Source organism: Phyllobates terribilis, unplaced genomic scaffold (genome assembly GCF_046119375.1).
Source record: "Phyllobates terribilis strain yellow unplaced genomic scaffold, ASM4611937v1 Scaffold_4__5_contigs__length_816908805, whole genome shotgun sequence".
In the NCBI taxonomy this organism is placed as follows: domain Eukaryota; kingdom Metazoa; phylum Chordata; class Amphibia; order Anura; family Dendrobatidae; genus Phyllobates; species Phyllobates terribilis.
Window position 1 is genome coordinate 467,134,741 of NW_027362764.1, and position 144,179 is coordinate 467,278,919.

The 144,179-nt window shown below is 44.7% G+C and overlaps 1 protein-coding gene across 1 annotated transcript; it reads left to right on the top strand.

The window, feature by feature from the left end:
* Window positions 1–674: 674 nt before the first annotated feature.
* Window positions 675–96,082, top strand: SERPINB5 (serpin family B member 5). The gene is made up of 7 exons (XM_073678672.1): window positions 675–817; window positions 9,001–9,171; window positions 26,097–26,234; window positions 40,682–40,799; window positions 70,203–70,345; window positions 72,811–72,978; window positions 95,527–96,082. The coding sequence occupies exons 2-7, from the start codon at window positions 9,004–9,006 to the stop codon at window positions 95,929–95,931; spliced, it is 1,140 nt and encodes a 379-aa protein (XP_073534773.1). The 5' UTR covers window positions 675–817; window positions 9,001–9,003; the 3' UTR covers window positions 95,932–96,082.
* Window positions 96,083–144,179: the final 48,097 nt, after the last annotated feature.

The following is a 144,179-nucleotide window of genomic DNA, read 5'->3' on the forward strand; positions in this document are numbered from 1 at the left end:
CGTTTGCTGACATCCATGGCTTCCAGATTTCAGGCAGTCATTGCCTGCAAAGGATTCTCCATAAAAAGTATTAAAAAGTATTAAAAATTAACATTTTATTTATAGTAAAGTTCATTTGTCCAATTACTTTTGAGCTGCTGAAATAAGGAGACTTTGTAGAAAATGGTTTCAACTCCTAAACGTTTCATTTATTTTTGTTTAACCGCTTTAATTAAACCTGAGAGTCTACACTTCAATTGGATCTCAGTTGTTTCATTTTAAATCCAAAATAGTGAAATGCACAGCCCAAATCATAAAGATTTGGTGACTGTCTAAATATTTCTGGACCTAACTATAACTATATACGTACATAAACATTAAGTTTTTACAGAGATGCTTAATTTTCTTTTACATTAAAGCCTCCATAGTGCAAGCCCACCTAGTGTAATTTTGGAATCCCCCACTCCACAAAAAAATGTTTTGCATAATGCACTTTTTTTATATAATAGTGAAATTATTCTACTAATTGAATGAATGCTTGCAGAATGTTGGATTTCACAAGAGAACTGACAGACAGCAATATTCTTGCAGAAGCATGTCTCTCTTTGTAGTACTGCAGCCTCAATGAGTAACTGCCCGAGTCCATTTAGTAAATGCTGCCAATACTTATCATTTTTTTTGTGAGGGAAGAGAACTGACTCATACATGCCTTCACTTATGTTAGTGGGTGTGTACCCTGTGTTCAGATACAAGTACAGATTATCCAGCTCTTCAGGGCAGCAGGACTACAAAACTACAAAACTCTCTCTGAGCATTACTCTCAATTGGATAAAATCAGGTAGGCTAATTCTTCAATATATGTGTTTATAGGTATATGCCTATGCAAATAAATATATATGTATATATATATATATATATATATATATATATATATATATATATATACACACACACATATACACAAAGAGTATAAATGCTATACAAAGACAAATTGCAGTAACAAGTAAATGAACATTTGAATGGATGATGAAGACACATAAAAGTTTCTTTCATAACTCCCTCATATTACAGATGCAATTGATTTTACTTCTTAACACTTCATATTAAGCACTATGAGGATGTGAGCATGCAGAATATTCTTATTTTTAATATATTTTATCCACTTTTACGCAATTTGTAAAAATGGATTATAAAGACTGCAGACAACTAACTTGAATTAATCATCCCTTAACGAAAATCTACAGGGAGGATCCCTGAAATTGATGTATCCTGCAACTAAGTTTTTCAGATGTTCATTAAGTATCTTGAGTCCTGAGTGATATAAAATCATGTTTACTTGGCATGGTAAACTCGGAATTCATGCCAGTGTAACAAAGAATTGTGCATAACATACCAGAATATTTATGGTAAACGTATCCCAACAATATGGTGCAATCTAAATACAAATACAAAAGATTGTGGATGTACAGTTTTTGTGTCAAACTGAATGCCATAAGTCTCACTAGTGGTTAACTTGCTTCGTCCTATTTATTTCACTCTATAGAAACATATTCCAGAATCTTTCCCCTGTCTGAAGCACCACGGAAAGTAGGACTGTCAGACTGCATATAAAAGATCCAAACATCTTTGTGACAGGGCTACTGAATCAAATATGGATAAAGGAATTTTACTTCATTTCTTTATATTGTGCTTGCAAACTTAGCATATTTTACCTAACTAGTGATAATACATTTAAAAGGGATTTTCCACCACTAGATGACCCCTTGTTAAAAGGAATCTGTCAGCAAGTTTTTGCTAGGAAATCTGAGGATAGCATGAGGTAGGGGGTTAGAACACAGATTTCAATGATGTGCCCCATGTCAGGCTGTGTGCTGTTGTTTACTTACACTGAAGGTTTTATCACCTGGTGATTATCCTTGTCGGAGTACAGCAGCTGCAGCAGCCCACACATGCTAGTCTGACTCCACCCCCTCTTCTGGTAAGCAGCTCACTATCTATAGACAATGTACATAGAGAGCCTGGTATGGGCGGGGTTAGGTCTCTTAGCTCTGCTACATGCTACATCTAAGAACTCTGATTGTGCCTGCACTCAGTAAACTAAGTAATACACTGTTGGATTCAGAGTCTATTTTCCTACATCATGCTGCTCTCAGATGAGATATCAAAAACCTGGTGACAGATTCCCTTTAAGTTTTATAGTCCCCCCATCATTCCAGCGATGTAGATGCTTTGTCTCTCGGCACACAAGTGATATTCTTAAGTGATGTGAGTGCTGCAGCCTATCAGCAGTGGATAAAAGGTTGCAGTCTTCCGTCAGATGGAACTCTGATGGGACCTTGACAGCTTCAGTCCATCAGCTGCTGCTAATAGGCTACAATATTTATGTGACATAACAATGTCCCAAGAGTGCCTATAGACACAGCACTGACATTGCTGGAAAGGCACTGGTCCAGGAAATGAGTATTTAGCTTTTTTAATTATTTCATTTATATAGGGGACTAGAGCATTTAAAAAGGACCCAGGGGTCTTTACTAAGAGGGTGTTGCTCATTGGATTCTCTGGGGGAATGTCTTTAGATTGTTCTAAATTATTACTCTGTAAGCAATTCCCCCTTGTAAAGACCATGAAAATTAGAACCAAATAAGAAGGCCCATTTCTCTGCAACCATATGGTGGATTAAAAAAACAAAAATCAGAATACTCATGTGAGCAGTGGATATAAAATAAGAGCAAAAACTGTCCACTTTTGACCTGGTGACAGGCCCTCACTTCCACTTGATTATGTATATGTCTGGAGGTGGGACAGTGATACCAGCCTGGACTGCCGACACTGCTGGAAAGGTGCCGGCACGGGAGGTGAGTATAAGTGTTTTTATTTTCAAGGTGGCAAACATTCAGATCGAGAAGGGGTTATCCTAGTAGAGGACAACCCCTTTAAGGTTTTCTAACTGTGAGACATTACCCCCAAACTGTTAATAATGGTTAAGACACAGACTTGGCTTCAGAGACCCACACTGAACAGGTTTTATTGTCAGGGAAAGCTCTGACAATTCATACACTGCCTTTGCAATTACTACTGTAGGGAAACTGTGAAACTAAATGGTGGCAATACAAATAAACGGTCCACTAATATATAGATAGGCCTAATCCACTAGATTGAAAGGTGCTTTTTATAGACTGCATATTCTAACAAATTGAGAAGGGTGCTAAGCAAGGTACATTCCTCCATATCTTGGTAAAACAACACCATAAAATGTAAAAGTAGACATATATCTAAGCAAAGGCAGGGTAAAGAAGAGCATGGTAAGGTTGATGAGAATCTACATGTCAGTTAGCCATTTAAAAGTTAATCAAACATTTTATTGCACACTTAAACAAAATTAAAAACTAAAGCTTGGCTTATATTGGCTGAACAACTGGTTAACTGGAGAGGAAAAGTTAGGTCAGTAACTGTAGAGTCAGCAATATAGGCTGAGAAGCATTACTAGCAGCTGAATTACAATATTAACACATCAAGAGATCAAGAGCTGCTTATTGGAGAACAAGCTAATCAAATAGGAAACTGAACAGTCATGGCCAAAAGTTTTGAGACTGACACAAATTTTGGTTTTCACAATGTTTACTGCTCCAGTGTTTTTACAAGTTGATTAGGAGCATCTAACTGGTCTGTAGGAGCCAGAACTCATAATGGTTTGTAGGGGATCGAATACTTATTTCTCATTGCAAAATGCAAATAAATTTATCTAATTTATACAATATGATTTTCTTGATATTTTTTTGGATATTCTATCAATGTTAAAATTAACCTACCCTTAAAATTATAGACTATTCATGTCCTTGTCAGTGGGCAAACTTACAAAAACAGCAAGGGATCAAATACTTATTTCCCCCACTGTACTTAGATGATAACCAGACCTTGTCCCCTGGATGAAATACCGGCGCATCCAGACGTCTCTTGTCTGCATGTTTCCTCATCCGCTTAGAGGACTGTAGCAAAGAAGACTTTGTGTCCTCCCAGATCATAGAAAAGTTTTTAACAAGAGACTCTGCGGCGGGATTGTCAACAGAAGAGGAAACAGGAAACGGGATATTGGGATGCTGACCGTTAACCACAAAAACGGAGATTTGGCTGAGGATTCACTCACATGATTATTGTAGGAAAATTCAGCCCAAGGCAGGAGTTCCACCCAGTTGCTATGGTGGGCGTTGATGAAGTGCCGAAGGAAGCTAGTGAGGATCTGATTGATATGTTCAACCTGGCCATTGGACTGTGGATGATAAGCTGAAGAGAAATCCAATGCGACATTCAGAAGCTTGCACGTGGCTCTCCAGAAGTGAGAGGTAAACTGGACCCATCTATTCGACACAATATGAAGAGGTAGTCCGTGGAGACGGAAGATGTGAAGAATGAACTCTTTAGCCAGCACTGGTGCAGAGGGTAGACCAGGCAGAGGAATGAAGTGAGCCATTTTGGAGAAGCGGTCAGCCACCACCCAAATGATGGTACAACTGGCCAATACAGGGAGATCCGTGATGAAATCCATTTCAATATGCTGCCTTGGAGTGGAAGTCACAGGTAAAAGAAGCCATCGACCCATCAGAAGTTGCTTATGAGTCTTGTTTCGGGCACAGAAAGAGCAGGCAGAGACGAAATCCGCAACATCCTTGCGTAGGGTCGGCCACCAATAATGTCGGGAAATAAGCAGAGCAGTTTTCTTCTGTCCGGCGTGGCCTGCTAGTTTAGATGAATGACCCCAGAGTAGGACCTTCTTCCTATCTGGAGGCATCACAAAAGTCTTACCTGGGGGAAGGCGAGACAGATCAAAACGGAGCAACTGTAATTATTCTGGAGGACTCAATGATGTGTTGATATGTAAAGGGAGGAGAGAACAAGGCGCAATGGGTGACTCAGTATTGCAATTGTTAGAGGGGTGTGAGGATGGCTACTAACCTTATGAAGTTGTGCACCTCTGCACAACCCCAGTGTAAAGCTCCACAAGCTCCGCTCTGTTGGTGGCTGTCATCTAATTCCAGCGGCGTTCACCGATCCTGATCTCTCGGTGGTGGATCACGTGGTCAGGTTAGTTGCATGTAACGCCGAGATGGGCGCCCTGCTTCACCAACACCCCAGGCAGCGCAGCTTAGAAAACCTGGGTAGTGATTCTAATTAAATTCCTCCCACAGGTGAAAGAACAATAGATTAAAGGCAGCTCTACCGCACCCCAACAGGGGGAAAGGGACAATCAGTGAATATGAATAGCGGTACCAGAGCGCCAATAACAGGGCAAAAATATTAAAAGGACTGATTTATTAATATACACACAACGCATTTCGGTGGACACAGCCACCTTCATCAGGTGTCAATTCATATTCAATGATGTGTTGAGGCTCCTTCTCTTGGTCAGTCGATGGAAATGATCTGGAGAACGCGCCTGCCTTGATATTTTTATCTCCCGGCCAGAAGTGGAGAATAAAATTAAAGCAGGCAAAGAACAGAGACCATCTGGCCTGATGAGGATTAAGTTGTTGAGTGGCCTGCAAGTAGGCGAGATTCTTATGATCCATGTAGATGACCACCGGATGCAGGGCCCCCTCTAGTAAGAATCGCCACTACTCCAGCATCAGTTTGATGGCAAGCAATTCCCGATCTCCAATGGAATAATTGCACTCCGAAGGAGAGAAGAGCTTGGAAAAGAATCCGCAGGTCACCATTTGACTGGACAAGGATTTCTGGGTGAGGACTGCTCCGGCCCCTGAAGAAGAAGCATCTACCTCCTACCTGGCTTGTTACAGTCAGGACAATGCAGTACTGGAGCAGAAGAGAAGGCTTGTTTCAAGGACACAAAGGCACTTTCTGCCTTGAGAGTGCATTCCTTGGGATTAACCCCTTTGGGGGTCAGGGCAGAGATGGGAACAGTCTGGGAAGAGTAGTGAGGAATGAATAAGCGGTAATAATTTGCAAATCCTAGGAACCGCTGAATAGCCTTCAGTCCCTCAGGGCCAGAATGGCAGGATTCATCTTAAGGCTCGTCTCCAAGATTATGTATCCCAGGAATGGAAGAAATGTCTGCTCAAAAATGCATTTCTCGAATTTGGCATATAAACGATTCTTCCTGAGCCTCAGCAATACCTGTCGAACGTCTCTCCGATGTGAAGGTAGATCTGGAGAGAACACCAGGATATCGTCCAGGTATACCACCATGCATGTGTATAAAAGATCTCAAAAGATGTCATTCACTAGCTCCTGAAAGACTGTAGGTGCGTTGCAGAGTCCGAAGGGCATCATGTGATACTCGTAGTGGCCATCCCGAGTGTTGAATGCCTTCTTCCATTCGTCACCATGGCGAATCCGGACCAGATTGTATGCTCCACAGAGATCAAGCTTAGTGAAGATCTTTGCGCCTTTGAGGCGGTCAAATAACTTGGAAATGAGAGACAGTGGATACTTGCTTTTTATAGTTATTTGATTTAGTCCCCTGTAGTCGATGCAAGGCTGAAGAGAGCTGACCTTCTTGACAAAGAAGAATCCTGCTCCAGCTGGTGAGGTGGATTTCTGGGTAAAACCCCTAGCAAGATTCTCCTAAATGTATTCTGACATGGCACGGTCTCGGCCAACGACAGGGGATAGATTCGACCACGGGGAGGTGAAGCACAGGGGATAAGGTCGATGAGACAATCATACGGCATATGAGGAGGTAGTGTCTCAGCCTCTTCTTTGTCAAAGACATCCTTATAAGACCAGTAGGGTGCCGTCAAGCCAGGTAGATTAGATGGAGTGGACGTAGTCCGAGCAGGATGAACAGAAACAAGGCAGGTTTTGTGACACTTCTGACCACAGCGGAGCACTTCTCCCGAACTCCAATTCAAGACCGGCTCTAGTCTCTGTAACCATGGCAGACCTAAGTGTAGGGGATGGGAGAGACCGGACAGCAAATAGAAGGAGATTTTCTCAGAGTGCAGCATTCCTATCTGAAGAACCACTGGCTGGTGAAGAACAGAATGGGCTCGGCCAGGGGTCTCCCATCCACCGAAGAAACTGCCAATGGATCTGGGAGATGCTGGATAGGGATCTGGAACCGCTCCACAATGGTTTGTTGGATGAGAATCCAGATAGGCAGTTTCGACAAAATTAATGTTGCCAAAGGATATGGCTACTGACAGCGACACGATTAGAGAGGAAAGATTCTTGCCCAGGAGACCTCTCCAAGTGATCCTAGGCTCTGAAGTTTCCCGGCCTCTCAGGACAGGAGCGGATTACATGCTCCGAACTGACACAATAAAAGCATCTTCCTTCAGCTCGGCAGATCTCCTGGCGAGTTTTGAGCGTCATCACCTGGTCAACATGCATAGCTTCAGAGATGGATGCCAAGGCAGAGGCTTGTAACGAGACCAGTTTCTGAAAGGTGGGTGCTAGTAGTAAAGGTCTTCTTTCATGGACCACCTCTTTAGAGCGCTCCTGGAATCTGATGTCAATCCGCGTGGCCAGAGACACTTGGTCATCTAAAGAGGAGGGTATGTCACGACCGGCCAGCTCATCTTTGATTCGTCCAGAAAGGCCTTCCCAAAAGGTAGCCACCAGAGCCTTGTTATTCCAGGTAAGTTCAGACGAGAGGGTGCGGAATCGTACAGCGTACTGGCCTACTGTGAGGATTCCCTGGCTCAGATGGAGGAGAGCGGAGGCTGTAGAGGACGCATGGCCGTGCTCATCGAAAACCCTCCAGAAGGCCTCGCGGAAAGCCTGGTGATTAAACACCAGTGGGTCCCCCCTGTCCCATAGGGGATTGAGCCACGCCAACGCCTCTCCAGTGAGATGAGACATGATGAAGGTCACTTTAGCCCGGTCTGAAGCAAACTGATGAGCCAGGAGCTCAAAGTGCAGCGTGCACTGATTTACGAAGCCCCAACATAGAGCAGGATCACCACCAAATCGTGGAGGGGCAGACAGTTGGGGTCTGACGTTGGATACCACACCGGCACTGGTTGAGATGCCGCCGGAGCAGTAACCACTTGGGTAGAGGCAGGCACTGCTGGTATAGACAGTGCATCCAGACGGGAGTGTACAGACCGTAGCAAGGACAGGATTGAATCCTGTTGCGATCTCTGGCGGGAGACTTCTTGGTAAAGGTCCGAGACCAAAGGAGCCTGGGAGCCACTAGATTCCATGGCCTGTGCAAAACTGTTATGGGTCCAGATGGTGGAACCACTGTGCCGTGGTACAAGAAGGGACCGGAGGGGAGAAACTAAGGGCCTCACCCGAACCGACCTTGGCTCTATGGCGGCTTAGTAGATTCCGTGAGCCAAGGAAAGACCGAGGAGGTGGGCCAGGTGCTACTCCGGGACCGACCTCGTGTGAGAGCAGGTGACTCCCACGGGACTGATGACAGACGCTGACTGGCACGGCAGATAGGCAGGTAGATGAGTACGGCTGGTAGGCAGGTAGGCAGGCTCGGCTGGTAGACAGGCTTAACATGAAAAATTTGGTGAAAGGTCCTCTTTACGCAGCAATGAAACAGTAGTGCCAGGAGACATATTACTTGAATTATGTTCAATATTTTCAGAGAAAGTTCAAATTACTCATATGCGTGTGCCACAATTATGAAAAAAGAAGCCTCTAAAATCTGTCCTAGATTTCTGAAGTTTATCAAATGATAGTGACTATGCCTCACAGACATGGCCATACTGGAGGTGACAAAGTGCTGTTTTTTTCACTTTGTAAATATTGTAATGCTAAGGCATTCATTAAAACTTCTGAATTACAATAGATGACACTTTTTCAGTACACCGTAACTATAAACTTTTTCGTTGTTTTCTGTAACTCAAATAGACTTGAATGTAAAGTCCCCTCCCTGCATATGCACCACCATCTCACCTCTTCACTCTGATAAATCAAGCTATTCTTTTTTGGTCTGTTTGGTAATGGTCCTAAGGGTATTGTATAAATGGCTCATATTAAATAAGTAATTATAATACTTTACTGTATATATTATCATGCACTATTTTCATGGATTATTTTGTGTTTCAGATAATGGACGCTTTTCGTCTAGCAAATGCAGCCTTGGCCATAGACATTTTCCACAAGTTAAATGAAAAGTCTAAGGCTGAAAATTTTATCTTCTCGCCATTATGTATTTCATCTACTTTGGCTTTAGCTTTTAAAGGCGCAAAAGGAAATACTGCAACAGAAATAGAAAAGGTAGGTGAAACAAATTATTGTACATGTCTCTTTGTATGGAGACTTTCTTATGAGCTTTATACTTCACTGTATTGATGGACTTTTGAAACAGACAAAAGCTCAAAACCAGTGTTGTTTACCACAATATACATTTATAACTATTCTACTTGTGCTCAACATAAATGAGTACACCCCTTTTAAAAGTAAGATTTTAATCAATAGCTCACAGAACACAAGAAAAATTTCCAAAATTTTGACTAGACTGGGTTTGATAGAACATGTTTTTCAAGCCATAACATGAAACTAAGGTTAAAATTATAACTTTCATTACAAAATCTTCTGTTTTACTCAAATTAGTTGATGCAAAAGTAAATACACCTCATATCACACCTCACATCAAAAACATCTAATCTAGTATTTCGTATGACCTCCATGATTTTTTAGGACAGCATCAAATCTTCTAGGCATAGAATGAACAAGTTGGGGACATAATGTAACATCCTTACTTCAAGAACTAGCTCCTTTAGAGCCTGGATGATGAATGGATAGTGATGCTCAACTTGCTGCACATAACACATCTGCATCTCTGGCTGCTGTGGGCATAAAAGGGGACAAACTTATGGTGTGGCCCCCATGCTCCCCTGACCTCAACCCCATTGAGAACTTCTGGAGCATCATCAAAAAGAGTGTCTATGATGGCGGGAGGCAGTTCACATCTAAGCAACAGCTCTGGGAGGGTATTCTGTCCTCATGCAAAACAATTGAAGCAGAAACCATCCAAAACCTGACAAATTCAATGAATGAGAGAGTTCAGAAGCTCCTTTCGATCAAGGGGTCCTATGTGCAAATGTTACATCACCTAGAATAAACTTTTGAGTTGAAAACTGTTTGATTTCAGTTTGTAATAGCCTGCTAATGCTTATAATTTCAAAAATGACCATTTTTTTGTTCTTTATTAAAATGAAAAGGTTGAAAACTCTGCTGTGCATAATAATTTGGAACATGCATTTTGAGTGCAGTTTGAGTGTTTTATTTTTTTAAAAATATACTGTTATCATAGGCAGTTTGTACAAAAAACTTTCAATTGTACTCTAATAGGTATTTGACTGAAAAATTACAATGACTGCAATTCATATAGGTAATTTGGGAAAATCTGCGAAAATATTATTTGCATAATAATTTGGAACACAGTGTAATGGTAGGAGCTGAAAACAGAGTTCAATTAAGAGCACCCATAATACTCCGTATAAACACAAGGGAAGTATCCACGCAGTGTCCCAAAACCTGCCCTGAAAGTAAGCCTAATAACTCACCCAAGAGTCAATTATCAAGGAGAGCCCACGAGTCCCAGGGAGACCCCAGAGAGTGCTGATGGTGAGGAGGTCTTCTGGTCCTCTGGTAAACCCGTGACAGTGCCACTGCTGTGTACTGTATAATGGTTGTCCCTTCATTGTCAGACACAGCCATTACACAGTACACAGCAGGGGAATATTTATAAGATTATCTCAGCACAGGAACATTTTTTAACACAATCAACTGTGGAACTTATTTCTATTCTAAATCTATTAAATAAAACGTACTTTGTTCATGGAAAAACCTCTTTAATGTATTATTAAAGTAAATATATATTGATGAAGTATGCTAGAAATAGCTGGTCTATATGTGGGATGGCAGCCTAAAGCTAAGCCCAGCTACTGGTTCTTGGACTAAAACAGGTGTCATCATTTTTTTTTGTGCGGCATGTCAATAGAAATTAAAAATGAAAAATAAGAATTACTCCGTGTATTGTGCAATATAATTTGACATCCATAGCATGTAAATTTATCCTGAGGATTTTCACAGCGACTTTCATCCTTTACAATTCAAAGTAAAGTAGGGAAGCAGCGTATGCCTCCCCTCCGCAGTCTGATCCCCTTGATCTACACAGTGCAGTCTGAATAACAACACCTTGATGCACACAGCCCAAAACACCACTCCTCTAAGTACTCGGCAAAGAACAAGCTGTAATCTATGAAGCCCAGCCACTTCATCTGCTCACTGACCAACATTGCTCTTATACTACTGCTGACAATGGCATGTGCGCTTCTCTGGACCTTCATCACAGTGATGACAAGTTCTTTAAGTGTCCAAGGAAAGGGCATCAAAATGCACCCTTCCCTCCCTAAATTGCAGTTTGTTGGATAGCAAATATATCATTCACCAGCTAATATTAAATGACACAAAGAATTAAACTACACACCTTTCAGACACACATGTATACACATGCATACACATGCTGCACATCTACATACACTTTAAACACACACTCCTCATATCTACATATGCTTCAAACACACTGTGCACATCTGTATGCACACAGACAAATGCATATACTCCTAAACATACTACACACCAATATACACATTCTGCTCATCTGCATACTGTCCAGGCACAATCTACACACAAGTATACAGATTCTGCAAACCTGAGTATATAGCTCATTGACCTATATATATCTGGAAACAATCCTGACATGCTGAAACTTGCCATGCATATACTCATTGCAAATAACCGATACCCACTATCTGCATACTCCTAACATCGACACTCAATACATTACAATCAAACCAACACTAAGCCCTCATTCGCACGTCCGCATTTAAGCACGTTAGTGAAAAAAATGGTACAGTTGTCACCAGTATGTCCATTTTTACTTTCAGTGTCAGTGTATGGTCCGTGTTTCTGTTTTTGCCATCAGTGTATTTCATGAATGGATAAATAAATAAATTACAAAACGTCTCCTATCCTTTGCAATATTAAGTATGGACAGCACAAGGATGGCACACAGATGCAATACAAATCTATGAGTCCGTAAAAATTACGGACAGCAGATGGATGACATCTTTCTACAATCCATGTGTTGTCTATGATTAATATTTAAGTGAATAAAAGAAGCTGTCACCGTGTGTTTTGCATGGACACACGGTCTGTGAAAAAACACGAACTTGTTGTATCCATGAATAAAATGGATATAACACGTACGTGCAACATGGACATCTGAATATGGCGTTACTGACCTTGTTAGCAGGCTGTAAGTTGAAAGGAAGATAATCAACAAAAGTTTACACTTGAATTGGGAAAAGGAATCTGTAAAAGTGATTGTAAAAATCAGTAATGCCGCAAATTATCTATTCTAAATAATTGAAGTATTTGTAATTTTATTGTGTACTGCTTGTTACTTATGTTACTGGTCACTTCTTCTGAAGTAGATATAGGCGGTCAATGCCCTAGGCAAGAAGAGAATGCATGCAAGCTGTCTCCTATACAACTTGTAAGTGCTTCTCTGAACCCGACCAGATCGCTGAATCTGGCAAGCTTCAGATCCTATCCTCTGATGCTGTGGAGGCAAAGCTGACTCTGATTGCAGGATAATAAACCAGACAATTCAGGCCAGTGGTGAAGCCATGCTGATGCTCTGAACTGTCAATCCTCTGGAGTGCATCGCCCCACACTAAGCAGGAAGTCAGGAGGCATAACAGCGGTGCATTTCAGAAGAGAAACAATGAAAAATTAACCAGGGAGGGGAGCACCTCTATATAGTTGCAGCAAGAGTAATGTAAATGCTTGTTTGGTAACATCCAGTACCTTATGTATTGCTGCTCTGCACTGTGAGGTTCATTCCCCCATCTGCTCTAACTCATGGAGCTGGTGAGGTGTATAGCAACCAGTGTTAAAACTCACTTTTTTGGCTGTGCTATTGTAAAGAGACTGAGAGCAGTAGTTACAAGTAGCTGTCCCGTTACGCTATGACACTTCAAAGGAAAACCATGTCCCTGTCCCAATGTGCTGTCAGGTGTGGGGTGCATCGCACTCACGTGTAGGCCACAGGCCTCCTCTGTCTTCGGGCCTCCATGTTCAGGAACCGATGCATACAACTCAGGGGACACCAAGTTCATTTTAACAAGCAAACGTTTACAGGACATTTCAAGTTCATCAGATTATAACATGTGGGATTGGGCACAACACTTCTTGTTCCTTACCTCCTTAGCACAACACATCTTCAGCCCTACCATCCATTCCTCCTAGACTATCCTCATGCTTACTGACTCCGTCAGCCCCAGTGATTTCCTGTACAATTCTGCAGTGCACCAAAGATCTGTTACCTTCACTTCACACGGTTCCGCCTCCCTCTTCCCCTGTGCGCCAGAGGACACGAGACGTCCTTTAGCCCCTATGCTGGGTATTGAGCTCCTGATGTTGCCGGAATGTCTGCACAGGATTCTAGTATGACCTCCCACTGCCTCAAATGGTAGGTACATGCTGTCTGTAGCTGCCCACTGAACTTGAATTTGACCTTGTAACTATACTTCCCTATCTCAGTCACTACCAGGAAGTGCCTGCTTTTTACTAACACTAGACCCCTCCCACTGTGGTCTAGCCCTCAAACATTAACTGTATCTTATCTTGTACCTTTAGCTAACTACAGTTACTTTACTATAACAGTCTGTGTTAATCCTATTGTTCTTATCCTTATACTATATGCACACTATGAACATTATTCTTTACATTGCTATATTGACAGTACTTACGACCCCATATCACATTGCGCACTAGTTGCACAGAAACCCCTGACACTATTCACAGTACACAATATTGACGCGATTGGTGACTTCAGGGGCAGGAAAAGAGCAGCACAGTCCACCACTCTTACACTACAACAATTCGCTCCTCATTCTGCAGGCTAGGCGTCTCCTCCAACACTAAAAGGAAGCACTTGAAGCAGGTGCCTGTCATTAAATACCGAATGTGGCAGGGAGTATCTTTTATCACATCCTTTGCACTGCTCTTTGTAACAGCTATTCTCCTCCAGGGTGTGGAGAAACTGCTGTACAAAAACCCTATGTCTGGGCCCTGCTCCACTGATCAGGCAAATGTGACACAGGTGCCATAGATTGATGATTCCTTGATTAGTCTTAAAATGCACTAAATTTCTCTCAGTAGCTCATGTTGTTTTTCAGCCACTCCTGGAGCATAATTAAACTTGGAGTACTTTATAAACTTACTTAGCTACACCTCCGTTCCTAGAAACTTTCTAAAAGTTCTTAATGAGGTCCAAAAAAGTGCCTAAGACTCTTAATAAATGTGGCACATGGCATTTCTATCAGAATTCTGGGTCAATTTGATATGCACAGTTCAGTTATTAAATCTATTCATTGGTCTATGTAATTTAATTCATGATGCATTTTTATACCACAATGAATAGTCTGCTAACTACTAATGTCTTGACATCAGTACATTGCACATGAAGAAATCCTCAGATGTCCTCAGAGTCAAATGTCAGAATAATATACAATTTTTTATACAAATTCTTCACCATACACCTAATATCTAACACATGATAGATACCTTACTCTGATATCTTACTGTGACATCACAGTGTCATATTAGGACACCCTTAAAATGTTGGAACTCAGCGTCAGGTATCAAATGTTAGGAGTTAGGGTGAAGAATTAATATCAAATTTACATGATTCTGATATTTGACTCTCACATCACAATGTTAAGAAATTCTCAGATGTCAGAGTCAAATATCAGAATAATGTACAGTTGAAACCAGAAGTTTACATACACTATATCAAAAGACTCATGCATGTTATTCTCAATATCTGACATGAAATCAGAATAAACCTTTCCCGTTTTAGGTCAATTAGGATTACCATAATTTTTAATAATTGCCAAATGCCAGAAGAATGAGAGAGAGAATGTTTTAAGGCATTTTTATTGCTTACTGCAAAGTCAAAAGTTTACATTTTCTAAGATTATTATGCCTTTAAACAATTCTGGACTGCCCATATGATGATGTCATGTGTTTAAAAGCTTCTGATAGGTTTTTTTGGCAATAGCTGAGTTAATTAGAGACACATCTGTGGATGTATTTTAATGCACACCTGAAACACACTGCTTCTTTGTGTAGCATCATGGGAAAGTCTAAAGAAATTAGCCAAGATATCAGGAAGAGAATTGTGGACTTGCACAAGTCTGGCTCATCCTTGGGTACAATTTCAAGATACGTAGAGGTGCCTCATTTATCTGTACAAACAATTATATGCAAGTTCAAATAAGATGGGAATGTCCAGCCATCATACCGCTCAGGAAGGAGACAGGTTCTGTGTACTAGAGATGAACGTGCTTTGGTCCGACATGTGCATATCAACCCAAGGACAAAAGCAAAAGACCTTGTGAAGATGATGGCGGATGCTGGTAAGATTGTGTCAATAACCACAGTGAAATAAGTACCATATCAACATGGGCTGAAAGGCCACTCTGCCAGGAAAAAGCCATCACTCCAAAAGAAACATAAAAAAGCCAGATTAATGTTTGCAAATGTGCACAGGAACAAAGACCTTAATTTTTGGAGACATGTCCTGTGGTCTGATGAAACTAAAATTTAACTTTTTGGGCATAACGACCATTGTTACATTTGGAGGAAAAAGGGAGAAGATTGGAAGCCTAACAATACCATCCCAACTGTGAAACATGGGTTTGGCAGCATCATGATGTGGGGTGGTTTTGCTACAGGAGGGACTGGTGCACTTCACAAAATAGATGGCATCATGAGAAAAGAAGATTATGTGGCAATACTGAAGCAACATCTCAAGATATCAGCCAGGAAGTTAAAGCTTGGGCGGAAATGGGTCTTCCAAATGGGCAATGACCTGAAGCATACTGACAAAATGGTAATAAAATGGCTTAAGGATAACAAAGTCAATGTTTTGGAGAAGCCATCACAAACCCTGATCCCAATCCTATTCAAAATGTATGGGCAAAGCTGAAAAGGCAGGTGCCAGCAAGGTGACCTACAAACCTTGATCATTCACACCAGCTTTGTCAAGAAGAATGGGCCCAAATTCCGACCAACTATTGTGAGAAGCTTGTGAAAGGATATCCCAAACTAATGAAATGTATGTAAACTTTTCACTTTGCAGTAAATAATAAAATGCCTTAAAACATTATCTCTCTTTATTCTGGCATTTGGCAACTATTAAAACGTATGGTAATCCTAATTGACCTAAAATGGGAAAGGTTTATTTTGATTTCATGTCAGATATTGAGAAAAACATGCATATATGTCTTTTTATATAGTGTATGTAAACTTCTGGTTTCAACGGTACATTTAATACAAATTCTTCCCCTTGACACTTGACTCTGGTATCAGACTTTGATACCTGACTCAGATACCTGGTAATTCTTACATTGAGTGTTCTGCAGTATATCCTTCAGTCTTAGGCCGGATTCACAACACATTTTATTTACTCATCAGAGCATAGGGGATTATGTCTGAAGCACTGAAAATGATAATTACTTACCGGTAATTTGATTTTACTGAAACCCATGACAGCACCATATGAGAGAGTAGGATCTGCCCCTGTTACTGGACAGGAAGACCTGAGCACAAAATAAAGAGACAACTCCCACTTCCTCCTTCAATGTGATTTCCAGGAGTCAAGTAAGAGTCACCCAATTCATCATCATTCTTATTTATACATTCACTCAAGCCCATTCTTCATTGTGAGAGGAGAAGATTAAGAACCATCATCAACCAAAAGCCAGAGTGAGGGAAAATAGGGTGCTGTCATCAGTTTCAGGAAATTCAAATTACCGGTAAATAATTATAATTTTCCCTTCCCCCATGACAGCACCTTACGAGAGACGATAGCAAAGAAATCCTCTAATAGGGAGGGAGCACCCTTGCAGAATCTTACAACTGAAAAAAGGTCTCCGGAATAGCCTAGTTCAATGGATAGTGATTCAAGAAGGAAGATTGAGAAAGTTTTAGATATCATTCAATCAAGATAATGTCTCTATCGATTTGGAGCTTTGACCAAAAGCGCCAACAAGAGTAAAAAGGAATTTTACAACAACTTTTTCCTCTTTATCTCCCAGAGAAGGTATATATTTAGAGACTTCACTTATATGTATGGTTGAATATCTTTCACAGATTTGATTAGATATTCTGTTCTCATTAAATCACCTAACCAACTACTGAAGTACATAGGAACTGGTACTAAGACTCAGCATGTTAATGGAAGCAGAAATTAATCGATTCAGGGAACCTGGTAACCTTAACCAGGCTTTGACTAGGCCTTAGTATTGTTGTCATTTTCCATTGGAGGCCCCCCTTAAGGCCAAGATCTGGACCATAAGAAAACCTTTGTAGGGTCAATGATCACGTAATTGTTCAAAACTACCCAGCTCTATGCTAGCAAGTGTAGATAGAGCGTCCCAGATTGCCAAAATGGGGTTCCAGAAACCAGCAGAAATATTTAGTACCTTATTATATCCCTTAGGATGTGACATTAAGTCCCCCCAAGAAAAGTATTTAAGCCAAACGGACACTTATATTTCAAGATTCCCATCCTGGGGAGTTTCTGGCTACCACAATCTAGCCAAGTAATAGCTGATACAACTAGAACGGGCAAAACACAGATCTGAGCTATTCCAAAAAAAAGAAAAGCCACAATCCACCATTCATGCAGGGATGATAGTATTATGCTATTCTCCTATAATAGCACCGATTCTGCAACTTAAATGGATGTTCATATAATCCAACCATGAAGATTGCTAGTTGAAAATATTTCAAATGCAAGATAGATTAGTTCCCAAGAAAATAAACTAAGAAAACCGAGTTATAACCAACACCTCTAATACACTTTTTTTTTCTGAGGAAGCAACTCATTCTGAAAGAGATATATATCTTACAGTATATGGTATTGGTCAAATCTCAGATGGTCTTAGGCTAAGGTATTAGCATTGCATCCCGTTAAACATGTACCTTAAGGATGCATCATCCTGTGCTTGAGTAATAATCAGAAAAGTCATACCTCAGTGTGAAGGCATTCATCTTAACTAGCAAAGCTGCTTCTCCTTCACCACAGGAGTCTCACAGGTATGGGGCCATTCCACTGATTCCTCGCTTTATAGGTTTATTGCAGAGTTGCCGTCTTATCACTTCTAGAGTGCACAGACTGGATATTTAACCAACTCGCCACTTAGTTGACTCTACTAGTTTATGACTTAAATTCCAAGAATACTTATTGTATAATATGGCTCCATTGACTTAATTTCCAATTAGTCCATCTTCCCCACTTTTAACTGGAAAGATACACTGGTGTTGAAATTATTTTACCTGATCCTGTATAGTCATGTTTGTCGTGCAACTCCATTTATTAGGAGGATGGACTGGGATATTTACTGGTTCTTCAGTCCCATACAGGCGAGTCCAACTAATACCTTCCTTAGGAGGGCAGACTGGTAGTGCTGCCCGATCGTCACAATCAAGCTTATCTTACCATTCCATACCAGGAGGGTAGATTGAGGCAATTGGTGGTTTATCAGCCCCCAATACTGGCGAGTCCAGCTTGCACTTCCCTTAGGAAGGCCGACCGATAGAATGCTGCCTTACTTGACACAATCGAGTTTATCTTACCATTCCATCCAGGAGGGTAGATTGAGGCAATTGGTGGTTTATCAGCCCCAATACTGGTGAGTCCAGCTCACATCTCCCTTAGGAAGGCCGACCGGTATAGCGCTGCCTGACTTGGCACAATCAAGTTTATCTTACCATTCCATACCAGGAGGGTACATTGGGGCAAGTGGTTTGTCAGCTTCCCTACCGGTGAGACCAACTCATACCTCCCTTTGGAGGTCAGACTGGTATCGTGCCGCCCCTCTTGGCATGATCAAGTTTCATATCCTCTGTACCAGGAGGGTAGATTGGGGCAAATGTTGGTTTTTCCGCTCCCCTACTGGCGAGTACAACTCACAGCTCGATTAGGAGGGCAGATTGGTATAGTGCTGTTTGACTTGGCACCATCAAGTTCCTCTTACCATTCCCTATTAGGGAGGTATGGGGTATAGAGAGTTTTAATCACTTAACATCCAAAAGGTCATTTGTAGACTCCCGCTAGGAGTTTTAACTGGACTTACAGTGGTTTCATTAAGCTTAGCGTAGCCATGTCCATCTTGCACCTTCAACTAGAAGGGGGGAACTGAGCTGTAGGTGTATATCAGCCAGTTCATCAAATGATCCTAGATTGTGAAGATGAACTGGATTTAAATTGGTATTATTCTTTTTAGCACCACCATTTAACAAGAGGACCACTGGGACATAGATGTTCAATGGAAACCAGTTCAATATGCTAGCCAAGTGTGAGGGATTGACTGGACCTGTTACTCATCAGCTATCCTTTGGACAGTATTTAATAGAATCAGCACAGACCGAGGGCATCATTCAGGAATCTCCTTACCAATATTAGAAATATTGATAGTAAAGGGTAGAGAAGCTTTGAGACCTTAGTGAAACCAGATCTACAAGCCCCCAGGTTGCCTGGCTAACCGGGCAACCCACCAAGAGGCAGACAGCTGAGGAAAAACCTAGACCTAACGTGGCAGGGTCTTCCGCAACTATGAAGTGGTGTGAAAAGCTATCAGGCCGGCCAACATGAGACATAAGCCCAAACCTGAATTGACATGAGCACTGAGGCTCACTGCACAAGGCATGAGGCCAGTCATGTGGCTCACTGCACAAGACATGAGGCCAGCCATGCGGCTCACTGCACAAGGCATGAGGCCTAGCCATGAGGCTCAGTGCACAAGCCATGAGGCCTATCCATGAGGCTCAGTGCACAAGCCATGAGGCCTATCCATGAGGCTCAGTGCACAAGCCATGAGGCTCAATGCACAAGCCATGAGGTCTAGCCATGAGGCTCAATGCACAAGCCACGAGGCCTAGCCATGAGGCTCAATGCACAAGCCACAAGGACTAGCCATGAGGCTCAATGCACAAGCCATGAGGCCTAGCCATGAGGCTCAGTGCACAAGCCACGAGGCCTAGCCATGAGGCTCAATGCACAAGCCATGAGGCCTAGCCATGAGGCTCAGTGCACAAGCCACGAGGTCTAGCCATGAGGATCAATGCACAAGCCACGAGGTCTAGCCATGAGGCTCAGTGCACAAGCCACAAGGCCTAGCCATGAGGCTCAGTGCACAAGCCACGAGGTATAGACATGAGGCTCAGTGCACAAGCCACGAGGCCTAGCCATGAGGCTCAGTGCACAAGCCTCGAGGCCTAGCCATGAGGCTCAATGCACAAGCCATGAGGCCTAGCCATGAGGCTCAATGCAAAAGCCATGAGGCCTAGCCATGAGGCTCAATGCACAAGCCATGAGGCCTAGCCATGAGGCCTAGCCATGAGGCTCAATGCATAAGTCATGAGGTCTAGCCATGAGGCTCAATGCACAAGCCATGAGGCCTAGCAATGAGGCTCAATGCACAAGCCATGAGGCCTAGCCATGAGGCTCAATGCACAAGCCATGAGGCCTAGCCATGAGGCTCAGTGCACAAGCCACGAGGCCTAGCCATGAGGCTCAATGTACAAGCCATGAGGCCTAGCCATGAGGCTCAATGCACAAGCCATGAGGCCTAGCCATGAGGCTCAGTGCACAAGCCACGAGGTCTAGCCATGAGGATCAGTGCACAAGCCACGAGGTCTAGCCATGAGGCTCAGTGCACAAGCCACGAGGCCTAGCCATGAAGCTCAGTGCACAAGCCACGAGGCCTAGCCATGAGGCTCAGTGCACAAGCCACGAGGCCTAGCCATGAGGCTCAGTGCACAAGCCTCGAGGCCTAGCCATGAGGCTCAGTGCACAAGCCACTAGGCCTAGCCATGAGGCTCAGTGCACAAGCCACGAGGCCTAGCCATGAGGCTCAGTGCACAAGCCACGAGGCCTAGCCATGAGGCTCAATGCACAAGCCATGAGGCCTAGCAATGAGGCTCAATGCACAAGCCATGAGGCCTAGCCATGAGGCCAGCCATGATGCTCAACCTAGGCGAAACATCAGACGTAGGTAGGTACTGAATCATTAAATGTAGATTCTTCCAGACTGATGTTAGCATTTCAGAGCCAAATTGGGCCCCTGTACTCACTGCCATTCTTACTAGAGGTTGCTATAGAACACAGCATGGTGTTCCATGATTCAAGGCTGCTCCAGCCGTGAGCTCCAGGCTCCTACATCCTTGAGGACAGGAAACCACATTGAAGGAGGAAGTGGGAGTTGCCTTTTTATTTTGTGCTCAGGGCTTCCTGTCCAGTAATAGGGGCGGATCCTACTATCTCATATGGTGCTGGGAAGGGATGCGGGAAGGGAAAAAATGAGATTCAGGCGTATGCGCTGATATGGCCATTGACTTTGTTGGTGCAGATGGAGTCAATATATGCTCTGTCAGACATTATTTTTGGCAGTAGCTACCTATTTCAGGTGGGCACCAAATGTGGTCAGCTGTCTTTTCGTGCCCACCTGAAATAGATGGATACTGCCGAAAATAATGTCTGACACAGTTAATAGTGACTATATCTCATTCTCCACCATTAAAGTGAATGGCCCTGGCAGCTCATCCCATTTTTCAAGGCTTCAGACATAATTCCCTGCAACTGATGAGTGAATAAAACGTAATGTGAACCCAGCCTAAAACTGAAGGATATATTGCTGAATACTCAATGTAACAATTACCAGGTTTGAGTCAGGCATCAAAGTCAGATATCATATGCCCAAATCCCTTTTTGGCTTCAGACATAAGCCACTACAGAGCCACTGACAAGTGGATAAAATGCGCTGTGAACATAGCCTTATCACTTTTGTAACTCCTTTGTGTATCTTTACTCGTATCCTTCTCTTCAATGTGGCTGTGTCTCACAAAGGACAGCATTATCTGTTAACTGTTTTATCTGTGTTCATCATGTCTATATTCTCTTTATCTTTTAATATCTGTGGTATAATGTCAGCAGTTTTTAATGTGAACATATGGATTAATAGAAGGTGGCAATCACAATATAAAAATATAATTGGGTGAGACTTTCAAGATAAACATATACATCCAGAGTCATTAAAAGGGTTGTGCAGGATTTGTGTATTTGATAACCGCCCTGGGAATATAGCCATAAAAACACTTTCTCATACACTTACAGTTACAATTCTTTCTTTGTTCTTCAACACAGGAGTCCCATGGCTAAAGTGCTGTGACTAGACTACAAAGAACGCTAATAAATAGCAAAGTCACATGACCACCATATTAGCTATCTGCCAGCCTTTGGAGGATGCAGTTAATGTCATATGTAAACTCTGTGCCCATGTAAATGTAATCTTTTCATACAAAATGTATGAAATGACTGGGAAGACAGTTTAATTACAAGACAGCCATGGAAAGGAACTTTTTTTTAGGCAAAAGACATAATTTTTAGATGCTTTTAAACAGCAATTTACACCTTTTTTATTTTGTGCCTTTTTACTGTGTTTGACATTCATTGTGTCTGCTAAATACCAGTTTGAATGCAGATGATGGGCAAAGGCTGCTTGGCGATCTGAAGATCACTAGATCGCATTACAACATGGCATTTAATAGTTGTCAATGGATTCACGTTATGACTTATGATCTATCGTGACCTTTCGAATTTTTGATGTTAAGTCAGATGTAACTTTATCATCATAGACTCATATGTCAATTGTGAGTTACTGCAACCTTATTTTTACATTCAAATGGCAAGTATATAGTAGTAAAGCATGTCTGAGACTAATTGCCCAAATGATTTTCAGTTGTGCAACTTGTTTTATCAAATGTGTGGATATCATTGTGGATTCTTTTGTGGAAATGGTGTGGGTTTACAGCAGATTTCACATTTTCTATTGCATCTTGCCGATCTTAAATCCACGGCGCCAGTCGTTTTAGGGAAGAGTCAGACGGCCATATAACTCAGATTGCAACTAATGCTCTGACTGGCTGGCAGCTCTCCTGATCCGAACATATCAGCTGCAAAATAATACATGCTATCACGCTCGGGTTGGAAGAGCTGACGGCCAATCTGAGCACTGCGTTGTTATCCCCGTCTGAGTTATATAGCCATCTGACTCTTCCCTTACACTATGGATTTTCTGCTCTCCATGCCGATGACATTTCAGGAATTCTCACCCACAATGCAGCTACTGAAATACACAACACAAGAGTTTCACAATTCAGATAAACCATAACCATAAGAGTAACCAGGGCTAGAACGCTAACAGCATGAATACCATCAGAAAATAATAGGGCATAGGAAACCTGTCAGCAGAAATATACATGTTTAACTAAAGGTATTTTCAGAATGGCGCTGTAATACTGATTTAATACATACTGTTAGTGTAAAAATCTGCAGCCTGGTTTTTGTTAAATCTTCATTTTTGGTTTCTTCATCTCTTCGTGCTTCAGGGTGGGACTGTGGGTAGGGTCTTCGGCTCAGAGGGCTCAGCCACGGCCCCTCAGCTGCCTCTATTGTATTCATCAACTTTATAATTTAAATTTTGGGCTGGTGCTGTCCTGGCTCTGGGCAGTGCTCTCACAGATTCAGCTGTTGGCGGTCTTCATCAAAATGGCACTGACGCATGCGCAGATCGACCTGCGGCTGTCTTCAGGAAAATAGTGCCGGAGGTGGCGCATGCGCAGAATGAGATCTCGGCTCGTCATATGAGTTCCCCATAAGAAGAAAATAGAAAGGCAGCAGCTCACTGATCCTGTTGCAATTAAAAGCCTTTTAATCCGGAAAAACTGCTAATCCAGAAAGCGGTACATTGCAAGGCAAGAGTGAGCAATGCAGGGAGAGGGGAAGAGGACGACAGCCGTTTCGCACCAGTGTGGTGCTTCTACGGGTCCAATCACGGCCATCGTCCTCTTCCCCTCTCCCTGTATTGCTCACTCTTGCTAGATTAGCAGTTTTTCCGGATTAAATGATCGGTGAGTTGCTGCCTTTCTATTTTCTTCTCATTTGCTTGTCGGCTTTTGCACCACCGGGAAATTCCTGTCACAGCTGAGCCAACCAGCCAGCCACAATACTCTGGAGACTGGTGCCTATTAAGCCTTTATTTCATACTGAGTTCCCCATAAGATGAGCTGTCTGTCTAACAAGCAAAAAAATAAAGTGTAATCAATTAAATGCACTTTTGCTGATTTCTGTGTGTCGCTGTTGCCCCACCCATGTTTTGACCTTATTTATGTTGGTGACCCCTGCGTGATTCCGAAAATATAATGTGAACGGAGCCTAAATAGCATCAGGAGAATGGGTGTAAAGTTTTGCCCACTCTCTGGACTGAGACTTTCTATCATAACAGGGTAGTAAGTAATACAGGGCAATATAATACTAATCTTACACAATGGCAACATTAAAAAAACACCTTAAATCAACTGATTTACTCTAAACTTATACTCAATGGTTTTCTCTTTTTTCGCTACCTGGCTCAGAGCTGTGTGAAAGGTTTATTCTGTTAAAGAGATTGCTGCATGGGCATTTATGGCTCCTTTTTAAAGCACAGAGCCACCTTTATTTTTACCTTATCTCGTTCCTTATATGCCAATACATATGCTTCCATTCCCATTGTGCACAAGACACACATGCACAATTGCACATATATAATTAACAGTAGAGTTCAATATCATGCAGTGTTTGTGCATTATAGACACCTTCACTGCCATGCAGAGTCTAAATAAAATGCCTGCCAGGTACCCTTATCTTCATTACCTACCAGCTACCCTCTCACACAATGCCAGACTCCAGTTTATAGGTCCTACCACCTTATCCTTTGTCCATACAGAAAGGGGTTACAATGAGGACGCAGACACAACTGACAGTAATAGTCACAAGGGAGTGCAGATATGTCAAAAAGCGGTGGATTGTAAAAATGGGCATGGCATAAAACAATTTTTTTACACAGAGTAAGCTAATTAATAAGCTGTTAGGATGGAGGACAGTTAAAATATGAAATTTATCAAACAGCATAAACCAATATGATAAATCTGACAAATATTTTTAGACTTTTTCGTCAGAGTTTGCAATATCTGAAGGACTTTATTCACTTTAGACTAATGTTGGGTGAGCCCGCTGTTATGCATGGGTTTGGCCGTTAGTTTATTGTATATGGGGACCCCCATACAACTGATGTCCGATTTATTACTGTCGATCACTTTGTTTTTCTGGAGATGAGCTGACTCCAGACTTGTCTGGCGCTGGCTTCCTCATAGAACACACAGGAGATCTCGGCCGACAGAGCAATCCTGTGAATGGCAGAGTTGGCCGAGATGGCTGCCGGTCGAACGATCAGCCAAGCGATGGTTCACCCAACAGTCATCCAATGTGTATGGTGGCATTAAAATTAGACAGTATTGACAAATATACCCCATTGTTCTCTGCTTGCAGTGCTGTTCACTTTGCAGAATTTATGAGTAAATTAGATGCCAGAACAAACACCATAGTTTCTGCATGCAGCTTTGCATAAAGCACCACTCCTGCATTTTTTATTGCACAGTTGGAGTGGTGTTTTAAATGTAAGTCCCCTGCATCCTATTTGATACTCACCTGCCGCTGCCTTCATCCATTTCCAGCACCGCTGCCATCGGTCTCCGGTGAAAAATGACCTGCTCGCAGCTCCATGGTTGCATATAGTTGCGTGGAGTTCACTTTTCAATACAAGTCTATGAGAGCCCCATTCTGGCTCTCATAGATATGTATTAAGAGCATCTGACGAAGCTTCTGAATACCGGCCAGTCACAAGCTACTGTCACAAGATGGTGTGGGCAAAATCTATGAAGATGCCATTGGGTGAGTATATGACCAGGGGCAGGAGGCTTAGATTTAAAGCACCACTCCAGCACTGAAAAAAAAACGTTGGAGTGGTGCTTTAAATGGATATAGGACCAAGATCATTGCTTGCTGTCAAAAATACAATATTATTTTAAAGTTCAATACTTAAGAAAGCTTAAGAGAAATAATCAATTAATAGATGCTGCAAAAGATAATGGATCCCTTTAGAGATATGTTAATGTTTGTGCTGCATTTACTTGTATCAATTAATCTGAAAAAATTATTATTTTATATTTCGACTTAACAGGTACTTCACTTTGAAAATGTCAAAGATTATGACTTTGGATTTCAAACGCTGACGTCAGACATTAATAGAATTGGTGCTTCATCCTCTTTAAAAATAGTCAAGCGTATCTATGTGGACAGTTGCTTCAATGCCACTAAAGTGAGTACACGTGTATATACGAATGTTTATATAACTAATGTAAAGGGAAGGGTTTCGTTAGAACAGCCACTATCCATTTGCCTAAATAGGGCCCCCCACTATTAGCCAGAGCACAGACAGGCCACACAAGCTGGAACATGTGGGTTGATTTAAAAAATAAATGTTCCAGAAAACTGAATATGCTGTGCGTACTACAAAACTAGGGATCAATAGGGTAGGTTACACCTAGAGGTCAAGGCCCCCCAAAAAAACACCAACCACAGCACAATATGCATAAAATAGTCTTTATTATGCAAATGGAAATATACAAAACTAAACAAAGAAATGCTAAAAAACAGAACCTCACAGTGTGAGGGACATCAGAACATATAGATAAATTTTTTACAACCAGGATCCACAATATTTAGAAACAATCTCCATATACACCAGTATGTACCTGATGTCAGCAAGTATATACATATAATGGAGGTGATTACCTTAATAGGGAGTTGTGATCAGTGAAGCACATTAAATGTCTGACGTCCCTCAGCCCCAACGTACGTTTCGTATTCAGTATTTCCTCAGGGGAGAAGTACTGAACACAAAACGTACATTGGGGCTGAGGGACATCAGATATTACATGTGCTTCACTAGTCACAACTCCCTATTAAGGTAATTACCTCCATTATATGATTTGTAGGTGTTCTTTCTTACACTATATCTGATGCTAGGGGATTGCATCCCAGCTAATAATATGGTCCAATATTCATACAATGGTGGGTATCTCTTAAGGGGTAGTGTGCCACTGTGCACATGTGTATACTTGCTGACATCAGGTCCATACTGGTATATATGGAGATTGTTTCTAAATATTGTGGAACCTAGTTGTAAAAAATGTATCTATATGTTCTGATGTCCTTCACAGTGTGGGGTTCTGTTTTTTAGCATTTCTTTGTTTAGTTTTGTATATTTCGATTTGCATAATAAAGGCTATTTTACTTATATTGTGCTGTGGTTGGTGGGTTTTTTGGGGGCAGCGACCTCTAGGTGTAACCTACCCTATTGATCCCTGATTTCAATGGATGCTGTGTAATTCCTCTCAGCAGTTGGATGCTCTTTGACCAGCAGATACTTTTCATTCATCAATAAGGGCTTGTCCAAAATGAAGAGGCCCTTTATATATAAATATAATTGTCCTATCATGATGTTATCAAAAGCTTCTCTTTAAAGGGTTATCTGGGAATGAAAAAAATCCCTCGAATAGGTCATTGTTATCAAATCCGTGGAGTCCAAATTTTGGTACAGTACTGGTCAGCTGTACAAGTTTAATGTCCCCTTACAGCTCAGTGTATCTGGAAGTGCCTATAACTGGTAGCACAATTCTGTCCAGTCCTACCAGTTAGTGAGCTGAGTGACAGATGTCATAGAAGAGCCTTCATTTGGAGGTATTTATTGGTCAGGAGTAATTTTTGCTTCTCTTCACATGTGCATTTTTCCAATTATTTACTTTTTGTCTTGCACTTTTCTTTATTCAGTAACTTGCTCTCACTAGGGCTTTTGATTGGCATTGGTGCAATATCCATGTGCTATAAATCCCATCCTGTACCACTGTATTTGCTTGTAATATTGATGTACAATACAAAGTTATATTGTGGTCACATACAACCCCCATCATGAACACCCTAAGGAAAATTGGTGCTGATCTCCAAACTATATTCTACAGATACCACAAACTGGAAGAAATATTCCCAGAACTACCACTTCTCTCCTACAAACAGCCCCCTAACTTAAGGAATCTCCTTATCAGAGGTGAGCTCTCATCACCATTATTGACGGCACATTCCCATGTAAAAACAAAAAATGCAAAACTTCTACCCACATATTACCATCAAATACAGTCTGTATACCAAACACAAATCAAGACTACAAAATCATGGATGTCTTTTCATGTACATCCTCAAATGTGGTGTACATGATACAATGTACAAGGTGCCCGGAAGGAGTTTTGTATTGTAGAAATGATGCAAAAACTGCAAATGAGAATGAATTTACACAGACACACAATTAAGAATGAACTGGACACGCCTGTGGGAAAGCATTTCTCTATCCCGGGACACTGTATGACAGATCTAAAAGTCTTAATACTGAAAGGTAATTTCAAGGATGACAGGGAGAGAAAAATCTGGGAATTCAAATTGATAAGGATGTTCAATTCCTTTTCAACAGGACTCAATCTAACACTTTGTTTTATGACTCACTACATGGACACAACTCACACTTCTAGATAATTAAACATTCCCATAGCCTCTACATTTGCAACAAAAAACCCTAATTTGATCTTGACTTATCAGTAGGAGGTATCATCCCTTACACCTCATGAACAAATATCTCGCTGTAACATCTCTTAAGTGTTGTGCCTTGTGTATTATGAATTAATTTGTAATATTGCCTGAAAAAGGAGTCTCTGTGCTCTGAAAGCTTGCATATATTTTTTTTCCTGGTTAGCCAATAAAGGTATCACTCCGAATATACTTTTGTCATTTTTTGGCATAAAAGTATTTACATTGCTTGTAATATTAATATTTGACCACCAGATGTCATACCAGCTGTAGTCCATTCAAGTGCATACTGCTGCACTGCTGCTGTAGCTAAATAGTTAAAAGCAATTAGTAGAGCTATAATGAGTCTCAGTGCATCCCAGGCGCATCACTGCCAATGTCATGCCAAATGACAGCTGGTTTTCTGCAGTTAGGCAGCTGGGAGCCAGCTGGGAATTAACATGACATTGGCAGTGACGCTTCATCGACAGAGCAGAGCTGAAGAGAAGAAGTTGATCTGACGTTGTGACGTTACCAGAAGCAGCAGAATCTCTGACGGGAGTGGTCTGTGACCACTTTGAGCTGGAACAGATAGTCGCAGGGCAGAACCGGCAGGTAACTAGCAATCACCTGCCTGTAAGTTTTTAGCCACATAACAATCCCACCAAATCACGATTAACCCCTTTAAGCATTCATATTTTCACATGCTTGGCGCCCGGGGGATGCCAACAAATCCCCGCCTATTTGATTAGGAAGCCCAGAAATCCCGGCCTATCAGTTTATTTTGCATATTTTCCCCCGGAAGTCACAGTGGTCTCATATCTCCCAGGGGGTGACAGATTACCTTTAACCCCTTAAAAGCCAGGGTGTACTAATGCGTAACTGCGCACTGGGCTTTAAGAGCCAGGTATGTATTAGTATGCCTGGTTGATTTCACCCACACACCGGCTGTGCGGGCGCGATCGCCGCCAGGTGTCACAGCTGACACCCAGTGCTATGTGCTGGGAGTGGTCCCGCTCCGCTCCCGGCACATTAACCCCCACAATGCTGCGATAGAAGTCGATCGCAGCATTGTGGGGTCAGGGGGAGGTGATCGCGATACTCACCTCTCCTGCTGGCATCCAACGCTGTCTGCCGCGGCTTCCCGGATGTTGCCATGACAACCCGATGTCGTCATGACAACATCCGGGTAACCAGACAGCAGGAAGATACTTTGGTCATGCACAGTGCATGACCAAAGTATCTTCTGCATCTGCAGCGCTGACAGCCTGTAAAGCACAGGGATGGTGCTCCATCCCTATGCTATACAGGCGATCAGAGTAAAAAAAAGTCAAAGTCCCATAGTGGAACAAAGTATAAAAGTAAAAAAATGTGTTAAAAAATGAAAAAAAAAAAATTTTTTTTGTAAAAATATAAAAAAAAAATAAAAAAAATAAAAAATATTATTATGAAAAAACCCCAAAACAATAAAAGTACACATATTGGTATTGCCGCGTCCGGAACAGCCTGACTTATAAAACTGTCCCACTAGTTAACCCCTTTAGTGAACACGATAAAAAAATAAATAAAAAACAAAACAAAAAACAATGCTTTATCATCATACCGCCATCATACCGCCAAGCAAAAAATGGAATAACACGCGATCAAAAAGACGAATATACCGTATATTCCGGCGTATAAGACGACCTGGTGTATAAGACGACCCCCCTACTTTTCTGTTAAAATATAGAGTTTAGGATATATTCACCGTATAAGACTACCCCTTTTCCAACGCATACCAAACACCGGTAAAAATTAAAAAAAAACAGATTTGAATTTAACATGGTCCTTTTTTAATTTAAATTCTTATGACATGCAGGTATATAGCAGGAAAACTGTCACTCATGAACATATTAAAATAGGGGGGACCCCACGTCATTTTTTGGGGGGGTCCCCCATTCTAATAGCTAGTAAAGGCTAGGTATTCAGCTGGGGGCTGATATTAGTAGCCTGGGAAGCTCCGTGGGTATTACCCCCTTCCCAGACTTCAAACATCTGCCACAGCCGTCTGCTTAACCTCCGCTAGAGACTATAATGATGGTGGATCCCACGCCAATTTTCTTTTTAAAAAATCCTTTATTTTAACACTAAATGACAATTGAGGGGTTAATAAAGATGCAGTCCCTAAATTATTATTAATTTTGTAATTAATTTTTCCCAAAAATGTTGACGTGGGCTTCGCCATATTTTTGTGTCCAGCCAGGTACAGCAGGCAGGAACAGGCTGTCCCCAACCACCAGCTGCCTATTTGTACCTGGCCGGACACAACAATATAGGGAAGCCCTTTTTTTTTAATTATTTCATGAAATAATTAAAAAAAAAAAGACGTGGGGCTTCGCCCTATTTTTGTGTCCAGCCAGGTACAACTAGGCAGCTGGGGGCTGGAATCTGCAGCGCAGGGAGGCCCAAGCTTTCTGGCCCCCCCCCGCTGCAAATTGCAGTCCGCAGCCACCCCGGAAAATGGCGCGTTCATAGAAGCGCCATCTTCTGGCGCTGTACCCAACTCATCCAGGGCCCTGGTGCGGTAGCTCACTGGGTAATAAAGGGGTTAGGGCCAGCTTGGCATTATCAGCTGGCCCTAAGCCCGAAATTCATGGGGTCACGCCAATATTAGACATGACCGCCATGAATTTCTAGTAAAGTAATTAAAAAAAACACAAACACCCAGAATAAAGTCCTTTAATTGAAATAAAGACACAATTTTTTAATGTTCTAAATTAAACCATACTTACAGTCACGCCCATTCCAGCTGAAGCCAACAATCTCCTGCAATAAAAGTAAAATAATAAAGCAACCTCATCCTTACCTCTCCATGGTTCCCAGGACCGGTCCAGCTCTGCTACATTCACATGACAGGCTGCACCGCAGCAGAACGCTGCCGTTCAGCTTGCCATGCGGCAGACACTGAGAAGCGCAGGCATGCTTGTGCTCCTCAGTGTCTGACTGTGACGGCATCCAGATGAGCCGAGATCATGTCCAATGAACTCGGCTCACCTCATGCACGTCACTGACAGCGTGGGAAAATTCTCCTGCTCCCCGCATGCGCAGTAAAAGTTTCCCACGCTGTCAGTGACGGACGTCCAGGAGGTGAGCTGAGTTCATTGTCGGCTCATCTGGATGCCGTCACAGCGAGACACTGAGGAGCGCAAGCATGCCTGCGCTTCACAGTGTCTGCGGGATGACAGGCTGGATGGCAGCGTTCTGCTGCGGTCCAGCCTGTCATCTCGATGTAGCAGAGCTGAAGCTGTCCTGGGAACCATGGAAAGGTAAGGATGAGGTTGCTTTATTATTTTACTTTTATTGCAGGAGATCGTTGGCTTCAGCTGGAATGGGCGTGATGGTAAGTATGGTTTAATTTAGAACAATAAAGAATTGTGTGTTTATTTCAATTAAAGGACTTTATTCTGGGTGTTTGTGTTTTTTTTAACTTTTACTATGGGGTTAGTAATGGGGGTGTCTTATAGACGCCTCTCCATTACTAACCTGGGCTTGATGTCAGCTGGCATTATAAGCTGACATCAACCCCAACCCTATTACCCCACTGCCACCGCTACAGGGCAGTGGGAAGAGCGAGGCTAAGTGCCAGAATTGGCGCATCCTATGGATGCGCCATTTCTAGGGCGGCTGACGGCTGGTGTTTCTAGAATGGGAGGGGGCCAATATTCATGGCACCCTTCCTGGGCTATTAATATCAGCCTCCAGCTCTCTGCCTAGCCTTTGCTAGCTATTAAAATAGGGGGGACCCCACGTCATTTTTTTGGGATCCCCCATTTTAATAGCTAGTAAAGGCTAGGTATTCAGCTGGGGGCTGATATTAGTAGTCTGGGAAGCTCCGTGGGTATTACCCCCTTCCCAGGCTTCAAACATCTGCCCCAGCCGTCTGCTTAACCTCCGCTAGAGACTAAAATTAAGGGGAACCCCACGCCAATTTTTTTTTAAATAAATCCGTTATTTTAACACTAGATGACAAGTACAGTAACCAGCACTATCACTGTACTTCATATATATGTGACTGACATGTTTCTATCTATCTAATCTATGTGTGATGCTCTATTCTTTCTATTCTAAATTGTCGGGTGCCGGCTTATGCCGCTGCTGAATTGCCGGCTTTTCATATATTGTCACAGAAGCGATGCGAACTTCCCTGCTCCGGACACAGCGCAGCGCTTCTGTGACAAGTGAAAGCTGTCGGCACAGAAGCCCTGCGCTGTGTCCGGAGCTGGGAATACGCAGCGATGTATCAGTTTCAGCATAGAAGCGCTGACTGTCTGGACCTACCGCCGCCGTATTTTAACTCCCTCCACCTTATATTAACTCCGACATGGCAGGGATACGGCCACGGCAGCTTATTAACACCCCCAGAGTATCCCCGCATGTCAATTTCTGAAAGTTCAAAAGCATTACCGGCGTATAAGACGACCCCAGACTAGACAGAAGATTTTTCAGTCTTCAAAAGTCGTCTTATACGCCGGAATATACGGTAAATAAAAATGGTACCGCTGAAAATGTCATCTTGTTTCGCAAAAAACAAGTGCCATACTGCACAAGTTATACAAGTTATAGCTCTCAGAATAAAGCGATGCAAAAAATAATTTTTTCTATAAAATAGCTTTTATTGTGTAAAAGTGCCAAAACATAGAAAAGCGATATAAATGTGGTACCGCTGTAAACGTACTGACCCGAAGAATAAAGCGACCTTATCAATTTTACCACACGCGGAACAGCATACATTTTTTTTTAAAAAAACAATTCCTTAATTGTTGGTTTTTGTTTATTCTGCCTCCCAAAAATTGGAATAGAAAGCGATCAAAAAATGTCACGTGACTGAAAATGGTACCAATAAAAATGACAACTCATCCCGGCCAAAATATGGAAAAATTAAAGCTCTCAAAATATGGCGATGTAAAAAAATGCATCTTTTAGTGTGTGACAGCTGTCAATCATAAAAACCCGATATGATTCTGATATCGCTGTAATCGCACCGACCCGAAGAATAAAGTCGTCTAATCACTTATACCGCACAGGGAACGGCATAAAAAATAAACTCTAGGGTTAGGGTTAGGGTTGGGGTTAGGGTTAGGGTTGGGCTAGGGTTAGGGTTGGGCTAGGGTTAGGGTTTCGGGTTGTATTAGGGTTGAGGTTAGGGTTGGGATTTTTTTCAAAAGTAAAAAAAAAATTATGACGATATGGCGACTAGTGTTGAGCACAAGTACTCGCTACTTGAGTTTGCATCAGGTGCTTGGGTATGCACTGAGTATCGTGGGTGCTCGAGTGAAATGCTTGAGTCTCCGCCCTATATGCTTCGCGGCCAAAAAACCTTGCAGGGATTGCCAGCCATGCACGAGCGATCCCCGCATGTTTTTTTTTGGGTGTCTAATAACCGTGAAACATGCAGGCGGGGACTCGAGCATGTCACTCGAGCACGCGCGATACATGGTGCATACCAGAGTACCCAATGCAAAGTCAAGTAGCGAGCACTTGCACTCAAGACTAATGACAACTTATTCAATATGATGACCTAATGTTATCAAATTCTGTGTCGTACCTCTGGGTTCAAAATATTCACTATACCCCTATATAAAATCCTTGAGGGGTGTAGTTTCCAAAATGGGGTGACTTGTGGGGGGTTTACACTATTTAGGCACATCAGGGGCTCTCCAAACGCGACATGGGGTCCGCTCTCAATTCCAGCCAATTTTGCGTTCAAAAAGTCAAACAGCGCTCCTTCCCTTCTGAACTCTGCAATGTGGCCAAACACTGTATTTTCCCCACACATGGGGTATCGGCGTACTCAGGAGAAATTGCACAAAAGTTTTTGGGGTCCATTTTCTTCTCTTACGCTTGTGAAAACAAAAAAAATTGGGGCTAAAACATCAATTTTGTGGAAAAAGTTAGATTTTTTTATTTTCACGGCTCCATGTTATAAACTTCTGTAAAGCACTTGGGGGTTCAGGGTGCTCACCACACATCTAGATAAGTTCCCTGAGGGGTCTAGTTTCCAAAATGGTGTCACTTGTGGGGGTTTTCCACTGTTTAGGCACATCAGGGGCTCTCCAAATGCAACATGGTGTCCGCTAATTATTCAAGCAAATTTTACAATCAAAAAGTCAAATGGCGCTCCTTGCCTTCTGAACCCTGCCGTGCGCCTCAACAGTGGTTTTCCCCCACATATGGGGTATCTGCTTACTCAGGAGCAATTGCTCAACAAATTGCATGGTGCAATTTCTCCTGTTACCCTTATGAAAATGCAAAATTTGGGGCTGAAATACATTTTTGTAGGAAAAATGTGAAAATTTTATTTTTACGGCTCAATGTTATAAACTTCTGTGAAGCACCTAGGGGTTCAAGGTGCTCACCACACATCTAGATAAGTTCCCTGAGGGGTCTAGTTTCCAAAATGGTGTCACTTGTGGGGGTTTTCCACTGTTTAGGCACATCAGGAGCTCTCCAAATGCAACATGGTGTCCGCTAATTATTCAAGCAAATTTTACAATCAAAAAGTCAAATGGCGCTCCTTGCCTTCTGAACCCTGCCGTGCGCCTCAACAGTGGTTTTCCCCCACATATGGGGTATCTGCTTACTCAGGAGAAATTGCTCAACAAATTGCGTGGTGCAATTTCTCCTGTTACCCTTATGAAAATGCAAAATTTGGGGATGAAAAACATTTTTATAGGAAAAATGTGAAAATTTTATTTTTACGGCTCAATGTTATAAACTTCTGTGAAGCACCTAGGGGTTCAAGGTGCTCACCACACATCTAGATAAGTTCCCTGAGGGGTCTAGTTTCCAAAATGGTGTCACTTGTGGGGGGTTTCAACTGTTTAGGCACATCAGGGGCACATCCGCAATTATTCAAGCAAATTTTACATTCAAAAAGTCTAATGGCGCTCCTTCCCTTTCGAACCCTGCCGTGCACCCAAACAGTGTTTTTTACCCACATATGGGGTATCGGCATGCTCAGGGGAATTTGCAAAATAAATTTTGGGGTCAATTTTCTCCTGTTACCCCTGCGAAAATAAAAAAAATGGGTCTAAAGTAACATTTTTATGAAAAAAGTTAAATGTTAATTTTTTTTTCCACATTCCAAAAATTCCTGTGAAGCACCTGAAGGGTTAATAAAGTTCTTGAATGTGGTTTTGAGCACCTTGAGGGATGACGTTTTTATAATGGTGTTACTTTTGGGTATTTTCTGTCATAAAGACCCCTCAAAGTGACTTCAAATGTGATGTGGTCCCTAAAAAATGGTTTTGTAAATTTTGTTGGAAAAATGAGAAATCGCTGGTCAACTTTTAACCCTTATAGCTCCCTAATAAAAAAAAATGTTGGTTCCAAAATTGTTCTGATGTAAAGTAAACATGAGAGAAATGTTATTTATTAACTGTTTTGTGTGATATACTGTATTTCTCTGATTTAAGGGCATAAAAATTAACATTTTGAAAATTGCTAAATTTTCAAACTTTTTGCCAAATTTCCGTTTTTTTCACAAATAAACGCAAGTGATATCGAAGAAATTTTACCACAATCATGAAGCACAATATGTCACAAAAAAACAGTCTCAGAATCAGCGGGATCCGTTGAAGCGTTCCAAAGTAATTACCTCACAAAGTGACAGTGGTCAGAATTGTAAAAATTGGCTTGGTCATTAACGTGCAAACCACCTTGGGTTGTAAAGGGGTTAAAGTTTACACTGTGTGCAGAATTATTAGGCAAGTTGTATTTTAGAGGATTATTTTTATTATTGATCAACAACTATGTTCTCAATCAACCCAAAAGACTCATAAATATCCAAGCTTAATAGTTTTAGAAGTTGGAGTGGTTTTTTTTTAGATTTGGCTATCTTAGGAGGATATCTGTGTGGGAGGTAACTATTACTGTGCAGAATTATTAGACAACTTAATAAAAAACAAATATAATCCCATCTCACTTGTTTATTTTCACCAGGTAAACCAATATCAGTGCACAAAATTTAGAAATAAACATTTCTGACATGCAAAAACAAAAACTAAAAAAATTAGTGATCATTATAGCCAACTTTCTTTATGATGACACTCAACAGCCTTCCATCCATAGATTCTGTCAGTTGCTTGATCTGTTTTCGATCAACATTGCATGCAGCAGCCACCACAGCCTCCCAGACACTGTTCCGAGAGGTGTACTGTTTTCCCTCCCTGTAGATCTCACATTTTATGATGGACCACAGGTTCTCTATGGGGTTCAGATCAGGTGAACTAGGGGGCCATGTCATTATTTTTTCTTCTTTTAGACCTTTACTGGCCAGCCATGCTGTGGAGTCGTTGGATGCATGTGATGGATCATTGTCCTGCATGAAAATCATGTTTTTCTTGAACGATACCGACTTCTTCCTGTACCACTGATTGAAGAAGTTGTCTTCCAGAAACTGGCAGTAGGTCTGGGAGTTGAGCTTCACTCCATCCTCAACCTGAAAAGGTCCCACAAGTTCATCTTTGATGATACCAGCCCATACCAGTACCCCACCTCCACCTTGCTGGCGTCTGAGTCGGAGTGGAGCTCTCTGCCCTTTATTGATCCAGCCTCTGGCCCATCCATCTGGCCCATCAAGAGCCACTCTCATTTCATCAATCCATAAAACCTTTGAAAAATCAGTCTTAAGATATTTCTTGGCCCATTCTTGACATTTTATCTTATGTTTCTTGTTCAAAGGTGGTCGTTTTTCAGCCTTCCTTACCTTGGCCATGTCCCTGAGTATCGCACACCTTGTGCTTTTTGATATTCCAGTAACGTTGCAGCTCTGATATATGGCAAAACAATTGGCAAATGGCATCTTGGCAGCTTCACGCTTGATTTTCCTCAATTCATAGGCAGTTATTTTGCGCCTTTTTTGGCCAACACGCTTCTTGCGACCCTATTGGCTATTTGCCATGAAACGCTTGATTGTTTGGTGATCACGCTTCAAAAGTTTGGAAATTTCAAGACTGCTGCATCCCTCTGCAAGACATCTCACAATTTTGGACTTTTCAGAGCCCGTCAAATCTCTCTCCTGACCCATTTTGCCAAAGGAAAGGAAGTTTCCTAATAATTAAGCACACCTTATATAGGGTGTTGATGTTATTAGACAACACCCCTCCTCATTACAGAGATGCACATCACCAGATTTACTTAATTGGTAGTTGGCTCTCAAGCCTATGCAGCTTGGAGTAGGACAACATGTATAAAAACTATTGAAGTGATCAAAATACTCATTTGCCTAATAATTCTGCACGCGATGTATTGAAGGGATCGTGTGACTTTACTCTAAAAAGGCACAATAAATCAAAGAAAAATAAGCATCTTTGTATCTGCATCAATTCATCAAATATTGTTCGCCCATTTTAAGGAATTTTGCACAAAAATCTGCTTATACAAAAAAACATACCGTACAAGAAAAAAAAATGACTTGACAAATAATGAATCGGGGTCAAATCTGCAACCACTTTGCCATGTCTGAATGTGGCCTAAGGCCCCCTTCACATGTCCATTTTTTATGAACCGCAAACATGGGCATACGCACACCCATTGTATTGTGTGTCCATATGAAAAACCAGAAGACATGTCAGTTTTTTTGCGCAGCATGGACAAAATGTTTGCCGCACACTGGTGACACATGGATGACTGGCGCCTTTGGAAAAGCGGTACTGCTCGCACGAAATGTACTGCTTTTCCCAGGCGACGGTATATGTCACACGGACACACGGATGACAACTGGATGACACATGGATGTCACACGGATGTCACAAGGATGTCACATACATACATACGGATGGCACACGGACATGGAACTCGGATCTCACCAGTACTGTTTTTTCCTGTACAGGAATCACCAGGACGTGTGAAGGAGGCCTTAAGCTGGTTAATGATATGTTTGAATTTGAATGGGTTGTCCACTACTATTAATAATTGGTCAATCTACAATGTGTCCAAAATTATTAGGCAAATGAATATTTTGATCACATGATACTTTTATACATGTTGTCCTACTCCAAGCTGCATAGGCTTGAGAGCCAACTACCAATTAAGTAAATCTGGTGATGTGCATCTCTGTAATGAGGAGGGGTGTTGACTAATGACATCAACACCCTATATAAGGTGTGCTTAATTATTAGGCAACTTCCTTTCCTTTGGCAAAATGGGTCAGGAGAGAGATTTGACGGGCTCTGAAAAGTCCAAAATTGTGAGATGTCTTGCAGAGGGATGCAGCAGTCTTAAAATTTCCAAACTTTTGAAGTGTGATCACCAAACAATCAAGCGTTTCATGACAAATAGCCAACAGAGTCGCAAGAAGTGTGTTGGCCAAAAAAGGTGCAAAATAACTGCCCATGAATTGAGTAAAATCAAGCGTGAAGCTGCCAAGATGCCATTTGCCACCAGTTTTGCCATATTTCAGAGCTGAAATGTTACTGGAGTATCAAAAAGCACAAGGTGTGCGATACTCAGGGACATGGCCAAGGTAAGGAAGGCTGAAAAATGACCACCTTTGAACAAGAAACATAAGATAAAACGTCAAGAATGGATCAAGAAATATCTTAAGACTGATTTTTCAAAGGTTTTATGGACTGATGAAATGAGAGTGACTCTTGATGGACCAGATGGATGGGCCAGAGGTTGGATCAGTAAAGGCAGAGAGCTCCACTACGACTCAGATACCAGCAAGGTGGAGGTGGGGTTCTGGTATGGGCTGGTATCATCAAAGATGAACTTGTGGGACCTTTTCGGGTTGAGGATGGAGTGAAGCTCAACTTCCAGACCTACTGCGAGTTGCTGGAAGTCAACTTCTTCAAGCAGTGGTACAGGAAGAAGTTGGTATCGTTCAAGAAAAACATGATTTTCATGCAGGACAATGCTCCATCACATGCATCCAACTACTCCACAGCGTGGCTGGCCAGTAAAGGTCTAAAACAAGAAAAAATAATGACATGGCCCCCTTATTCACCTGATCTGAACCCCATAGAGAACCTGTGGTCCATCATAAAATGTGAGATCTACAGGGAGGGGGAACAGTGTCTGGGAGGCTGTGGTGGCTGCTGCATGCAATGTTGATCGAAAACAGATCAAGCAACTGACAGAATCTATGGATGAAAGGCTGTTGAGTGTCATCATAAAGAAAGTTGGCTATATTGATCACTAATTTTTTTTTGTTTTTGTTTTTGCATGTCAGAAATGTTTATTTCTAAATTTTGTGCACTGATATTGGTTTACCTGGTGAAAATAAACAAGTGAGATGGGATTATATTTGGTTTTTATTAAGCTGCCTAATAATTCTGCACAGTAATAGTTACCTGCACAAACAGATATCCTCCTAAGATAGCCAAATCTAAAAAAAAACACTCCAACTTCCAAAAATATTAAGCTTGGATATTTATGAGTCTTTTGAGTTGATTGAGAACATGGTTGTTGATCAATAATAAAAATAATCGTCTAAAATACAACTTGCCTAATAATTCTGTTCACAGTGTATTTTTAAGGTGAAAAGAAGTATCTTTGTAAATACCCTGCGTTGCTGTTACTGCCTGTGAGCAGCACTATGGCTGGCCGCTCACAGGCATCACGTGACTCCCCGCTGATGTCACGTCAAGGGAGGCATGACATTGGTCGCCACGGTGGATGCTGGGCTGTGGGCAGGGTTACCCCGCTTGTCACATCCAGCATCCACCACGTGCTTTCCCAATGAATGGGGAGAGGGAGAGCGTGCGGTGGATGCTGGGTGTGACGCGCAGGGTAACCCAGCCCACAGCCTGGACTCCACCGTGGAATGCAGCAGTGAGTCACCCCTGGCTGCATCCGGAACTTGATGTGACATCAGCGGATGCCAGAGCCTGCTGCAGCCGGGGGGTTACGTGGTGCCTGTGAGCGGACAGTGATAGCGCCGCTCACAGGCAGTAACAGCAGAGTGGAACCACCATTAATCTGATATTGATGATTTATTATACAGAAAGACCATTAATTTGAAAACCTCTTTATTATGCTCTCCAATCTAAGAAAATACCCATTCTTCCGTCATCAATAAGCCCTTTAAGATTCACGGAGATGTGTGTTAAGAATTTAGAAGTATCATAAAAAGATTAAATATTACAGAAATATTGTTTTCTTCCCCAGGAATTTATAAATTCAACAAAGAAACCATATCCATCCGAACTAGAAATAATTGACATTAAAAGCCGAGCAGAAGAAGCCAGAAATCAGATAAATACCTCTGTAAAAGACCTCACTGCTGGTACGTTTCCTCTTTCTATCACTTTTCATGTTGACATTATTGAGACTTTTTTTTTTCATCTCATTCTTTGCTGCATATTTTTTGTCCTGACTCTCTATACAGGTAAACTAATGTACAGAATGCCAAAAGGGTTAACAGAACATACTCGCTCATCACTATTACAGATCTATGCCAAAAGGAAAATGTGTGGCATTGTATTGTGCTAAGTGGTCCGAGGCCAAATTGATACTGAACGTATCCTGGTCCTCTGTAAAAGAGCAGTTCTGCATGGACACCCATTAAGAGTAAAGTATCAGAAAAGGATATTTGAATCAAGTCAGATTTTAATTTAATGAATATTTTTCAGTTTTACTGTGCAGACTGAGACATGATCATCAAAATAATCTCATTATGATTAGAGAGTAGGCAATTTGGTGACAACTGTGTCTTACTATTGGATACATAGAATAGATATCAAAAAGCATAGGTTATATGCATTTATAAGGCGTTGATCACATGGGCATCCTGGCTTCTCTTTATAAGGGAAGCCATGATATTTTACCAAGTACTGTATGTCATATGAGAGATGTCATCAGGGCCTGCCCCTAGTAATTTCCAATGGAATCCATCATAGTCCTATTTTGGTGTCTGTCAATCTAAAAAAAAAAAAACAAATCTCTGAATCCAGTGCTGTTCCTCATTTTAGATCTGATGCAAACATGAACGGAGCCACTGGGTCCTTATATAGCTCCCTGTCACCATCTGGTCTCTGCAGAAGGGGCTGAGTTTTCTCTCTTCTTGGAGGCCATTAGCATTTGGATACATTTCTTACCAATAAGTGCTACTCATACCAACAGCTAGAGAGCCCACATATCCTTCAGCATTATATTTAAAGAGGACCTGTCACCAGGTCAAAAGTTTTTGGTGCTTTTATTCTTGCTGCTCCCGGGAGTAAAAACTGGCCACTCTTGACCTAGAGGCAGGTCTTCTTTAAAGAGAATCTGTTACCAGGTTTTTGCCACCCAATCTGAGAGCAGCATAATATAGTGGCAGAGACATTGATTCTAGCCATCTGTCACTTATGTAATGCAGGTGCCGGAATGCAACGCACAGAGACACAAGGCGAGAACAGTCAGAAATGTTTGTAAACAGTTTTATACAACAGGTATACTGAAACAAGGGATTAGCAACAAGGGTAATGAACAGTGGTTTGAAATATCAGAAAAATACGAAATTTCTCAAAATAAGGCGCAGTCTCTTAAAATAAGGCGCAGTCTCTTAAAGTAAGGCGCAGTCTCTTAAAATAAGGCGCAGTCTCTTAAAGTAAGGTGATGCCCTCAAGCATGAGAAGCACCACACAAGTTCTTTAACCGTGAATTTGGCCCTAGCGGGGGTCACCGGTTATTCCCGCTAGGCCGTGAGTCTCTTTCCGGATGAATTCAATTAAATCACGTTGTGCTACTTTAGCCCCAACCGTCCCCCTCCCAACCTGAGTACTTAAACCCAATTGTCCCCGGTACCGTGGGTGAGCAGTGGAAGTGACGGCCCTGCTCACGTATGCAGCTCCTCTCTGCTTGGCTGTTGGGGGCAGTCTCTCGAGCCTTGGATAGGGGGGTCCAGGCCTCGTCTGTCGGCGGCCGACGTCGGGTTCCGTGAACTCACTCAGCACAGCGATCAGGTTCCTAGTATCCTCAGCAGGCACGGCCCTCGAGTCACAACTGTGAGGGATCCGGAGCTCTTTTACCGGTGCCCGGCTGGAGCACCTCTCAGGCCTCTGGATTTGGCCTGTCACACGGGGTTTCTCAGGACGCAGGGAGCACGTCTGCTCCTCTCTGCTGCTTGGCGCCAAAGACCCCTCAGGTTTGGCGCGCTGGCCTCTTATCTCTCTGAACTCCTTCCTGGAAGTCACCTGATCGGGTCCAGCCTCTGAATCTCTCCTGCCTGCAACTTCCTTTGTGTATTTTGGTTCCGCTTGACTGTCTCTGGCCAGTAGATGGCAGTCTCGCTCCATCCTTGAAACGTCATGTTGAAGTTCTGTTACAAGCTTTTTAGCTCGTTCTACATTCCTCCCTCCTTTTTGCTCGCCAGTCCTCGGGCGAGTGGACTCCTCGCAGAATTGATGTCTCCTTCCAGGCAGTGCAAGCTCAGACAGGAGTTGGGCACACTCCTGCGTTTTCTGTTGGATTCGAGACCAGATAAACTCTTCCTGAGCATACCGGTTAGGAGGAATTCCGGCATTAGCCCACTCAGTTCTGCGGGGCTCTTCTTGCGGGGGAGACTCCGGGAGATCCGAGGAATCAACTACTGGGGATTGCAAATCATTTCCTGACTCATTCTGACTTCCACTCGGGAGTGGCACCAACGGTTCTGACGGGCCCAACTGCATTGTGGCCCACCCTTCTTCATCCCCCAAGGTTCCTGTATGTGGCACTTCAGCCAACACGTCTGAGGGCCCAGCCCTGTTACAGACTTCTGCTTCAGAGGAGCAAGGTCGCAACATATGACGGTGCAACACCCTGGATGTCGCGGCCTAACCTCGTAGACGGGGTTGTCTGGGTGAACCTTCTTCACCACCCTATATGGTATTGCCTCCCAACGATGGTCCAGCTTACTCCCAAATCGTTTAGCCCTCACCAGCACTCGGTCTCCTGGCTGAAGCGATCCACCTGTGGTCGGGGGCCGAACTGCATGCTCTACTTCCTGAAACTTCTGAGCAACCAGTCTTCTCACGGTATGGAGTCGACGTTGGTGTTCTCGAATGCAGGTACTTGGGCTACTGCCCGGACCGGGGTCTTCTGAGTCTAGCTCCAGTTCGGTGATTTCTCGGCCACTTCTTCCAAACAGCAACATGTAGGGGGTGTAGCCGGTGGTTGCATGAACTCGATTATTATACACCCACACCAGCTCGGACACGAATTCGGGCCACTTCATCTTTTTGTCCGCTTCCAGTGTTCGCAACATTTGCAACAGGGTTCGGTTAAAGCGCTCGCAAGCCCCGTTCCCTTGCGGGTGGTAGGGCGTTGTCCGGGAACAGTCGATCCCATAGATGCGGTATAGCTCATCCATCACTCGTCCTTGGAAGCAGGCCCCCTGGTCAGAATGTATTCGCTTCGGGCACCCATAAATCCGGATGAAATCTTGACAGATGGCCTTGGCTGCGGCTTCTGCCGTCTGATCTTTAGTGGGCGTCACTACTGCAAACTTGGTGAAGTGATCAGTCATGACTAAACAGTGTCCATAACCGTTGTATGAAGTTCCTACCATCAAGTAGTCAATCATCAAGACTTCCAAGGGGGCAGAAGTTCGGATGGTCTGAATGGGAGCTCTTTGCTCCGGGGGCTTGTTCAACTCACACTGGCGACATGTTCGGCAGACCCCCTCGACTTCTTGTCGCAGTTGAGGCCAATACACCAGCCGTTGCAACCACCGGAAGGTCTTTTCTACTCCGAAGTGAGCACCTCTTCTATGAGCTTCTTGGGCTAGCTGTGTTACTAGTGCTCCTGGAACTACCACTTGCCAGGTAACATCAAACTCTCGAGGCAGCTGGATTCTTCGGCATAGCAAGCCATCCTTCAGGAGGAGCCTCTCCCACTGGCCTAGGATTTGTAGGGTAGTTGGAAGTGAAGCGGCTCTGGTTTCCTGGTCGGGTCTCTGATTAAGGGCGACCCATTCTCTCAACTTTGCTAGCTCCGGGTCGGATTGCTGCAGATGTATCCATTCGTCTCTTGAACGTCCCAGAATCTGAGTGGGCCTCGGCTCCCCTCTGGTCTCTTGGGCGTCGACCACAGCAGCGGCGAACTGGCTGAAATCCGGGATCTCGTCGCCTTCGAGCTCCTCATCTCTGTCCTTCTTCGGCCCCGCCTGAGTGACCCGGGACAGGGCATCTGCATGTGTGTTCAGGGCCTTGGACCGATAGGCGATTTTATACTGGAATTTGGACATCCTTGCGACCCACCGCTGTTCTAATGCGCCCAGTTTGGCGTTCTCTAAGTGGGCCAAAGGGTTGTTATCTGTCCGCACTTGCACTTCTGACCCTGACAGGTACTCAGCAAACTTCTCGGTCATGGCCCACACCAGTGCCAGTAGCTCCAGCTTAAACGAACTGTAGTTGTCCGGATTCTTCTCCGTATCTCGGAGTGACCTGCTGGCATACGCGATCACTCGCTCTTTCCCTCCTTGTACTTGAGCCAGCACTGCTCCCAGCCCATGCAAGCTTCCATCAGTGTACAACATGAACGGCTGCGAAAAGTCAGCGTAGGCCAGAATCGGGGCATCTGTTAGCGCCATTTTCAATGCTCGGAATGCCTCTTCTTGTCGTGGGCCCCACTGAATGGGCTGCCGCTTGGCTCCCCCGGCTGTTCCTCTCAGCAATTCATTGAGCGGGTTCGCAATCTTAGCGAAGTCTTTAATGAATCTGCGGTAGTATCCAGCGAGCCCCAGGAATGCCCTTAGTTCCCTTAGATTGGCGGGCGTGGGCCACTTCTGCACAGCAGCTACTTTCTCCGCAGTGGGGTGCACCCCTGCACTGGACACAGTGTGCCCCAGATATTCAATTTCTCGTTTGAAGAGACGACACTTACGAGGCTTAATTTTCAGGCCGTGCCTTTGTAGCCGTTCTAACACTTGTTCCAATCGGCGGAGATGATCCTCAAACGTTGCGGAATAGATAATTATATCGTCCAGATATATTAAAGTGGCTTCAAAGTTGAGGTCCCCCAAGCATCTCTCCATCAGCCGTTGGAAGGTTCCTGGCGCATTTGTTAGTCCGAACGGCATTCGATTGAACTCAAACAGGCCCATAGGGAGAACAAAAGCTGTCTTCGGACGATCCTTCTCAGCTACTGGGACCTGCCAATAGCCACTGGCCAGGTCGAGGGAGGAGAAGAATTTGGCGCTCCCTAGTGCAGATAGAGACTCTTCGATTCGGGGGAGTGGATAGGAGTCCCGTACTGTACAGGCATTCAGCTTCCGATAGTCTACGCAGAATCTCAGGGTACCGTCCTTCTTTCGGACCAGCACGATCGGAGCCGCCCAGGGGCTCTGGCTTTCACGGATCACACCGTTCCGCAACATGTCGGCCAATAGCTCTTTCACCTCCTGGTACATTTGAGGCGGGATCTGCCGATATCTCTCTCGGATGGGAGCAGTATTTCCGGTGGGTATTTCGTGCTGAATGTCCCGAGTGCACCCGAAATCATCTTCATGCTGTGCAAACACTCCCTGATATCACTGTAGAAGTTGTTCGATCTGCCTCACTTGTCCAGCAGAAAACTCAGTCAGGTTAGCTTCCATTTCTTCCAGGAGGTGGCGTCCAGCCAACGGTTCTCTTCCATGTTCCTGGCTATTGAGGGACACCTCTAGGGTCCATGGCTCTCCTTCCACAGGTGCCAGCCCTATAGCGTCAGCTCTAGTAAGGGCCTCCGGCATTACGCACACTCGCGCCACCTCTTGTCGGGGCAACAACTGTAAACTGGTGCCACTTAAATTGATGCAGCGTACGGGTACTCGACCGTGCCGCACGGTGGCCAGAGTTCGAGCAATCAGGAGTCCAGAGGGCGCTTCTTCTCCCTCCATTGGTTCAACTTGAATGTCCACGCCCTCTAAGGACACATGTGCCAGCACCGGCAAAGTGAGTACAGTCTGTCCCACCGGCAGTGTTATTGTGGCTTCGGGCGGTATCGATACCTTACCAAGGTACTGGGAGGTAGTGGGCAACTTTTGAATCTGACTGACCCGCACGAGGTGCTGGAACACTCTCTTGTTAGCTGGGTCTCGAGTGGCGCGGGTCCAGTTGTTTTTGCTACAGTCCTCAGCCAGGAACTGTCCGACTTCTTTCAGCACATTCATGCCCAGGGTTACAATGGGCCCATCGCCTCCGGGCCCGGTGGTCAGTACAATCCCTTTTCGACCGAGGTCCTTTCCACATGCCCGCACAGACATCCATACTACTCCCGCTACTGGGATAGGTAGTTGATTAGCCGCCACCAGTTTGACAGTGGGTTCCCGGCAGGAACGAGCGACTTCAGGAAAGTGACTTTGGAAGTACGTCTCAGGCATAGTGGTCACTTGAGACCCGGTGTCCATCAAACAACGGATCCGCTGCCCATTGAATTCAGCCCAGATAATGGGCCTCTGGGAGACAATGTCTTCAGAGCTCCCTCTTCTACTCTCTGAAGCTCGAGACCCCACGGTATGCTCCACAACCGTGGGGCATTTTAGTTTAACGGCTGTCCCCTCCTCCTCCTTTCTCGGTTGGGACAGTCTTTGGAGATATGCCCCCTACCTCCGCAGGTCCAGCACTCCGGTCCTCGTTCTGCCGATAGGTCGGGTACATGTCGTGCTGGGGCCGGATAGGAACGTCTTTCTCGTTCTGGTCTCCGTCCGCGTTGAGCAGTACGGTCCATCGGCAAGGGGGCAGTAGGAGTCTTCCTAATAGAATTCAGCTCACCCCGAATGTCTCGAATTTCCTGACGTATTTCCCGTACCCAATCAGGCTCTTGGTTGGTGAATCAAGGAGCAATTGCCTCATGACTTCTAACTGTGGCTTTGAGAACAGGAACTTCTCTCTCCAGGACTCTAGCTTCAGCCCCTACCTCCAGGAAGCCCATATCAGGGCTCAATCGCAGCCGCTCCTTCAGGATCTGCCTCAGGGAAGGGTCTTTCAAGCCTGCAATCAGTTGGTCACGCAACACCTCATCCAATGGTCCCAGTCCTCGGTTCCCATCTCGAGTTTTCTTAGTGATATGGGCCGTCACTTCCTGTAATGCATTAACATACTGATTTACTGTCTCATTTTCCCCTTGGACCCGCTGAAACAACCGTAAGCGCAAGTGTCCCAAATCTGTAGTGTCACCGTGCATGTCCTCTAGAATTTTTATCACTTTATCCACGGTGTCACGGTCCCCAGGTGGGCGGTACATCACAGTCTGTCGGGCCTCTCCATCAAGGGTTAGGAGGGCCAACTCCGCCTGGGCTAGAGGGTCAAGGGGATACATACGTAGCATACTTCTCAGTCTTTCTGCCCAGTCCCAAAGTGACATGCCATCCCCTGTAAACTTGGGAAGATGGCTGAGCATAGCCCCCAGGGGTATATGGCTCCGGCCGGACCCAGCCATAGACTGATCCGCCATCTCTGCGTCTGAATGTTGCATCCTGCCGACTACGCCAAATGTAATGCAGGTGCCGGAATGCAACGCACAGAGACACAAGGCGAGAACAGTCAGAAATGTTTGTAAACAGTTTTATATAACAGGTATACTGAAACAAGGGATTAGCAACAAGGGTAATGAACAGTGGTTTGAAATATCAGAAAAATACGAAATTTCTCAAAATAAGGCGCAGTCTCTTAAAATAAGGCGCAGTCTCTTAAAGTAAGGCGCAGTCTCTTAAAATAAGGCGTAGTCTCTTAAAGTAAGGTGATGCCCTCAAGCATGAGAAGCACCACACAAGTTCTTTAACCGTGAATTTGGCCCTAGCGGGGGTCACCGGTTATTCCCGCTAGGCCGTGAGTCTCTTTCCGGATGAATTCAATTAAATCACGTTGTGCTACTTTAGCCCCAACCGTCCCCCTCCCAACCTGAGTACTTAAACCCAATTGTCCCCGGTACCGTGGGTGAGCAGTGGAAGTGACGGCCCTGCTCACGTATGCAGCTCCTCTCTGCTTGGCTGTTGGGGGCAGTCTCTCGAGCCTTGGATAGGGGGGTCCAGGCCTCGTCTGTCGGCGGCCGACGTCGGGTTCCGCGAACTCACTCAGCACAGCGATCAGGTTCCTAGTATCCTCAGCAGGTACGGCACTCGAGTCACAACTGTGAGGGATCCGGAGCTCTTTTACCGGTGCCCGGCTGGAGCACCTCTCAGGCCTCTGGATTTGGCCTGTCACACGGGGTTTCTCAGGACGCAGGGAGCACGTCTGCTCCTCTCTGCTGCTTGGCGCCAAAGACCCCTCAGGTTTGGCGCGCTGGCCTCTTATCTCTCTGAACTCCTTCCTGGAAGTCACCTGATCGGGTCCAGCCTCTGAATCTCTCCTGCCTGCAACTTCCTTTGTGTATTTTGGTTCCGCTTGACTGTCTCTGGCCAGTAGATGGCAGTCTCGCTCCATCCTTGAAACGTCATGTTGAAGTTCTGTTACAAGCTTTTTAGCTCGTTCTACACTTACTGGGTTGCTTAGTGTAGTTTTGATAAAATCACTGTTTTATCAGCAGTAGCTTATCATTTGATGACTGCTGCCAGATAGTCAAGCATATTCATGAGCTCTGTATAACCATGCCCGCACCATTGATTGGCAGCATTTGACTATGTAGCAAATACCTGGTGACTGATTCCCTTTAAAACTTAAAATATTCCTCCTAGGATTATGTACTCCCCATTATAAATCAATAGGGAGCTCATGGGGAAATAATAACCTTACCCACTGAAGTTAAAATATTACCCATTTTCCCAAAAATAAAGACAATGAAGGGACTAAACATCCAGCACTTAAATGTGCAACAATTATAGGATTTTCTGATTTCTGTGATTTCTTTTGCTATTTTTTTCTCGTATAATCTAACAATATATTCTAATGTTCCATAATAATAAACACACTTTCATCCAAATATTGCATAGTAAAGGAATATGTCGTCTCAAGGTGTCAGTTAATAATAATTAATAACAATAACTACTGGATCTTTGAAAGGAGAATTATTACAGGCAGGGTATTTACAGGTACATACACTGCTCAAAAAAATAAATGGAACACTTAAACAACAGAATATAACTCCAAGTAAATCAAACTTCTGTGAAATCAAACTGTCCACTTAGTAAGCAAAACTGATTGACAATTAATTTCACACGCTGTTGTGCATGAATAAGCAATAGATGGAAATTATTGACAATTATCAAGACACCCTCAATAAAGGAGTAGTTCTGCAGGTGGGGACCAGAGACCACATCCAAGTACTAATGCTTTCTGGCTGATGTTTTGGTCACTTTTGAATGTTTGTTGTGCTTTCACACTTGTGGTAGCATGAGACGGACTCTACAACCCACAGAAGTTGCTCAGGTAGTGCAGCTCATCCAGGATGGCACATCAATGCGAGCTGTGGCAAGAAGGCTTGCTGTGTCTGTCAGCGTAGTGTCCAGGGGCTGGAGGCGCTACCAGGAGACAGGCCAGTACACCAGGAGACGTGGAGGGGGCAACCCAGCAACAGGACCGCTACCTCCGCCTTTGTGCAAGGAGGAACAGGAGCACTGCCAGAGCCCTGCAAAATGACCTCCAGTAGGCCCCAAATGTGCATGTGTCTGCACAAACGGTTAGAAACTGACTCCATGAGGGTGATATGAGGGCCCGACGTTCACAGATGGGGGTTGTGCAGGATGCTTAGCATTTGCCACAGAACACCATGATTGGCAAAGTCGCCACTGGCATCCTGTGCTCTTCACAGATGAAATCAGGTTCACACTGAGCACATGTGACAGACGTGACAGAGTCTGGAGACGCCGTGGAGAGCGATCTGCTGCCTGCAACATCCTTCAGCCTGATCGGTTTAGCAGTGGGTCAGTAATGATGTGGCGTGGCATTTCTTTGGAGGGCCGCACAGCCCTCCATGTGCTATCCAGAAGTAGCCTGACTGCCATTAGGTACCGAAATGAGATCCTCAGACACCTTGTGAGACCATATGCTGGTGCGGTTGGCCCTGGGTTCCTCCTATTGCAGGACAATGCCAGACCTGATGTGGCTAGAGTGTGTCAGCAGTTCCTGCAAGATGATGTCATTGAAGTTATGGACTGGCCCACCTGTTCTCCAGACCTGAATCCGATTGAGCACATCTGGGACATCATGTCTCGCTCCATCCACCAATGTCACGTTGCACCACAGACTGTCCAGGAGTTGGCGGATGCTTTAGTCCAGGTCTGGAAGGAGATCCCACAGGAGACCATCCGCAACCTCATCAGGAGCATGCCCAGGTGTTGTAGGGAGGTCATACAAGTACGTGGAGGTCACACACAATACTGAGCCTCATTTTGATTTGTTTTAAGGACATTACATCAAAGTTGGATCAGCCTGTAGTGTGTTTTTCCCCTTTAATTTTGGGGGTGACTCCAATTCCAGGCCTCCATTGGTTAATAAATTTGATTTCCATTGATGATTTTTGTGTGATTTTGTTGTCAGCACATTCAACTTTGTACAGAACAAAGTATTCAATGAGAATATTTCATTCATTCAGATCTAGGATGTGTTATTTGAGTGTTCCCTTTATTTTTTGAGCAGTGTACATACGGGAGACAATCATCCTCAGTGACAAAGTGAGGGGCTACACACCGCATTGTGGTCTCTTAGGGTACTGCTCAAGCTGTTGGAGTGCATCCGTGGGACCTTATTTTCAAAAATGATGTCCTCCACCCAACTCTCAAGAAGCTAAAAGGGTCTTCAGTAGAGATGGGTATTCAAGCTGGGCTATCTGTAGCTATGGTGTGATCATTCCTATGGTTAATAATTTTTATAGGGCCATCAGAGACAATGGTGTGGCTAAAGGGAGAAGGCAGGCAACTGTTCCCCACACATGGCTATTTCCCTCATCAACGTTTAAGTGTTCCTATTTTTGCTGGTGTATTCCTATTCCCATGCACCCCTTTTCACCTAAAAAATGGTTTACGGTTCATGTTTCCTGGTTTTTGCTTTTTTTGCCCTTCTCCTCCTCAACCATATTCACAGAGTCATCATGCAGCACTCACTCAATTTTTAGAGGGTCATCAGAGGCAGTGGGGTGTCCAGAGGGAGAAGGCGGCCAACTGTTTCACCCATTTCTGCAAGTCAACTACAGCTGCCTCTTTTTTGGCAATGCTGTAGCAGCGCTTACAGGTGACACCTCACTGACTAGCTTGCAACCTGCCTATGTGCTGGAACTCAACATTACATATGTACTTGGCAAAGCTTTATAAGCAGCAGTAGGCAGTTGGATACCAGCTCCAACATGCCCGTCGGTATTCTGCTCAGCCTGTGCACATAACAAGTGATGAGTGGCCATCTATAAGGAATCAACCAAGATGGTGAGAGGCGATGTCGCCATAGTTAATGTAAACATTCCATTTCTGTGTCTACTCAAACGCTCCCTGCTCACAATTAAAGTGGAAGGTTTGCATGTGTACCAGACAGAGATGGAGGAAGAAAGTACTCAGGGTGTTACATGCTTGTCAATCCACTGTCCAACACACAGGCACGGATATGTCCAGCCCTGCAACTGTCATTGCTCATTCGCAAGCACCATCAACAACCACGTCCACTTCCTTGTCCACAAAATATAAAGTCCAGGCTCAACCAATAGAGTGAAGGTGCAAGGAACTCAACAAGACTGTATACTATCTACTAAGGTTCTGGCACACAAATAATAATAGAAAGTCAATGGATGTGTTTCAAACATGTGGATGCTTTAATAGATTCTCCAAGACAAAGGTAGCTCAAAAAGATGCCCAACGTTTCAACCCCACCGGGGTTTTCATCAGGGGCTTCAAAAAAGCTTGAAATCAGAGCATAGACATAAATACATACATGAGTGTTAGTGAATGAAAATCACACATCAATTAGTACATGAGAAATCATATCACAAGTTGTATATCACTTTCGGGAAAAAGAAACAACAAAGAAACAAAACAAGGATGGGAAAGAGGGAAAGGTATGCATTGTTATACCAAACTTGACCCTACTAGATCGAAGAAAGGAAAGGACTGGAGGTGAAAAGGAACAAAGATAGTAATGGTAGTACCTATATGGTAGAATCTAGTACGTTCCGTTTCGCAGGATCCTGGATTGTAGAGTGGTATAAACCGGCAAATAAAGTGCAGTGTGCTGGTATTGAAAGAAGGGATGTTAGAATCAACTCCTTTCTGGGCAAAAAAATGTCACAAAGTAGAAATAATAATAATAATAATAATAATAATAATGAAAATAATAATAATAATGATAACAGCTGACCTCACAGTAATGTAGTGTGGAAGAATTCCAAGGTAATGAGAAATGGGGATTATGCCCTTACTTTATATGATCTGTGCACCTGTGAAACATATACATGAACATACATATACACACACATACATATAAATGCATATATATATATATACATATACACACGTCCATATATATACCCACCTAAAGAGGTACTGGAATACGTACGTATATTTTTTAAGGAGCTGTATGGATAAGATATAAATGAGGGCTAAGAAGGAGAGGAAGGGTGGCTACCAGAAAAGAAAAGGCACATACCTGCGGGCAGTAAGCTATCCCTTTAAATGAAGGTAGGAGGTACACAGTAAAGTGGTGTGTACCTAAATGTGGTACTTGATCCTGGTGAGGGAGGTAAGTATTAAAGTCAGGCTATAATTTCTAGTTTGTGCCGTACTAAATTGGAGTACCAACCTAGGGATAGCTGTATACCAGATGACCAGTGGATTTTAATCAGGGTAAAAAGTAAGCGTACCTGCAAAGAAGGTAAGGAGTGCAGATGACTAATAGGAAAGTCTATTAAAAATAAAGATAACGGATGTACTAGCTAACCCAATGGGCAGTGGTGAGTCAGTGTCAAAGGCACATACCTGGCTGCGATCTGCTGGTCCTATGCCGGTGGTGGTGTAGTGCTGTGTGCAGTGATATCGCTTATATATGTCTGTATACATCCATTGATCACGATCTCGGCCTTGAGGCACTGAAGTGGTTCCTAGACAAATACAGCAATTATCCACAATCACGTAAACATCTCTGTATAGATCTTTCATATACCATTTTACATAATAACTTTTTTCTTTTTGGAGACAAATTTTACCTACAAAAACGGGGAACAGCTATGAGATCCAACATGGCCCCTCCTTATGCCAACATTTTTATGGCACATTTCGAGGAACAATATGTGCCTTTAGACAAATTTCCCAATATCATAATATGGAAACGTTACATAGATGACGTCTTCGCCATCTGGGACGGTAATGACCATGAACTTGAAGAATTCGTTGACTATCTCAACAATTGCACACCCCAAATTTCGTTTACAATGAACCATGACATACATTGAATCCATTTCCTCGATGTCACTGTCATTTTGGACAGCAGTGGACATTTTTCCACTGATCTTTTCGTCAAACCCACTGATCGCAATAGCCTCTTGCATTATACCAGCTGCCATCCCCGACATGTCAAGAACTCCCTTCCCATTTCGCAACATACCAGGGTCAGGCGCATAGTGTCGGATCCCCGACTACGAACTAGATGCCACATGGAGATGGGACACAAATTTGTCAATAGGGGATATCCATGTTCCACAGCTTTCCCATCACTTGATCCACGACCACGCACACCAATGACCAACCGCATGGTATTTGTCAACACTTATCATCCTTACCAGACCCTAATTCGGGATATCCTCAGAGTCCACTGGCCGTTATTGAGCAGATCATACCCAGGCATAACAGACTTCCAACAGCCGGTCATGGTATGCAATAAGCGACCTCCCAACTTAAGAGACAGGCTGGTGCGAGCCGACATTGGCAGTTTCCGAACTACAATACGCCAAGTGACATTGGCAACGCCTCGCTTGGGCAACTTTCCATGCTTGGCATGTCGACAATGTTCTAACATTACTCGAGGCAGTTCGTTCACTCATCCCTTGTCAGGCAAAAGGTTCCCCATCAAGGGATACTTTACGTGCGACTCATCCTTTGTGGTGTATTTAATTAAATGCCCGTGCGGTCTGGGATATGTTGGAGAAACCACCCAACACATCCGAGACCGCATCAGTAAGCATAAATCTACGATTCGGTGTAAATACAATCTATTACCAGTTCCAAACCATTTTCTTACCCACCAGCACTCCATTGCGCAACTCCGCTTCCAGGTCATTGACCATGTCCCACCCGGCAAGAGGGGAGGCAACAGAATTAAGAAACTCAAAGAAAGAGAGGCCTTCTGGATCTTTACCCTAAAAACATTAGAACCCCATGGGCTCAATAGAGAATATGAGATTCAGGCTTAGAATTATTTTCCATATTATCATTACTGTCTGTGCCCTGATCAGTGAGATTGTATGACGGTGATTTCTATGTGCTATACCTTACATTTTGTGGGTATTATCTTGTTTCAGACTCTTCACATCTGATAGATGTATCCTTCCTACTGAGCCTATTGTATTTATTATATGGTCTATATATATTCATTGATTCATGACCTCTTGACATGTGTCCAATATATAATGTACTCATTTTGCTTCTTCTTTCCCATATTGTTTCCTCCTCCTTTCTATTTTTGGAACACCAATTAATAGTCCCTTTATTTTGCCATCAGCATAATGGATTCCACTAGTCCTCTTTTCCTTCCTCTCCCCCTCTTTATTTTTTATTTTTCTGTTCCTTTTTTCCCCCTTTTTTCATTCCCCCTTTGTCCATTACATCACCACTCATTCCCCCACGTGCATCTACAACAAAAACGGTCCAACCCGCAGGTATTTCTAACCCTTTGTGTGCCCTCTAATCATTACTACCGGCAGTGGAATGCATTTGCGTTCCACTACACTATAACGCACATCGCGCATGCGCGTTGATGCGTTCCACGCAACCGGATGTTGCGTTCCACATACCGGATGTTATATCCCCGATAACCGGAAACAGGAAGTGTGCAATATCTCATCGCTATATAAGCGATATCACTGCACACAGCACTACACCACCACCGGCATAGGACCAGCAGATCACAGCCAGGTATGTGCCTTTGACACTGACTCACCACTGCCCATTGGGTTAGCTAGTACATCCGTTATCTTTATTTTTAATAGACTTTCCTAATAGTCATCTGCACTCCTTACCTTCTTTGCAGGTACGCTTACCTTTTACCCTGATTAAAATCCACTGGTCATCTGGTATACAGCTATCCCTAGGTTTGTACTCCGATTTAGTACGGCACAAACTAGAAATTATAGCCTGACTTTAATACTTACCTCCCTCACCAGGATCAAGTACCACATTTAGGTACACACCACTTTACTGTGTACCTCCTACCTTCATTTAAAGGGATAGCTTACTGCCCGCAGGTATGTGCCTTTTCTTTTCTGGTAGCCACCCTTCCTCTCCTTCTTAGCCCTCATTTATATCTTATCCATACAGCTCCTTAAAAAATATACGTACGTATTCCAGTACCTCTTTAGGTGGGTATGTATAGGGACGTGTGTATATGTATATATATATATATATATGCATTTATATGTATGTGTGTGTATATGTATGTTCATGTATATGTTTCACAGGTGCACAGATCATATAAAGTAAGGGCATAATTCCCATTTCTCATTACCTTGGAATTCTTCCACACTACATTACTGTGAGGTCAGCTGTTATTATTATTATTATTATTTTCATTATTATTATTATTATTTCTACTTTGTGACATTTTTTGCCCAGAAAGGAGTTGATTCTAACATCCCTTCTTTCAATACCAGCACACTGCACTTTATTTGCCGGTTTATACCACGCTACAATCCAGGATCCTGCGAAACGGAACGTACTAGATTCTACCATATAGGTACTACCATTACTATCTTTGTTCCTTTTCACCTCCAGTCCTTTCCTTTCTTCCATCTAGTAGGGTCAAGTTTGGTATAACAATGCATACCTTTCCCTCTTTCCCATCCTTGTTTTGTTTCTTTGTTGTTTCTTTTTCCCGAAAGTGATATACAACTTATGATATGATTTCTCATGTACTAATTGATGTGTGATTTTCATTCACTAACACTCATGTATGTATTTATGTCTATGCTCTGATTTCAAGCTTTTTTGAAGCCCTTGATGAAAACCCCGGTGGGGTTGAAACGTTGGGCATCTTTTTGAGCTACCTTTGTCTTGGAGAATCTATTAAAGCATCCACCTGTTTGAAACACATCCATTGACTTTCTATTATTATTTGAGTGCCAGAACCTTAGTAGATATTATTACACTTCCTTGTCCAAGCACAGCGTTTGGCTATCCCTACCCCAGGCCTTGAAATGCAAAGAAAATACCCAGCCACAAGCCCAAACACTAAACAGACACATTTATAGACTGCTTGCCCTGGAAATCTTGCTGTTTAGGCTTGTGAACACTTTGGGTTTCCATAACCTCATGGCAGCCTAAGTCCCTCGGTACTCGGTACCCATCCGTGACTATTTTTTGCGGTATTCCATTCCCGCGTTACACCAACACGTGTCTCATAACTACACCATGCCCTCACCAATGCAGTTACTATGAATGTCCACCTAACGACTGACATTTGGACAAGTGCTTGTGGACAGGGACATTTTTCACTACTGCATCCTTATATACACATGGATGGACAAAGCGAGAGAGATATAAGCAAAGGACCCTAAACAGAGTTGCCCAAATCTGACCATGATTTGTTCCTGCCTGACCGCTGAGGTTGACACCCTAAAATTATGCAATGGCGCCCCACTGAAAGTCAGCTGGCCTATAAATTTGGGAGAACTATCCACGGCCCTCAACCAGAATTTTTGGAGGACCATCAAGCAGCCCTCACTCATACATTTTGGAGTGCCGCCCTCTACCATACAATCTGGAGTCCGTTTAGGCGACCCTCTACCATTAATTTGGAAGGGCCTTAAGGCGGCCCTCTACCATACATTTGAGAGGGCCCTCAGGCGTCCCTCTACCATTAATTTGAGAGGGCCCTCAGGTGGTCCTCTACAATACAATTGGAGGGCCTTCAGGCAGCCCTCTGCCAATAATTTTGGAGTATCCTCAGGTGGCCCTCTACCATAAATTTGTGAAGGCAATGAGGAGGCCCTCACTTAATTTTGGGAGGGCCTTTTTTATTTCAAAAAGCTGGAATTACTGCAGGAATCATTTTCAGACAGATAATCAGTGGACATTGTTGCAATTATTATAAATTATCTGCCTCACTGGCTTTTTGCTAAATTTTTAAAAATTTTTGGCCAGCAACAATACTGAAATGTTAGGAGGAGGAGAGGCAGGATGAGATGGCGAGTTCTTCTCCTTGTTAGGACAGGAAAGTGTTGACTGTTGGGAGTCTGGCAAACAAGGCTAACTTTATGCACCGCTATGTTTCCCATGACTCACGTGTTATATGCATTTTGGGCAACATCGATTACTGGTTGTTCACCCCTCTCGACCCACGCTCCAAGGAGAACTCATTAATACACTCATAAATTTTGGAGAACCAGCAGCCGGCCTTCACTTATAAATTTTAGAGGACCATCATCCAGCTAATAAATAAATAAGTTTGGAGCACAACACATATGCTCATCCATGAGACCTAGATTCCTGTCCCACTTTGCAGGGGGTGTGGAACAACATTCTTTAAGGCAGAACCGTGCAAACAGGTAGTCGGTTGTATGGCAGATAATGCTTCCAGTATGCTCATTAGCATCACCCTGTCTTCTACACAGTCCAGTCTCAGTAGCCAATAGTCTGGACCACCTAATCATCAACCTGACCCTCCTTCCCACCATGGCAAGTCCCAGGAGACAAGTGGTCACACACTCTGAGACTCCAAGGAGTGAGTATTGACATTTGCATTTATTGATTCCGATCTCTCGCCATTGACATTTCAAGAGGGACATGACTAGATTGTCTGTAGTGATGTCCAAATATTTGTGCAGCCATGGTCAAAAGAAGACAAAGGTGTGCTGCGTCAATTAGAGTCTGAAGCGGTTGATGATGATGAGCCACAGTTGACAATAAGTGATGTTGTTAAGTCAGGAGGAGGACTAGATTGGGGAAGTGGAAGATGAGGTGGTGAATGATGAAGTCACTGATCCAACATGGCAAAGTGCGAGCACAGCAGTGCGGAGGTGGCGAGATCAGCATGTCATGCAAGGTGTGGGAAAGACTAAGTGCAACACGAAGAGATAAGGGGAAGGGAGCCCATACACTAGGGAAAGGGGGAAGTGGAGATCTCCTAGGCTAATCTGATATCACTCTGTCTCCCCTATCGTCCCTATATTGGTTCCTCACCAATCGCTGCACAGGAACATAAAACCCTGTAATTCCAAAGAGCTAGGCCCTGGCTAGGGAAGGGGGGGATGAGTGCTAGTCAGTCCCCTCTAGCAACTAAAGACAACAAGGTAGACAGACATGGGGGAAAGTAACTTAGCGTGAGCCGACTTCAGAGAGATAGCACACACGTCCTCTTAGCACCAGAGCGGAAGTAAGAACTGCACTTGCTCCAAGCTTTCACAAGGAAACATGTGAATATCACCGCTGCCGCCCTAAAGCAGACTGAAAATAATTAAACACCCAGGCCAGCGTGTTAATTAGAGTAGGAGGGAGTTGGTCGCTGGGTACTAGAGTGAGACAGCTTCTAAAAAGGTGTCTGTAATGTTAAATAAAGAGATCTTCTGCAACCAACTGCAGGGTGACTGTCCATCACATCTGAGCCACCCGTGACAAAGCAACATCACAGAGGCAGTAGGGTGGCTAGAGGGAGAAGCCAGACAACTCTTCCCCAGAGAACCAACATACTGCAAGTTCCCAGACCAAAGGTTAGGTGTTGCTTTTTTTCAGGTGTATTCCCATGCACCCCTTTCCATCCCAAAAAGGGAAAATGGTTCATGGTTTATTTTTTTTCGTGTACTCCTCCTCCTGTAATCCAAAGCTATCTCTCCTCTGGCACCTATCCCCAAACTAAATGCAGCTAACATCTGTATTAATAGGGAATAGAATACAATACAGTACATGAAACCCTGATAAGGACTGTTGGTTTTTGGTTGCAGTACAAAGGACTGTAAGGTAATAAAAATCCCTGAATAGATACCTATAAGATATTCTACCTTCTCCATAAACTTTTCCTACACTAATTGCAGCTCAGAACAGTATTATTTGAGAATAGAAGCTATTTGAAGAACTACAGTCCTGAGAACTATAGTCCTCCGATCTTTGTCTCTACAACCTGGATCCTGTCATATGTCATATATCAACCCTGAGGCGTCAAAGAAGGCGTGAACAGAAGAGGGCCTTTCTGTAACTTGCGAGGACAAGAAAAATCTTGGAGCTCATTGTATTGGCTGAGGGGTTTAAAATGGATCCTGGTAAGGTACAGGCCTTCATTGATTGGGTTCAACCTTGTGACCTTAATGCGTCACAACATTGTTTAGGATTCGCAAATTAATACAAGAAATTTATTAGGGTTTTTTCTCAGATTGCTAAACCTCTTACTGATCTCACATGTAAGAGGGCTAATTTGAAAGTTTGGTCACCAGATGCAATAGAGTCTTTTGATAAATTGAAAGAGTGTTTTATGTCTGCTCCTGTTTTAATCCAGCCTGATCTCCAGAGACCGTTAATTGTGGAAGTGGATGCTTCTAAGGTCAGGTTAAGGGCTATATTATCTCAAGGTTCCAAAATTCTTATCAACTTGCGGCCATGTGCATTTTTCTCTAGGAAATTTTCATCTGCTGAGAGAAACTATGATGTTGGGAATTCCAAGCCTCTTGCTATCAAATTAGCTTTTGTAGAATGGAGACATTTTTTGGAGGGCGCAGTTCATCAAGTCATGGTAGTGACAGATCATAAAAATGTACCATACTTTGAATCAGCTAAACGGCTGACTCCAAGACAGGCCAAATGGTCCTTATTTTTCTCTAGATTCAATGTTTCATCACGTTCAGACCGGGTTCCAAGAATGTGACGCTAGTCACTACTCATGGACTATCCATGAGCCTGAGTGGTCAAGAGTAAACACACCACTGAGCTGAAGCCCCGTCACTGCTGTCCATAGGGCAGTTGAGCAGTCACTCACAGCTTCCCTTGGACACACTGAGTGGCGGGATCATGACACATACATTATCAATATCCTCCTGTGTGGCTCCCATTCATTAATAATGTCCTCTTATGTGACCCCATACATTAACAATGTCTTCCAATGGCCCACATACCCTAATAATATCTAGTTGTGTGGCCTTCATACAAAATAATATCCCCACATATCCTAATAATGTCCCCCTATGTGGCGGTGGCCTCATGCAGTAATATTGTTTCACTATGTGTACATCATCAAGAACAGGGTTCTTAAACACATGGCTTGTGGGCCCTATGGTGCCCCAGAAGCTTCATTGTGCTGTCCTCAGGCCCCTAAGACGATGATGGCCCGGTTCAGGGGCCGCTGATGTCAGCATTCCTTTTAGACTGAATGAAACTCGAACGTACATTCAATTGAAATGTATTGCAGTGCAGAGACCAGCCACCTGCCAATAAGAGGCTGGCAACTGAGGTTTAATCTCTGCCATGACCGTGCATGATGTCACTGCCATGTGCTGCCCTGGCTGTGGAGGAGGAAAGGGACACTGTTCCCCAAGGAAGCGAGGTCAGTTAAGAAATTTTTTTTAATGTGTGTGTAAAGAGTGACACAATGTGGGACATTGTTACAAGTACAAAATGGGCACATTACTACAAGATGGGAACCAATATTAATGGACATGGACCATTACTGCAGGATGAAAAATATTATTACAGGGCAGGGGACATTATTACAGGACCGAGTACATTATTACAGAATGGGGGACATAATCACAGGATTGTGGACATTATTACAGGATTGGGGACATTATTACAGGACAGGGGATATTATTACAGGATGGGGGACATTATTGCAGGACAGGGGACATTATTACAGGATGTGGAGATTATTACTTTATTGGGGACATTATTACAGGACAGGGGATATTATTACATGATTGGGGACATTATTACAGGACAGGGGACATTATTACAGGATGGGGACATTATTACAGGATTGGGGACATTATTACATTATTACAGGACAGGGGATATTATTACATGATTGTGGACATTATTACAGGAAAGGGGACATTATTACAGGATGGGGACATTATTACAAGATTGGGGACATTATTACAGGACAGGGGACATTATTACAGGATGAGGACATTATTACAGGATTGCAGACATTATTTCAGGACAGGGGATGTTATTACATGTTTGTGGACATTATTACAGGACTGGGGACATTATTACAGGATGGGGGACATTATTACAGGATTGGGGACATTATTACAGGACAGGGGATATTATTACATGATTGGGGCCATTATTACAGGACAGGGGACATTATTACAGTATGGGGACATTATTACAGGACAGGGAATATTATTACAGGATGGGGACATTATGACATGATTGGGGGCATTATTACAGGATTGTGGACATTATTACAGGTCTGGGGACATTATTACAGGACAGGGGATATTATTACATGACTGGGGACTAGTGATGAGCGAGCATGCTCGCTACTGCTCGATGCTCGGCCGAGCATCTCACTGCTCGAGATGCTCGGCGCTCCCCGAGTATTTCCGGGGTTGCTCGGCGGGAGCTCGGGTTTCCTCTCTGCATGTTTGGAGCTCTTTACAGAGCCAAAGAACATGCAGAGATTGCCTGCCACTCACTGTAATGCCGTAGCCACATTGGTTGTGGCATTACAGTGATTGCTGGCTGCACAGCGTCATCAGGTCTATATCAGACCTGGCGCCGCCATGCTCGTCACAGTCACTCCGGAATCAGACAGTGTAGGGAGAGTTGCTGCTGAGCTAGGGAGAGATTTGCTTGTTTCTAGTTAGTGTAGGTGTACCAATCTATATTAGAGACACATATCCATCTCAACCAACAGTCCTTCTGAGGACTAATCCATCTGCAGAGATATCAGGCAGGCAGTGTATATAGGCAGGCAGGCAGGGTATATACCAGACTGTAGTGCACATAGCACAAGAGGCTCCATTCCAGTTTTGTCTCCTGCTGCTGTTAGATATTTCTAGAAATAGGCCCAGGTCTCAGGGGCCATGAATAATTATTTTTTGGATCTTAATCATTATTTGCTTAAAAAGCATTCCAGAGAACACCATTGTTCTGCGCCATTTGCTTGTTGGCACTGCAGATTACAGCCAGGTCCGTTTATATATTACAGCGCTAAAAATCCAGCTATTTAAAACTGTGGTTTGTCCGTCACATGGATCACATATAATTGCACTGAAAATGCTGCCATTTCTGGCATCCATTAAAAATTTGTTTCAGTGTGTCAGTGAAGCAATTGACACCAGTTTGCTGTTCAAAATAGTTAACTATAGGCTATGTATTTAAAACTGTGGTTTGTCCGTCACACGGATCACATATACGTTTTCAGAAAATACTGCCATTTCTGGCCTCCATTAAAAATTTGTTTCAGTGTGTCAGTGAAGCAATTGACACCAGTTTGCTGTTCAAAATAATTAACTAGAGGCCAGGTATTTAAAATTGCTGTTTGTCCGTCACACGGATCACATATACGTTTTCAGTAAATACTGACATTTCTGGCCTCCATTAAATTTTATTTTCAGTGTGTCAGCAAAGTTTTTGACATCGGTTTGCTGTTCAAAATAGTTACCTACAGGCAAGGTATTTAAAACTTTGGTTTTTCCGTCACACGGATTACATGTAATTTCGCTTCAAATTCAGCCATTTGTAGCATGCGTGGAAGATATTGTCCTTCATTTAAAATGGGCTAGGCGCGTGGCAAGGGACGGGGAACTGGACGTGATGGTGATGGTGATGGTGCATGCAGAGGCTGAGGCCGTGGGCAAGCTGAAATTGTGCCACAACAAACACCTACATCTTTTCGCCCGACCTTCCTGTCCCAATTTATAGTGGACTGCAGCACACCACTATTGAAACCAGAGCAGTGTCAAAAGGTTGTTGGTTGGATAGCGGATAATGCTTTCAGTCACTTTGCCACCACCACCACCACCCTGTCTTCCACACGGTCAAGTCTCAGTAGCCATTAGTCTTGACTGCATAGTCCTCAACCTTGTCCTCCTTCCTTCCACTATGCCGAGTGCCCAGAGACAACTAATCCCACATTTAGACACTCTGAAGAGCTGTTCACTTTTCCATTTATAGATTCGGGCCTCTCGCCCGGTCCATTTGAAGCGGGGCAAGAGGAGATCGCATGTAGCGATGCCCAACTATTTAAGCAGCCATGGTCACACGAAGCCGATGGTGGGAAAGTGTCACAAGAGGTGGACGATGATGAGACACAATTGCCAGAAAGTCAGGAGGAGGACCAGGGTGGGGAAGTGGAAGATGAGGTGGTGGATGATATAGTAACTGAACCAACCTGACAGGAGGACATGCAGAGCGAGGACAGCAGCACACAGGGGGGGGGAGGCAGAGCACCCCAACAGGCAGGAAGAAGCAGTGTGGTGGTCACAGACAGAAGGCAGACTGTTCCCCGTAACACCAACATGAAGGAAGTTGCTATTACAACTGTTAGGTCTTCCCAAGTCTGGTTCTGCCGATAACCCCAAAAAGGCCATTTGAACCACCTGCCAGGCCAGCATCAGCAGGGGTGGCAAAACGACCAGCCTGACCACCACCAGCATAATCAGGCAAATGGCAGCAAACCACCTGAATTTGTGGGCCGAACCCCAGGCTCCAGGAACAGTGTCTGCTGGTGGAAACACTGCTTCTTTCGCTGTTGTGCATGCAAGCCAATCCCCTGTCCATGGTGCATGCGAAGATGCTTCCTGCCCTGCACCTGTCATTGCACACTTTCAAGTAGCAGCATCAGGAAGCACGTCCTTGTCCCAGTGCAGCGTTCAGTTGTCCATCCCCCAGTCCTTGGAACTCAAGCGCAAATACGCAGCCAACGCCCCACTGGCCACACTACTAATTCCCCACATTTCACAACTGCTTACGCTCAAAATGATGCCTTTTAGGCTCGTGGAGACGGAAGCATTCTGCAACCTTATGGCGGCGGCCATCCCTTGGTACTCGGTCCCCAGCTGCCACTATTTCTCCCTGTGTGCCATCCCCGCATTACACAAGCACGTGTCCCAAAACATTAGCCGTGCCCTCAGCAATGCAGTTACCGGGAAAGTCCACCTAACCACGAACACGTGGACAAGTGCTTGTGCGCAGGGATGCACATCTCGCTGATGGCACACTGGGTTAACATATTGGAAGCTGGGACCCAGTCGGACCTTGGGACGGAACACGTTCTCCCGACGCCAAGAATTGAGGGCCCTATGTCAATTAGGGTTGCCCCCACAGTCTACAGCTCCTGCACCTCATCCTCCTTAGCCTCCTCCTCCTCTTCAGCCTCCATCTCCAAAATGACCACATCAGTCACAAGCTGGAAGCACTGCAGCACTGCCTCAGCCAAGCGGCAACAGGCTGTGCTGAAGCTAATATGCTTAGGTGACAAACCGCACAATGCTGAAGAGTAGTGGAAAGCTCTGAAAGAGCAGGCAGATATGTGGCTCACACCACTGAAACTACAGCCAGGCATGGTCATGTGTGACAATGGCCAGAACCTGGTGGCGGCTCTGAGGCGAGGCGAGCTCACACACGTACCATGCCTGGCCAATGTGCTTAAACTCGTGGTTCAGCGGTTTCTCAAATCCTACCCAGAGCTGCCGGATCTGCTTGTTAAAGTACGCCGCCTGTGTGCCCATTTTAGAAGTACACCTACAGCTTCCGCTGCCCTTGCCGTGTTTCAGCAGCGTTTGCAGCTTCCGGCTCACAGACTGGTGTGTGATGTCCCCACGCGTTGGAACTCTAAACTGCAGATGTTGGGAAGCATTTGTGAGCAGAAGAGGGCAGTTGTTGAGTATCAGCATCAACAAGGCCGTCGGTATTCAGTTCAGACTCCACATATAAGACCTCAGGAGTGGACATGGATGTCAGACATATGTACCATCCTCCAAAACTTTGAGGACTTCACCAAGATGGTGAGAAGCGATGACGCCATAATCACCATCCCGCTTCTCTGTCTTCTGAAATGCTCTCTTCTCACAATCAAAGAGGATGCATTGCGGGCGGAGCACGATGATATGGAGCAAGGAACCATACAGGGTGATTACACACAGCTCAGCCTCATCTTATCCCAATGTGATTTGGGTGACAATGAGGAAGAAGAGGAGGAGGAGGAAGAAAAGGAGCTAGTTTCATGCGTTATAGATGGTACTACCTGCACAACTGTCATACCGTCTGTTCAGCGTGGATGGCCACAGGACAGAGAGGAGGAGGAGGAGGAAGAGAGCATGGTCAGTCATCCTGTTGGTGAGGACACAGCTGTCTTGCCTGTTAGCAGTCTGGCACGCATGGCTGAGTTTATGTTACGCTGCCTTTCCCATGACCCTCGCGTTCTCAAAATTTTGGGTGACAGTCATTACTGGTTGGTGACACTTCTAGACCCACGCTACAAGGAGAACTTTATGTCTCTTGTTCCTGAGGTGGACAGGTCTACAAAAATGGGGCAGTACTCTGTACCCTGAAGGCCCTTGTTGCAGAACTATTAAAAAATTCCTATTTGAAAACGCTGGCGGCAGAGGTCACAGTTCGTTGGACAACAAAGGAGTACAGACGAGCGAGACACAACTTCAATCCAGCAGAGGCAGGGGAGCACTGTCAAAGTTCTGGGAGAATTTTCTCACCCCCTCCCATCACACAGGCCCTGAGGTGCGGGGTACTCTCACAAGGAGTGCAAAGTTTGGGAAGATGCTGAGGGAGTACCTTGCCGACCGTACCAACATTGTCAGTGATTCCTCTGTGCTTTATAATTATTGGGTATCCAAGCTGGATACATGAAATGAACTGGCTCTCTACTCCTTGGAGGTCCTGGCCTGCCCTGCCTCCAGAGTTTTATCAGAGCGGGTTTTTAGTGCCGCTGGTCGAATTATAACTGATAAGCGCATCAGCCTGTCAACTGAAGATGCTGACAAGCTGACTCTTATAAAAATGAACTGGATTGGGCCAGACTTCTCAACACCACCGAATGATAGCAGCGTAACATAAACTCAAATCCAGTGTCTTTTTTTGTGAGGTGTATTCCCATACACCTCTTCACACCCACACATGGGTATACGCTTCCTTATTTTGGGTATTTGCTCTTGTCCTCCTCCTTCTCCTCATCCTCAGCCTCCACCACCATATCACCAGGGTGACCGTGGTCCATGATGCAAGACCCACATAATTTTTTTAAAGGGTGTTTATGATGCCCATAAAAAAATTTTTTATACAGTATGTTCATGTATACCTCCCAGGGGTAAATGTTTGTCAGCCCATACACTTAGTGCATGGGCATTACAAGTATAGGAGACCCGCTACTTTCTAATGGGAACATTTTTCATGAGGCCCTCCTCCACATCTCTTCCAAGGGGCATTGGAGTGCCTTCCAATTTTTGGCAGCCCTTGCATTCACTGCATAGACCAACTCAATGGGAGAACCACTTCCCAATATTGGGAACATTGTTTTCAGGAGGCCCTCTGACCGCCACGTTTCTTCCAAGGGCATTGGAGTGCCTCCAAATTTTTGGCAACCCTTGCATTCACTGCATAGGCAAACACAATGGAAGACCTACTTCCTAATAATGGGAACATTGTTTTCAGGAGGCCTTCCTCTAAGTCTCTTCAAAAGTGTATTGGGGTGCGTCCAAATTTTGGGCAGCCTTGCCACTCACTGCATACGCAATAAGAGTATAGGAGACCCACTCTTTAGTAATGGGAACAATAAAACATACCCCGCAGATGGCTCTCTAAGAATAGTGAGGGCCGACTGCTGGCCCTTTAAGAATAGTAAAGGCCGCCTGATGGCCCTATAAAAATAGGCTTTGTGACTTTCAGAGTCCCTCCTTCATAAATGAAAAACTATGTGTCAGATGATATCTCACACACCACATGGCCAGATAAGGTTGTAAAATGTTAAAATGACATTTCCTGGTGAATGCATTTGTCACGGTTGAAAGCAATGCAAAAGTGCAAAAGCGCTAAGCGTGAACATAGCCCAAGGTGTGGAGGAGTATTTTTGGTTTTGGTTATTTATTTTGCTTTATATACAAGGCATTACCCTGGAAAGGATGTTCCTTAACATATTTCCCAGTAAAATCCGTTTTGGTTTCGTTTTTGTATGTTTTATTGTGAGTCTATAAAAGTGGCGTAATACCTCTGACAATGTTGTTGACAGAAGTGACCTGGGAGTCAGAAATGCTTCCAGGAGTCTTCACCATGCTGTTCCCATGTCATTTGAGCACTGTTCCCATTGGTTTGGGCAATTTTTAGGCCCTCTGCAGACCGCCGCGGGAGCCGCCTGAAAAATGCTTGAGTTTCCCATAGAGTTACATTGGGCTCCTTGCTCGGGTCGAGCACCCAAGTATTCCAATATGCTTGACCCGAGCATCGAGCATCCGAGCATTTTAGTGCTTGCCCATCACTATTGGGGACATTATTACAGGACAGGGGACAATATTACAGGATGGGGGACATTATTACCGGACAGGGGACATTATTACAGGATGGGGGACATTATTGCAGGATTGGGGAGATTATTACAAGACTGGGGACAACATTACTTGACAGGGATATTATTACATAATTTGTGACATTATTACAGGACAGGGGACATTATTACAGGATGGGGACATTATTACAGGACAGGGGACATTATTACAGGATGGGGGACATTATTACAGGATTGGGGAAATTAATACATGATTGGGGACATTATTACAGGACAGGGGATATTATTACAGGATGGGGACATTATTACAGGATTGGGGACATTATTACAGGACAGGGGACATTATTACAGGATGGGGCCATTATTGCAGGATTGGGGACATTATTACAGGATTGGGGACATTACTACAAGACGGGATATTATTACAAGATTGGGGACATTATTACAGGATTGTGGACATTATTATAGGACTGGGGACATTATTACAAGACAGGGGGTATTATTACATGATTGCGGACATTATTACAGGATGGGGGACATTATTACAGGACAGGGGACATTATTACAGGAATGGGGACATTATTACAGGATTGGGGAAATTAATACATGATTGGGGACATTATTACAGGACAGGGGATATTATTACAGGATGGGGACATTATTACAGGATTGGGGACATTATTACAGGACAGGGGACATTATTACAGGATGGGGCCATTATTGCAGGATTGGGGACATTATTACAGGATTGGGGACATTACTACAAGACGGGATATTATTACAAGATTGGGGACATTATTACAGGATTGTGGACATTATTATAGGACTGGGGACATTATTACAAGACAGGGGGTATTATTACAGGATGGGGGACATTATTACAGGATGGGGGACATTATTACAGGACAGGGGACATTATTACAGGATTGGGGGACATTATTACAGGATTGGGGACATTATTAATACAAGACAGGGGATATTATTACATGATTGGGGACATTATGACAGGATTGTGGACATTATTACAGCATTGTGGACATTATTATAGGGCTTGGGATATTATTGCAGAATTGGGAACATTATTACCAGGACAGGGACATTATTATAGAACAGGAAACATTATTACAGGATTGGAGATATTATTACAGGTTGGGGAGATTATTACTGGATTAGGGATGTTATTCCAGGACGGGGGACATTGTTATAGAACAGGGGCCATTATTACAGGACGGGGACCATTCCTACCATTCCTACAGATTGAGAGACATTATTACAGGACGGGGACCATTACTACAGATTCAGGGACATTATTACAGGACAGGGGACATTATTACAGGATGAGGACATTATTATAGAGCAAGGGTCATTATTACATGACAGGGAAAATTACTACAGGTTGAGAGACATTATTACAGGACAGGGGACCATTACTACAGCAATGAAAAACATTATTACAGGACAGGGAATATTATTACAGGACAGGGGATATTATTACAGGATTTGAGACATTATTACAGGATTGGGGACATTATTACAGGATAGGGGACATTATTACAGGATTGGGGAGATTATTACACGATGGGGGTGATTATTACAGGATTGGGGACATTATTATAGGATTGGGGACAATATTACAGGATGGGGACATTGTTATAGGACAAGAGACATCATTGTAGGATAGGGGACAATAAAAAAATAACAACCAAATCTCTCGCCTGTCCCCAATCCCATGCCAAGCTTCTCTGTTTTCAACCTCCTTGCAGCCTATCAGAGGCCCACAGCTACAGAGCACACTGGCAAAAATGATGATAGACAGCATGGGATTCAATGATGTCACAACATTACAACATTGTACCACCTGATATCATTATGTTTGCTTGCTCTGCAGCTGCAGGGCTTTGATAGGCTCGCAACTGTAGAGTAAGTGAAGGATGGGGAGCCAGTGGCACTCTGCTCCACAGTAAATTCAATAGAAGGTGCATCCAAGGATGCACCTCTAGTTCAAAATACTGCTGACTCTTGCAGGCACCCCTACTTCACGGACATGGTCATGGTCATACCCCTTACGACAGCGATCGTTACCCCTACTGCCCCAATCCTATGGTCAGGGGATTAATTTGAAACTTTTAGAATACCCCTTTAATTTTTTTCCTTGCTTTTATGTTCTATTTCTGCAGACAATGGGGGAAATGTGTTGACCGAGGGATTGTTGAATGAAAACACTACTATGCTATTGTTGGGGGCTGCATACTACAAAGCATGCTGGTTATATAAATTCAGTGAATCTGAAACAAAAGAAGGCGAGTTTCATGTAACCAAGGTATGAACATTATATTTGTTTTTCTAAAGCTTTAATAGGTTTTCTATTTTTTTATTAAAATAAAGTGCATTTATTGTTTGATTGAGAGCTACACAAATTTCTAGTTGACTTTGTGTTCCAGTCCCTCACACCATTATTTTCTTACAGCAAATGAAACAACTTTTTTTTACATTCAGTGGCAAGATACATATCAAGTTCTGTTTTCAGCTGAGAAGTAGATATAATTATATTTAGTCTAGGCAATATGCCATGACCTAAACACATCAGCAGCTGCTGCTCTCTGCACCCTCACAGATAGTTTTCTTCATTGTCAGAAGTCACGGCTGACAGAGCATTGATTTTGTATTTTTTTAGGCTAGGGCTATATGACAACAATAATGGTATAGCATTGAAGATCAGGGTGTCGAAATGCAACATTGCATCTTAAATAGTTAAGACTGTCATATTGCAACTATGGACCACCCGTGACAGTGTTAGGCTTATGAACATTGTGATAGACCATGGATTATGCAGGTCACAACCGTAAATGTTAAATCAGTATTCTCAGCTCCAAAATCCTATCCCAATATGTAGTTTAAGAATAACATTTGCAAATACCTCCAATTATAAATGTAGCATAGTTCTGCTGATTCACTATCCTATCCCTACATATTGAGATAGAATCTTGGAGATGGGAATACCCTTTTAATAAAAGTTGCATACAACCTGTCAAGGCTGCCAACTTTATTTTTTATTTTTCTGGACACCTTATCAAGAAATCACAGGCAGCCAACATTTTTTTACTGACACATTTGAAAACCATAATGAATCATTAAGATTTTATGTCACCTATGTGTATTGCCTACAATTAGCTGCATTCACTGTGAACTGTACAATGATAGTAATTACAGTCATAATAAGCTGTATAAGTTTCTTCAGCTTTAAAAAGTTCACAAACAACATTTTTTTTATTTTGTTTTATGGACAGGGGGAAAAGTGTCTTTTTTGGATACCTGCCTAAGAATTTCTAGGTAGTTGGCAACCCTGCAACCTGTCTGCAAATTGGCTGTTTTTATTTATTTATTTATTTACAGAAAAATCAGCCTAAAATATTTGTATGATAGTAAGGTGCAGACAAGTCACAAATGTATCTTGAAGTGAGTCCAGTGTTCAACATTTTGATTAGTAGGGAGAGTCTAAAAGCTTTCTTCACTGACTGATGCTTTCATACTTTTCATACACTTCAATGAGCCAACAATACCAACATGTTGATATGCCCTAATAGTCAATGAAAGTGAGAAATGCTTTTACAGGCAGGTTCTTAATTTGCTTAGTCCCTAAAGGCTCATGCATTAATATAGACCCATAAAGCCACTGTGAAATAGTTGAAAAAAAACTATCCTAAGCTAGAAATCATGATGTCTGTATTGGTGTACAAATTTTTAGTCACAAAAATTAGGCTTAAAGAAAATCATTGAAAGGTAGACTTGGCACTTCTGGTGGGTGGTGCACAAGTAGAATCCAATCCCATCAATAAATATATGAAAACTTGGCACTCGAATGTGATCAATAGAGATGTAATTTTATTTGTGATAATTTCCAGACAATAAAGACACGTTTCGGTCCACAGCGTGACCTTCATCAGTCCGCTGGATTGAGGAATACAGTAACTGCTTAAACAGCGCAAGGCAGAGCTATACGGCATCCACCGCTATACAGGAGGAGCTCTGTGGTGGATACTGCATCAATCTGCTTTATAGAAGTAATGAAGGTCAAGTTGTAGACCGAAACGTCTCTTTATTGTCTGGAAATTACCACAAATAAAATTTCATCTCCATTGATCACATTCAAGTGCCAAGTTTTCATTTTTTTTTAAAGCATATCATTAGCATTAGCAGTTTTAGGACACCTACTTCAGTACTATGTGATTTTTGGCCACTTTTGCATGGGTAGACAATATGTGCCCCCTGCAGGTAAGTAACAGAGACAGGTTGAGAACACAAAAGAGACAGAAGATTCATCGGGTAAGTATTTACTTTTTTAAAGCGGTAAGCTATTACCTGCACTAAGCTTAATTTTTGTCAGTCCCAGAAAAGCCCTTTGAGGATGATAGCAGTAGGTGTTACTCTATTCCAGGTTATTTTTCTGACTTTGCCATCTTCTAAAAGCTTTGTTTGTAAGACATGCATTGCTGGGTCCTGATACATCTGTTGCTGCTATCTCATGTGTATGGCCAGTTTTAGTCTATTGGGAGATTGCATGATCATTGGCTTGAAGTATGAGCCCTTCCATGTTATAGGCGGCCTTTTACAACCATTTAGATGTGCCATGTACTTCAATGGGGTCTGAATATCATATATTGAAAACACTAATGTAATCTAATGTACTTTGTATATTATGTTTGCATTTAGTAAATAAAGAGTAATAATCACATCATTGATAACAATCATAAAACAGTCAGTAAATATGTCACTTCTTTGATTTAGACTGAAACTAAACCAGTTCAAATGATGCAGCTAGATGCCCGACTTGGAATTAGAACAGTGAATGAACAGAATCTGATGATCCTGGATATCCCATTTGCAGGCAAGCAAATGAGTATGCTCATTATAATGCCAAAAAGCATTGAAGATGACTCTACTGGACTTGAAAAGGTAACAGTATGATGTAGGATACATTAATATCACAGGAAATATAATAAAGTCCAAAAATATATTGATTTCTCAGTATAAACTATATTTATAGTGAGTGTGCCTTCTCACCCTTATTATTTTAAAAGTAAAATAAATTTAGTATATAACTGATGATTGCATGTATGATGGCAATAGATAAGTCAGTAGTAGATCTCAGAAATTCCACTTTATCTCTTATATCCTCACATAACCTTAACTTACATGAATTATTTAAATATTCATTGTTTTGGCCTTCCCTTTTCTGTGGAAATCCAAAGGGTAGTACTTTGAAATGCAAATTGCAAAGTTTCTTTCCTACTTTTCCAAGCTCAGTCTTACCCTCTTACCCATTCATCCAATCCCTAACTCACTCCCATTATCTAGTATACTTTCATGTCCTTTAGCCTCCTGTTTTCTTTCCTTCAGACCTTATTTTGATTTCAAACTCATCCTATAATGGCCTCTCATCTGGAAGTGAAAACAAAATATGTCTTTTTTGGGGTCTGCAACTGATTTGCTAATCACAAAATGATTAGACTAGTACAAAGACTTTATATCAAGCATTTGAAAATAGTAAAGTAATAAAGTAATGCAAGCAAATTATATTGTGTATGGCTTGTCTGTATCACAAGCAGACTTTCTATGACAGGCGAGCCTTGGTTTGCATTTAAATTCGCAGAGGGAACTTATGCTGTCCTTTTTTCTTTGTAGTGTGCAAAAAAATAAAAATAAATAGTGTTATTAGGCTGAGTGCCCACGATGCGTTTTTAAGCGTTTATGCTGCGGAATTTCCGCAGCATAAATGCTTCAAAAACGCATGGTAATCCGCCCCCCATGGTCCCCAATTACAAGCCGCACTGTCAATGCCCATGCTGCGGATTTTTCCGCAGCGTTTATGCTGCGCTCAAAAATCCGCAGCATGTCCATTAATTTTGCATAAGCGCGGCGTAATCGCCGCCATTGACTTGCATTGAGACGCATATAATCCGTGTCAGTACATTTGTACTCACGGATTATATGCGTTTCAATGTGCAGATGGTACCCAAGTCTGGAGGAGAGGAGACTCCCATCCTGACCTGGGTACCATTGTACCTGTAAAAAAAAGAATAAAATAAAAAATAAAGATAATATTCACCTTCCGACGGCACCCACTCTCCTTCCCTGTGCTTGCGGGCAGGACTGAAGGACCTGAGGTGACGTCACAGTCATGTGACCGCAGGCCCTTCAGTGCAGTGTCCCGCGATCAGCTGGCAGCCAGGAACGAGCGCAGCAACACACGCCGGCCCATCGGAAGGTAAGTATAGGTTTATTTTTTTATTTTTAAACATTCTTACGGTCACACTATATAAATCCATGCTGTTTGCATGGATTTATATAGTGTGACCTAGTTGTCAAGCACTTTCCAAGTGATGCTAAAATCGCCTGGAAAGCGCTTGTCAATCCGCACGCAGAAACGCATGTGAATAACGCTTCAAATCCGCATGTATTTGGCAGGAAAAACGCATGCACAATCTGCATGCGTTTTTTCTGCCAGGGAGATGCAGAAATGCTGCAGACATTTTCTGCTTCATTTCTGAATCGTGGGCACATAGCCTAAATTTATTAAAGGGCTTGTCAAGTACTTTAATACTGATGGCCTACCCTTATGATAAGTCATCAATATCAGATCAGTGGACGTGCGACACCCGACACCCCCTCAATTGTACTAAAATGACAGCATCCTGCAACATGCAGAACTGTTTGTAGAGAATTTAGCTAACAGAGTGGGGGGGTGATCATGCCATAAGGTGACTCAATAAGGATTTCACTCCATCTACAGACAGACCCCTGAGCAAGTAATAAGTGGAACAGGCATTAAGAAAATGTTACGGAACTTTTCTCCCATATGCAGAGATCTGTTACTATTTTTTCACCAGAATAGGTGTAAAGAAGAGCAGATTACGTAAACATATTATGGTTTTATATCACCATCTAAGGTAAAAGTGGGGTTATTAGATATTTTCTTGGTGAATAAGGTAGTGGAGAAGTTAATGACAGTTTTCCTGTTAGTCTAGGGTGTGTGGTAGATCTGCTCACTCCTCCGCACATGGAGGTAGACACGGAACACTGCCTGATGGTTTATTTACACGGCAAAAACCACGGTAAAGTTCATAAAATAGACATCGCCTTTCTAGCATAACAGTAAAGAAAGAAAAAAGTATGGAATACGTCTGCCTGAGTCCGGCCACTCAGGGTTAACAATAACACACAGTCCAGGTTAGCTCCTCTCTCTCAGTTGCTAGCCTTTCAATACACTGAACACCTCATGACTCAACAGGCTGGCTATTTATGTCCCAGACCATACCCCAGGTGGAGATATGGTGAACAGCTTCCCACCTGCTGTACAGCTGTTCACATAAAAGCCTAGCCCATTAACAATGGTGGATTAACCCTCTCAGCACATTACCAGTGACTTTGTCACATATACCCCCCCCTCTGCCCAAAGCCAAGGTTTTGCCACCTTCACTTGCTAAACAGGGAAGTCTAAACAGGGCATCTGCAGTACCATGTAGTTTCCCGGGCCTGTATCCACATGAAAACTAAAGACCTGGAGCGCTAGAAACCACCTAGTCACCCTGACATTCTTCCCCATCCTTTCCCTCATCCATCTCAGGGGTGCATGATCTGACACTAACCAGAACTTCCGGACTAATAGGTAGTACCTCAGAGTGTCAATTGCCCATTTGATGGCCAAGCACTCTTTTCCACAATAGCATAGTTTTTTACAGCAGAGAGTTTTCTGATTAGATAAAGAATGGGATGTTCCTCCTCATTTACTTTTTGGGACAATACGGCTCCAACCCAGATCTCTGAGGCATCCTTCTGGACCTCAAACTCCTTATTGAAGTCAGGTGCAATCAAAACAGACTGCTTACACAAAGTTATCTTTCCATTGCCGTTTTCGGACCTTTAAGCAGGTCGGTCAAGGGTGCAGCTAACATGGCGAAATTCGGGAGAAATTGACAATAGTATCCCATAATTCCTAGAAACTCATGAACATGTTATTTGGAGGCCGGTGGATTGCTTCCACCCTCTTTATTTGCGGCTTTATTCTGCCCCTTCCGATGATGTAGCCCCAGTATTTCGCCTGTTTTTTTCCTATATTGCACTTCTTCGGGTTTATGGTAAAACCGGCTTTCCTCAGTACATCCGGTACTGCCTGGACCTTCTGTAGATGACTTTCCCAATCTGGGCTGAAGATAATAATATCATCCAGGTAAGCTTACTTCTTGTGCAATGCTCAAGAAGTTGTTACAGAAACGCCATTCTCCATCCAGCTTAGGCACAAGAACAATGGGGCTGGACCAGCCTTTCTTTCATTCCACCATGATGCCCAGGTTCAACATTCTCCGCACCTCATTGGAGATCACATCACGGCGGGCTTCAGGGATTTGATATGGCCTCTGACTGACCAGGTACCTTTTGGTTCTGTCAAGATCTCATGCCCCACAACCTGCTTACATCCCGGCAACTCCGAAAACAGGTCTCGGTTTCGCTGAAGTAGTTCTTGGCACTGTTGCTTTTGGGCTGATGACAGTGTTTCTGCCACTGTGATATCCTTGACCCTGGTTTCAGGATTTGCCCCCAGACAGGTAGCATTCACCGGTAGTGTTGAGCCACCCCCGTAGTGTTCGAGTTCGGTTCGGTTCGTCGAACACCCGTGTGTTCGCCGAACTGTTCGTCGAACTGTTCGTCGAACACCTTCGAACACCGTTAAAACCAATGGCAGGCAAACAAAAACACATAGAAACACATAGAAAACACCTTCAAAGGTGTCCAAAAGCTGACAAACTGCTCAGAAGACATAACTAACACATGGAAAAGTGACAAGTACATATAGTCATGCGAAAATAAAAGAGGTGGAGGAGTAAAAGGAGGGGGAGACACAGATATAGGCATGTCATGCCCTTCTAAAATCCAAAAAGTGAGAAGCCGACACGGCCAGTCCGCTCCTGCCCGTGCCACCTCCGTGTCGCCGGGTTTGTGCCAGAGCCGCGGTGAACCCTGACGGCCAGCCCCCCTCTCCCAATACTGGTGCCTGTCCGCTGGTGGGTCGAGCGAGCCCCCCTGTGGTGGAGGCAGCTCTAAGCTTTTTAATTTAAATTGTCTCTCTAATTTGAATGAATGCACTTTAAATCCATTTACAAGGATCTATTGGAGGGCAAGTCTCATGCCAGCAGCCGCGGTAATTCCAGCTCCAGTAGCGTCCACTAAAGCTGCTGCAGTTGAAAAGCTTTTATAAGGATCGAGCTCGGCTGTCCACCGCAAGGCATCCTACTGCCAGTCCCAGCCCCTATGCCTTGAGGTGCCTCCTGATGCTCTTCACTAAGTATCCCATGGTCCCGAAGCATTTACTTTGAAAAAATTAAGTGTCTAAACTACAGGTGGTGTAGCTTGCTTAACAGCCGGGATAATCCGCTGACTAGCAGACACTGCTACTAGGCACAAAGTATTTCCTGGGCTAGATGCAGTTAAAAATTTGTAATTAGATACTCTCGTTGGATGCTGAGAAAGCATTCCATAGAGTCTCCTGGCACGCCATATATGATTCTCTTAAAAAGCTTGGGGTATGGGTCTAGGGGACCCTTTTATAGCCAAAATCACGGCCCTGTATCGCAATACGTCACCTAGGCTGAAGATAAATGGAACTGTAGCACCCTGAGGGCTCGGTTGCTACAGACGTATTGCACCTCACCCAGAGGTGTGATATCTCACTCTCAGGTAAGGATGGAGTGTGGATCAGGACCCGACACCTGCATGCATTACACCACATTGCCATGGGGCAGGGCGACCAATATGCCCCTGAGATGGGCACGACAGTCCCTGTCCCTGGCTGGAGTGGGGGGAGGGAACACTGAGGAAGGGGAACCCTGTAGTGCAGGAGCAGGGAGGAAGCAGTTCCTGGGTGCATTGAGAAGGGAGTATAAAAGGTGGGCACCATCTTAGTTCAGTGCAGAGAAGTCTGAGCAGAAGTGGCAGGGAGCAGGGGCTCTGCATGAGCTCTGCTCCGGAGGCGGGCCTAGTAACAGAGGCCCAGGCCTGGAAGAGGGAGAAGGAAGGAAGAGGAGCGGAGAAGGCTCCAGGAACGAGGAATGAAGGGATCCCAGGGGTGCGGACGGGCGAGTCGCCACCGCACGCCCGAATCCACCTGCGTGGAGGGGTCAGGCCAAAGGGGGAGACCGGTCCCCGAACTAGTGGAGGCAGGAAACGACCCTCAGCTAGAAACCGGAGGCTCTGACATTTTATGTGGCGCAGCCCCTCGCTACACCCGCTAGGAAGGCACCACATAGGGTCAGGGAAACTGGCGCCAAGTTTACCAAGAGGAGGCCCGAGGCAGCCGGACAGAAGTGTTGGTAAGAAAGGCCAGACAAAGGACACACAAAGGGGGTCCTGTGAAGTGCTCCAAAGTTATCTGGGAGTTGTCTGAGCCCCTCACCTGGTGAGCACAGTACGACGTGGGCAGCCGTTACCTGCAGACGTGGTCTGGATAATAAGAACTGTGAGTAAAGGCCCTGGACTGCATCACTGACTCCGTGTCGTTACTGCTGCTGCCCTGCACCATCACCCCCATCCTCCGCATACACTGCCCTGAGGCTATGCTCCTCCCGTGGGGAGTTATGCTATGCTCTGCTGCACCCACAACACCAGCCTCAGCGGTCTGCCCTGTAGCGGCGGTTCACTCTGACCGCAATCCACGGGTGGCGTAGTCGGACATTTAAACATCAAAACCACATAAATAGTTCCGCCACTGGTTTGACCGCCCTGAGCCACGGAACCGGGTCGCCGCCACGAAGACTACAACCACCAGCATCCACCAAAAAGGGTCCGACTCCGGGTGTCCCAAGGCCCAGGAGGTGCGTCAGAACATTTTCATCACCTTTCACAATCACCAATGGGACAAGGCAGGGATGTCCTCTGTCCCCTCTCTTATACATCCTAGTGACGGAGCACCTGCTCTCATCAATTCGCCATAACCCCAATATTAGGTGGATTGAGGTGGGAGGCACCGAGTACAAGTGCTCTCTATTTGCTGATGATGTCCTAGTATATATCACTCAATCACATATATCCATCCCTGCTGTTATGGCTGAAATAGATCACTTTGTTACATGGTAAAATTTTAAAATCAATGCAGCGAAGTCTGAGGCCCTCGATGTCTCCCTCCCCAAATCCATATAGGATTCCATCCAGTCCAACTTTCCCTTTGTCTGGCCCTCACAGGGTATCAAATACTTAGGAATTCCTATTCATAGAGACCTCTCCCATCTATGTTATCTTAATTTTGGGCACTTTATTGAACAATTCCATACAGACCACAGTTGGCAAGTTAGAACTGTAAGATTCACTACGTGAACCACTGGTGTTTTGTGGAAAAGCACATGTACACTGCGTTCCAAATTATTATGCAAAAAGTGTTTAGGAGTGATAAGGGAAGAATTTGTTTGTTTGTCAGTTAAACTCATTGATGGTGATGTGTGTCAGGGCTCTTTATATCACTGTAAGCAATTGCAGACACCTGTGCTAATTAGTTTGGCAGGTGTGTCCAATGAAAGGCAAGACTACTTAAGAAGGCTCTCTCACATTATTAAGCAGCCTACATTTTCTGCCAAAATGGGAAAGAAAAAGGATGTGTCGGCTGCTGAGAAGCAACAAATTGTGGAGTGTTTAGGTCAAGGCATGACTACAATCAACATTGTGCGATGATCAGGATGAAGTGTCTTGGCAATCAAGAAGTATGTAGCTGATTCACAGTACACACGTGTGCGTGCTGATAAGGGCAAATTGAGGACTCTTTCCTACAGGCAATTACGTCAGGTTGAAAGAGCAGCGGCAAAAAAGCCTTGTCATAGCAGCAGACAAGTTTTTGAAGCTGCTTGTGCCTCCAACGTCCCCCGAACAACAAGATGCAGGGTCCTTCAGAGGTTTGCAGCTGTGCATACGCCATCCTGTCGACCTCCTCTATCCACTTCACACAAGCAGAAACTGCTCCAGTGGGCCAAACATTACATGAAGACTGATTTCAAAACTGTTTTGTTCACGGATGAGTGCCGTGCAGCGCTCGATGGTCCAGATGGATGGAGTGGAGGATGGCTGGTTGATGGACACCCCACGCAAACACGGCTACAGCGCCAACAAGGAGGAGGTGGAGTAATGTTTTGGGCTGGAATCATGGGGAGAGAGATTGTCGGCCCCTTTAGGATCCCTGAAGGCGCTAAAGATGAACTCCATAATGTATGTGGATTTTCTCAAACAGCACTTCCTGCCATGGTTCAAGAAGAAGAACCGTGTATTTCACAGCAAGATCATTTTTCTGCATGATAATGCACCATCTCATGCTGCACATAAAACATCTGCATCTCTGGCTGATATGGGCATAAAAGGGGACAAACTTATGGTGTGACCCCCATGCTCCCTTGACCTCTACCCCATTCAGAACCTTTGGAGCATCATTAAAAGGAGTGTCTATGATGGCGGGAGGCAGTTCACATCTAAGCAACAGCTCTGGGAGGGTATTCTGTCCTCATGCAAAACAATTGAAGCAGAAACCATCCAAAACCTGACAAATTCAATGGACGAGAGTTCAGAAGCTCCTTTCGAACAAGGGGTCCTATGTGAAAATGTAACAATACCTAGAATAAAGTTTTGAGTTGAAAACTGTTTGATTTCAGTTTCTAACAACCTGCTAATGCTTATAATTTCAAAAATGACCATTTTTTTGGTCTTTATTAAAATGAAAAGGTTGATCGAAAAGTTTGGGGGATCTAAGAGTGTGGCAACCCAGTAGTCATGATTACTTCGAATTCTGACAATATGAGGGTCATGCTGCAGGTAGTGCAGCAAGAAGGCACTTATGTGTCTTGCGCATCTCGGAGCCCCAAAATTATTTTCCGGGCTAGATGCAGCTAAAAATTATTTTTAATTTTAAATCTGGTGGAGCTTATTATAGATGGCCTAATAGGATCAGTGCTGCACACTGCTACAAAGCCCAAATTATTTTCCAGTCAAGATACAGATAAACATGATTAGTAATTTGAAAGCTTAAAACGGTTGGTAGGGTGATTTTAACCAATCATCAAGCTTTTACTCTCCCCAGGATGACACAGGGGTAGAAAAGTCGTTTCGGATCCATGATTTGTTCATCTTTATGAACGTGAGTCTGTCTACATTATCAGTGGAGAGCCGCGTGCGCTTATCTGTCAGCACACCACCAGCAGCGCTGAACACACGTTCAGACAGAACGCTGGCTGCGGGGCATGACAAGATCTCCAAGGCGTAAGTGGCTAGCTCCGGACATTTATCCAGATTGGAAGCCCAAAAAGAGCAAGGGTCCAGTGACACAGTCGTGGCTTCAATGTTTACTTGGAGATACTCCTGTACCATCGTCTCTAGGCGTTGACTATGTGTCAGACTTCTTGTCTCCTGTGGCCTTGCAAAGGATGGGCTAAAAAAGTGGTGAAATGATTCCGAAAAATTGATGTTACCAGCAGATACTGTGGTTCTGTTATGGTTTGAGTGCTGAACACTTGACGGTCCCACGGTTGGCAAGTTGGAACTGTGAGATTCACTACGTGCACCACTGGTGTTTTGTGGAAAAGCACATGTAAGATTCTGCAACAGTCTCTGCTGATACTCCTGCATGCGTGCATCCCTTTCTATGGCAGGAATAATTTCGGAAAATTTACTTTTGTACCGGGGATCTAACAGTGTGGCAACCCAGTAGTCAAGGTTTATTTCTAATTCTCACAATTCGAGGGTCATGTTGCAGGTAGTGCAGCAAGAAGGCACTCATGTGTGTTGCGCATCCAGGAGCACCAAGTCCCTGTTGTGTTGGTGGCGAGGTAACAATCATGCTTCCTTCCTCTGTCCTCTCCCCCCAACCTCGCACAACAGAAATGTGATCAAGGTCTCCCTCATCTGATGAGTCTTCCATCAGTTCGTCCTCCACTTCTTCCTGGGCTCCTGCACCTTCCTCACTAGTTTGGCTGCTACCATGCGCCCTGGTAAAACCATCTCCCCCACCCTCACATGCCTGCCGCCTTGGTGCTGCCGACCGTCTGGACCTTGCAGATGTTAGCCCTTCCGCATACAACTCCTCCTCCTCTACTTCCTCCACCTCCTCTTGTGCCACCACCTGACTCCGAATTCTGTTTAACATGTGCTCCAGCATGTAAATCACCGGAATAGTCATGCTGATAATGGCATCATCAGCACTAAACATCTTCGTCGCCATTTCAAAACTGTGCAGAAGGGTGCATAGGTCCCTGATCTGAGACCACTCCTCCAGCGTGATTTGCCCCACCTCTGGATCTCGTTGGCCCAGGCTATACGTCAGAACGTATTGCACCAGGGCTTGTCGGTGCTGCCACAGTCGCTGCAACATGTCCAGAGTTGAATTCCACCGGGTAGGCACATCGCATTTTAGCCGGTGAAGTGGCAGGCCCAACGACTTCTGTAGAGATGTAAGTCGCTGAGCTGCGGGATGCGAACGGCGGAAGTGAGCACACAGCGACCGTGCCCTCTGCAGAAGGCCATCTAGTCTGGGATAGTGGGCTAAAAATTGCTGGACAACCAGGTTCAACACGTGAGCCATACAAGGCACGTGTGTGACATTGCCCCGGCGAAGGGCTGCACCCAGGTTTGCAGCATTGTCGCACACGGCCTTCCCTGGTTTCAGGTCCAGTGGAGACAGCCATTCATGAAATTGGTTCTCCAGAGCTGACCACAATTCCTCAGCTGTGTGACTCACATTTCCCAGACATTTCAAAGTAAAAACCGCCTGATGACGTTGAGCCCTACTGCCAGCATAGTAAGGAGGTGTGCAGGATCCCTTCTGCGCAGTTAGAAAGCTTGTGGCATGACCAGACAGGCTTTGGGTGCAGGTGGAAGACCGAGAGGAGGTTGAGGAGGCAGAAGCAGTGGAGGAACTTTGACATAAAGAGGATTGACGCACAACTCGTGGGGACGGCAAGACTTGGACAGCAGCCCCTTGTCCTGCTGTCACCATAGTTACCCAGTGCCCAGTCAGCGACATGTAACGCCCCTGTCCATGCCTACTCGTCCAAGTGTCTGTGGTGAAATGCACCCTGTCACACACAGAGTTTCTCAAAGAAGCGGTGATGTTGTGTGCGACATACTGGTGGAGCGCAGGCACACCTTTCTTTGAGAAGTAGTGCCGACTGGGCATCTGGTACTGGGGCACTGCGACGGACATAAGGTCTCGAAAATCCTCTGTGTCCACCAGGCGGAAAGGCAGCATTTCTGTAGCCAAGAGCTTGCAGATGGTGAAATTCAACCTCTTAGCTTTCTCATGGCTAGGAGGAAATGGTCTTTTACTTGTCCACATCTGAGGGACCGAGGGCTGGCTATTGTGCTTAGACGGGGTTGATAAGGGTGTCCCCGGCAAACTGCCGGTCTGTGAGGAAGATGCAGGCGGACATGTTAGGTTGCCTTGATCCAAAGGTGGTGCTATCGATGTCGGACAGCGCTCAACACCAGCTGGTGTTCCCACCTCCAAAGAAAATGATGACCTGCCAATCACGCTGGCTGTTGCGGGTAAAGAGGTGGCAGGTTTGCGCCCCAAAACAGATGTGACTGCTGTCCCCCCAGTCACAGAGGATGAAGAGGCCGCGGATGCACAAGATATGGCAGACGGTGGTTGGCCCGGCCGGCTAGGCCGCATTGTAGCACACTGAGCTTCCCACTGCAACTTATGCTTCATGTCCATGTGCCGGTTCATGCATGAAGTACTCAAACTATGTATTTTTTGGCCTCTACTTAGCTTTTGCTGACAAATGTTACAGATAACACGAGTTGGGTCATCTTTATCGATCTGAAAAAATGCCCAGGCTATGCAAGGCTTAGCACCCATGCGACCTGAAGAGCCACCACGACTTGTGGTGAGAGGCAGAGTTGTGTTTGAGGATGCAGTTGTTGACGTGCTTCCAGTACTACGTCTCTGTCCAGGAAGGCGCAACCTGACCTCGTCGTCACTAGCATCTTCCTCCACCTCCTCTGCTGACCTCATCTCTTGGCTGACTGTGGGTTGACAGTAAGTGGGATCTCCAATGTAGCACCCTGAGGATTCGGCTGCTACAGGGGTATTGCACCTCAACCCAGAGGTGTGATATTCCACTCCCGGGTAAGGATGGAGTGTGGAACTGAGCTCAGATAGACTGCATGCACTACATACATCCCATTCCAGAGGAGCAGGCCGACGGTACTCCCACTTAGAAATGTGCAGGTACAACCGAGCCTGTTCCTGGCTGGAGTGGGAGGGGGGTGGTACATCCCATGTAGTGTAGGGGCAGATAGGGGGAGCAGTCTGGGTAGTGATAGGAGCTCATTGGGTGCTGGTCACCTGAGCTCACACATAGAGGGATATATAAGGAGGGCACCAACTTAGATCAGGGTCAGACGCTGAGAACAAGTCAGTTGGAGAGGAGAGAGAAGGAAACAGCAGCCCTGGAGAGAGAGAGAGTGGAGCAGAGAAAGACCCAGAGGGGGAAGACTGAAGGGACCCAAGAACCCAAATTAGAGCACCGGGTGAGGAGTCAGCAAGAGGGTACCGGAACCCAAGCTGGTGGGGGCAAAGACATTCCCCAGCCAGAGACCGGAGACCGTGGGCAGTGTCTGTCACGGTCACCCACCACATTCACCCCGAAGGCACACCACATGAAGGGTCAGGGAACCCAGGGCCAAGGGTGTCCCAAAAGAAGGCCCGAGGGAGCTGGACCTAGGTGAATCACTGGTGGGGACAGCTGAAGAAAGGACAGAGGGAGAGCTCAGGGCCACGCTCTGGACTTGTTTGGGGGTTGGCCGGATCCAGGACCTGGTGGACGCAGCACGGCTCGGGTGGTCACTAGCAGCTGGAGTGACCGGAACATCAGCAGTAAGTAAACACCCTTAACTGCACAACCCGAGTCTGTCTTCATTGCCGGCTGCACCGCACCACCACAACCCCCATCCTCTGCGCCTGTCCCCTCTGAGGCTATACCCCTCCCGTTGGGGGTTATCCCACCAAGCTGCGCATCCACCATCAGCCTCAGCGGACCCTGCAGCAGCGGCGGCCACAGTGACCGCATCACAACGGGTGGCGTAGTCGACACAAAAGAACTCTTAATAACATCTGTAGGACTGCCACATCACACTGAGCTTGACGCCCTGGGCACGGGACCGGGTCACAGCCGCTCGGAGACTACAACCCCCCATCTGATCCGGTGCCGGGTATTCCCCTCAAAAAGGAATATGTCCCAGGGGGCGCGTCAACTTTGGCGTAGTCGGCAGGATTACGTGCCCGCAACACCCGGGTACTGCGTGCCTGAAGAAAAGTGCAAGTTTACCTCAGAAAGAAGACTCCTGCCGGTTCCGGAGGGTCCACGCCATCGGACTCCATCACCAGTCGTTTCCCGCCGATTGTCCGCCATTTCCAGCTTGTTCCCGCCATCTGCAGAGTTTCCCGCCACTGGGCGACGCTTCCCGCCAAAACCGCAGATTTCCCGCCTTGGAAGAGCAGCGGACGCCATTATGGGCGTGCCAAAGGAGGGCAAGAGGCCACCTCCCATCGTGGGCCAGGACAGAAAATGGCGCCAAAAGTGGAAACCGCCCCCACCAACAGAGACTGTGATGCTGGAGGTGTCTGTCAGCGTGAAAGAACTCCCCCTGGAGCTGACAGTCACCGAGTTGCCCCGGGACCGCCCTCGAGGTGGGAGGAGACGAAAGAGAAGAGAAAAGATGGGTGTCGCTTGGAGCAGTCTGGAGCGAGCGCACCCGGAGGCAAGAGGTCTAACAAGGAGTAGCGGAGGAGCTCACCCGGAGATGGAAAGAAAGCAGAACAGCACCGGCCCGCTGGCCAGGAGTCTGCTAGAGACCGAGGAAGGAGGGCAGAGCAGCACCGGCCCGCTGGCCAGGAGCCTGCCGGAAGCCGAGCAGAGCAGCACCGACCCGATGGTCAGGAGCCTGCTAGAGTCCACAACCCCGCTAGGTCTAGCGGAGATCCCAGCGCAGCCCCCCCGAGACCGGGAGTGTGCACAAACTGCCCTGGAGGGCCTCGCAAGGAGGATGGCCCGGGTACAGCGCGAGATACTGGCGGAGTGGAGCCGGGAGATGGCCCAGCAAGCAGAGACCAGTCAACGGAGCACGCTACCCTGGAAGAGGAAGCAGACCGCCTCTGAGGATGGCGCGGGAGGACCCAAGGCCGGAGACGGCGCCGAGGAGGGAGCCGAACGCATGGAGGCAGGTAAAGGGGACGCTTATACCCCAAGCCGAGAAACCGCCCACCTGCCCCAGCTCCCCGTCGCAGAGCCCGAAAGTCCCCCTGCTGTGCCCGTAGCCACCATGTCACCGCTATGGACTAGGCCCCGACCGGAAGCCGCCGCAGCGACCCCTGTGACGTCACGCGCCTCGACCCGGAGCGTGACAAAGCAGGAAATACCACCAGCCTGGTCGCAAGGCCTAGTACCCCCGGGCGCCGCACCACCAACAGCGCCCCCTACCTCCGCGGAGCCTCCGGCCTGGCCGCAAGGCCAGGTAGCCCAGGGCGCCGCCGTCCTAACGGTGCCCTTCACCTTCCAGGTGCCCCAGGCCTGGCCGCAAGGCCTGGGCAACCCGGGCGCCACCACCACCGCGCCCGCGCCCGCAATACCTAGGGTGCCACACCTGGGGGAGGACCTCTTCGGCCAGCTCACATGGCCGGACGGGCGGCCCTTCATCTGGCCCGAAGGGTACCCTGAGCTGGAGCGGCAGCAAAGACTAGGGCCCTTGTGTGAGCCCCTAATCCCGGCTCCGAAGCCCGTGGCTCGGGTCTCGCCTCCTCTAGCAGAAGCCCAATTCGTGTGGGACCCCACGGGAGAAGATTTGATGGGGTTCACCGGAGAAACTCGGGCAGCCGCAGCTGAACGTACAGAGTGTTGCCGTCAACAGCTGGCAGAGTTTAAGAGAGAACGGGAGGAGAGGCGGGTCAGAGAACAACAGGCCCAAATCCAGAGCGCGGAGCAGAAGAGCCGGACTAGGAGGAACCCCCGTGCAGCGCATTGTCCCCGCACCATCGGGACAGTGATAAAGTTCAACCCGCAGCATGGGTGGGGCTTTATTCGGGACCGTAACAACCGCGGTGACGTTTTTGTGACCCGCAGAGACGTCGAGTCCCACCTGCCGGAAGGTCACAAAGGCCGTGACCTCTACGTCGGAGACGAGGTCACTTTCACCCGGCACAAGTGTGCCAAAGGACCTTACGCCCTCCACGTACACCGCTTGACGGAGGAGGAGTTGCGGTACGGAGAGGAGGAGCCAGAGGACCCGGACGGGTCTGAAGAAACATCATATCAAGAAAGAGCAGGAGGAAGACGCCGTTGAGTGCGGCAGAGCAGGAGCTGTAAATAGTTACCCAATCGGGGTATATAGAAACTGAAACTGTTGCTGCTAAAATAGTCCCCGTTGGGACCAGGGAACTGTTACCCGTTAACCCCTTCATCCTACAGGCTGAGGACTGTGAGCAGCCATTCCCTACCCTCTACCTGGCCGAGGACTGAGAGCGGCCAACTTCCCCTGTATATAGTTGCGCGTCCTAAAGCGCCCCCTACCGGTTTTATAAGAAAACCAGATTTTTCTAAGAGACTGTCGCACTTTTCCCGGACACACGTTGCACAGTGTCCGGAGGAGGAACCAGAGACAAGAGAAGTCTACGAGAATGTTTATATAAAAAGTTTTATATATATATAATGTTTATATGTTTTATATGTTCATATAAAAATTTTGTATGTTTTGGTGTTTTATGTCTTACAGCCCGAGGACGTGCTGTGGTTTACCAGGGGGGAATGTAGCACCCTGAGGATTCGGCTGCTACAGGGGTATTGCACCTCAACCCAGAGGTGTGATATTCCACTCCCGGGTAAGGATGGAGTGTGGAACTGAGCTCAGATAGACTGCATGCACTACATACATCCCATTCCAGAGGAGCAGGCCGACGGTACTCCCACTTAGAAATGTGCAGGTACAACCGAGCCTGTTCCTGGCTGGAGTGGGAGGGGGGTGGTACATCCCATGTAGTGTAGGGGCAGATAGGGGGAGCAGTCTGGGTAGTGATAGGAGCTCATTGGGTGCTGGTCACCTGAGCTCACACATAGAGGGATATATAAGGAGGGCACCAACTTAGATCAGGGTCAGACGCTGAGAACAAGTCAGTTGGAGAGGAGAGAGAAGGAAACAGCAGCCCTGGAGAGAGAGAGAGTGGAGCAGAGAAAGACCCAGAGGGGGAAGACTGAAGGGACCCAAGAACCCAAATTAGAGCACCGGGTGAGGAGTCAGCAAGAGGGTACCGGAACCCAAGCTGGTGGGGGCAAAGACATTCCCCAGCCAGAGACCGGAGACCGTGGGCAGTGTCTGTCACGGTCACCCACCACATTCACCCCGAAGGCACACCACATGAAGGGTCAGGGAACCCAGGGCCAAGGGTGTCCCAAAAGAAGGCCCGAGGGAGCTGGACCTAGGTGAATCACTGGTGGGGACGGCTGAAGAAAGGACAGAGGGAGAGCTCAGGGCCACGCTCTGGACTTGTTTGGGGGTTGGCCGGATCCAGGACCTGGTGGACGCAGCACGGCTCGGGTGGTCACTAGCAGCTGGAGTGACCGGAACATCAGCAGTAAGTAAACACCCTTAACTGCACAACCCGAGTCTGTCTTCATTGCCGGCTGCACCGCACCACCACAACCCCCATCCTCTGCGCCTGTCCCCTCTGAGGCTATACCCCTCCCGTTGGGGGTTATCCCACCAAGCTGCGCATCCACCATCAGCCTCAGCGGACCCTGCAGCAGCGGCGGCCACAGTGACCGCATCACAACGGGTGGCGTAGTCGACACAAAAGAACTCTTAATAACATCTGTAGGACTGCCACATCACACTGAGCTTGACGCCCTGGGCACGGGACCGGGTCACAGCCGCTCGGAGACTACAACCCCCCATCTGATCCGGTGCCGGGTATTCCCCTCAAAAAGGAATATGTCCCAGGGGGCGCGTCACCAACCTCATCATCATCACCCTGTGTGTTATCACACCCGTTGTCCTCAGAGCCAACCTGTTCCTGCCCTGACAAAAAACTAAAGTTGTCGCTCCAATCAGGTATTTGAGTCTTATCATCGTCTTCCTCATTGTCTCCACCAACAGGAGTTACAGTTTGGGAATGAGGGTCTACATTATGGTCAGAACCTTCTGCGTCTGGTCCTGGATCCGACTCATAAAGATTCTGGGCATCAGTGCAGATCATTTCCTCGTCTGGATTCACAGAAGCGCTGGAGTCGACCTCTGATTCCCAGGCTATAGTATGAGTAAACAGCTCTGCAGACTCAACCATCTGTTCTACCTCATACTCAGACGGGCAGCTGGAGATTTGGGAGCTGTGAGGAAGCAAGTGCGATTTGGGTGACACCTTTGAGGACTGGAGTATTTGTGATGTTGAAGTTGATGTGGAGAAGAGCCCACTTAAAGGAGCACTTGATATCCGTTGAAGCACCTGCTGTTTTTGTGCCTCATCTGGAATTTGTAGCGATTGTCGTGGCCGTAAGCAAGGGATCTTATCACATTGTCCGCTAAAAGAAGTAGACATTTTAGTTTGGCTGGAAGATGGTCTTTCTTCTGCAGATGTTACTGTTGCTTTAACACCTACCCCACGGACACAACCTTTTTTCCCCTTCCCAACACGCCTATTCCCCTTTCCACCAGCAGCAGGCCTTTTTCCACTCATTTTGGTGGTTAACTAATTCACAACTCTGGAGTTGTTTGCACAAAAAAACAATGGATGGTAACCGAGCAGAGCTGAGTGGCCAAACTGTGGTATTAGGCCAAAACTATTGGCTGGGTTAGATGCAGAAAAAAATTATATTCAATTTGCAACCTGATGGAGGTCTGTATAGATGGATTAATAGAACAAGTCCCACACACAGCTAGAAGCCCAATATTTTTTCAGAGGTAGATGCAGAAAAAAATATATTCAGTTTGCAACCTGATGGAGGTCAGTATAGATGGACTAATACAACAAGTCCCACACACAGCTAGAAGCCCAAATATTTTTTCAGAGGTACTGTAGATGCAGATAAAAATTATTTTTAATTTGCAACCTGATGGAGGTCAGTATAGATGGACTAACAGAGAAAGTACCACACACTACTAGAAGGCCAAATATTTTTTCAGAGCTAGATGCAGAAAAAAATTATATTCAGTTTGCAACCTGATGGAGGTCAGTATAGATGGATTAATAGAACAAGACCCACACACAGCTAGAAGCCCAATATTTTTTCAGAGGTAGATGCAGAAAAAAATATATTCAGTTTGCAACCTGATGGAGGTCAGTATAGATGGACTAACAGAGAAAGTCCCACACACTACTAGAAGGCCAAATATTTTTTCAGAGCTAGATGCAGAAAAAAATTATATTCAGTTTGCAACCTGATGGAGGTCAGTATAGATGGACTAATACAACAAGTCCCACACACAGCTAGAAGCCCAAATATTTTTTCAGAGGTACTGTAGATGCAGATAAAAATTATTTTTAATTTGCAACCTGATGGAGGTCAGTATATATGGACTAATAGAGAAAGTACCATACACTACTAGAAGGCCAAATATTTTTTCAGAGCTAGATGCAGAAAAAAATTATATTCAGTTTGCAACCTGATGGAGGTCAGTATAGATGGATTAATAGAACAAGACCCACACACAGCTAGAAGCCCAATATTTTTTCAGAGGTAGATGCAGAAAAAAATATATTCAGTTTGCAACCTGATGGAGGTCAGTATAGATGGACTAACAGAGAAAGTCCCACACACTACTAGAAGGCCAAATATTTTTTCAGAGCTAGATGCAGAAAAAAATTATATTCAGTTTGCAACCTGATGGAGGTCAGTATAGATGGACTAATACAACAAGTCCCACACACAGCTAGAAGCCCAAATATTTTTTCAGAGGTACTGTAGATGCAGATAAAAATTATTTTTAATTTGCAACCTGATGGAGGTCAGTATATATGGACTAATAGAGAAAGTACCATACACTACTAGAAGGCCAAATATTTTTTCAGAGCTAGATGCAGAAAAAAATTATATTCAGTTTGCAACCTGATGGAGGTCAGTATAGATGGATTAATAGAACAAGACCCACACACAGCTAGAAGCCCAATATTTTTTCAGAGGTAGATGCAGAAAAAAATATATTCAGTTTGCAACCTGATGGAGGTCAGTGTAGATGGACTAACAGAGAAAGTCCCACACACTACTAGAAGGCCAAATATTTTTTCAGAGCTAGATGCAGAAAAAAATTATATTCAGTTTGCAACCTGATGGAGGTCTGTATAGATGGATTAATAGAACAAGACCCACACACAGCTAGAAGCCCAATATTTTTTCAGAGGTAGATGCAGAAAAAAATATATTCAGTTTGCAACCTGATGGAGGTCAGTATAGATGGACTAACAGAGAAAGTCCCACACACTACTAGAAGGCCAAATATTTTTTCAGAGCTAGATGCAGAAAAAAATTATATTCAGTTTGCAACCTGATGGAGGTCAGTATAGATGGACTAATACAACAAGTCCCACACACAGCTAGAAGCCCAAATATTTTTTCAGAGGTACTGTAGATGCAGATAAAAATTATTTTTAATTTGCAACCTGATGGAGGTCAGTATAGATGGACTAACAGAGAAAGTCCCACACACTACTAGAAGGCCAAATATTTTTTCAGAGCTAGATGCAGAAAAAAATTATATTCAGTTTGCAACCTGATGGAGGTCAGTATAGATGGACTAATACAACAAGTCCCACACACAGCTAGAAGCCCAATATTTTTTCAGAGGTAGATGCAGAAAAAAATATATTCAGTTTGCAACCTGATGGAGGTCAGTATAGGTGGACTAATAGAACAAGTCCCACACACTGCTAGAAGGCCAAATATTTTTTCAGAGCTAGATGCAGAAAAAAATTAGATTCAGTCCATGGCAATCCTGTCAAATTGGACCTATTTAATAGGCAATGGCACTAAAGGGCTTCGAAAGTTGGACACGGGAGCAGTTAGGTAATAGGTTGGGCAGGCCCTGAAGTAATTAATCTCTCTGTGACACCCAGGCCAGTAGAACCTCTGAAGGACCCGCACCCGAGTTTTGTCTACTCCCTGATGCCCACCCAAGATATGAGAATGGACCAGGTCTAATACCTTACACCTATAGGGACCCGGCACCACCAACTGCTCTATCACTTCCCCTCTTGGCTTAGTGACCCGATAAAGCAGTTCCTCACTAAGTGTAAAATATTGGAACCTGGTGTCAGCCCCCAGTTTCTGTGAAACCCTGTTTATTAAAGACACATTATCAAATGCATTTTTCAACTTGAGATCCTGCATTTGAGCAGTACCAGAAATCCCCAACTCAGGAATCTTGGCCTCCTGGGTCACCATCTCATCCTTGTCACCGACAAGGACACACAGGGGGAATTCATCAATCTTCGACTGTGTTGGGGATTCAACATGCTCCTTCCTAAGTCGCGTGGAACGCCTGCTTTCTGCCATAAGTTCCAGAATAGGCTAAAGTCCCGCCCAATTATTACTGGGTGTAGCAGGTCCTTTACCACACCGACCTCAAGGGACTCGACCCCACAGTTCATTTTTATGGTCACTCTGGACACAGGGTAATCTCTGCACCTGTGAATACAGCGTACACCCACATTTTTCAGGGGATAAACTGGTGGGGTAGTGTGACCCTTACCAGAGTCACAAAACTCCCCAAATCCAAGAGTCCCACCACCAGTACCCCATTTATGGAAACGTGACATGACTGTGTCCCTTCACCAGGCTGATAGTCCACACTGCAAGTGGGGTAGGCATAGTAAGAACACCGGTGTCCCAGGCTGCAGTCCATTTTCTCGGAGGTCAGGGGACTGTTGGCGACTATATGGCCAGGGTCGTGACATTTCCAACATATAATATCTCCCGCAGGGATCTTGGGCATTACCTCCCCTGTCCCTTTGGATGTGGTACCCCTTTTGTGCTTCCGCCTCGGTTTGGACCCCCAGTATGGAGGGGGCTGCTTTCCCAAGGAACCCTCAACCCCCTGATACCTCTCGACCAGTCCAACCAGTTCATCGGTGTTCTGAGGGGTCACCCTGGGCAACCCAACTCTTTATTGGCCTCGGAAGGGAATGCACAAACCGGTCCATCACCACTCACTCTACCATCTGTGCACAGGTAGAGGACTCTGGATGCAACCATTTTTGGACCAGGTGCAATAAGTCAAACATTTGGGAGCAAGGGGGTTTCTCACGGTGATATGCCCAGCAGTGGACTGCCTGCGCCCTGACAGATCGTTACCCCCAAGAGCGGCAAAATTTCAGTTTTTAATTTTACATATTCCTTGTCGTCTTGCAAGGCCAAGTCAAAGTAGTCCTTCTGAGACTCCCCCGTCAAGTATGGCACCAGCACCTCTGCCCATTGTTCTGGCGGTAGTCTCTTTCTCTTGGTGACCCTTTCATACACTGTCAGAAAGGCCTCTATATCATCACCCGGGGTCATTTTCTACATAGCTCGTCTTACCAGCTTCTGGACGCATGAGACATCATCTGGACTTGGGGGGAGTGGCGGATTCTTTGCTGTGGACCTCCCCTGCTAGGAGTTCCATCTGACATTGCTGATGTTGGATCTGCTGCATCAGGAGTTTATTTGTCTCCTGCTGTACCTGATGCTGCTCTTGGTGCTGCTGCTGCAGGTGCTGCTGGGTCTGCTGGTGCTGCTGTTGGCTTAGGATCAGGTGCTTAATCAGCTCCTCCACTTTATCTGACCGCTGTTTCATCCCGATAGCCGACTTCACCCAGGACATGCAGCAGTCACATTTGCTTCCTTGGGATGTTGCCCGCACTTCTAGCACCAATCTGCTCACTCGGCCGCACATGGAGGTAAACATGTTAAGATGCCTCTTCAAATTTCTTGGTGGTTTATTTAAAACGGCGTAAAGTTCATAAAATAAACACGGCCCTTCTGGCATAACAGTAAAGAAAAAGAAAAAGGTACAGAGCAGTCACTACGTCAGCCGGGTTCCAGGTAGTCAAGGTTAATAATAACAAACGGTTCAGGTTAGCACCAAACACAAGCTTCTCTCTCTCAGGAGCTAGCCTTTCCATACACTGAACATCTCATGACTCAACAGGCTGGCTATTTATGCCCCAGACCACAAACCTGGGTGGAGATATGGTGCATAGCCTCCCACTCGCTCTACACCTGTTCACAAAAAAAGCCTAGCCCATTAAAAAGGCTTATTAACCCTCTCAGAACATTACCAGTGACTTTGTCACAGGTGGTAGCGCAATTAAAGGAAATTTGTCACTAGGATCAACTCTCCTGAATAAAATGATACCTTGATATCTGTGATCCAATATCTCATTCCTGAGAAATCCATATTTTTTACTTGTATGTAAATGTGTTGTTAAGATCTATGGCAAGACACTTATCTCCTTGAGAATCTGCCAGATCTTAGTTTAAATGAAAGGGGGGTGTTATTTGTAATAGCTGCTCTCTGCTCTCCTGATCTCACTGCAGAGCTGTGTGTGATTATGCCTGACACATCTGCAGGTTCCTCTCAGCTTCAGCTTCCATCTCACAGGCAGCTAGTGTTACAATATAGCAGAGTGGTGAGAGCTGCAGCAAATGTGCTTGTAAGGAGACAAAGGTCAGTTCTCCTGTACTGTGCTGATAGTTAAATGTCTTATACTGGTAACACCCCCTTTTATTAAAAATAATCTCTAGAGGCAGATTTACATGCAGATCAGGTTCCGGCTCATAGTCTGAACAGCTCATTTACATAAAAAAAATGTGGATTTCTCTGGAATAAGACATCGGATTGCTGATATCAAGGTATAATTTTTTCAGCTTCCTATGACCTGAGGGCCAATATAGATATCTTACGAGGGTTGATCCTACTGACAGATTTCCTTTAATAAATGTTTACCTGGTTTACAGTAGGGTAATACCAATGGCCAACAGTGCATAACCTCCAATTTTTCCCACCGTATACATCAAATGTAATCCATGTGGATGAATCTAGCCATATTTCTACTGGTGAAAGCAACAACAAACAATAATTCAAAGTATATTATTGGGCTCATTATAGAAATTTCAATCAGAAACTTCCTCCAGTATATTTATCATGTCATGATATCTTCATAATAAAACAACAATTATTTTTTCCATTGCCTTTATATATGACAAAGCAATATCGTGATCCAAATATGAGACAAAATTGTAAATAAGGAAGTTTGAATGGAAATTCACATTTTAAATCATATGTAAAAGACACTTGGAGCTTAATGAACTCATTTGAAGGTGGAAATCAATCCAACAAAAGTGATTGCTTCACTACTGTTTTAGTTACAGGATTTCAAATTGTAAGGAATAATAAGAAGATGAAATGTTAAATTTGATAAACATAGTTCAAAGTGTGTTATATTGTGTTCTTTACTTTTAGTTGGAAAAGGAACTGACATATGAGAATTACGTCAACTGGACCAACCCAAGCATGATGGCCAACAGCAAAGTAAAGTTGAGTTTGCCTAAATTCAAGATATTATGCAGTCTTAACTTAAAGAACAATCTGAAAAGCCTGGGCATGAATGATGCATTCAACGAAGAGGTGGCTGATTTTTCTGGAATGTCAGAGAAGAAGGGTCTATCTGTGTCAGAAGCAATTTATGAAGCTTGCATAGACATAGGAGAGGATGGCACCGAGGCAGCAGATGTGATACGAGAGAGAGTCCTAATGACCAAAACAGAATTTAATGTTGACCATCCTTTCCTGTTTGTTGTAAAACACAACAAAACACAGAGTATTCTCTTCTATGGCCGGTATACAGACCCTACAATTTTATCTTAAATAATACGATGATACAAGTTTGTGTCTTTTAGTATTTTATTTTTCATTTACTAACCCGCAAGCCATATATTTCTATGTGCATGAATATAGATATTTTGCTCACGTAACCATTGGTGCTGTTCTTTATTAAACACCAAGTATTAAGTTGAAAGTACATGTTTTCCTTTTCATTCAGCACTAAAATTTACATAGGTTCGCGGCTTAAATGTTTTTAACATTCAGTCATAATTTTTGTCATTCTACCTGTTAGAGCACAAGCAAAATACACTATTGATAAATTATTATTACCCTTTTATGTGTATTAAATGAAGAGGTTAAACTAACAATTTCCTACACAAATATTTTTTAGTTGAATGAGTATAACATTTGCGGAAATTAAAATTAAAATCACCTAGGCATGTGATGCCAAAAACGTCCTATTGATGAGTGTAATTATTATAACTCATGCCAATCCTTTCATGCATTGATAATAAATGAATAATAAGTTAATAAATATATAATATACAGATTTTAGCTTTTAGGGATTTCATGCTCTTTAGCAGACGTTGTCGTTCACACAGGCAATGCGATCTGGTCCAAACAAGTGATGTTTTTTTGCTTTCATGCAACTCCAGTGGTTACAAAACAAAATAGTCTATTCTAGGCACAAAGGTACATACGTATATTCAGTGGAGGAGGGATATTTTGGATTAGACGCATATAGGCAGGGTTTAACATTGCTATTGCAGTACTTTTATGTCATTGCTGCACCATTAAAAGAAAAGTCTTTCAGGGCTACATACTGTCCTTTCTCTAGTAAAACCACTGTTACCTGCATTCAGTGTAGGGATAGCTGGTGGAGGAAGGATAGTTTTGAATTAGAGGCATATAGGCACCATTAAAAAAATTCCTTTTCAGGGCTACATATTTTCTATTCCCTATTAATATGGGAAAGTTTGCAGGCATATAACCTAATTTAAAATGCGCAAGGCATGCAGTAAGGGATGGGGAAGTGGGCGTGCTGCAGACGGTGCACGCAGAGGCCGAGGCCGTAGGCCAGGTGAAACTGTGCATGCTGCAGTAACACAACAAACATGCTCATCTACGAAACCTATCTTCCTGTCTTACTTTGCATGGGGACATGAGAAACCACTCTTGAAGCCAGGACAGTGCGAACAAGTGGTCGATTGGATGGCAGATATTGCATCCAGTTTCCCAGCACCACTCTGTCTTCCATGCGGTCCAGTCTAACTACCCAATTAGTCTGGATCACATAATCCTCACCCTGATCCTCTTTCCTCCTACCATGGCGAGTCCCAGGAGACAAGTGATCTCACACTTGGAAACTCAGAGGAGCGCTTTACATTTCCATTTATTAATTCTGGCCTCTTGCTCTGTATATTTCAAGAAGGACATGAGGAAATCGTGTGCAGTGGTGCCCAAATATTTGAGCAGCTATGGTCAGAAGAAGATGATGGTGGGGAACAGCAATTAGTGTCTCAAGAGGTAGATGATGATGAGACTTAGTTGCCAACAAGTGATGTTGTTAAGTCAACAAGTCAGGAGGACCAGAGTGCAAAAGTGGGAGAGAGGGTCATGTATGATGAAGTTATAAACCCAACCTGGAAAGGTGCCATGCAGAGCGAGGACAGCAGCGCAGAGGGGGAGTGATCCACAGCACCATAACAGGCAGGAAGAGACAGTGGGGTGGCCAGAAGGAGAAGGCGGACAACTGTTCCCCGGAGCACTCTCACATGGCAAGTTCCAAGGCCAAGGGTTAGGTATTCCCCAGTCTGGCACTTTTTTAAAAAAAGTGCAGCCAATAAAAGAATGGTCAATCTGTACCTTACCAAGATCTGCAAGAGTCTAAACCACTACCAGCCTGACCACCACCAGCATGCTCAGGCACATGTCATGAAAGCACCTGACAAGGTGGGCCAAATGCCTGGTTCCACAATCAGTGTCTGAAGGCGACACCACTGCCTCCTCTCCTCTGCTACATGCTTGCCAATCCTCTGTCCAAGATGCATGCGCAGATGCCCCAGCCCTGCACCTGTTGTTGCACATTTACAAGCACCATCAGTGCATCTTTCAGCTGTCTCTACCTCAAGCCTTGGAAATGAAAATACCCAGCCACCCAGCCACCCACAGGCCCAAACACTAAATTAACACATTTCCAGACTACTTGCCCTGGAAAAGTTGCCATTTAGGCTTGTGGGCACTAAGGTGTTGAGCAACCTCATGGCGGTAGCCTTCTCTCAGTACTCAGCCACCACTATTTTTCCGGGTGTGCCATCCCCACCTTACACCAGCACATTTCCCATAACATCACCCATGCCCTGACCAACATAGTTACTGGAAAGGTCTACTTAAAAACTGACACGTGGATAAGTGCTTGTGCAACATTTCCTTGACCGCACACTGGGTGGACTCAGTGGAGACCGGAACCAAGTCGGATCCTGGGATGTCACATGTGCTACCAACACACATTCCATCTGGGTTTCCTCCACCTCCTACACCAGTTCCTGCACCCCCTCATCCTCATCTTCCGTCTCCAAATTGTGATCTCAGAGCACGTCATCAATTTCAATCGCAAGCTGGAAGCACCGCAACACTGCCTCGGTAAAGTGGCAACAAGCTCTGTTGAAACTAATTTGCTTAGTTGACAAACAACACACCGCCGTAGAGTTGTGGAAAGGTATTACAGACCAGACAGATCTGTGGCTCTCGCCGCTGAACCAGGTGGAGGCTCTGAAGATTGGCAAGCTCACACACGTATCATGCCTGGCCCACTTGCTCAACTCAGTGGTTCAGCGGTTTCTGAAAACCTACCCAGATTTGCCTGTGCTACTTGTGATGGTATATCATGTGTGCGCCCATTTCCACAAATCAGCTACAGCTGCTGCCGGTTTGGCAGTGCTGCAGCAGCGCTTGCAAGCTCCAGTTCACTGACTGGTGTGCGATGTAACCTCATGCTGTAGCTCCACATTACCTATTTTGGCTTTGTGAGCAGCAGAGGACAGTAGTTGAATACCAGCTAATGTCTAACATCTGTGAGGTTCTACAAAACTTTGAGGAATCAACCAAGATGGTGAGCGGCGATGAAACCATAATTAGAGATGAGTGAACATTTCAAGGTTTGGTCCGGATAGGCGAACATTCTGATGTTCGCCGAACAGTTCATCGAACAGCTCGTGAAACAAATCTGAACCCCATTGAATTCAATTGGAGGCAAAACCAAACTCATAGACAACACCTTCAAGGGGGCCCAAAAGTTGCCAAAACAGCTCAAATTAGGGACTGACACCAGGAATAGTGGCATCAATTGATTCAGAGTACAAATAGTTTAATTGTGCAGCATGGATTCATGGGACAAGGCCTGAGACAAGGCTTGGACCAGCATTTCTAGCTAAAACATTGATCAGTAACAGGTGGATGAGTTACATGTGTAGGCCTGGTGCTCTGAGAGCCCTGCAAAATTCAGGCAACACACGTGAAGGAGACCCAACTTGGATTCCAAACACTTCCAAAAATTAGGGACAGACACCACTGAAGTGGCATCAATTTCCCCAGAGTAGAAATAGTATAGTGGGGCTCTGACACCCCTTCCACTACAGGCAACCCACCAGATGGAGACCCAACTTGGAGTCTCCACATTGAAAAAATTGTTAGTAACATCAGAAGCAGTAGCAACAACAGGATAGAAGCTACTACAAAGGTGAACCAGACTGCAATAACATGAGATCAATGCAGCACACTATAATCTTTTTATTTATATAGCGCCAACATATTCCGCAGCGCTTTACAATTAAAACTACACCATCGCCTAGTCTGCCCAGTCTGCCCAGTCTGCGACTGGGGTGTAAAAGTCATTGGAGATCCATGACTTGTTCATCTTGTGTTGGTGCACTGGCTGGTCGAAAAAATGCGTGAAACGACTCACAGAAATTGCTTTTGCCACTTACACTGCTGCTGCTGCTAATGTTTTTGCACTGACGACTCGACGTTCCCAGGGTTGGAAGACTAGAACTGCCATGCACACTGTGTGCCTCACTGCTGTCTTGGGGAAAACCACTCTTAAGATTATCTACAAGCGTGTTTCGATACTCCAGCATGTGCGCGTCTCTTTCAGGGGGAAGCATCTGGTAAAATTTTCTCTTGTACTGTGGATCTAACAGAGTGGCAACCCAGTAGTCAGCACTATTTCTAATCCTAACTGTACAGGGATCATGTTGCAGGTAGTGCAGCATGAAGATGCTCATGTGTCAGGCACTTCCATGAGGTCCAAGTCCATAGTGTGTTGGTGGCAGGGTAACAATCAAGCTTGCTTCCTACATTCCCTGCCTCCAACCACGGGCAACAGAGAGGGGATCATTATCCACTTCATCTACTGAACTTTGCCTGTCCATCACCTCTTCCTCCTCGTCCACCTCCATTTGTTCCTTGGCTCCTGCACCTTCAATAAAAGTTTGTCTGGTACCATGAGCCCCCCTGAAATCCACCCTCCCATGGCACCCACCTGTACGGCACATGTCGCAAAGGGGTTAAAACTGGGAAAAAAATGTTTTATGAGGTCCTCCTCTACGTGTCTTCCAGGATGCATTGCCGTTCCTCATTCTAATTTTGGCAGCCCTTAGTGCATAGTCTTTATAAGGCTAGGAGTAGAGATGAGCGAATGTTTCAATATTCGATTCAGATTACAATCGCCAAATTTGCGATATTCACCGATTTATTCATTGAATGTTCGTTGAACATTACCGAACACCATAGGATTCAATGGGGGGACAAAAAAAACGCATATGCAACACCTGAAAACTGGCCCAAAAGCTGCCAAAACACATCAAATTAGGGCTAGGCACCTGGAAAGTGCCATCAATTGACCCAGAGTACAAGTGCTATAATTATTATTACTATTACAGCGACATTTATTCCATGGCGCATTGCATGTCAAAAGGGGTCACGGACAGGTTCAAGAGGAGAGAGTACTCTGCCCGCCAGGGTGCACAAATAATCTACAAGGGATGGGTGAGGATACAGTAGGTCAGGGTACAGCTAGTCGTGGAGCGGTATGTTGGAGCGAGGCTTACCACACAGTGTACGCTTGTCACAAGAAGTGGGTCTTCAGCTTTCTTTTCAAGGTTTGTACAGTAGGTGAAAGTCTGATGTGTTGGGGTACAGCAGTAGACAGTAGCGGAGATGCAGAGGACAAAACTTGTATGCGATCGAGACAAGAAGAAATAAGAGGGAAGTAGAGAAGGAGATCTTGGAAGGATGGAAGTTGCAGATAACTACAACAGGGAGACTAAGTCACACATGTATGGAAGAGACAGGTTTTCGATGGCTTGGTATGCCAAAGTTAGGCTTTTCAACTGGAGTCTCTGGGCAACAAGGAACCAGGGCAGGGATTGACAGAAGGGAGAAGCCTGGGAATAGTGGGGCGACAGGTGGATTAATCAGCCAGCACAGTTTAGGATAGATTGGAGGGGTGTGAGAGTGGTAGAAGGGAGGCCACAGAGCAGGAGCTTGTAGTAGTTGAGATGGGAGATGATGAGAGTGTGCACTGGTGTTTTTCTACATTCATGGTTGAGGAATATGCGGATCCCCGAGATACTTTGGAGTTGGAGTCAGCAGCAAGTGGAAAAGACTTGGATCTGACGTCTGAAGGACAGATCAGAGTCAAGCTTGCAGAACTAGGGAGATTGGGCAACCATTCACTTTGATAGATAGGTCAGTTGGGGGTGGGGTAAATGAGATGGTGGAAAGATGATGCATTCTGTTTTAATCCATGTTAATTTTTACAAAACTAGCAGAGAAGAAAGATGAAATATAGGACACATATTGTGGGATTCTGGTTAGCAAGGAGGTGATATCAGGTCCAGAGAGGTAGATCTGTGTGTCATCAGCATAGAGGTGATACTGAAAGCCGTGAGACCATGAGGTGTCCCTGGCCGAAGGTGTAGATAAAAAAGAGCCTGGGTCCTACAACTGAACATTAGGGGACACCGACACATAGGGGGTGAGATGAGGAGGTGGTGTGTGAGTGGGACACTGAATGTCCTGTTGAAAAGATCCAAGACAGGGCCAACTCTGTGATGCCTAGAGATGAGAGTCTGTAGTGAGTGAGAGGGAACGGTCAACTGTGTCGAAGGCAGATGACAGGTCTAGGAGGAAGAAGATAGAGTAGTCTGGCTTGGATTTGGCAGTTAGTAGGTCGTTGGTGACATTAGTCAGGGCAGTTTCCGTGGAATGGTGAGGTCAGAAGCCTGATTGTAAGCGGTCAAAGAGTGAGTGGGAGGAGAGGTTGAGGGACAGTTCAAAATAGACATGTTGATCCAGTAGTTTGGAGGCATAGGGGAGAAGTGAGATGGAGCAATAGCTAAACATAGGATGGGTCAATGGAGGGGTTTTGGAGGATGGGTGTGATCAAGGTATGTTTGAATCACAAGGGGAAGATGTCAGTTGTTAGTGACAGGTAGAATAGGAGAGTTAGGCTTGGGATGAAGATTGTGGTACGGTTTGGAATGAGGTGGGATGGTATTAGGTCAAGTTAACAGGCGGTAAGATGTGACTTGGAGAGTAAAGATGATCTTACATGATGGTGGAGAAGCTGGTTTTGGAGGAGGAGAGTTTAGTTGTTATGAGAAGAGGCGGTTGGGACTTTAAGCAAAAGCTTTGCCCTATGTTGTCAATCTTCTGCTTGAAGAATGAGGCTAAGTCTTCTGCTGAGATGAGAGGAAGGGAGAGGGAGGCGGAGCTTGTGGACAGGGAAGGGACTTGAAAGTACTGAATAGTTGTTTAAGGTTGTGAGACACGTATCATATGAGAGATGAGAAGTAGGTTTGTTTTGCTGCAGTGAGCAGTTGTCCAGCATTTTGAAAACTTCTGTTACTGGACTGCACTCCCTTTCTTTGGCAGTCGTGTAGCAGTACACCTTGCAGATGAGGGGCAGGAAGAACATGTGCTCCATTAGATGACAAGCGCTGCATCAAGAGGCCTCTGCTCCTCTTCTTCCACATTAACATCACACACAGTACAGTCCTCAGAGGTGGCACCCCAATTACCCTTGTTTTCACCCACGTCACAACTCTCCAACCGGCCAACTGACTGTGGAGAAGCACAGATGGGCGAGTCTGCAGAGCTGTTCACACATTCTATTCCAGGGCATCAGAGGTCTGATCCAAAGCTTCACAGACTCAAGAGGGGAAAAGCATGTGTTGCAATGCCCAATTTTTTTTTCAGTTGGACGAAGTAGGGTTTCGAGAAGAATCCAAATCCTTGTCACAAGACGTTAACCCTTGGGGATGGGCATGGATGGGTTGGAGAAAGAAATAAATATACACCAGAATATGGAGAACTAAAGTTATATACAATAAGGGTTGGAGAACTAAACTACTAAACAGCTAAGGTTGGAGAATGAAACAAATACACACCAGAACATGGAGAACTAAACTAATAGAAAACAGGGGTTGGAAAAGTAACCTACTAAACAGCTAGGGTTGGAGAACTAAACCACTACATACCAGGGGATGGAGAACTAAACCACTAGACACCAAGGTGTCACTACACAGCAATTGTTGGAATCCCCAAGGCTTGCGGGACAAACCTCTGTATCTAATACTTCCTCCAGTGTTTCTGCATCCTCCACCTCCTCTAGGGCCTCCTCCTGCACCCTCAACCTCTGTCTTATTAACAGTGCAAAGAGAATCCCCCCCCACCTCCGTACCGCGCAGCCAGGTATCACCGCAATCAGGCAGTGTTAAAATTAATATGCTTTGGAGATCGCAGTCATACAGCTGAAGAGTTGTGGACAGCTCTCCAGGCCGAGTTTGAGCAAAGGCTGTCTACACTGAACCTGGAGCAAGGGAAGGCCATGTGCGATAATGGTGCAAACCCGGTGGCGGCCCTACGTCGGGGCAACCTCAGACACGTGCCTTGCATGGCTCGCATCCTCAACCTGATGGTACAGCAATTTCTCCGCCACTATCCAGGCCTGGGTGTCAGATTCATATTGGGTTTTTATGATTGACAGCTGTCACACACTAAAAGACGCTTTTTTTTGCAAAGACTAGTTTTTGCATCGCCATATTTTGAGAGCTATAATTTTTCCATATTTTGGCTGACAGAGTCATGTGATGGCTTGTTTTTTGCGGGACAAGTTGACGTTTGAATTAGTACCATTTTCGGGCATGCGACATTTTTTGATCTCTATCTATTCCGATTTTTGGGAGGCAGAACAAACAAAAAACAGCAATTCGGGAATATTTTTTATGGTTTTTTTTTTATGCCGCTCCGCGTGTGGTAAAATTGATAAGGCAGATTTATTCTTCGGGTCAGTACATTTACAGCGGTACCGCATTTATATAGTTTTTTTATGTTTTGGCACTTTTACACAATCAAAACTATTTTCTAGAAAAAATATTTTTTTTGCATCGCTTTATTCTGAGAGCTATAACTTTTTTATTTTTCGGATTATGGAGCTGTATGCTTGTTTTTTGCAGGACAAGATGACGATTTCAGTGGTGCCATTTTTATTTACATTCGTCTTTTTGATCGTGAGTTATTCCATTTTTTGTTTGGCCGTATGATGATAAACCATTGTTTTTTGCTTCGTTTTTTAGTTTTTTACTGTGTTCACTAAAGGGGTTAACTAGTGGGACAATTTTATGGGACGATTTTATAGGTCAGGTCGTTCCAGACGCAGCGATACCAAATATGTGTACTTTTATTGCTTTATTTTTTTTCATAAAAAATAAATATTATGGGTTCAATATATTTTTATTTTTTGGGGATTATTTTTTCATTTTTTTGAAATATTTTTTAATTTTTTTTTTCACTTTTCAACTTTTTTTTTAACTTTTACACATTGTCCCACTATGGGACTTTCATTTTTTGCAGCCTGATTGGCTGCATGGCATAGAGAGTAGCTGCTCCCTATGCCATGCAGCGTGTCAGCGCTGCACACAGAGGAGACATTACTTTGGACGTGCACTGCGCATGACCAAAGTAATGTCCTGCCTCCTGGTGACCCGGATGTTGTCATGATGACATAGGGTCGTCATGACAACATCCAGAAGCAGCCGCAGACACAGCTGGACGCCGGCAGGAGAGGTGAGTATAGCGATCACCACTCCCCTTGCCACCGCAATGCGGGGGTTAATGTGCAGGGAGCGGTGCGGGACCGCTCCCTGCACATAGCTCCGGGTGTCAGCTGTGACAATCAGCTGACACTCGGCGTCGAACGCCCCCCACCGCTTGTGTGCGGGCGTGATCGCCGCACGCGTAATAGTATGTAACTGGTCCATAAGTCCCAGGGCACAGCTACGTACTATTATTGACATCGTCGGAAAGGGGTTAAAGTACACTCTGCACCCTATCTTGACTGAAACAAAACCCAGAAATGTAGAAATTTTTGCAAATTTATTAAAAGAGAAAAACTGAAATGTCACATGGTCATAAGTATTCAGACCCTTTGCTCAGACACTCATATTTCAGTCACATGCTGTCCATTTCCTTGTGATCTTCCTTGAGATGGTTCTACTCCTTCATTGGAGTCCAGCTGTGTTTAATTAAACCGATAGGACTTGATTTGGAAAGGCACACACCTGTCTATATAAGACCTCACAGCTCACAGTGCATGTCAGACCAAATGAGAATCATGAAAGGAACTGCCCAAGGAGCTCAGAGACAGAATTGTGGCAAGTCACAGATCTGGCCAAGGTTACAAAAGAATTTCTGCAAGGTTTCTAAGAGCACAGTGGCCTCCATAATCCTTAAATGGAAGAATTTTGAGACCACCAGAAGTCTTCCAAGACCTGGCCATCCAGCCAAACTGAGCAATTGTGCGAGAAGAGCCTTGGTGAGAGAGGTAAAGAAGAACCCCAAGATCACTGTGGCTGAGCTCCAGATATGCAGTAGGGAGATGGGAGATGGGAAAAAGTTCCACAAAGTCAACTATCATTGTAGCCCTCCACCAGTCGGGGCTTTATGGCAGAGTGGCCCGACGGAAGCCTCTCCTCAGTGCAAGACATATGAAAGCCCGCATAGAGTTTGCTCAAAAACACATGAAGGACTCCCAGACTATGAGAAATAAGATTATCTGGTCTGATGAGATGAAGATAGAACTTTTAGGTGATAATTCTAAGTGATGTGTGGAGAAAACCAGGCACTGCTCATCACCTGCCCAATACAATCCCAACAGTGAAACATGGTGGTGGCAGCATCATGCTATGGGGGTGTTTTTCAGCTACAGGGACCGGACAAATTGTGGCAATTGAAGGAAACATGAATGCAGCCAAGTGCAGAGATATCCTGGATGAAAACCTCTTCCAGAGTGCTCTGGGCCTGAGACTTGGCAGAAGGTTCACCTTCCAACAAGACAATGACCCTAAGCACACGGCTAAATTAACAAAGGAGTGGCTTCAGAACAACTCTATGACCATTCTTGACTGGCCCAGTCAGAGCCCTGACCTAAACCCAATTGAGCATCTCTGGAGAGACCTGAAAATGGTTGTCTGCTAATGTTCACGATCCAACATGACGGAAACGGAGAGGATCTGCAAGGAAGAATGGCAGAGGATCCCCAAATCCAGGTGTTAAAAACTTGTTGCATCATTCCCAAAAAGACTCATGGCTGTACTAGCTCAAAAGGGTGCTTCTACTCAATACTGAGCAAAGGGTCTGAATACTTATGACAATGTGATATTTCGGTTTTTCTTTTTTAACAAATTTGCAAAAATTGCAAGATGGGGTGCAGAGTGTACGTTAATGAGAAAAAAATGAGCGTTTTAGAATTTAACAAATGGCTGTAATGAAACAAAGAGTGAAACATTTAAAGAGGTCTGAATACTTTCCGTATCCACTTTTTATCAAAGGGAGAACATAACTGGGCTTTGCCAAGGTGCCATATTGCATCTTAAGTCTTATAGACCCTGCACTTGCGGCCTTACATTCCACAGGATGGTGGGGAAGGAGACAGTAGGTCGTGGAGTTGCATTAGCTATGATGGTGTTGAGGTGATGTGGCAGCGAGACAATGGCAGGCTGTAGGCTATCTTGAAGAGATGGGTTTTCAGGTTGTGTCTGAAGGATCCGAATGTGGTGCCTAATCGGACGTGTTGAGGCACAGAATTCCAGAGGATGGGGGATATTTGGTAGAAGTATTAGAGGTGATTAGGTGAGGAACAAATAAGTGTGGAAAGAAGGAGGTCTTGGGAGGACCGGAGATTACGGAAGGGAATATATTGAGAGATTAGTTCAGAGATGTATGGAGAAGAAAGGTTTGGGATGGCTTTGTACGTCAGTGTTAGTAGTTGGAACTGGATACGCTGGGCAATTGGGAGCCAGTGAATGTATCTTATAGATTGCAATCTTATGATTTGATGGAGCCAGTCCACAGTAAGAAAGCAGCCATAGTGTGTCCGGAACCTTCCCACACACTTTTCTTAGCCAGGGATGCTTCTCGGCAGGGTTGGACTGGCACACCAGAGAATCGGAGACTCCTCCCGTGGGCCCTGGCTTCTCCATCAGGAGAGTTCATAGCGCAAACCTTGCAGGTTGCGATGATGATGAGGCTATCCATCTCCTTAGTTTTCTATTACTTAGAATGCAAGCTCAAGTATGCAGCCAGCCACCCACCCACCCACAGGTCGCAATACTAAACTGCCCCATTTCTGGACAGTTGCTTGCACTAGCAATGTTGCCTTTTAGGCTCGTGGAGGCGGAAGCTTTTCAGAACCTCATGGCGGCAGTGGTCGGGTCTCCATACTCGGTCCCTAGCCCCCACTATTTCTCCAGGTGTCGTCCCCGCCTCCCATAAGCACGGGTCCCAGAACATTCCCATGCCCTCCCCAGTGCCCTTAGTGGGAAGGACCGCCTAACAATGAACACGAGGATAAGTGAATGTGGCCAGGAACTGTACATCTCACTGGAGCAAGGCCACAGCAAAAAAAGCAGTGTTCAGGAACCTTCCCACACACTTTTCTTACCCAAGGCTGCTTCTCGACAGGGTTGGACGGCCACCAGAGAACTGGAGAATCCTCCGGTAGGTCCTGGCTTCCCCTTCAGGAGAGTTTATAGCGTAAACCTTTCTGCTGCTATGGGGCTCTTTAGTGGGGGAGAAAGGTGGTCCCTCACAATCAAATCCTCTGGTGGGCCCAATGTTCTTCAGTCTGACACTGCTTCTCGGTGAGAGTCGTATTTCACCACAGCCATATTATTTAGCTCGGTGAAAGAACTGGCATAGAGGGAAACAGTATCTACTCTGGCTGTCATTTCTCCCAGGAAGTCCTCTAATGAAGCTTGTTGCATAAGCCCATCCAACATTAGCTCACACTTCTCGGTGGTGCTTAGTCACAGGCAAAAATATTTCTTTACGGCTTGAATTTAATCACTACAGAGTTGGACAATGGCCTGATCTGCAATGCGCTTAGAGAAATTATAATAAGCAAAGCCACGGTTTAGGCCACTGAAGGTCATTAAGCGAAACTCATACAGCTTTCCCACAGACTGAAAGAGGGGTATCAAGACTTCTAAGACTGTCAAGACTGCCCTGTCCTCCCCAAGAGGATGACTGTCCATGTTCTCTGTTATGATCTGCTACAGAGACTAAGGAAAGACAGGAGATCTGTCCCTACAATAGAACTAAACTAGATCCCTACGATGTAACGGGGAACCTGATCCTGCGATCAGACCCGCTAAAGTCCTAGGCTAGTCTGTACGAAGACCTATAGATGTGAGGGAGGAATCCCTACAAGAACTAGGGACTAGTGTTGAGCCACCCCCGTAGTGTTCGGGTTCGGTTCGGTTCGTCGAACACCGGGATGTTCGAGGAACTGTTCGTCGAACTGTTCGTCGAACACCTTAGAACACCTTCGAACACGGTTAAAACCAATGGCAGGCAAACAAAAACATATAGAAAAACATAGAAAACACCTTCAAAGGTGTCCAAAAGCTGACAAACTGCTCAGAAGACGCTTTCTTTAAAAAAGCCGGCCGGCAATTCAGCAGCGGCATACACCGGTACCCGACAATTTAGACAAGAAGGAATAGAGCCTCACACATAGATTAGATAGATAGAAACATGTCAGTCACATATATATGAAGTACAGTGACAGTGTTGCTTACTGTACTTGTCATTTAGTGTAAAGGATTTATTAAAAAATATAATAGTGTTTTCATGCACTGTCTCTTTAAAAAAGCCGGCCGGCAATTCAGCATCTGTACCCGACAATTTATAACAGACAGAATAGAGCTTCACACATAGATTAGATAGATAGAAACATGTCAGTCACATATATATGAAGTACAGTGACAGTGTTGCTTACTGTACTTGTCATTTAGTGTAAAGGATTTATTAAAAAATATAATAGTGTTTTCATGCACTGTCTCTTTAAAAAAGCCGGCCGGCAATTCAGCATCTGTACCCGACAATTTATAACAGACAGAATAGAGCTTCACACATAGATTAGATAGATAGAAACATGTCAGTCACATATATATGAAGTACAGTGACAATGTTGCTCACAGGGTGCCTGGGGAGCCACAGAACGTACTACAGGTGAAAGCGCGCTTTGCTTTATTGTCGTTACTCAGCGATTTTTGCACATACTATGGTTGAGTCATATTGACTTTTTATTCCTTAATGGGTGAACTGTGATATTTATCCATTACCTTTATTGGTAATTATATACCTATGGAGTGTCCCTCTGCCTGTATATTTATCTGCATTTTTGCACTTTGGATTGCTCAGTAATTTTATTGCCAGGGGTTGTCCTGTTTCTGGCACTGTCTGTTCCTGATCCCCTTGTTTTGTTATTATTTCTTTCATATATCCTTTTATCACTGTGACTATGAATCACTAATAAAGATTTTGTTTCATTGCTAATTACTCTTTTGTTCTCCGTTTGTTTTCTTTATAGATTAGATAGATAGAAACATGTCAGTCACATATATATGAAGTACAGTGATAGTGTTGGTTACTGTGCTTGTCATTTAGTATTAAAATAAAGGATTTATTATTAAAAAAAATTGGCGTGGGGTTCCCCTTAATTTTTGTCTCTAGCGGAGGTTAAGCAGACAGCTGGGGCAGATGTTTGAAGCCTGGGAAGGGGGTAATACCCACGGAGCTTCCCAGGCTACTAATATGAGCCCCCAGCTGAATACATAGCCTTTACTAGCTATTAAAATGGGGGACCCCCCCCAAAAAAATGACGTGGGGTCCCCCCTAATTTAATAGCTAGCAAAGGCTAGGCAGACAGCTGGGGGCTGATATTAATAGCCCAGGAAGGGAGCCATGAATATTGGCCCCCTCCCAGGCTAGAAACACCAGCCGTCAGCTACCCCAGAAATGGCGCATTCATAGGATGCGCCAATTCTGGCACTTAGCCTCGCTCTTCCACGCTGCCCTGTAGCGGTGGCAGGGGGTAATAGGGCTGGGGTTGATGTCAGCTTATAATGCCAGCTGACATCAAGCCCAGGTTAGTAATGGAGAGGCGTCTATAAGACACCCCCATTACTAACCCCATAGTCAAAGTTAAAAGAAAACACAAACACCCAGAATAAAGTCCTTTAATTGAAATAAGGACACAATCCTTTATTGTTCTAAATTAAACCATACTTACCATCACGCCCATTCCAGCTGAAGCCAACGATCTCCTGCAATAAAAGAAAAATAATAAAGCAACATCATCCTTACCTTTCCATGGTTCCCACGACAGCTTCAGCTCTGCTACATCGAGATGACAGGCTGGACCGCAGCAGAACGCTGCCATCCAGCCTGTCATCCCGCAGACACTGAGAAGCGCAGGCATGCTTGCGCTCTGCAGTGTCTGGCTGTGACGGCATAAAGATGAGACGAGTTCATGTCCAATGAACTCGGCGCACCTCATGCACGTCACTAACAGCGTGGGAAAATTCTCACGCTGAAGCGCTGAGTGCAGGAGAATTCTCCCACGCTGTCAGTGACGTGCATAAGGTGAGCTCATGTCCAATGAACTCAGGTCACCTCCTGCACGTCACTGACAGCGTGGGAGAATTCTCCTGCACTCAGCGCTTCAGCGTGAGAATTCTCCCACGCTGAAGCGCTGAGTGCAGGAGAATTTTCCCACGCTGTCAGTGACGTGCATAAGGTGAGCTCATGTCCAATGAACTCAGCTCACCTCCTGCACGTCACTGACAGCGTGGGAGAATTCTCCTGCACTCAGCGCTTCAGTGTGAGAATTCTCCCACGCTGAAGCGCTGAGTGCAGGAGAATTTTCCCACGCTGTCAGTGACGTGCATGAGGTGAGCCGAGTTCATTGGACATTAACTCCGCTCATCTGGATGCCCTCACAGAGAGACACTGTGGAGCGCAAGCAAGCCTGCGCTTCTCAGTGTCTGCGGGATAACAGGCTGGATGGCAGCGTTCTGCTGCGGTCCAGCCTGTCATCTCGATGTAGCAGAGCTGAAGCTGTCATGGGAACCATGGAAAGGTAAGGATGATGTTGCTTTATTATTTTTCTTTTATTTCAGGAGATCGTTGGCTTCAGCTGGAATGGGCGTGACGGTGAGTATGGTTTAATTTAGAACAATAAAGAATTGTGTGTTTATTTCAATTAAAGGACTTTTTTCTGGGTGTTGTGTTTTTTTTAAATACTTTACTAGAAATTCATGGTGGTCATGTCTAATATTGGCGTGACCCCATGAATTTTGGGCTTAGGGCCAGCTGATAATGCCAATCTGGCCCTAACCCCTTTATTACCCAGTGAGCCACCGCATCAGGGCCCTGGATGAGTTGGGTACAGCGCCAGAAGATGGCGCTTCTATGAACGCGCCATTTTCCGGGGTGGCTGCAGACTGCAATTTGCAGCGGGGGGGACCCAGAAAGCTTGGGCCTCCCTGCGCTGCGGATTCCAGCCCCCAGCTGCCTAGTTGTACCTGGCTGGACACAAAAACAGGGCGAAGCCCCACGTCAATTTTCTTTAAATTATTTCATGAAATAATTAAGAAAAAAAGGGCTTCCCTATATTGTTGTGTCCGGCCAGGTACAAATAGGCAGCTGGTGGTTGGGGGCAGCCCGTTCCTGCCTGCTGCACCTGACTGGACACAAATATAGTGCGAAGCCCCACGTCAATTTTTTTTTAATTATTTCATGAATTTCCTGAATTTCATGAATATCCGGACACAACAATATAGGGAAGGCCTTTTTTTCTTAATTATTTCATGAATTTCATGAAATAATTAAAAAAAATTGAAGTGGGGCTTCGCACTATATTTGTGTCCAGCCAGGTACAGCAGGCAGGAACGGGCTGCCCCCAACCACCAGCTGACTATTTGTACCTGGCCGGACACAACAATATAGGGAAGGCCTTTTTTTCTTAATTATTTCATGAATTTCATGAAATAATTTAAAAAAAAATACGTGGGGCTTCGCCCTATTTTTGTGTCCAGCCAGGTACAACTAGGCAGCTGGGGGCTGGAATCTGCAGCGCAGGGAGGCCCAAGCTTTCTGGGCCCCCCCCCGCTGCAAATTGCAGTCCGCAGCCACCCCGGAAAATGGCGCGTTCATAGAAGCGCCATCTTCTGGCGCTGTACCCAACTCATCCAGGGCCCTGGTGCGGTGGCTCACTGGGTAATAAAGGGGTTAGGGCCAGCTTGGTATTATCAGCTGGCCCCAAGTCCAAAATTCATGGGGTCACGCCAGTATTAGACATGACCGCCATGAATTTCTAGTAAAGTATTTAAAAAAAACACAACACCCAGAATAAAGTCCTTTAATTGAAATAAACACACAATTCTTTATTGTTCTAAATTAAACTATACTTACCATCACGCCCATTCCAGCTGAAGCCAACGATCTCCTGCAATAAAAGAAAAATAATAAACCAACCTCATCCTTACCTTTCCATGGTTCCCACGACAGCTTCAGCTCTGCTACATCGAGATGACAGGCTGGACCGCAGCAGAACGCTGCCATCCAGCCTGTCATGCCGCAGACACTGAGAAGAGCAGGCATGCTTGCGCTCCTCAGTGTCTCGCTGTGACGGCATCCAGAAGAGCCGAGGTCATGTCCAATGAACTCGGCTCACCTCATGCACGTCACTGACAGCGTGAGAAAATTCTCACGCAGAAGTGCTGAGTGCAGGAGAATTCTCCCACGCTGTCAGTGACGTGCATGAGGTGAGCTCATGTCCAATGAACTCAGCTCACCTCATGCACCTCACTGACAGCGTGGGAAAATTCTCCTGCACTCAGCGCTTCAGCGTGAGAATTCTCCCACGCTGTAAGTGACGTGCATGAGGTGAGCCGAGTTCATTGGACATGACCTCGGCTCATCTTTATGCCGTCACAGAGAGACAATGTGGAGCGCAAGCAAGCCTGCTCTTCTCAGTGTCTGCGGGATGACAGGCTGGATGGCAGCGTTCTGCTGCGGTCCAGCCTGTCATCTCGATGTAGCAGAGCTGAAGCTGTCGTGGGAACCATGGAAAGGTAAGGATGAGGTTGCTTTATTATTTTATTTTTATTACAGGAGATCGTTGGCTTCAGCTGGAATGGGCGTGACGGTAAGTATGGTTTAATTTAGAACAATAAAGAATTGTGTCTTTATTTCAATTAAAGGACTTTATTCTGGGTGTTTGTGTTTTTTTTAACTTTGACTATGGGGTTAGTAATGGGGGTGTCTTATAGACGCCTCTCCATTACTAACCTGGGCTTGATGTCAGCTGGCATTATAAGCTGACATCAACCCCAGCCCTATTACCCCCTGCCACCGCACCAGGGCAGCGTGAAAGAGCGAGGCTAAGTGCCAGAATTGGCGCATCCTATGAATGCGCCATTTCTGGGGCGGCTGACGGCTGGTGTTTCTAGCCTGGGAGGGGGCCAATATTCATGGCTCCCTTCCTGGGCTATTAATATCAGCCCCCAGCTGTCTGCCTAGCCTTTGCTAGCTATTAAATTAGGGGGGACCCCACGTCATTTTTTTGGGGGGGTCCCCCATTTTAATAGCTAGTAAAGGCTATGTATTCAGCTGGGGGCTGATATTAGTAGCCTGGGAAGCTCCGTGGGTATTACCCCCTTCCCAGGCTTCAAACATCTGCCCCAGCTGTCTGCTTAACCTCCGCTAGAGCCTAAAATTAAGGGGAACCCCACGCCAATTTTTTTAATAATAAATCCTTTATTTTAATACTAAATGACAAGTACAGTAACCAACACTATCACTGTACTTCATATATATGTGACTGACATGTTTCTATCTATCTAATCTATGTGTGAAGCTCTATTCTGTCTGTTATAAATTGTCGGGTACAGATGCTGAATTGCCGGCCGGCTTTCTTAAAGAGACGGTGCATGAAAACACTATTATTTTTTTTAATAAATCCTTTACACTAAATGACAAGTACAGTAAGCAACACTGTCACTGTACTTCATATATATGTGACTGACATGTTTCTATCTATCTAATCTATGTGTGATTCTCTATTCCTTCTATGCTAAATTGTTGGGTACAGATGCTGAATTGCCGGCCGGCTTTTTTAAAGAGACGGTGCATGAAAACACTATTATTTTTTTGATAAATCCTTTACACTAAATGACAAGTACAGTAATCAACACTGTCACTGTACTTCATATATATGTGACTGACATGTTTCTATCTATCTAATCTATGTGTGATTCTCTATTCCTTCTATTCTAAATTGTCGGGTACCGCTGCTGAATTGCCGTCCGGCTTTTTTAAAGAGACGGTGCATGAAAACACTATTATTTTTTTTGATAAATTCTTTACGCTAAATGACAAGTACAGTAAGCAGCTCTTTCACTGTACTTCGTATATATGTGGCTGACATGTTTATATCTATCTAATCTATGTGTGAAGCTCTATTCTTTCGGTTCTAAATTGTCGGGTACCGGTGTATGCCGCTGCTGAATTGCCGGCTTTTCATGTTTCACTGTTGGCACTGTTCCCATCGATTTGGGCAATCACTGTAATGCCACAACCACCATGGCTGTGGCATTACAGTGAGTGGCAGACAATCCCTGCATGATTGGTGCTCTAAATAGCACCAGACATGCAGGACACGCTTTTGGTGCACGAACAGTTATCGAACATAACCTCGAACAGCCGAATTTTTTGCAAATTGTTGGGGTTCGTGGAACAACTCGAACACCGCCCAAAACAGCTCGAATTTGAGATTGGCGAACAGTTCTAGTCGAACACCGCTCATCTCTACTAGGGACTGGGAAAAGTTGGACACCTCCTAGCAGAAATCGTAGCAGTCAAAGACAAACACACAACAAAAAGTAAAGAGGTCAGAAGACCTAGCAAAAACTAACAGAGAACGGCAACAGAGCACCAAGCTAGCTCAACAGTAGTAAATACAAATGAAGTCCAGCAATGCCAGAAGGGCGGAGCCGGATTAAAAAGGCAAAACTGGTCATGTGACCAGCAAACTAAAAAAAACCTAACAGGAGAGTTGTAACATTCTCCTCCTCATCCTCCTTCTCCTCCTCATTATCACCTAATCCGCATTGAGATGAGATGAGGCTGGGCTGCATAGTTCCTTGCTCCGCCTGCAATGCCTCCTCCTTAACTGTGAGTACCAAGAGTTTCAGTATACAGAGAAGTGGGATGATGACGCTAATAATGGCATCATCTCCGCTCACCAACTTGGTGGAGTCCTCAAAGTTTTTGAGGATGGCACAGATGTCAAACATCCATGCCCACTCACCAGTTCTTATGTGCCGAGGCTGACCTGAATGCCGATGGGCGTGTTGAAGCTGGTACTCAACAACTGCGTTCTGATGCTCACCAAATCCTTCCCAACATCTGCAACATTGATTTCCAATGTGTGGTGACATTGCACAACAGTCAGTGAGCTGGAAGCAACATATGCTGCTGAAGCACTGCCAGGGTGGAGGAAGCTATAGCTGACTTTCTGGAATGGGCACACACACGTTGTACTTTCACAAGCAGCTCTGGCAGATCTGGGTAGGTTTTAAGAATCCGCTGAACCACTAAGTTGAGCACATTTAGTGCTCTCTCATTACTAATGTGTACCCCTGTATGGACAACAATATCAGCACCAAAAAATTAAAAGATGAAATATAGCCTGCTTTATATACCACGGTACTAAGAAAACCAATTTCGATTATATCTTGTGTACCGCTGTGACAAAAATATCTGCACCAAAGAATTAATTTCACAACAGTAGAACTAGTATAATGGTGACCAACAACTCTTCCACTACAGGCAACCCAATAGATGGAGAAACCCAATCAGGATTCTCCACATTTCAAAAAATTAGGGCCTAAACCCACCAAAGTGGCATCAATTTCACCAGAGTAGAAGTAGTTTAATGGAGACAGAAACTTATTCCACTACAGCTAACCAAAAAGATGGAGACCCAATCAGGATTCCCCACATTTCCAAAAAATAGTGCCAGACACCAGCAAAGTGGCATCAATTTCAGTACAATAGAAATTGTAGAATTAGGAATGACACATCTTCCCGTAAAGCCAACCCAGTAGATGGAGACTCAATCAGAAGTGTTTACATTTCCCTAAATTAGGGTCTAGCACAACCAAAGTGGCATCAATTTCACCAGAGTAGAAGTAGTTTAATGGAGACAAAAATATCTTCCACTACAGCTAACCCAATAGATGGAGCCCAATTAGGATTCCCCACATTTCCAAAAATTAGTGCCAGACACCAGCAAAGTGGCATCAATTTCAGTACAATAGAAATTGTAGAATTAGGAATGACACATCTTCCCGTAAAGCCAACCCAGTAGATGGAGACTCAATCAGAAGTGTTTACATTTCCCTAAATTAGGGTCTAGCACAACCAAAGTGGCATCAATTTCACCAGAGTAGAAGTAGTTTAATTGAGATAGAAACCTCTTCCACTACAGCCAACCCAATAGATGGAGAAACACAATCAGGATTTTCCACATTTCCAAAAATTAGGGCCTAAACCCACCAAAGTGGCATCATTTTCAGTGCAGTACAAATTATAGAATTAGAAATGACACCTCTTCCCCTATAGCCAACCCAGTAGCTGCAGACCCTATTAGGATTCCCCATATTTCCAAAAAATAGTGGCAGACACCAGCAAAGTGGCATCAACTTCACCAGAGTAGAAGTAGTTTAATGGATATCGAAACCTCATCCACTACAGCAAACCCAATAGATGGAGCCCAATTAGGATTCCCCACATTTCCAAAAATTAGTGGCAGACACCAGCAAAGTGGCATCAATTTCACCAGAGTAGAAGTAGTTTAATTGAGAAAGAAACCTCTTCCACTACAGCCAACCCAATAGATGGAGAAACCCAATCAGGATTCTACACATTTTCAAAAATTAGGGCCTAAACCCACCAAAGTGGCATCAATTTCAGTGCAGTACAAATTGTAGAATTAGGAACGACACCTCTTCCCCTATAGCCAACCCAGTAGATGGAGACCCTATTAGGATTCCCCATATTTCCAAAAAATAGTGGCAGACACCAGCAAAGTGGCATCAACTTCACCAGAGTAGAAGAAGTTTAATGGATACCGAAACCTCTTCCACTACAGCCAACGCAATAGATGGAGACCCAATCAGGATTCTCTACATTTCCAAAAATTAGTGGCATACACCAGCAAAGTGGCATCAATTTCACCAGATTAGAAATAGTTTAATGGAGACCGAAACCTCTTCCACTAGAGCCAACCCGATAGATGGAGACTAGTGATGGGTAAGCACTGAAATGCTCGGGTGCTCGATGCTCGGGTCGAGCAAATTAGAATGCTCGGGTGCTCGACCCGCGCAACGAGCCCAATATACAGTACAGACCAAAAGTTTGGACAAGCCTTCTCATTTAAAGATTTTTCTGTATTTTCATGACTATGAAAATTGTACATTCACACTGAAGGCATCAAAACTATGAATTAACACATGTGGAATTATATACTTAACAAAAAAGTGTGAAACAACTGAAAATATGTCTTATATTCTTGGTTCTTCAAAGTAGCCACCTTTTGCTTTGATGACTGCTTTGCACACTCTTGGCATTCTCTTGATGAGCTTCAAGAGGTAGTCACAGGAAATGGTTTTCACTTCACAGGTGTGCCCTGTTAGGTTTAATAAGTGCAAATTCTTGCTTTATAAATGGGGTTGGGACCATCAGTTGTGTTGTGCGGAAGTCAGGTGGATACACAGCTGATAGTCCTACTGAATAGACTGTTAGAATTTGTGTTATGGCAAGAAAAAAGCAGCTAAGTAAAGAAAAACAAGTAGCCATCATTACTTTAAGAAATGAAGGTCAGTCAGTCCGAAAAATTGGGCAAACTTTGAAAGTGTCCCCAAATGCAGTTGCAAAAACCATCAAGCGCTACAAAGAAACTGGCTCACATGAGGACCGCCCCTAGAAAGGAAGACTAAGAGTCACCTCTGCTTCGGAGGATAAATTTATCCGAGTCACCAGCCTCAGAAATCGCAGGTTAACAGCAGCTCAGATTAGAGACCCGGTCAATGCCACACAGAGTTCTAGCAGCAGACACATCTCTACAACAACTGTTAAGAGGAGACTTTGTGCAGCAGGCCTTCATGGTAAAATAGCTGCTAGGAAACCACTGCTAAGGACAGGCAACAAGCAGAAGAGACTTGTTTGGGCTAAAGAACACAAGGAATGGACATTAGACCAGTGGAAATCTGTCCTTTGGTCTGATGAGTCCAAATTTGAGATCTTTGGTTCCAACAACCGTGTCTTTGTGCGACGCAGAAAAGGTGAATGGATGGACTCTACATGCCTGGTTCACACCGTGAAGCATGGAGGAGGAAGTGTGATGGTGTGGGGGTGCTTTGCTGGTGACAATGTTGGGGATTTATTCAAAATTGAAGGCACACTGAACCAGCATGGCTACCACAGCATCTTGCAGCGGCATGCTATTCCATCCGGTTTGCGTTTAGTTGGACCATCATTTATTTTTCAACAGGACAATGACCCCAAACACATCTCCAGGCTGTGTAAGGGCTATTTGACCAAGAAGGAGAGTGATGGGGTGCTACGCCAGATGACCTGGCCTCCACAGTCACCAGACCGGAACCCAATCAAGATGGTTTGGGGTGAGCTGGACCGCAGAGTGAAGGCAAAAGGACCAACAAATGCTAAGCATCTCTGGGAACTCCTTCAAGATTGTTGGAAGACCATTTCCGGTGACTACCTCTTGAAGCTCATCAAGAGAATGCCAAGACTGTGCAAAGCAGTCATCAAAGCAAAAGGTGGCTACTTTGAAGAACCTAGAATATAAGACATATTTTCAGTTGTTTCACACTTTTTTGTTAAGTATATAATTCCACATGTGTTAATTCATAGTTTTGATGCATAGAGACCTAGTTCATTCCACGTGTCCAGCTTGGATACCCAGTAATTATAAGGCACAGAGGAATCAAGGAGGACGTTGGTACGCTCAGCAAGGTACTCCCTCAGCATCTCCTTGTGAGAGTACCCTCAGGGCCTGTAAGATGGGAGGGTCTGACAAAACTGTCCCAGAAGTTTGACAGTGTTCCCCTGCCTCTGCTGGATTGGAGTTGTGTCTCTCTCGCCTGTCCTCCTTGGATGTCCAATGAAATGTGACCTCTGCTGCCAGCGTTATCAGATGGGGATTTTTTTAATAATTCTGCAACAAGGGCTTTCTGGTACTGTCCCATTTTTGTAGACCTGTCCACCTCGGGAATAAGAGATAGAAAGTTCTCCTTGTAGCCTGGGTCTAGAAGTGTCACCAACCAGCAATTACTGTCCAAAAATTTGGAGAATGCGAGGGTCACAGGAAAGGCAGTGTAACATAAACTCAGCCATGAGTGCCAGACTGCTAACAGGCAAGACTTCCGTGTACTGACCAAGAGGATGACTGACCATTCTCTCCTCCTCCTCCCTGTTCTCAGGCCATTCACGCTGACAGTGACAGTTGTGCAGGTAGTACCGTCTATTGAGCATGAAAATAGCTCCTCCTCCTCTTCCTCATTGTCACCCAATCCACGTTGGGATGAGATGAGGCTGGGCTGTGTGTAATCACCCTGTATGGTTCCTTGCACCATCTCATCATGCTCTGCCAGCAAAGCATGCTCTTTGATTGTGAGCAGAGAGCGTTTCAGAAGATAGAAGCGGGATGGTGAGATTAATTATGGCGTCATCGCTGTTCACCATCTTGCTGGAGTCCTCAAACTTTTGGAGGATGGTGCATATGTCTGACATCAAGTCCACTCCTGAGGTCTTATGTGTGGAGTCTGAACTGAATACAGACGGCTATGCAGTTGATAGTAGTCAACAACTGCCCTCTTCTGCTCACAAATCCTTCCCATCTGCAATGTAGAGTTCCAAAGCGTGGGGACATCATACACCAGTCGGTGAGCTGGAAGTTGCAAACTCTGCTGAAACACGGCAAGGGCAGCGGAAGCTGTCGGTGACTTTCTAAAATGAGCACACAGATGGCGTACTTTGACAAGCAGATCCAGCAGCTTTGGGTTGGTTTTGAGAAACCGCTGAACCACAAGGTTAAGTACATAGGCCAGGCATGGTATGTGTGTGAGCTCGCCTCGCCTCAGAGCTGCCACCAGGTTCCAGCCATTGTCTCACATGACCATGCCTGACTGTAGGATCAGCGGTGTCAGCCACAGATCTGCTTGCTCTTTCAAAGCTGTCCAAAACTGTTCAGCGTTGTATGGTTTGTCACCTAAGCATTTTAGCTTCAGCACAGCCTGTTGCTGTTTGGCCGAGGCAGTGCTACAGTGTTTCCAGCTTGCGACTGATGTGGTCATTTCGGTGATGGATGCTGAAGAGGAAGAGTAGGTGCAGGAGCTGAAGAATGTGGTGACAACCCTGATTGATTCAGGGCCCGCAATCCTCTGCGTCGAGAGGCGTGTTCCATCCCAAGGTCCGACTGTGTCCCGGCTTCCACTATGTTAACCCAGTGTGCCGTCAGCGAGATGTACCGTCCCTGCCCATAAGCACTTGTCCATGTGTCCGTGGTTGAGTGGACTTTCCCAGTAACTACGATGTTGAGGGCACGACTAATATTGTGGGACACGTGCTCGAGTAATGCGGGGACGGCACATCGGGAGAAATAGTGGTGGCTGGGGACCGAGTACCGAGGGACGGCCACCGCCATCAGGTTGCGGAAAGCTTCCATCTCCACGAGCCTAAAAGGCAACATTTCGAGCGCAAGCAGTCGAGAAATGTGTGAATTTAGTAGTGAGGCCTGTGGGGCGTTGGCTGCGTATTTGCCCCTGCATTCCAAGGACTGGGGTATGGACAACTGAATACTGCACTGGGACAAGGACGTGGATGTGCTTGCTGATGGTGTTACTTGAGAGTGTGCAATGACAGGTGCAGGGCAGGAGGCATCTTCGCATGCGCCATGGGCAGAGGATTGGCTTGCATGCACAACAGTGGAAGAAGCAGTGGTGCCAACCGCAGACACTGTTCCTGGACCCTGGGGTTAGGCCCACAAAGTCAGGTGCGTTGCTGCCTTGTGCCTAATCATGCTGGTGGTAGTCAGGCTGGTAGTTTTTGCCACCCCTGCTGATGCTGGCCTGGCAGGTGGTGCAAATGGCCTTTCTGGGGTTATCGGCAGAGTCTTTAAAAAACAACCAGACTCGTGAAGACCTAACAGTTGTACTGGCAACTTCCGTTGTGTTGATGTTACAGGGGAAGGGTTGCCCTGCCTTCTGTCTGCGGCCACCACACTGCTTCTTCCTGCCTGTTGTGGTGCTATGCCTCCCCCCCCCCGTATACTGCTGTCCTTCTCTGTTTGTCCCCCTGCCAGGTTGGGTCAGTTACTATATCATCCACCACCTCGTCTTCCACTTCCGCACCCTGGTCCTCCTCCTGACTTTCTGGCAATTGTGTCTCATCATCGTCCATCTCTTGTGACACTTTCCCACCATCACCTTCGTGTGACTGTGGCTGCTCAGATATTTGGGCATCGCTTCATGTGATCTCCTCTTGCCCCACTTCAAGTGGACCGGGGGAGAGGCCCGAATCTATAAATGGAAAAGTGAACAGCTCTTCGGAGTGTCCAAGTGTGGGATCAGTTGTCTCTAGGCACTCGGCATGGTGGGAGGAAGGAGGATCAGGGTGAGGAATATGTGGTCCAGACTCACGGCTACTGAGTCTTGACCATGTGGAAGACAGGGTGGTGGTAGTGGTGGTGGTGGTGTCTAAGTAACTGTAAGCCTTATCTGCTATCCAACCAATAACCTTTTCACACTGCTCTGTGTTCAATAGTGGTGTTCTGCGGTCCCCTATTAGTTGGGACCGGAAGGTCGAGCGAGGAGATGTGGGTGTTTGTTGTGGCACAATTTCAGCTAGCCCGCGGCCTCAGCCTCGTCCTCTGCATGCACCATCATCACCAACACTTCCAGTTCCCCGTCCCTTGCCACATGCCATGCCCATTTTAAATGGAGGACAATATTTTCCACGTTTAGTACAAATGGCTGGATTTGAACCACAGTGATATGTGATACGTGTGACGGAAAATCACAGTTTTAAATATCTGGCCTGTAGGTAACTATTTTTAACAGCACTGACCTCATGTCAATAACTTCGCTGACACACTGCAACAAAATTTCAATGGAGGCTAGAAATGGCAGAATTTTCAGTGCAATTATATGTGATCCGTGTGACAGACAGACCACAGTTTTAAATAGCTGGCCTGTAGGTAGCTATTTTTAACAGCATCGACCTCGTGTCAATAACTTCGCTGACACGCTGAAACAAAATTTTAATGGAGGCCAGAAATGGCAGAATTTTCAGTGCAATGATATGTGATCCGTGTGACGGACAAACCACAGTTTTAAATAGATGGATTTTTAACGCTGTAATATGGAAAGGATCTGGCTGTATTCTGCAGTGACAACAATCAAATGCAGCAGAAAACGGTGTTTTGTGGATTGCTTTTTAAGCAAATAATCAGGATTAAAATCCCAAAAAAATTATTCCTGGCCCTGATACCTGGGGCTATTTCGAGAAATATCTGTAAAAGCACCTGCAGACAGAACTGGAATGGAGCATGCACTGCAGTCTGCCACATACACTGCCTGCCTGCTTAGCACTGATATCTATGCAGCTGGATTAGTCCTCAGAAGGACTGTTAGTTGAGATGGATATGTGAAGAATATGTTGTGGTGTACCTGCACTAACTAAGAAACAAGTGAATCTCTCCCTAGCTCAGCTACATCTCTCCCTACACTGCCTGATTCCGGAGTAGACTGTGACGAGCATGGCGGCGCCAGGGCTGATATAGAACTGATGACTCTGTGCGGCCAGCCAATCTCTGTAATGCCACAACCAACATGGCTGCGGCATTACAGTGTGTGGCAGACAATCCCTGCATGTTCATTTGCGCTCTAAAGACATGCTCCCTAAAACATGCAGGGAGGGGACCTGAGCTCCTGCCGAGCAACCCCGGAAATACTAGGTGATCGCTGAGCATCTCGAGCAGTGAGATGCTCAGGCGAGCACCGAGCAGTAGCGAGCATGCTCGCACATCACTAATGGAAACCCAATCAGGATTCCACACATTTCCAAAGATTTGTGGCAGACGCCAGCAAAGTGGCATCAATTTCACCAGATTAGAAGTAGTTTAATGGAGACCGAAACTTCTTGCACTACTGTCAACCCAATAGATGGAGACACAATCAGGAGTGTTCACATTTAAAAAAATGAGGGCCTTAAACCACCAAAGTGGCATGAATTTCACTAGAGTTTAAATAGTATAATGGGGACTGACACCGCTTCCACTACAGCAAACCCAATAGATGGAGACCCAATCAGGATTCCCCACAATTCCAAAAATTACTGGCAAACACCAACAAAGTGGCATCAATTTCAGTACAGTAGAAATTTTACAATTAGGAATGAAACGTCTTCCCCTAAAGCCAACCCAGTAGAAGGAGTCTCAATTAGAAGTGTTTACATTTCCTTAAATTAGGGCCTAACACCACCAAAGTGGCATGAACTTCACCAGAGTAGAAGTAGTTTAATGGAGACAGAAACCTCTTCCACTACAGCCAAACCCAATAGATGGAGACCCAATAGATGGAGACCCAATCAGGATTCCCCACATTTCCAAAAATTAGTGGCAGACACCAGCAAAGTGACATTCATTTCACTACAGTAAAAATTGTAGAATTAGGAACCAAAACCTCTTCCACTACAGCCAACCCAGGAGATGGAGACCCAATCAGGATTCCCCATTTTTCCAAAAATTTGTGGCAGACACCAGCAAAGTGGCATCAATTTCACCAGATTAGAAGTAGTTTAATGGAGACCGAAACCTCTTGCACTACTGTCAACCCAATAGATGGAGACACAATCAGGAGTGTTCACATTTATAAAAAAGAGGGCCTAAAACCACCAAAATGGCATGAATTTCACTAGAGTTAAAGTAGTATAATGGAGATAGAAACCTCTTCCACTACAGCCAAACCCAATAGATGGAGACCCAATCAGGATGCTCCACATTTCCAAAATTTAGTGACAGACACCAACAAAGTGGCAATAATTTCACTACAGTAGAAATTGCAGAATTAGAAACCAAAACCTCTTACACTACAGCCAACCCAGCAGATGGAGACTCAATCAGGAGTGCACCATCCTCTCCAGTCGTTCACCATGTGTCAGACTTAAACTCTATTGTGCAGGTGCACAAGCTGGTCTAAAAAATGTGTGAAAGGACTCACAGAAATTGCTTCTGCACTTACACTACTGCTGCTGCTAATATTTTGGTGTTCACGAATTGACGTGCCGGAGGTTGGAAGTGTAGAGCTGCGATGAACTTTGTGCCTCAGTTGGGGAGCTGCTTGGGGAAAACTTATGTTAAGGATGTGTAAAAGCGTGTTTCGATGCTCCAGCATTCGCGGGTCCCTTTGTAGGGAGAGAAGGATCTGGCAAAAGTTACTCTTATAACGTGTATCTAACAGAGTGGCAACCCATTCTTCAGCACTATTTTGAATCATAACTATACGGGGATAATGTTGCAGATAGCGCAGCAAGAACGCACTCATATGTCGATCTCTTTCCTGAGGTTCAAGCCCATGCTGTGTTGGTGGTTGGGTAATTCTGATGCTTGTTTCCTCTGTCCCCACCCGCCAAACACGAACAGAGAGGGTATGATTATCCTTTTCATGTTCTGACTGTTGCTCGCCCATCACCTCTTCCATTTGTTCCTCGCCTTCACTAACACCTTCACTAATAGTTTTTCTGGTATTGCCAACCCCACTTGATCACAGTGAACCACCATCCCTTCGCACCCTGAGATGTCCCCTAGTGTATGACGTTAGTAATAGAAGAAAGCATTTTTTTAGCTTGGATGAGGCCTGTATAACATATCAGATATGCTACGAACAATTTCAAACTGAGATGTCCTCTACTGTATCACATTTGTAATACTATATGACATGCAGAAGTAGTGCTGTTGCTTCAAAAGCATCCAGCAACTATTAGAAGTAACACAAGCACAGGAGACAGGAAGTGTTGTGCTCCAGAAGCATCTAGCAACTAGAGGGGTTAACACAGTCACAGGAGACAGGGAGTGTTTTAGCAGAGCCCCATGGGGATTGTGGGGAAGTTGTTTACTGTCTTGCTAGAGCCAAAGAGAAAGGTGGTGTATGATCTGCATCTCATAGAAGGCAAGGGAACAGCATTCAGGTCAGGAGGGAAGCTAAACACAGGTCAGGTAGACTCACTGAGCTAACAGTGTGGAGTATTATCAGGCAGAAAGATAATAATGACTGGAAGGAATCCTGTCATATGGATCATCTCCCTCAGCAAGCCCTCCCCCCCTCCATCTCCATGCAGGATAAAGAATTCTGTGTGCTATTGAGTCCTTGTGAAGGAAAAGCCTGTGGTTGTCTATACATTAAAACTGTGCTGTACTGTGCTACTGGATAGACTATGTACTACTGTGCTGCGAAGGAGATTGTACTTTTGTTAGCAGAGCCTGTTGCTCAAAGAGACACTTAAATTGCACTGTCCGTGCCTCATTAAATATTACTGTTCTACCATTTCTGAGGACTCTTGTCAAATGTGTCTGGTCAGCAAATGAATCTATCCTGTGCCTTAGAGAAGCTGCAGCCTATGGTTGCCCTAAGTAACAGTTCCCCCAGGATTCCAACAAATTCATGTAGCCGGTCTTGTCCCTAGTTACTACTATATCACATTAGTAACAGAAGAAAGTATTTTTTATGGTGGTTGAGGCCTGTATAACATACAAGAATACAAGATATTCGCCAAACTAATACAAACTGAGATATCCCTGCTGTATAATGTTGGGAATCAAAGAAAGTATTTTTTGACTGTGGATGAGGCCTATAAAATATAGAATATATGCTGCAAGATATTTCAAACTCAGATCTAGCCTGCTGTATCACGTTAGTCACAGTGAAAATTAGATTTATTTACTCTGCATAAGCTCTGCATACTGCTGAATTTCACCGCCACTAAAATAGTATGTGGCTTTTAGCAAAGTGTATTACATTTGTGACACCAAAAAATCTTTGGTGGACTCTGACTAGCAATAGAAAAAATATATTTTTTTACTCTGAAAACAGTTGAATTTCACCACCTCTAAAAGCACTAGGTGGCTTATATCAGAGTGTAACACGTCTGCGACACAAAAAAATCTTTGATGGACTGTGGATAGCAACAGAAAATATTTATTTTTTTACTCTGAAAACAGTTGAACTTCACCACCACTAAAAGTACTAGGTGCCTTATAGCAGAGTATAACATGTCTGCTCAACAAAAAAATATTTGATGGACTGTGGCTAGCAACAGCAAAAAAATATTTGTTTTACTGTGCATAAAGCTGAAGTTTATCCACCAAAAAAATGACAAACTGGGCTAACACAGCTTGCACTATTATATTAGCAAATGAAAAAAAAAGTTTTTTGTGCTCTGCACTCAGAAGCTCTGTACTGACAAGCTCTGCAGATAGCTGAATTTCTACCCCACAAAAACAAAAAATGGCCTACAAGGGCTTGCTTACTTTATCACATTAGCAAGTGCAAAAATAGATTGAAGGTGTGCATGGAGAACAGTACAACTGATGCACAGCATTGTTCTGAGCTCTTTCTGTGAGAATTTCAGTAATTGCACAAAAACAAAAAAAAGGCTGCAAGGTCGATTGAACAGGTACACAGCACAGCACTTATCTACACTATCTGACTTCCACAGAAGCACCCATCTATCTAGCTAATATCTCTCATTACATAGGACACAGCACACTCAGCAGCGTCTGTCTCCTTTAGTGACATGCATAAAATGGTGCTGAGTGAACCTGGCCGGTTTTTATATGGAGAGGACATGTGATTTCAGCAGCCAATTGCAAAAGCCCTTGTGTCTGAGACACTGTGGATGCTTCCTGCACTCTGATTGGCTAGCTGTGCTTTCCTGACTTAAAGTTACCACAGGAAGGAAAAAAAACAGCGCGCCGCTGATCTGACCTGTTCTGAGCTTTCACCGGCCCCCCCACTCATTTGCCATGTCTCCCCGCTCATCATACGCAAGCACTATGCTAGCAAAACTGTAAAAAGTGCAGTAGTTGCCCCGCAATCACGTAACCACGTAAATTCGCTGAATGTTACTGATTTTCCCGAATTTAACAAATTTTGCTCGCTTTCCGATCACGAATCCAAATGTGCCACATTCGTGTCAAACTTAACATTTGAGATCGGATTTCGAACATATTCGCTCATCACTAGCTAGGAGTCCCACTACCTAACAATTTTAACAGAATGTGTATTAGGCCCTCCTTTATGTCTAGTACAGGGTGTATCAGAGTCCCTCTTCCTTCTAATTTTTCGCTGTTCTTGAATTGTCCGCACAGGCTTTGTGAGTTTCAAAGTCCCTCCTTTATAAATGAAACAGGATGTGTCTGACCATGTCACACACGACATGCCCATATAAGGAAGTAAAATGTTAAAATTACATTTACCGGTGGGTGTTATTTTATTTCCCCTTGTGAGGAGCTGGCCACAGACTAATGACTACTAGTCCAATGGACGTAGAGTGGAATCCATGGCTCTAAGTGACACAGACTTTTCCAACACTGGTTACGTCAATCATATTGTGTTTTATTTAGAGATTTGCTTGCTGTGTTTTATTATAGATTTGCTTGCTTGTCAGTTCAGCCTCAGGAATCAATGTTTCCATTCAGTGACAGTAAGCAGAAGAAGACGTGCGAACTGGATCTTATGCATATATAAGGCCAGACACAAGGTAATCAGGTAAAGCAATCATTCCATCACTTGCTTTAATGTCTCGGGGGCCTCAAGCCATTGCTCTCCCAGTCACCAGTCCCATTATGTGGATAGGGACAGTAGACCCAGTGTAGCCGTCAGCACAGGTAGTCTCACATGTAGCCCTAGTTAATGGGGCTCGGCCTGAGGAAAATACCTCAACCAATGCACAGTTAGCTTTGGGGAGGTTTGTCTAGAACAAGGCTAAATTCCGGGTGGGTGGCTTGGAGTATTTAAGACACTGATGAGGAAATGGAGGGATTGTTGCTGGCTGGAGTTAGATACACGTCCTATGGTTGTGGGATTCGTCGTTTGGAGGAGCATGGGATGTCTCTCCCATACTGTTTGCCTATGCAGTGAAGCATCGGCTGCCAAAAATTTGGAGGAACTCCAATGCCCCTTGCAAGAGACGTAGTGGTTGGAGGGCCTCCTGAAAACAATGTTCCCATTATTATGAACTGTGTCTGTCATACTGTTTGCCTATACAGTGAAGCAATGGCTGCCAAAAATTTGGAGGATTTCCAATGCCCTTGCAAAAATTCGGAGGAACTACATTGCCCCTTGCAAGAGACGTAGAGGTCGGGTGGCCTCCTTAAAACAATGTTCCCATTACTAGGAAGTGTGTCTCCCATACTGTTTGCCTATGCAGTGAAGCAACGGCTGACAAAAATTTAGAGAAACTCCAATGCCCCTTGCAAGAGACATAGAGGTTGGAGGGCCTCTTGCAAAAAATGCTCACATTTTTAGTGTGTCTCCCATACTGTTTGCCTATGCAGTGAAGCAACGGCTGCCAAAACTTTGGAGGAACTCCAATGCCCCTTGCAAGAGACGTAGATATGTTGATATGGTACATATGGTGGTTATATGGTGGTGGAGGATGAGGATGCAGAGAAGGAGGAGGACAAGAGCAAATAAACAAAATCAGGAAGTGTATACCCATGTCTGGGTGTGAACACAGAGGTGCAAGGGAATAGAGTTAGACCTCCCCAAAAAAAGACACTGTATTTAAATTTATGTTACGCTGCTATCATTCGGTGGTGTTGAGAAGTCTGGCCCAATCCAGCCCTTGTTCATTTTTATAAGAGTCCGCCTGTCAGCATTTTCAGTTGACAGGCTGATGCGCCTATCGGTTATAATTCCACCAGCGGCACTAAAAACCCGTTCTGATAAAACGCTAGTGGCAGGGCAGGCCAGGACCTCCAAGGCGTAGAGAGCCAGTTCATGCCATGTGTCCAGCTTGGACACCCAATAATTATAAGGCACAGAGGAATCATGGAGGATGTTGGTACGGTCGACAAGGTACTCCCTCACTTTTTTCCTTCATTGGGAAAATACCCCGGGCCTCAGGGCCTCTGCCATGGGAGGGTCTGAGAAAACTGTCCCAGAACTTTCACAGTGTTCCCCTGCCTCTGCTGGATTGCATTTGTGTCTCTCTTGCCTGTAGTCTTTGGTTTTCCAAAGAACTGTGACCTCTGCCGCCAGCGTTTTCAGATGGGAATTTTTTAAATAATTCTGCAACAAGGGCCTTCTCGTACTGCCCCATTTTATTAATCCTGTCCTGCAATGGAATAAGAAACAGAAAGTTCTCCTTGTATCATGGGTCTAGAAGTGTCACCAACCAGTAATGACTGTAACCCAAACTTTGGACAAAGGTCACGGCAAAGGCAGCGTAACATAAACTCAGCCATGAGTGCCATACTGCAAAGAGGCAAGACGCCCGTGTCCTCACCAAGAGGATGACTGACCATGTTTTCCTCCTCATACTCCTCCTCTTCCTTGTCCTCAGGCTATCCACGCTGAACAGACGGTATGACAGTTGTGCAGATAGTACCATCTGTAGCGCAGGAAACTAGATCCTGTTCTTCCTCCTCCTTTTCCTCATTGTCACCCAATCCACATTGGGATGAGATGAGGCTGGGCTGTGTGTAATCACCCTGTATGGTTCCTTGCTCCATCTCATCGTGCTTCGCCTGCAATGAATCCGCTTTAATTGTGAGCAGAGAGCATTTCAGAAGACAGAGTAGCAGGTTGGTCATGCTAATTATCGCCGCTCACCATCTTGGTGGAGTCCTCAAAATTTTGGAGGGTAGTACAAATGTCTGACATTCATGTCCACTCCTGAGGTTTTACGTGTGGAGTCTGACCTGAATACCGACCACCTTGTTGATGCTGCTAGTCAACAACTGCCCTCTTCTGCTCACAAATCCTTCCCAACATCTGTAATGTAGAATTCCAATGCATGGGGACATCACTGAGTAGTCGGTGAGCTGGAAGCTACAAATGGTGCTGAAGCATGGCAAGGGCGGCGGAAGCTGTAGCTGACTTTCTAAAATGGGTACACAGGCGGCATACTTTGACAAGCAGATTCAACAGATCCGGGTATGTTTTGAAAAACCACTGAACCACGAGGTTAAGCACATTTGCCAGGCATGGTACGTGTGTGAGCTCGCCTCACCTCAGAGCCACCAAGTTCCAGCCATTGATACACATGGCCATGCCTGGCTGTAGGGTCAGCGGTGTCAGCCACAGATCTGCCTGCTCTTTCAGAGCTGTCCACAACTCTTCAGCGTTGTGCGGGATTGTCACCTAAGCATATTAGCTTCAGCACAGCCTTTTGCCTCTTGGCCGAGGCAGTGCTGCAGTGCTTCCAGCTTGCGACGGATGTGGTAATTTTGGAAATGGAGGCTGAAGAGGAGGAGGAGGGGGTTGCAGGAGCTGTAGAATGTGGGGGCAATCCTCGCCATCGGGAGATCGTGTTCCGACCCAAGGTCCGACTGGGTCCCGGCTTCCACAATATTGACCCAGTGTGCCGTCAGCGAGATGTACCGTCCCTGCCCACAAGCACTTGTTCACGTGTCCGTGGTTAGGTGGACTTTCCCAGTAACAGTGTTGTTGAGGGCACGTCTAATGTTGTGGGACACGTGCTCGTGTAATGCGGGGATGGCACACTGGGAGAAATAGTGGCGGCTTGGGACAGAATACAAAGGGACGGCCGCTGCCATCAGTTTGCGGAAAGCTTCCATAACCAGACTTGGGAAGACCTAACAGTTGAACTGGCAACTTCCGTTGTGCTGGCGTTATGAGGAATGCTTTCCTGCCATGTGTCTGCGGCCACCACACTGCTTCTTCCTGCCTTGTGGTGCTATGCATCCTTCCCCTTGTGTGCTGCTGTCCCCGCTCTGTATGTCCCCCTGCAAGGTTGGGTCAGTTACTATATCATCCACCACCCCGTCTTCCACTTCTGCACCCTGGTGCTCCTCCTTTCTGGCAATTGTGTCTCATCATCATCATCATCCACCTCTTGCGACAGTAATTGCACTTTCCCACCATCATCTTCATGTGACTGTGACTGCTCCAATATTTGGGCATCGCTGCACGTATTCTCCTCTTGACTCTCTTGAAGCTGGCTGGGCGAGAGGCCAGAATCTCCAAATGGAAAAGTGAACAGCTTCTGAGTGTCCAAGTGTGGGATCACTTGTCTCCTGGAAATCGGCATGGTGGGAGGAAGGAGGATCAGGGTGAGGAATATGTGGTCTAGACTCACGGCTACTGAGACTTGACTGTGTGGAAGACAGGGTGCTGATGGTGGCTAAGTGACTGGAAGCATTATCTGCTATCCAAAAAATAACATTTTGACACTGCTCTGTGTTCAATAGTGGTGTTCTGCCGTCCCCTAGTAATTGGGACAGGAAGGTCGAGAGACAAGATGTGCGTGTTTGTTGTGTCACAATTTCAGCTTGCCCACGGCCACGACCTCAGCCTCTGCATTCATCACCACCATCATGTCCACTTCCCTGTCCTTTGCCATGCACTTTGCCCATTTTTAATGGAGGACAATATTTTCCATGTTCACAAGAAATGGCTGATTTTGGAACGCAGTTATATGTGATACATCTGACAGAGAACTACAATTTTAAATAGCAGGCCTGTAATTTGCTAATACTATTCTTCACAGACACCTAGTGTGAATAGCTTGACCGACACACTGCAACGAAATGAAAATGGAATTAATGTATGATTTTGGAACACTCTTATAGGTATTATATCTGACAGAGAACCATGGTTTTAAATAGCAGGCCTGTAATTTGCTAATACTATCCTTCACAGACACCTAGTGTGAATAGCTTGACCAACACACTGCCATGGAATGAAAATGGAAGAAATGTCTGATTTTGGAACACTTTTATAGGTGTGATGTCTGACAATATGCACTGCAATCTGCAACATACACTGCCTACCTGCCTAATTCCTGCTATCACCACTGAATATATGCAGCTGAATTAGTCCTCAGAAGGACTGTTAGTTCAAATGGATATACACTGCTCAAAAAAATAAAGGGAACACTCAAATAACACATCCTAGATCTGAATGAATGAAATATTCTCAATGAATACTTTGTTCTGTACAAAGTTGAATGTGCTGACAACAAAATCACACAAAAATAATCAATGGAAATAAAATTTATTAACCAATGGAGGCCTGGATTTGGAGTCACCCCCAAAATTAAAGTGGAAAAACACACTACAGGCTGATCCAACTTTGATGTAATGTCCTTAAAACAAGTCAAAATGAGGCTCAGTATTGTGTGTGCCCTCCACGTGCCTGTATGACCTCCCTACAATGCCTGGGCATGCTCCTGATGAGGTTGGTCTCCTGTGAGATCACCTCCCAGTCCTGGACTAAAGCATCCGCCAACTCCTGGACAGTCTGTGGTGCAACGTCACAGGACGTTGGTGGATGGAGCGAGACATGATGTCCCAGATGTGCTCAATCGGATTCAGGTCTGGGGAATGGGCGGGCCAGTCCATAGCTTCAATGCCTTCATCTTGCAGGAACTGCTGACACACTCCAGCCACATGAGGTCTGGCATTGTCCTGCATTAGGAGGAACCCAGGGCCAACCGCAACAACATATGGTCTCACAAGGGGTCTGAAGATCTCATCTCGGTACCTAATGGTAGTCAGGCTACCTCTGGCATGTACATGGAGGGCTGTGCGGCCCTCTGAAGAAATGCCCCCCCACACCATTACTGACCCACTGCCAAACCGGTCATGCTGAAGGATGTTGCAGGTAGCAGATCGCTCTCCACGGCGTCTCCAGACTCTGTCACGTCTGTCATATGTGCTCAGTGTGAACCTGCTTTCATTTGTGAAGAGCACAAGGCACCAGTGATGACTTTCTCAATCCTGGTGCTCTGTGGCTAATGCCAAGGGTCCTGCACGGTGTTGGGCTGTGAGCACAACCCCCATCTGTGGACGTCGGGCCCTCATACCACCCTCATGGAGTCGGTTTCTAACCGTTTGTGCAGACACATGCACATTTGCTGCCTGCTGGAAGTCATTTTGCAGGGCTCTGGCAGTACTCCTCCTGTCCCTCCTTGCACAAAGGAGGAGGTAGTGGTCCTGCTGCTGGGTTTTTACCCTCCTATGGCTCCCTCCACATATCCTGGTATCTACTCCATGCTCTGGACACTGTGCTGACAGACACAGCTACCCTTCTTGCCACAGCTCGCACTGATGTGCCATCCTGGATGAACTGCACTACCTGAGCAACTTCTGTGGGTTGTATTGTAGACATTGCCTCATGCTACTGTACCTCTAGGGGTGAGAGCAATGGGAAAATTAAAAAGTGACCAAAACAACAGCCAAAAAGGATGAGAACAGAGAAATGGTCTGTGGTCACCACCTGCAGAATCACTCCTTTATAGGGGTATCTTGCAAATTGCCTATCATTTCTACCAGTTTTCTGTTCCATTTGCATAACAGCAGGAGAAATAGATTCACAATCAGTGTTGCTTCATAACTGGACAGACAGATTTCACAGAAGTGATATAGACTTAGAGTTACATTGTGTTAAGTGTTCCTTTCATTTTTTTGAGCAGTGTATATATGTATATACTGTATATTGAGGAATACCTATACTAACAGGATGTTCAATGAACCCTCTTGTGCTGTATCATGCACTGCAGTCTGCCACATACACTGCCTGCCTAACTCCTGCTATCACCACTGAATATATGCAGCTGGATTAGTCCTCAGAAGGACTGTTAGGTCAGTTGGATATATATTTTTATATATATGTTGCGGAATACCTATACTAACTGTGAAGAAGCAAATCTCTCCCTGATGCAGCAGCAGCTCCCCCTACTCTGCCTGGTTCCGGAATATACTGTGACGAGCATGGCGCGCCCAATCTTATATACACTTGATGATGCCAATCACTGTAATGCCCACAACCAACATGGCTATGGCATTACAGTGCATGGTAGGCAATCCCTGCATGTTCATTGGCTCTCCAAAGAGCGGCAAACATGCAGGAAGGGGACCCGAGTTCCCGTCCAAGCAACCCGGAAATATTCACCGAGCACCGAGCTCGTCGAGCACAGTGATGCTCGGGTTAGTAACGAGCAGTCTTGAGCACGTTCACTCATCTCTATTCCAGAGCTGATATCAGTCCTGTAAAATCCCCAGCTACCAGGACCCACAGCTTTCATGACAGCCTTCATAATCTTGGCTCTGATTTTCCTGGGCCATATTAGTGTTCTAAATGCCTTGTTATCTCTATATGTAAATACAGGGTGGTCCAAAAGTAGGTGGCCAGAAAATAATAACATTTATTTTGATTTATATATAAAATTATATTTACTAACACAAGCATAACATTGACAATTACATTTTACTCTGAACAATAATACAAAAGCCCTTAAATTTTATCAACGCAGGTGCTCAAACTGTTTTCCATTACAATTTGCATAGCTTTGAAGTCTGCCTCTTACGCTTCAACAAACTTTCTTGCACAAGTCTCTTTGGGTATTAATTTCTTGAAATGCATCTCTTATGTAATTTTTCAAATCACTGACACTTTTTGGTTTTTGACTATAAACTTTGTCCTTGAGTACTCCACAAAAGAAAAAATCCATTGGGGTCAAGTCTGGTGAACGTGTCGACCAATCAAGCGGGCCTCTTCAGCCAATTCATTTATTAGGAAATGTTTCATCAAAATATTTGCGGACTACTCTTGAATAATGTGGAGGGGCCCCATCTTGTTGGAAATAAAGGTCATTTGAATTAGGCTGTTGCTGTAACTGGGGAACAACTTGATTCATTAGAATTTCGAAATACTTATCTCCTGTGACTGTTCCATCAAAAAATATTGGTCCTAAAACACCAAAACTTGAAATACCACCCCAAACATTGACACCAGGCTCATTTAGTTGTTGCTCTAATGTTAAATGCATGTTCTCATTATACCAGTAAATACAATTATGTCTGTTAATATGGCCTGATAATTTGAAAGAAGCTTCATCACTCCACATAATGTTATCTAAAATTACTGGATTTTCTTCAAATTCGTTAAGCATAATCTCACTAAATTGCAGCCGCCCTCTGGATCATCCTCCAATAAACCATGAATTAGACGTGGACAATAAGCTTTCCACCCAATAGATTTCAGGATTCGCATGATAGAAGCTCGTGAATTTCCCAATTCCAAAGAGGCTCTTCTGGTGGACTTGTTTGGACTCTGAACAAATGTTTCAGCAACAAGTTTTTTATTATCTTCTGTACAGACTGTTTTGGGTCGACCAGTTTCACTTTACACCATGTTTGATAAATCTCCCCCTTCATAACCTTATCACACTTTCTGTCCACCTACTTTTGGACCACACTGTATATTGATAACTATAGACCCACTACAGGCCATTTATTTGTTTCTGTAGCAGTAAGCACTAGAGATGAGCGGTGTTCGACTTGAACTGTTCGCCAATCCCAAATTCGAGCTGTTTTGGGCGGTGTTCGAGACGTTCGGCGAACACGAACGATTTGAAAAAAATTTGGCTGTTCGAGGTTATGTTCGATAACTGTTCGTGCACCAAAATCATAACTGGATTTTTTCTCAGTAATGCTGAAAATTAATGTTAATACACAGATTGAGTGTACAGCGGGGAGGGGGGAGGGGCAGGGGATGGATCTCTGCAGGAATAATGAAGATCTCCATTTTTTTTCCTCTTTCCCGCATTTACAGTGGGGAGGAGCAGTCTGTCAGACTATCAGCAGCGCACACACGGAGCGAACTGCTTTTTTTCACACAAGCAAGGGCATGTGTCATTGGCAGTGTATGTCACATGTCCTTGCCCTATAAGACCCAGCCATTTTCCCCGTCGCCACCATTTTCTCACTGCTGCAGCTGCGTGTTAGACGGCACCGCTGTTGCTGTGTGTGCGATACTTTGTTAATTTCAAGCCAATTTTCGCACAAATCTACAGATAGCTTGGGGGTAGGGAAGAGTTGTGATTGCAGTTCTTTTAAGGACTAGGTTACATCATTTCATACGACTTTTATCAGGCAGGTCTGTGCTCTTAAATAGATAGGTTGGGAGTAAAGACTAATTGTAATTGCAGTCCTTTTCAGGGCTAGGTTACATCAGTTCCTATCACTTTTTGCCAGGCAGGTCTGTGCCAGTGCTGTGCAAGTTTTTTTTCACAGCATTTGGCTAAATCTAGCAAAGCAAATCCTTTTTGGCCTATTGCAGAGTGTGTTAGTCAGTGGAATAGCCTATCTGTGTTGCAAGCTACACCACCTGTGTATAGAATACAATTTTTTTTACTGCACCTAGTGAAGTAAAACCTTTTGGGCATAGCATCATTCTATTAGTCCGTCTATACTAACCTCCACCAGGTTGCAAATTAAAAATAATTTTTATCTGCATCTAGCTCTTAAAAATATTTAGGCTTCCAGCAGTGTGTGGGACTTGTTCTATTAGTCCATCTATACTGACCTCCATTAGGTTGAAAATTCAATATAATTTTTTTCTGCATCTAGCTCTGAAAAAATATTTCAGCTTCTAGCAGTGTGTGGGACTTGTTCTATTAGTCCATATATACTGACCTCCATCAGGTTGCAAATTAAAAATAATTTTTATCTGCATCTAGCTCTGAAAAAATATTTAGGCTTCTAGCAGTGTGTGGAACTTGGTCTATTAGTCCATCTATACTAACCTCCACCAGGTTGCAAATTAAAAATAATTTTTATCTGCATCTAGCTCTGAAAAAATATTTAGGCTTCTAGCAGTGTGTGGGACTTGGTCTATTAGTCCATCTATACTAACCTCCACCAGGTTGCAAATTAAAAATAATTTTGTTCTGCATCTAGCTCTGAAAAAATATTTAGACTTCTAGCAGTGTGTGGGACTTGTTCTATTAGTCCATCTATACTGACCTCCATCAGGTTGCAAATTCAATATAATTTTTTTCTGCATCTAGCTCTGAAAAAATATTTAGGCTTCTAGCAGTGTGTGGGACTTGTTCTATTAGTCCATCTATACTGACCTCCATCAGGTTGCAAATTCAATATATTTTTTTCTGCATCTAGCTCTGAAAAAATATTTGGCCTTCTAGCAGTGTGTGGGACTTGGTCTATTAGTCCATCTATACTAACCTCCACCAGGTTGCAAATTAAAAATAATTTTTATCTGCATCTAGCTCTGAAAAAATATTTAGGCTTCTAGCAGTGTGTGGGACTTGGTCTATTAGTCCATCTATACTAACCTCAACCAGGTTGCAAATTAAAAATAATTTTTATCTGCATCTAGCTCTGAAAAAATATTTAGGCTTCTAGCAGTCTGTGGGACTTGTTCTATTAGTCCATCTATACTGACCTCCATCAGGTTGCATATTCAATATAATTTTTTTCTGCATCTAGCTCTGAAAAAATATTTCAGCTTCTAGCAGTGTGTGGGACTTGTTCTATTAGTCCATCTATACTGACCTCCATCAGGTTGCAAATTCAATATAATTTTTTTCTGCATCTAGCTCTGAAAAAATATTTAGGCTTGTAGCAGTGTGTGGGACTTGTTCTATTAGTCCATCTATACTAACCTCCATCAGGTTGCAAATTCAATATAATTTTTTCTGCATCTAGCTCTGAAAATCTATTTCGGCTTGTAGCAGTGTGTGGGACTTGTTCTATTAGTCGATCTATACTAACCTCCAGCAGGTTGCAAATTCAATATAATTTTTTTCTGCATCTAGCTCTGAAAAAATATTTAGGCTTCTAGCAGTGTGTGGGACTTGGTCTATTAGTCCATCTATACTAACCTCCACCAGGTTGCAAATTAAAAATAATTTTGTTCTGCATCTAGCTCTGAAAAAATATTTAGACTTCTAGCAGTGTGTGGGACTTGTTCTATTAGTCCATCTATACTGACCTCCATCAGGTTGCAAATTCAATATAATTTTTTTCTGCATCTAGCTCTGAAAAAATATTTAGGCTTCTAGCAGTGTGTGGGACTTGTTCTATTAGTCCATCTATACTGACCTCCATCAGGTTGCAAATTCAATATATTTTTTTCTGCATCTAGCTCTGAAAAAATATTTGGCCTTCTAGCAGTGTGTGGGACTTGGTCTATTAGTCCATCTATACTAACCTCCACCAGGTTGCAAATTAAAAATAATTTTTATCTGCATCTAGCTCTGAAAAAATATTTAGGCTTCTAGCAGTGTGTGGGACTTGGTCTATTAGTCCATCTATACTAACCTCAACCAGGTTGCAAATTAAAAATAATTTTTATCTGCATCTAGCTCTGAAAAAATATTTAGGCTTCTAGCAGTCTGTGGGACTTGTTCTATTAGTCCATCTATACTGACCTCCATCAGGTTGCATATTCAATATAATTTTTTTCTGCATCTAGCTCTGAAAAAATATTTCAGCTTCTAGCAGTGTGTGGGACTTGTTCTATTAGTCCATCTATACTAACCTCCATCAGGTTGCAAATTCAATATAATTTTTTCTGCATCTAGCTCTGAAAATCTATTTCGGCTTGTAGCAGTGTGTGGGACTTGTTCTATTAGTCGATCTATACTAACCTCCAGCAGGTTGCAAATTCAATATAATTTTTTTCTGCATCTAGCTCTGAAAATCTATTTCAGCTTGTAGCAGTGTGTGGGACTTGTTCTATTAGTCCATCTATACTAACATCCAGCAGGTTGCAAATTCAATATAATTTTTTTCTGCATCTAGCTCTGAAAAAATATTTAGGCTTCTAGCAGTGTGTGGGACTTGGTCTATTAGTCCATCCATACTAACCTCCACCAGGTTGCAAATTAAAAATAATTTTTATCTGCATCTAGCTCTGAAAAAATATTTAGGCTTCTAGCAGTGTGTGGGACTTGTTCTATTAGTCCATTTATACTAACCTCCACCAGGTTGCAAATTAAAAATAATTTTTAACTGCATCTAGCTGTGAAAAAATATTTGGGCTTGTAGCAGTGTGTGGTACTCATTGTATTAGGCCATCTATACCAAGCTCCACCAGCTTTGAAATTAATAATAATTTTTAGCTGCATCTAGCCGTGAAAATAATTTTTCTTCCCAATAGTGGTAGCAATAGAAATATGGGGCGCGCGCCTGGCAAACAAAAATATACGCTTCATAACAAAAAACACCATCTTAGCGCATTGCATTAATAAGATGGCATCATCGTCTCTCCCAGTGCTAGGCCTACTACGCCGGCTAGCATTCCTGTGCCTAAAACACAATGTATGGGACCGCGCTAGCCACTATGCTGAGGGGTCTAAAGCTGCTGCTAACGCTTTATAACAATTAAATTGGCAGATTTTCACAGAGCTCTTCCCCAACGCCCACCCATCGGGCAACAGTTGCCCACCCTCCCTATGGGATCTAGTGGCGAATAGTTGATGCCATTAATCAGAGCATCAGTTGCCCCGTCGACTTGGCAAGCATACGGTAAGGCATGGGAAGAGTGGACACGACTAGTAGAAGGCAGACGGGTTGACCAATGTGAACAAGCCAGATCACAAGTCACCATAGAATTTCTCCACCAGCTAATGATGAGGGGCATATCAGGGGCGTCAGCGCAGCGGTGTCTGACCGGAGTAGCATTTCACTTCCAACTACTGAATTGGGGAGATGTGACAAAGATTCATTATCAAACAATCCATAAAAGGGTGGAAAAGGGGTCAGCCAAGTCAGGAGTGTAGACGTCCCGTCCCTTGTCACTAAAACTGATTTCTCACATCATATCCCTAACACCATTAACATGACACTCACAATTTGAAGCAACACTACTGTCTACTGCATTTGTGATCACCTTCTTCGGGGCGCTATGCATAAGCGAATTAGTCCCTCAATCCAAAATTACCACAAGTGGAGGCTTATTAAACCAGGACGTAGTCATAGCCAATAATGCAATACGTCTACGCATACGCCAATCGAAAATGGTTCCAGCGGGCAGGGGCACTTGGGTACTTCTACAACCCACAAACGGTACACTGAGTCGGGTAACAATAGTAAAAACATATCTAACCATCAGATCACAAAGTAATTTCTTCCTATCACACATTGATGGAACGCCATTATCAAGATACCAGTTCCAAGCTATATTGAATAAATGCATAACATCGGCTGGGAACCACCCCAAAGATTACGGGACACACTCATTCCGCATAGGCGCGGCCATGGAAGCAGCAAGAGCAGGACTGTCAGAAACGAAAGTTCAGAGGATAGGGAGATGGCGATCCACATGTTTGGCGAGATACATAAGACCAGACTTGTTATCCTAACGTGGTTTGTTTCTTTTACAGGTGACGCTAAGCCAACAGTGTGGGTGATAGGCCACTCGTATATATATTGGGCAGAAAAAAGGGCGAAAGTCCGCCCAGGCGGGAGGAAATTAGAGTTTCATAACACATATTTCAACTGGAGAGGTATTAGAGGCCTGCTATGGCCACAGGTACTAATGGAGGTAATCAAGGTAGGGAGAGAGGCAAGAGATCTGGTCATCTTAGTTATACAGGCCGGGGAAAACAACCTAGGTCATCACAAGAGCGCATAACTAATGGCAATAATGAAACTAGACACTGAGCGCTTCAGAGAATTTTTCACAAAACTAGCTATAGTATGATCAGAGATTGTGCCGATAGCGGTATGGCAAGGTGCGCGATACATCACGGCCATCGAATGGACAAGGCGGGTAATAAATATTCGGATGGCAAAATTTAGAAAAGACAGAGGCGGTGTAGTGATACGACACTGACAACTGGAAGGAGATAAAGCAGGCCTCATACGGCCCGACGGTGTTCACTTAATGGATACTGGACTGGACATATTCCTGTCAGGACTCCAGGACAGAGTGGAACAAGCGTTAAGAGTGATGGGTGGGGGTCAGAGTCCTGCATACAAGTACGCAGGATCCTCCGTGGCCTGGAAATAGGACATTTTGGAGAGTTACACTTGTTGGCCAACTTGCGGGTGTGGAGACCCAGGGCATGCTGCAACAAGCTGAATTATTTTAGAAATAAAATGCCTTTCTAATGGAATAAGTATAAAGAGTTAATAAAGCTGTGACCGATCCTCACCCATCCAGTTGTAAGAGTTACATTATTGTATTGTCAAGGAAAGGGGGGCGGTAGAGGGGCTGAGCGTCTGGGTTTGGTTGGGGGTCCCCACAGTCTGCCTAGACTAGATGCATTTAAAAATTCTTATTAGATACACAGGCGGTGCAGCTTGCTTCGCAGCTGGGCTACTACGCCCAAAGTATTGCCTAGGCTAGATGCAGTTAAAAATTCAACGCTGACTAGCAGACACTGAAGATTTGGAGCAGACCTCTGAGTACACAGCTCTTCAGACTCAACCTTCTGTGCTACCCCAAGCCATAGTGTATGTAGTTTCTTACAGTTAAAAGTGGGGGGCGAGCGACCGAACCCACCTGGAATTGATGATGCCAACGTCACGTAAGACACAGCAAGGGACTCCAAAAAGAGTCTCCATTTTTTCTCAAAATTGTGGCACAGACACCACTTAACCCTAGAACGCATACCTGTTTTCTATTTTCTGCAAGATTACTTTAGTTAGAATTTTGAAACTCTAGGTATTCTTCATGTATATAGTTGTTTGTCATTTGAGTTTGAGTTATTCCATGTTATTTGCACAGGGGCCTAAAAGGCCCCAGGTATGTGAAAGTGTAGATTTTTATGGTCATGCGTTCTAGGGTTAAGTGGCATCAATTGCCCCACCGTTGCTTAAAATGGTTGATGAGGTGATTTTACCAAATCCTCAAGCTTTTAGTCTCCCCAGGATGACACAGGGGTAGAAAAGTCCTTGCGAATCCATGATTTGTTCATCTTTATGAACGTGAGTCTGTCTACATTCTCAGTGGACAGTCGCGTGCGCTTATCTCTCAGCACACCACCAGCAGCGCTGAACACACAGATAGAACGCTGGCTGCAGGGCATGACAAGATCTCCAAGGCGTGAGTGGCGAGCTCTGGCCATTTTTCCCGATTGGAATCCCAAAATGAGCAAGGGTCCAGTGACACAGTCATGGCTTCGATGTTCACTTGGAGATACTCCTGTACCATCCTCTCTAAGCATTGACTATGTGTCAGACTTCTTGTCTCCTGTGGCCTTGCAAAGGATGGTCTAAAAAATTGGTGAAACGATTCCACAAAATTGCTGTTACCAGCAGATACTGTGTTACTGTTACGGTTTGAGTGATGAATAGTGTTGAGCCACCCCCGTAGTGTTCGAGTTCGGTTCGGTTCGTCGAACACCCGTGTGTTCGTCGAACTGTTCGTCGAACACCTTCGAACACCGTTAAAACCAATGGCAGGCAAACAAAAACACATAGAAACACATAGAAAACACCTTCAAAGGTGTCCAAAAGCTGACAAACTGCTCAGAAGACACAACTAACACATGGAAAAGTGACAAGTACATATAGTCATGCGAAAAGAAAAGAGGTGGAGGAGTAAAAGGAGGGGGAGACACAGATATAGGCATGTCATGCCCTTCTAAAATCCAAAAAGTGAGAAGCCGAGACGGCCAGTCCGCTCCTGCCCGTGCCACCTCCGTGTCGCCGGGTTTGTGCCAGAGCCGCGGTGAACCCTGACGGCCAGCCCCCCTCTCCCAATACTGGTGCCTGTCCGCTGGTGGGTCGAGAGAGCCCCCCTGTGGTGGAGGCAGCTCTAAGCTTTTTAATTTAAATTGTCCCTCTAATTTGAATGAATACACTTTAAATCCATTTACAAGGATCTATTTGAGGGCAAGTCTCATGCCAGCAGCCGCGTAATTCCAGCTCCAGTAGCGTCCACTAAAGCTGCTGCAGTTAAAAAGCTTTTATAAGGATCGAGCTCGGCTGTCCACCGCAAGGCATCCTAGTGCCAGTCCCAGCCCCTATGCCTTGGGGTGCCTCCTGATGCTCTTCACTAAGTATCCCGTGGTCCCGAAGCATTTCCTTTGAAAAAATTAAGTGTCCAAACTACAGGTGGTGTAGCTTGCTTAACAGCCGGGATAATCCGCTGACTAGCAGACACTGCTACTAGGCACAAAGTATTTCCTGGGCTAGATGCAGTTAAAAATTTGTAAGTAGATACTCTCGTTGGATGCTGAGAAAGCATTCCATAGAGTCTCCTGGCACGCCATATATGATTCTCTTAAAAAGCTTGGGGTAGGGGTCTAGGGGACCCTTTTATAGCCAAAATCACGGCCCTGTATCACAATACGTCACCTAGGCTGAAGATAAATGGAACTGTAGCACCGAGGGCTCGGTTGCTACAGACGTATTGCACCTCACCCAGAGGTGTGATATCTCACTCTCAGATAAGGATGGAGTGTGGATCAGGACCCGACACCTGCATGCATTACACCACATTGCCGTGGGGCAGGGCGACCAATATGCCCCTGAGATGGGCACGACAGTCCCTGTCCCTGGCTGGAGTGGGGGGAGGGAACACTGAGGAAGGGGAACCCTGCAGTGCAGGAGCAGGGAGGAAGCAGTTCCTGGGTGCATTGAGAAGGGAGTATAAAAGGTGGGCACCATCTTAGTTCAGTGCAGAGAAGTCTGAGCAGAAGTGGCAGGGAGCAGGGGCTCTGCATGAGCTCTGCTCCGGAGGCGGGCCTAGTAACAGAGGCCCAGGCCTGCAAGAGGGAGAAGAAAGGAAGAGGAGCGGAGAAGGCTCCAGGAACGAGGAATGAAGGGATCCCAGGGGTGCGGACGGGCGAGTCGC

Coding starts and splice junctions, on each gene's coding strand:
- SERPINB5 (XM_073678672.1), top strand. CDS start 9,004: ATGGACGCTTTTCGTCTAGCAAATGCAGCCTTGGCCATAGACATTTTC. Junction 26,235..40,681: donor GTTGCTTCAATGCCACTAAA/GTGAGTACACGT, acceptor TTTCTTCCCCAG/GAATTTATAAATTCAACAAA. Junction 72,979..95,526: donor ACTCTACTGGACTTGAAAAG/GTAACAGTATGA, acceptor CTTTACTTTTAG/TTGGAAAAGGAACTGACATA.